At 45.6% G+C, this 144,179-nt stretch overlaps 2 protein-coding genes and 1 pseudogene across 2 annotated transcripts; 1 reads left to right on the top strand and 2 right to left on the bottom strand.

Moving 5' to 3' along the window:
• Positions 1-66,064: 66,064 nt before the first annotated feature.
• NOX5 (NADPH oxidase 5) lies at positions 66,065-91,737 on the bottom strand. The gene is given in 13 exon segments (XM_053928970.1): positions 66,065-66,196; positions 67,261-67,427; positions 74,101-74,139; positions 74,142-74,193; positions 74,863-74,947; positions 75,237-75,361; positions 79,895-80,037; positions 83,968-84,100; positions 84,339-84,376; positions 84,379-84,593; positions 85,465-85,717; positions 89,903-90,053; positions 91,618-91,737. Coding segments are annotated over 13 exon segments (1,653 nt in total).
• On the top strand, positions 88,259-89,136 carry LOC112311923 (nucleophosmin pseudogene; annotated as a pseudogene).
• A 28,964-nt stretch (positions 91,738-120,701) lies between the features above and the next one.
• Positions 120,702-131,829, bottom strand: SPESP1 (sperm equatorial segment protein 1). The gene is made up of 2 exons (XM_024567274.3): positions 131,656-131,829; positions 120,702-121,699 (listed from the first exon to the last, which is right to left on the bottom strand). Exons 1-2 carry the CDS (start codon positions 131,723-131,725, stop codon positions 120,702-120,704), a joined length of 1,068 nt encoding a protein of 355 aa, XP_024423042.1. The 5' UTR covers positions 131,726-131,829.
• Positions 131,830-144,179: the final 12,350 nt, after the last annotated feature.

Here is a 144,179-nt window from a genome sequence, read left to right as displayed (position 1 = left end):
CCATCATTCTAAGTAGAGACTGTTAGTTTTTCTTCCAAATACCATTCTCTCTTTTTCCCTTTTGTACTAGATTTGCTGAATTAGCTGGTCACAACGCACCCGGAATAAAGACTATTTCCCAGCCTCCTTTGCAGTCAGATGTAACCATGTAACTAACTCGGTCTACTGGAATGGGAGTGGATACAATGTTTGCAGCTTCCTTAATGGGAAACAGTATGCCTTATACTGCCTTTTCCCCTTTCTGCCAGTAGAAAAATAAGCCAACTTCAGTCAGTCAAAAAATATTTATTGAGCATCTACCATGTAGGGGCACTCTTCTATGGGATGCAAGACAAAGATACCTGCCCAGGTGTAGTTTATAGTCTAACAGGTAGAGACATAAAATAAACATGTCTTTTGGGGGCTGATGGGGGGACCATTCACCCAGCTACAGGCACTAAGAAGCATGTGATATGTTACTTGAATGTGTATGCTCAGCCACAGTGCTCAGCAAGTCAGACAGATCCTCGCAGTGCTCAGGGTGGGCTTCAATGAAGTGGGCCAACCAGCTCTGGCTGCTGAACAAACACTGTGAGCTGAGCTCCAGCCCTGTGCATGTGCCAGTGTGGACAGATGGCTAGGAAGAGCCCTTCCTGTCCCACGTTACTCTTCACAAATGGCTTCACCTCTTTTAAATTTAATGGATCTGAAATCGCCCCACAAAGGAGTGAGACATACAACTACACGGAGATCTAAGAGTATTTAAAAAGCCACGTATAAACAAGGCACCTCCTCGATGTCTCAGCTCTCGATGGAGGAAGCAAGCATGACCAGGGATACACTTTAGCTGGCCTTGGACTGAGGAAAACAAACTTGAGAGGGCCAATGCTATGAAGTACACGCATTATAAAAATTACCATTTCTCTGAAATCCCAGCATTGCCAACAACCAGGAAGGCTCGGACACTGGCCTGTCGGATCTGACCTGCATCTCTGGAACCAGACCTGCAGGGTCCTGCTGGGTCCGACATGGCCGTCGGCTGCTGATTCCGTGCATGCCTGGGGGTTTCTCAAGGGGGTGGCTAGAGTGTTTGGGGGTGGGGGAAATCCAGGGGCTTAGGGTAGTGGCTTTTCACCAACTGTTACAGGTGCATTTGAACATTCTAACAACCCAGAATACCTCCACTGATGTATACTAAGCTGGAAGACAACCTTGCAAAGTAGGTGTCGACACCCCCATTGTGTAAATGAGTGTGCCAAAGCTCATGGGGTAAGGTTTCCCTGGGGGCCCTGGCTAGTAGGTGAAATACTTTGTTGGGGGGAAAGAAAGGCTGTCAGAGTTGCTGGGAGGATGTGGGAGTGTCTGGGCCACAGCTTTGGAGGGAGTAAAGGATTTCAGCTAGGAAATCTCCCCTGACAGTTTTTATCCTAGGAGCTTAGAGAAAAGCAGCCACTCATCGGATAGCTTACAAGAGGGATCTCAAAGCAGCTTCTTCCTCCCCAGGGAGCCCTGAGTCTCCTGTTAAATACAGTGAAAACTCACCAGCCGTGCCCAGCCACAGAGGCCTCCCTCCCCGCAAGGGACCATGCAGCGTTACAGTTGCCCAGCTTGGCAGTGGTGTGCAAGGAACAGAATGGAATGGAATGTCCAGATACTGCCAGGCAGAGGGCCATGGAACAGAACCCTCCGATGTGGCGGCAGGAGAGGCCTGGCAATCAAACCGAATGGCCAACCATGCGTATTTATGAAATATTTGGCATGTGGAGCATTTTCTGGTGTAAGAGGTCAGCTGGGAGTCCTTTCGCCAGGTTTCAAATCACGCAGGCAGTGAGGAGGAGGGGAGGCTGAGTGTCCCACCCCTGCTTCAGCCACAACACCTCTCTTTCATTTGGTTTGTACAATTAGGGTGCTGATTCCAATTACACAAAATGGTTCTACTGCTAATTTTTTTTTTAAATCAGTAAACCACTGACCTTATTCACTCGTCACATTCCACTGATGAGGAAACAAGACAGAGTTGGAATGCCCGGTGGTCACCCAGTTTGGCCGTGTTCTCCTGACAGCCAGTCCACTTGCACTGCCATGGGAGAGCAGATAGAGGGGAGTTCACAGGCCTGGTGGTGAGAAGCTAAGAGAGCTTCTATGATCTCAGACTAGAAGAAATATGAGGTGAAAGGTGTGGGAAAGGGAATCTACTAAAGAAATATGGTAGAGTTTCATTTGGATAAGGTTTGGAAGACTATATCTCAGATTCTTAGTAGACATCATTAAAATGAAATTTGGGGTGAGTTCTCTTCTTTCTTTTTTTCTAATATATAATCCCTAATTTTCTTCCAATGAGCCTAAATTAAATATCCAATAAAAATAATATTTTCAATTTGAAACAGTATATGTCCTGGTGCTGAGCCTAAAGCACCGGCCAGCTCCTAAGGGTACGTATGCACCATGAAGATGGGAGATGGGGTAAAAGTGAGCTCTTGTAGGTGTGCGTGTGTGTGTGTGTGTGTGTGTGTGTGTGTGTAGGAATGGTTGGAACTGAGGAGAAGCCCCAGGCATGGACAGCTTCCAACAAGAGTCATGATCCTTTGGATAAACACCAGGAGCAAAAGCATCATCATTACCCCACAAGGACACGTGTGTCTGGGGATTTGGAGAGCACGGAGGGGTCAGGACACGGAACCGCTTCCTTCCTTGAAAGATGCAACTCTTGCTCTTGGAGGCTCTGGACAGTCACGCATCTGCCATGGACCTGCTATCTGTAGAACAGTATGCCCTCCCCTCTCTCCTCCCTGTTACTCCACCCTGGCTGTCACCCCAGCTCTCTTGCCCCCAAGGGTCTCATTCTCTGGGTCATCATTCCCAGCAGCATACAAACTTGCTCTAATATCTCCTCTATTTAAAAATCTGTGCCTTAACCACTGTCTTAGTTTCCTATGGCCGCTGTAACAAAGTCCCACAAACTAGGTAGCTTAAAACAACAGAAACACATTGACTTATAATTCTGGAGACTAGAAATGCAAACCAAGGTGTCGGCAGGGCCAGGCACCCTTTGAAACCTGTAGGGGAGAGTGCTTTCTTGCCTCTTCCTAGTTTCTGGTGGTAGCTGTCAGTCTTTTGTCCTCGCATGGCATCCCCCCCATCTCTCCAATCTCTTCTGTTTTATAAGGATACCAATCATTTTGAGTTAAGGGCCCCCCCTACTCCAGTATGACCTCATCTTAATTTACATCTTAATTACATCTACAAAGAGGTGGGGGTGCAAGTCAACCCACAACAACCAACACTTCCCTCCTGCACCTACGCCCTCTGTCTCTCTCCCCTCTGCCCACCCCGTTATTCATCTAAATGGCCTTCATGTCACTGTCTCCCCCTCTGCACCCTCCAGTCTCACCCTTCACCCTCCACAGTGCCACTGGCCCCACTGCACCACGGGGAATACTTGTGTAGTCATCCACGCCACCGTCACTGCACCACTCTTACAAACTCCTAGCCGGTCCCTCTGATTTCACTTTGCCCCTGAATGCATTCTCTGCACTGGTCCAGAGGGGACCTTTTAAAAATACAAATCAGAGCATGTCGTTGCTCTGCTTAAAACCCACCAGTAGCTTTCTATCACACTTAGAATAAAATCTAAACTCCTTATGTGGCCTGCAAGGTTCTACTTCATCTGACCCTGCCTACTTCTCTGACATTATCTCCCCCACCCCCACGCTCTCTTTTGCTCACTGATCACTGTTTATGGTCACTTTTCTGCCTTCTTTAGGGTCTTTCCCTTCCCCCTACCCTAGAATGATCTCCAGGAGATCTCTAGGAGAGCAGACACCTTGGATCTCTTCTCATGGTACACCCTCAGTGTGGTGCCACTAGGGTCTGACACTTAGAAGGTACTCAAAAACCATTTATTGAATAGTGCAAACACTGTGGTAGACAGCCTCCCAGATGATCCCTGATGACCTCCGCTCCTAGAATTCATGCTGTTGTGTAGTCCACTCCCACACCCAATACGGCCGATTTGCATAATCAATGCAATATTGCAGAAGTGACAAAGTGTGACTTCTGAGGTAGATCATGAATGAAAGACATTGGGATCTTTGTTCTGTTCTCTAGGATCACTTGCTCCGGGGGGATCCAGCTGCCAGGTCATGAGGATACTCAAGCCGTCCTATGAGAGGTCCGTGTGGCAAGAAAGAGGCCTCCTGCCAACAGCCATGTGAATGCAGTACCTCCGAAGCGACCTTCCAGCCCCTCAGAGACGTCAGGTAGCATTTTGACTACAACCTTCTGAGATACTGCGAGCCAGATGCCTCTTCTGAATTCCTGACTCACAGCAACTGTGAACTAATAAATGTTTGTTGTTTTAAGACACAAAGTTTTGAGGGTACTTTGTTATGTAGGAATGGGTAATTCATATACTTACACATATACATTTTCTTTAAAAGTAGGATCATAACATACAAACTGTCCAGGAAACAACTTTTTCATTTAAACAGCGTATCATGAACGTCTTCCATGTCAATAAATCCACATCTATAATCATTTGTAATGGATGTTCAGAATTTCACTGAATGAACGTCCCACAATTCAGTTCCACTCCTCTAAGTCTCAAAGTTTTTACCATTATAATAAAATTGCAATGGCCAATTTTATAAGTGATTCTTTATGATAGTCATGATTCTCTTAGGATAAATTCTTGGAAGTGGAATTGCTGAGTCAAAGGATATATTGTGGGTTACATATTTTCACATTGTGTCTCTAGAAAGCTTGTGTATTTCTTCCCAGTAGGATCTGAGAGCACTTGTTTAATAGGCAAACTCTTCAAAAACTTTGACTATTTTGCCCATCTGGTAATTTCTTTAAATGGCTTTTGATTATTTGAACATACATTTCTTTGATTCTTAATTACAGCAGCCTTGAAACTGTGTGGGCGAGAAACCCCGAATGGGGAGGTCTCAGAGGTGGAGAGGGCTCTGCCAGCCCATGCTTTGTCCCAGCGCCCCACCCTGACCCCAGACTGCCTTGGGGGTGCCTGCATTTCCTCTTCTTCTAAGCTATTCCCTTCCTTTTCTCCCCCAGCGATGGCAGAGCAGGAGTCAGGGGTTTCCTTCTGGAGGCCAGGCTGGGCTCTTGGTCTGCCCCTGCAGGTGAGGGCCCCCAGGCTGCTGACCCCCTCCTGTCCTTCCTGCTGGCAGAGTGAGGGCCAGCTTTCTCACCTGTGTACAGCTGATGGCGAGATGCCTGTCCTCAGAGACTGAGGGAAAAGCACAGCCTCCATTTCCCCACTCCCAGTCTATCCTACCAACGAGCTTGCAGAAATGAAAAGAAGTGGTATTGAAATTAGTGACGCCACTGACAAGCCTGGCTTAGCCTCAGAGTCAGACTAAGCCATTAGAGCCGCGCTCGTCACAAAGAAGATGGATGCTGCTGTTCTCAGGGAGGCTTCCTCACCCTACTGCTTGGGGTCCCCACAGTTGGGAGAACTCCAGTGGACACACTTCCCTCCACATTGTGATGTGTAGGGAGAAAGCAGAGGGAAAGGGGAGAAGGTGAGAGACATCGGGGACCAGAGGGAAGGAAAGGAGGGGAGGGGAGAGAAAAGGAAAAGGGAAATAGAGGGGAGAGAGGAGAGAAGGAAAACAGTCAAGAAGGAGGAAAAAGGAAGGCAGTGGGGAGGGTGGCTTATTGGAACACAAGCCTGATGTGTTTGGCAGTCAGCGATGTCACCAAAACAACCAACTCTGCTCCCTGAGCTGGGGTGGGTAATGTTGACTTTCTCGGGATTCCTTGGGGAGAAGGAACCGGTTTCATCACGCCCTGCAACAGCATGCCCCAATCAAACTGTCCCATTTTCCCTCTCCCCTAACTCTCCCATGGCCTATTTTTGAAAAGCCCCTTCCATTTGCAGAGCACTTCAGGTCTTCATCTCAGCCTAAGTACCCGAAGGAACAAGAGGCCCACCTGGCCTGCAGGTGGCCACATGTCTCACACATGGAGTCCCTTTCTTCTTCCAGTCCATCTCTCTGCTCCCCTGGGTCATTCCAGAAGCTAGCATAACACTCTGGTGAGAGCTGTGTGATTCTGTAAAGGCTTCTATTTCCCTGGAGCCCCACCACCCCTCAAGGCCCGGCTAACTCATCCAGCCTCTCCCTAACTTATTTTTTTCTCAGGAATGGGGCAGATGGTGACTGCCCGGTGGATGTTAGAGTGACGTGGAAACATTCACCTGTCCTCTCTGGGTCCTCCGTTTCTGGAGCATGCGGGTCTCCATCTTCCCTCTAGGTTTGAGAACATGACATTTTATATACTTGTTTGAATGGCCACAATCTCCTTAGAGCTGGGACCAAGAAGAAGGGGAGAGGGGGAGCCCTCAACCCTCTTCTGACTTGTAGGACACCGGACCACAAGGAAACCACCACCCTGGGTGAATGATTCGCTCCAGGTAACAGGGTCAGTGGGGTCTGAGGTAGGACCACAGCTCTGCCTTCAAACCCCATTCAAATCTCTTCCATACCCTAAACTCAGGGCTGCGTTATGATTTCCCGGGCCTTAACCACTTTTGCCTTCACAGGCCCTTTCTACCATTAAAAAAAGTTAAAAATTATACTTTATGATTGCGTTGGTATGCAGACAAATAAAACCTCAAATGAATTCGTTGTTCTGTATTCATTATTTTATTCATTTTTTTCTTACAGTTTTAAAGGAAATTAAAATCACAACCTTTTCATGTCCCCTCAGAGTCCCCTGAGCCCCAGGCCCAGTGCCTGCTATCCTAAGGGCCAGCAGGCCCACCCTGGCAACACGCATGAAACACTCCGCGTAGATTTACTGCTGCCGCTTTTCAAAGTGCTTCCACAGATGTGGAGGGAGAGGAAGAAAAAGACTGAACTTATTAATAATGTAAAATACCTGTGTGCCTCTGCGACCTCCAGCTGGGAAACACACCAAAGCCACAATTGACCCCCTGAGTAGCCAAGGGATGGGCGGTTAGGTGCTCCTGGGTACATGGGTCCTTCAGATCCCACCTACCCCTTGTCCTCATCACCCTGACAAAACTGGCTTCAGGATCTGTGCGGCTCACCCCGCATCTGTCTCCTGCCGCTGCAGAGAGCGCTCTTCTCTCTCTCACTCTCCTTGCCAGTCCACACCAAGGGCTTCCACCACGAAGATCAAGGGGAGGTGTGCTGTGACTAGGGACAGCCCCAACCTTCCTCAGATGATACTGGGAAACAGTGCCCCTTCCATTAAGAGGCTAAGTAATTCTTTCAGTGTGAGCTTTTGAAGATCCAGGTAATGACTTCTATAATTCTCCCACAGGTAGTCGCAAGAATCACAGCCTGTCTTTTTGCCTTCAGGGCGGAGGATACTAAAGCAGAGATGGTAACTGTGGGTTGCGCATTTTCCCAGGCCCCCTGCCCAGACTGGAGCAGACATTTCTGCTCAGCCATGCACTGTCTTGCTGATTCAGTCCCCAGCAGTGCAGTGTGCTGGTGGCGCCTGCCAGTCCCCCCATGTGAACGTCATAGTGGAGACCTATCAGCCACCCCTGGTCACAACCGTTCACTTCAGTCCTTACTCCTTCCTCTCTTTATTTTGTAACTTTAAAGAAATATGTTCATTAAAAAAAGAGATATGTTCATAAGGAATCCAAAAGGCACTGCTTACTTTAACCCTTAAAATAATTATAAGTATATACACAGTATATACTTAAATATATAATCACTGTCCCTACTTTATAAAGGCAGAAAGTGAGGCTTGAAGAGGTTAAATATTTAACCAGAACATAGCAACTAACAAATGGTAGAGCTGGGCTTTGAATGCAGCCTGACTAACCCAAACCCAAAATGTGGTTGAGTGTATATGCAAATTCTAGCAGAGATAAACCTTTAAATTAATGACAAAATGTTGATTCTCCAATTCCTGGTGATGGGGAACTGGGGAAATTGGAGTTTCATCACCCCGGAACCACGTCACGTGCCTAGTGAAACAGATTTCATCTATCCTCCCATCCAAGGCTCACAATGCAAGTGTAGGCTATAAAAGCAAGGGAAGTGGGCTGCTCTGGGGCAGAGGTATCTGCTTCTTCAGGGGCATGTCTGCCTCTCAGCTGCCTGCCAACAGGAAACCCCAGTGGCAGAGCTTCGGCAAGAGTCATCTCCAGGGTGGCCTCTGTGTCAACTGCTGGCTCTCTTCTTAACCCTGAAGACCCAGAATTACTTGGAAGCTCACCACTTCTATTCCCACCAGTCGTCTCCCACAGGAAACCTTTAGAACTGTAACTTATGCACCCAAAAGAGGTTAGAATAAAGTAGGGGGAAGCTCAGCAGAGAATCAGCCCCACCCAGAACCTGGGAAGGGTGGTGGTGAGGCTTGGGCCCCCGGAGGTGGAACACTACACCCCAGCACCAGCCCCTGCAAACCAGAGGAAACCAGAAGGAGAGAGTCGGTCACAGGTTTGTGCCTCTGTCTCTGTCTCAGCATGCCATCCCTGCCATGGGCATTCACAAATCCCCACCATGGCCCTCCACCCAGACTTCTCTGTGGGAAATGAGGTGGGGCAGGTCAGGGAGAGGATATTAGCACCCATTAAGCTCTTATTATGTGCAAGTACTTCATATATCTTATTTCATCTTTGGAATTGGTTGTACAATCTGAAGTTTCCCGTGGTACCAACAAAGCTGAGAGATTAAGTAATGTGCCCTGGGCCACACAGCTGGAAGGCCGAGCTAGGAGTCGCACCAGGTCTGAGTGACTGCACCAGCCAGACAAGACCTTCCCTCCCCTCTCCCTGTCCCCGAGTTAAACTCAGATGTTCCCTCCCCCAGATCCCATTCAGAAGGACTGGGGTGGGGCCTGAGAATTTGCATTTCTAAGGAGCACCCAGATGCTGCTGCTACTTGTGGGGGGACCACGCTTTGAAACCCGCTCCAAATTATAAGATTGGGTCTCCAATGGTGGAGTTTTGGCCATATAGCAGGAAAATATTTGGGGCTTGAGGGATTTTTCCAGCCACCCTTGAATCACGCCCAGTAGGCAGCTGCCGGCGCCTCACCCTCAGGCAAGCTTCTTTTGCTCATGCCTTTGATGTTCTCCAAGGTGGAGCCAGAGAATGTGCTCTGTAACTTGATCTTCGGGGAGGGGCACCTCAGTTCCTGGTCTCTAGCCCGGTAGTGCTGAGCATTGGAACTGCTGAAGCACTGGGGAAACAGGAGGAAAAGCCAGGTCAGCTGCTGAGGCTGCACTGAGCTTTCCTTTAGCTGGAGATGTATTTGCCCTCAGGGTGAGTCTGACAGGGGGCTGACAGGCCACAACAGCTGCCACCCAGTCACAGCAGCTGCCCCCACCTGCCTGGTATTCAACACAAAGCAGTAAGGGAGTTAAAAGGCAGAGCAACTGCTCACCTCTGGCACCCCACTAAGGGCTGGGGAAGCTGCCTCACTGATGGGCTCCGGGCTCAGGAAGGAGCTTCCTGCTCACCCAAGCTTTCCAGGAACACTCTCCTTAAGGTGGGAGACCCAGACCTAGGGCAAGTACGAGAGGAGTTAGGTAAGGAGGACAGAGATGACAAAGAGGCTTAAATGCCAGCCTCCTGCCCCTCGAAGTGAGAGCTAATATTTACTGGGCGTTTACTATGTTCCAGGCACCAAGCAATGCATTATATCATTTTACTATCGTCATTTTACAGATAAGGAAAGTGGAGTTCAGAGAGGCTGAATAAAGCAGCACAGCTTAAAGCACGGCTACTTACGTAGCTGAGTTGGGATCTGAGTCCAAACCAATCTTCTCCAGATCCCACACTCTCTGCAGTACTGTCTCTTTCTGAGCTTGGACTTCCACTGTTCGTTTGTTCATTCGTCCTTTCATCCATCCATGTATTTATACACTCATTCCCTTACTTAAACATTTTAGGCACTGGGAATAAGGCCCAGCTTTTGCCCTCAAGAACTTCACATCTGTGAAGAAAAACAAGTGATTTGCAGAGTGATAAATGCCATGAAAGGTAAAGTACAGGAGCAGTGGGTCTTAGACAAGGGCACCCAACTCATTTGGGCAGGGAAAGGACCCTGGAGGCATCATTAGAAGACATACTACTGAGTAAATGAATGAATGAATGAGTCAGTCTCTGGTCTCCTAGTTAAGGGTGGGCTTAGTCTGGATGACAGCTAGGGAAGGACAGGCTAGTCCCACCTAAGAGGCTTGACAGCTTTCTTTTTGGGTGTTTCTCAACTTTGTTGCACATTGGAATAAGCTGGGGAGCTTTTAAAGATCTCTGTGCCCTGGCTGGTGCCCAGCGAATCCATCGGAATGCTGGTGCTGGGACTCCCCAGGTGACTCCAGTGAGTAGCCGACTTTGAGAGCCACAGTCTTAGATGCTCCACTGGGTGCTCTGACAGAGAGAGCACAGCAAGTTACCCACTTACTGCCCGTTTCCCATGGAATGAACCAGCGTTGGAGGAAAAGTAGAGTGGGATTCTGGCGCTTCTGACAGAGGCATTTTAAAGGCCTGTGAACACTGGTTATGATTTCATGACTTCTTTTGGCTGAAGGTCAAAACTTGAGAAGAGAAAAGTGCTTGTGAGAAGGAAACAGCTCGATAGATACACAGAGTGAGACTGTAACTCCAGATCCTTATTTACCCTGAGCTCTCCTTGTGAATACAACTACGAAGCCGGATCTCTGGGGCTGGTATTCTGGGCCACGGTTTATGCAAAAGAAATGATTGGCTCCTAGAAGGGACTCGGTGCATCTCAGAAAGACTTGGAAAAACCTTTTTGGTGAAAGAATTGCAATGACAACAATGGCTATTTCTGAGCTCTTACTAAGTGCTGCATCAGGCCCAACACCATTCCTTTAATTTTCACACCTAACTCAAGAGATAAATATTATTATTCCCATTTTAGAGATGAGTAAATGGAGGCCTAGAGAGACCACCCAGCCAATAAGTGATAGAAGCAGGATCTGAGCCCAAATTTCAAAGCTCTTCCACTGACAGGATAAGAGGAACTGTAACCTAAAATCAAGGGCAATAAGGAGGCAAGATAAAACTGCAAAACCAGCAGTGTTGCCTGAGATGTGGTCGTTACTTGGACTTCATCCTCCCAAGCACAGGTCCCCCTGTTACTGATTTGTTTATTGGGATATTGGGTTATTGGGTTATTGATTTGGGATCTGAAAGAAACCAACACTTGTGGAAAACCCACAATATGTGAGACACAGCGCTAGGTGTTTAACATAACTTATTTCATTTACACCTCAACTAATGAAGTAGGGAATGATGCCTTCGTTTTACAGAGGGGGACACTGAGGCACTGAGAGATAAAGTTCCTTACCAAGGCCCCCAGCTCATGTTAAGCCAGAACTTCCATTCAAGAAGAGGCCTGGAGGAAGATAGCCTTGCTGACTCACCTCAGACAGTATCCCGAAGAGCAAGTGGGCTGGGGAAAAGGTAGCTCCGTGGCCACTGTGAACTGAGACCCACTTGACCCTCGCTGTGAGGCCCGTGGAAGTGGGCGACCTGGCTCCAGCCCAAGCGCTGGCTCAGCTCCCGGGGAACATGGCAAGGTGATCACCAATCATTTCATAACCACACAGGCCAGGAGGAGCACCTGATCCTGTCATTTCAAACAGGCTGTAAAGAAACAAGTGAGGGGTAGTTGGGGCAATTTCCTAATCTCCGCAGCTTGGGGGTGGGGCTTCCCAGAGGAGATCGGGTTTCAGAACTGCTGGGGAGGGGGGGGGAGGGGGGGGGAGCGGGGGGAGCGGGGGGGGGGGGGGAGCGGGGGGGGGAGCGGGGGGGGAGCGGGGGGGGGAGCGGGGGGGGGGCGGGGGGGGCGGGGGGGCGCCAGGTCAGAGGGTGGTTGGAAGGGGGCATTTAGACTCAGCTTGGCTTCTGACCTGGCTTTGCTTACCAGCTGGGTTTGCTAACTGCCCCCAGCTTCAGACTTCCCATCTCTGAAATGGGAACCACCTTTCTTCCGGGGTTGCTGTGGGATGAATGTGTAGATAAGTGTGCAGATAAATGAGATAAATGTGAAGAGCACTTGGCGTAGCTCCTGGCCTACATAAATGGTAGCTTACCGAGTGGTAGATAGCTAACATAGAGATAAATAGTTTGACTTTTAGACGTGAAGGGAGGGGCTATAGCTCTGAGATAAGCGAGGTTGTTTCCTTCTCCCCTCAGACGTGAGAAGAGACAAGTCCAGCATTTACCTGGGCCACCCTCTTCAGGATTCTTGGAGAAAATTCCCCAAAATTCCTGTAGCTTCTCCACAGATTCCTGGAGAATTCTGCTCCCAGCCTCTAAAGGATAGAGGAGTCCTGTCCAAATGCGAGTATTTCCCTGTGGTTCCTCGAGAAGGGAGGATTAGAGGCTGCATCCACCTGCAGACCCTCAGAGCTGCTGCCTGCTCCCCACCTCCCCCTGTAGCGGGGGCAGCTCTGAAGTAATGGAGGGAGGGGGGATCTGTTCAGCCAGGAATGCGGTTCAGAACCAAGACTCTCAGGTGCAGCTGACAGGAGGCAGCTTTCCAGAGAAAGCGGTGCATCCGCATGCTGTGGTGCTGGTCCCTGCCTGCCTCACCAAAATCCTACCAGCCCGCCCACCACACATGGCTGAAAGCCCAGGCTGCCTGCTGTTACCACAGCTGGCTTGTCCACCTCAACACACCCCTGAACACGGGAAACAGAAACTGGAGACGTCCATTTTCAGGGAAGGCTTAGAAACAGCTCTACCCGTTAAGCAAGACCACCTGCAAGAAGCAGGGACTGCAAGGCAAGTCCCTGCTTTCAAAGAACGTGCTACTCAGCTGAGAGCTCAGAGGAAAATCACAAAAGTATGTCATTAAGGAACATCCCAGCCTGTAAGTGCTTGAGCCATTTGAAGGAAACTGATCGTTAGAGACTGAGGTGTGGCCAGGAAGACTTAACAGCAGCTGTGGGATTTGGGCTGGGCAGTGGGTAAGGAAGATCTCACTAAGACAGAGGAATGGAAAGAGTATTTTTTCCAGATGGAGTGGCTGGCGTGAGCAAAGATGTGATGGAGGGCAGGAAAGTGCAGGGCCTGTTTGAAAGCAAGGAGGCAAATCTGAAGGGCAAACTGGGTACAGGCAGGAGGAGAGGTAGATGAGGTGGGTGAGGCTGTGCTTGCCAGGCCATGGTGGACAGCGAAGGGCAGTCTGGGACAGACGGTCAGGGGGCTTTGGGCTTGACTCTGTGGGTAGTGGAAAGGGGTAGCAGGGTCTTGAGTCTGGGTCTGTCAAAGGTTGGCAGAAGTGCGCAGGGTGGATTGTGGGGCAGAGGCAATTACATAGCGATGCGATGGAACGAGAAGGGAGTGCAGATGAGGACCCACACTGCTTGTGGCAGTCGGCACAGACAGCAAGGGAAAGTGGCAGGTGCCATGGGAAGAAGACATGAAGGGGTGACTCACTGCCTGTGGGAGCTGAGGGGGAGGCAGGAATTCGAGGGAACTCCAGCTCTCCAGCCAGAGGGAATGGATCAAAGGTGTCCGAGAATCAAGAAAGGAAATAAGGTGGAGGAAGGGGCCGAGTTTTTAGGGGAATAGGCTGGAAACGTGGACTGTAAACCACTGTGTGTGGTCTAGGGAATGAGGCATCTGGCATGTGAGATGGGTCTTGAGAAGATTTCTGCAATAAGCCAGAGGCAATGCAGCGATATTGGATGCTCACAGGGAAGCCTCAGCTCAAAGGCACTCCCATCAGCCCCTCCTGGACCGCTCTTGTTCCCCTGCCCCTCAGTCAGTAGTAGAAGCTCCAGAAAAAGCCCCAGGACTGCCCTGACTCCCTCAGGCCAAATCGTCCTTTAATTAGTTCATATCCCAACAATAGGAGCCATGTAATAATGATGTGGTTGCACCCAACAGCGATTAAACAGTAAAAAGGTTAATTACATTTATTTTTAAAAATCTGTGCAAATGGAAGATGTTCAAAGAGTTGGGCAAACTAATTGAAAGCTAATGTCACTAAATTGAATTTCAAATGAATTTTACATCCATAGTTCATTTTGTTAATTTCATTCTCTGCATCCTGTAATTTGTTGACAGTGATTGATTATTTAAGTGAATAATATCTGTGTACCAGGATCATTTACTAATAAAAAATGCCACACATGATCATAATGTTAATGAATATTATTTACTTAATTTTTTACCGCCTACTTAGTTTGCAGACAGTGTTGGGTCATCAGAGCTAGCCTCAAGATTCACGGGACCAGAGCAACTGTGGGGACCCAGGGGCACTGGGGTTATCTTCACATGAGGGACTAGATGGGTCCCTGTACCTTTAAGACATCAGGTCACAGCTTCACATCATTTGTGGGTCATCTATCACTGTTTTCTTTTCCAGCTAAAAGAAATCAGAAGCAGACACAGATTTCTGGGTTTGGAATGTAGGAACCATTTTTGCACAGATTACTGGCTACGTGGGTAATGAGAAAAACAAGTTGTGTGTGGGGAGTGAGGCGGGAAGGTGAAGAGAGATTTTTGATAGAGCCAGAGTAGTGCTTTTCGGATAGAGCTACAGTAAACACACACCCACACACCTCACATAAGCTAGAGCCTGAAATTCTGAAATTTCAATGTGCATCAGAATTACCTGGATGCCAGTTTAACATGAATCTAGATCCCCAGGCTCCACTCAGGAAGAAATCTAGGAAAGGGCCCTGGGATATGCATGTTAAACAAGCACCCAAAGGGATGCTAATGTGGGTGGCCCTGAATGACCCTGAGAAACACTGTTCATCCCAAACATTCACCGGGACCTGCCTACAACTCCTTTCCCACCTGTTTCTGATCCGCTCCACTCCCTGCAGCTTCCTCTCCCACCTGCAAAACAACTTTATGTAATTAGCACTATTATTGCCACCATTACTATGGTTGAAGAAACTGAGGCACACAGAGGTTAAGTATGTAGTAATTACCTGTCCAGATTCTGGTAATAGACCTGGAAAAGAATCTTGATTTTCATTCTTACTGTGTAAACTTGGGCAAGTAAATTACTTAACCACTCTGACCCTCAGTTTCTTCAAATATAAATAGGGACGCTAATCCCTCCCCAACAGAGGATTAAGTGAGATTAAGTGAAGAATTTCATGTAATGCCCAGTGCCCAGCAAGCATCCAAAGAACTGCTGCTCTCATTCTGAGCTGGCTGTGATCGTGAGCCCCAGCCAGAATGGGACCACAAGAAGCAGAAAGCATGGGCAACCAGATGGCCAGCCCTGGCTGGAGGCGTGGGGAGGATGTGACCCTCATAAATATTTATTACAATCAGTTCAGTGATTTTAAAAATGTACTATGCTACAGTGATTATTCATAAGTGTGAAAATAACCTGTGTACAATGTTTCAGCATTATTTGGACCATCAACAGATTGAAAACCACCTACATGTCTGTTAATTGAGGGCTGGTTATATCGTTTTAAGGTTTATACATACCATGAAATGCTATCCATGGTAAAAAAGGAGTGAGGAAGTTCTTACGTGCCGACACGGAATACCTTCAAGTTTCAATGTTAATTAAAAATCTGAAGATATAAAACCTAGAAGGACACAAAAGACACATATCAGTTGCCATTGGGGAGAGGAACTGAAGTGGGGCTGGATGGAGAGGGGGTGGGAGGAAGATGTACATTTTGTACCTTTTGAATTTTGAATGATGTGAATGTATTCAGAAAATAACTAGAAACAGAAAAGGTATATTAACAGCTGTTTACTTACTCATTCACAAAGCAAATGTTTGTTGAACCCCTGCTATATGCCAGGCCCTCTTCTAAGTACCGAGGACTCAACAATGAGCGAAAGAGGCAGGAACACCTGTCCTGGTGGGACAGAGCAACAGACACAATAAATGAAGTACAGAGCACACTGGAAGATGACGGATGTGATGGGGAAAGCAAAGCAGAGGAAGCAGAGTGGCAGTGCGGGGGTCCACATTTAATGGAGTGCTCAGTGGAGGCCTCTCTGAGACAGCGAGGATGGAGCAGAGACTTCAGGAGGCACAGGAGTGAGCGCAGACACCTGGGGAGGAGGCGTCTAGGCAGATGGACCTGCTGGCGCAGGGCACTAAGGGGAAGAGCACTTGCACATTCAAGTAGCAGAGAGGAGGCTGTAGTGGCTGAATGGGGTGGGCGAGAGGAAGAGAAGTAGGAGAAGGGGCCTGAGTAGAGGGTGGTTAGATCAGACAGGGTTTTTTAGGCCATGGTAAAGAACTCAGCTTTAATTTTGAGTTAAGTTGGGAACCACCAAAAGTTTGGAGTAGAATAGGGTGCTGACTTATGTTTTAAAGGACTGCTTAGGTTATGGATTGAGAAAGGACCATAGGGAGGTAAGGAATGAAACAGGAAGACCAATTCGGAGGTTATTACAATATGCGAGGTGAGAGATAACAGTGACTGCATTAGCTTCCTAGGGCTGCCTTAACAAACTATTACAAACTAGGTGGCTTGAAATAACAGAAATATATTCTCTCACATTCCTGGAATTTATAAATCCCAAGTCAAGGTGTGATGAGCAGGGCTGTGTCCTCGCCAAAGGCTCCATAAGAGAACCCTCCCTGCTTCTTCCAGGGCTCTAGGAAGCTTTGCTTGAAAGTGCAAAAGTGATTTCATGTCCTTCTTTCTGTGTCCCTGTGTCTCTGACCTCCCTCTGCCCTTCTCTTAACAGGATTAGCTGTCATTGCGTGTCTTAATTACAACCACGAAGACCCTTTTCCCGGATAAGGCCACACTTCAGGGGTTAAGATTTGGACATATCTTTTGCGGGAGGGGCCTAATTCAACCCATGACAGTGTCTTAGAACCAGGATGATAGCAATGAAGGTATTGAAAATATTTTTGATATTTTTGAAGGTAGAGTCTACAGAATTTGAGGAGCAAGAGAATGAGTCAAGAATGACTCCACAGTTTTTGGCTGAGCAACTGGATGGATGGAGCTGCCACCAGTTGAGCTGGGAAGGCTGCAGGTGAATAAGATTGATGGAGAGAGAGTATAGATCAGAAATTCAGTTTTGAACATCTTTAGTTTGAGGTGAGTGTTAGGCAACCAAGTGGAGGTGTCAGGTAGGCAGATGTATATAAATGCTAGAGTTAAAGAGAAGTTCTAGGCTACAGACATAAATTTGTGAGTTGTCATTTTTAAAATCATAAACTGGATGAGAATGGCTCATCCAGTGAGATGTGGGGAGGAGAGAAGAGGATCTGTGTCCAGAACCTCTCCTGGGCTGCGGGCAAGGATGAATTTGATGGTTCCTGCTTCCAAGTAACCCACGAAGATAGATAGGTACAAAAATCAATGCCTAGACGGTCCCACTGCCAGCCACCATGGGGCATGACTACTCTTCCTCCACACATTTCCCAAGGGGCCAGTCGGTCATGATTTCCATTTTTATAGACTTCCTTTAATGAGTGGTTCTTTTGCATGTCCATACATATAAAAGAGTAAGAGCAAGAAGAGGGAACGCCAAGCCCCTTGGACCTGGCCATAGCACCCCCAAGTTCATCTCCACCACAGGAGACAGTTCCCATTTCTGATTTTTCTTTCTAAACTAAAGGCCAGTCAGATGCATCAATTCAGATAAAAATAACTCTGCTTACCTGAGTGTCTTTGCCAAACTCTGTCCACCTCTGCAGCCCTCATTCCTATTTGTTAAAAGATGAGAAGACAAATATATTGGCAGATTGTCATGAAATATTTTCTCCCCAAATCTAATGTACTGTGTGTGATTCAAATCTATTTATACTCTTTAAAAATTAAAATCAATACTTCTGTTTGTAGCACAGCTATTTGTTCTTATCGAGTTTGCCTTCACAATGAAGATATGAAGATAGAAAGTGTGGTGAGAACTTTCTCCATTCAGGAAACTTGTGTGTTTCCGCAGGTGGCTGATGGAGCCAAGGTTTTGCAAGAGGCCATTGCAAAGCCAAGGTCAAGAGTGTCACATTTTGTGGACTCTCAGTTTAGTTATGCTTTATGGCCACAGAATGTAAGGCCTTATGGCCCATGGAATTACATGTTTGGGGAAAAGGGAGGCAGGAATTTGCCTACACTGCCGCAGTTTCTGTTGGTACAACTAATTCATACAGTTTTAAAGATTTGTACATCCTCATATGGGAACAGAGCCTACAGATATCCTCATACACGTGCACAAAGCATATTGCAAGGATATTACCTGCAGCACTTTAGTAACAGCATAAAACGAAACAACCTAAAAGTCCATCAGTAAGCACATTTTTGTACCATCTGTAAGGTGGAGTGCTGTGTCTTATGAAAGGCTGGATGTGTTAGCCATCTAGGGCTGCCACAACAAATACCCCTGGCTGGGAGTGGTAAACAACAGGAATTTTTTTTCTCAAAGTTCTGGAGGCTAGAAGTCCAAGATCAAGGTGTCAGCAGGTTGGTTTCTTCTGAAGCTTTTCTCCTTGGCTTGTGTATGGCCGCCTTTTTGCTCCGTATTGTCGTGGTCCTCTCTCTGTGTGTGCCTGTGTCTGATGTCTCTGTCTGTGTCCTAATCTCTTCTTAAAAGGACACCAGTTACATCGGATTAGGGCCCACCCAAATGACCCATTTTAACTTAACCACCTTTGTAAAGGCCTTACCTTTAAATATATTCTGAGGTACTGGGGACTCAGCATACGAAGTTTGGAGGACACAGTTCGGCCCATAACACTGGACTAACTCCATATATTCTGACTTGGGAAAATGACCGTGAGATTCTGCTTAGGGAAACAAGTTGCAGAAGAGTATGTATAGGATCCTCATGTTGCTTTAAAAATAGTGTCTGTGTGTGTGTGTGTGTGTGTAAAAACATCAGCAAGAACACACACCAAAGAGTTAAGAGTGGCTTTCTCTGGAGAGTAGGATTGAGGTGCAGAGGACTTCAACTTTTTATTTTATAATCGCCTATATTGTTTGTTTGAATTGTTATAACAACCAAGCAGTAAGTTTGTAACTTGATTTTCACAAATCTGGCTGGAAAAAAGGAAGGCTGCTCTTGTTCACTGGGAGGGTCCAACGATGCTGAGTGCTCCAGTATTTCATCATTGTCACCATATCAAATGCCCGCTCTGTGCCAGGTGTTTTACTACAAATCTCGTGCGCGCCCCCACTGTAATGCTGGAAGCTACATGTTAGCAACCCCATTTCACAGATGGAGTGTTTGGACTCAGAAAGGTTAAACAACTAGCCCAAAGTCGCACAACAAGTAACTGGCAGAGCAAGAGTCAGGCCTGGGTCTCCAGAAGCCATCCATTGAGCCATGTGGTTGGCTTGAATCAAATCTTCCCCTTAGTCAGAAAAACAAGCTGGGTTGCCTGCTGCTGAGTAGGGGGTTGTCGATGATAGGGGATTAGTGACATTTACTTAAAGAAGAGATGCCCCTCATTGGCCACTGAGGGCATAGCCAGGAGATTACCAGGAAGAACTTTCTAACTGCTGTGCCTTCAAACCAATGCCCATGAGTGTCCACCATATGCCTGGCTCTGTTATAAACACTTAACATCTATAAGTAGATCCCTCACAACAACCCCATTTTATAGATGAGAATAGTGAGCTATGTCACCGATTGTTTACAAAAAGAAAGGAAATCTGAGTGAGTGTGTACTGTTGGCTTTGTGCAGGTTGCCGAATAGCTCAGGGCCCTGCTCTCAATTATAATAATAATGAGGCAGGAGAGCATGAATAATAAAAATTCCCTGATAATCAAAAAGGGTCAATTAAAAAATTGTCCAGATGGCAGTGGAAGTAAGTGAATTCACCAGTAAGTGAGATAACGGATGCGATAGGGCCACGGGGAGTGCCTGGCAGCGTATGTCCTCCTGGATGTGCAGGAGCCAGTCTCAGACCACAGGCCAAGGGCTAGGTGCCTAGGATGGGCACTACACAGGGGCTAAGTGCAGGAGAGAGTGAGAGCTTATATCCAGAGGCAAAGCTGGGATCCCGGGCCAAATTCAAGGGTGGGCAAAACTAGGCTTACCTAAAAGATAAACCATAAGTAAGGATACAAAATAATAACAATAAGAAGAAGAAGTCAAATAATACAAATAGATATACAATAATTAATAAATAATAATACAAGAATAAACTCTGTGTTTCACATACTCACAACTATAAACCTACTTTTGCTATAGTTCAATCAGGAATCAATCTGGGAATTCAAGGCCAGAGCTAAGAGTTCAGACTTCAGGCTCTGGGGTGAAGCCGGGGGTGTCTTTCTGGTAAGGGGGCAGGTGGCAGAGGGGGTCTGTGCAGTTGTCAGGACGTGAGGATGGGGGAGTTTGCAGGTTTGAGCACAGAGTAGCTCTGAGCTGCTTCTGAACACAGACTGGTCTCCTTTCACTCTGAACCTAGTGAGTGTTATTCGTGCGTTGGTGACACTTGACCTGCTGCGGAGCTCCACATTTCTAGCCAACAATTTTTATTGATCCCTTCAGACTGGTCAGCGTTCATGGGGGGGTTGGGTGCAGCTGGTGGCTTCCAGGAAGGAGCATTATCCAAAGCAGTGCACACAGCCGGCTAGGGAGAAACGGATGAAATTCTGCAGGACAACAAGGGAACCGACAGGGACGAGTGCAAAGGCGTGCAGTGAGGTTCAAACTGTCAGTGCACAGGTGGATTGAGGGGTCAGGCTGGACAACACTTTACATGAAGACTGGAACTCACTCACTTGGCCGCAAGTTCCATGTGACCTTACAGTGTAATATGACACAGCTGCTAGGAAAAGCTATTGCATATTTAGTCTGCATTTCTAGATGCCTAAGCTGTCGTCGGGACTGGCTGGACCTCACTGGGGTATTGGGTCTAACTGGGAAACAACAACCGTGGCTGTTAGCCAGCAGCCCAAGGGCTGGGCTGGATCCGGCCTGCAGGCACATTTTGTTTGGTTTACAGGATGCTGTAAAAAAAGATTTTAAAAAAAACATCTGATCTGATAGAAATCAAAAGTTTTCAAATAGAAACCCAGATTTCCAGCAACTTTTGAAAAGTTCAAAAGATCTAAAAGTATCTTTTTTTTTTTTTTCCTGGCATCATCTTTTAGTGACAACACTTGGCTGGATCTGAGTGGTATCTGCTTCCTTTAGATCAAGCTTGCGCTTGCCTGTTTGTCCCAGGGCTCACCACTCCCTGTGGCCCCCCAACAGTGAACTGGCAGAGAAAAGCTTCTGTGTATCTGCGTGTCTATGAAAAGCAGGAAAATGAAAGCCTGGGGGCCGTGTGATCTCACTGGACCTGCCCTGCTGTATTTATTTTCAGTTCAGTCGTGTGTCTGCAGAAGTTTGCATTTGCAGTTTGAGTGCAGTATACGTAGAGGAAGAAATGTCACCTACAGGGAGGTTTTGTGGGCCAGGGTTAGGATGGCTGTAGGTGTTTATCTCGGAGAAGAAAAGCCCAGAGGTGCCTGATTGTGGAGGGCAGATATCGGAAGATCTGTCACAGAGCAGAGGGACTGACTGGCCTGGGTGTTACGTCAGTGGGCAGACCAGACGACAAGAGTTCCAGAAAAGTAGACTTGAGCTTAACTTATGCATCAGTTTTTGAGCAACCAAGTTTTCCAAATAGGAATGAGTTGTCAACAGAAGTGGAGATCTGGGAGAGGTGAGGCTGAAGTTGTCACGGGATGGGATAGAAAGAACGGAGGAGTTGGCGGTGCATAGGCAGGAATTTTGGTCCTGCCATTCACTGTGCCCTTGAACAATAAGTTACTTACCGTGATGCCCGTGAAGCAGATATTCAAATCAGACTACTTTTTAGAGATGGGGTAAGGGTAAAATTAAAGAGTACAGGTAAAGAGTATTTTGTATATTGTTTGGCAGGTAGTAAACTTTCAACAAATATTAGCTATTATTATTTGCAGCTAGGCACAAAGTTAGATCATTTATTTCTAAGAGCATCACCAAGTCTAACTTCTGTGATTTTAGGTCTCATTCATCTCCATTTCCTCCTTCCAAGAAGTTGCTGAAAAGAAAGAAAATGAGTGAATTTCAATCTCATTTCCTTTTATTGCTTCTCCCACCAAGGCACTTCTAACTCATGAAATGGCCACCGGCTAACCACGTAACCTGCAGGTTTTATTTTTAGCTCTTTCTATGGCCTTTTCTTTTGTGCCAGACATCGGGAAGTCCGCAAAGTTCTGCGGAAGATACGTTCATTTGGAAATGTTCTTCATCTCCATAGCTTCAGATTTAAAGTTGATTGCCCTAAGACCTTTACTCAGTAGTGGTGGTGTCAATGGGCTGAATCAAGTTCAAAATCAATCAGCTTCTTATGAAATGAACCCGGAAGAAGCAGGCAGGCAAATACAAAATGCTGAGCCATTAAACTGAGACCGAGACACCTCTCCCTCTGAGCACGGGAAAACTGTGTGCTGGCTGTTCTGGCTGCTGGGCTTGTGGTTTTATGGCTATATTTGGTAGAGAAGGGGAAAATTTTGAAAAAGACACAGCTGTGTTCTTTTTCTAGCAGAAGCCGGTAGTAGCGGACACTGAGAAATTTATACCCATTCCTCCTTCCTTCTTATGAGTCAAACCCCCATTGTGTGGGACGTAAATGTGCCCAGGTGGTCAATCACCCTTCCCCTACTGTGCAGCTGGTTCTGACCAATGAAACATAGGCAACATGTTTCTCATTACCTGAGCAGACAAATCTAATGTTTAAGTCATTGTGTGTCAGGTGCTCTATTATTTCCAGCCAAACAGAACCTCCACAGTTCTTAAATCCTCAACTGGGTGGACACCATTCAGTTCCACCCAGTTCCACCCAATTGAACCATTCAGTTCAATTCCGATACTATCTACCTGAAGTTGGCATCAGACCCCTCAGGGTAAGGGCTCAGTCCCTCAAGACTGTACCCACCTCAGGTACCTGCCACGTCCTTCCGACCAATCAGCTATAAATCAGGGATTCTCATGAACCTCCCCCACCACAACGTCAAGTCTGATAATTTGCTAGAACAGCTTTACTTATGCTACTGGTTTATGGTCTCTCAGGAACATCTCAGTGGAAGAGATGCATAGGGCGAGGTATGGGTTGTATGTGTGGGGCTTTCAGCCCTTTTCCGGGCTCCACCCTGCCAGCACTTCCATGCATTCACCAACCTGGAAGCACCTCGAACTCTGTTGCTTAGAGGTTTTTATGGAGATCTTATTACACAGGCAATTGAACTCAATTTCCAGTTCCTCTCCCTTCCCTGGAGGTAGGTGGGGTAGGGTCAAAATCCCAACCCCTTTAATTATGCCTTGGTCTTTCTGGGGACCACCCCCATCCTGAAGCTATCCAGGGGTCCTAGCCCCAGTCATCTCATTAGCATACAAAAGACAGTATCATTCAGGAGATGCCAAGGGTTTTAGCAGTTCTGTGCGAGGAACCAGACACAATGACCAAATATTTATTTTTTACTTTTTATTATACCACAGAATCCTAATCTGATTCATCAGGCCAACTATTCATTAGGTGTTCCCATTGATTTTCACTGAGTAACCAAGTACTCCAAACTTAGTGGCTGAAACAGCCTCCGATTCATTATTTCTCATGACTCTGTGGGTTGTTGGCTGAGGCCAGTTGGCGAATTCTGCTGCTCATCTCTTTTAGGGTCCCATGTGTTTGCAGTCAGGCAGTCCATGATGCCTGGCCCCTTGGCAGGAATTGCTGAAAGACTGGGTCCTCTCTTTCTCTCTACATGGTCTTTCCACCTGGATCCCAAAAGGAAGCATTCCAAGAGGGCGCATTCCAATGTACAGGGATCGATGAAGACTTTGCTAACAACCCGTTGGCTGAGCCCAGAGTCACTGTGCAAGGGGACTCCACCAGGACCCCCAGTTAAAAGTCCACCACACCGGATGCTGTAGAAGTGATACATTCTTTATGTCGACAATAGAACTATGTAACCCCCAGGTCTCTTCTAAATAGAAGATTCCTTTTTATAATGTTTTTCACTATTTCATCCTTTTGCCTTTCTTACTCTTTTTGTTTTTCTCTCTTAATAACTAGCCCTCACCCCCCAAAAGCAAAAAATGTGCCGAAATCCTACAGAAGCATACCTGTGAACTAGAATCGAGGAAACAGGACCTGAACCCTTTAACGAGTGTTATAAACTGATACCTATAGACATGTTTTGATTGGAGCTCAGTTTTCAAATGCAGGGAAATTTCATATTAGACTTCAGAGTCCCAGTTTCTCTTGGAAATTTGAAGCAGCATGCTGTTCCTGGACCCACATTCTTCCATGACAGTGACAGGCAAGAGCTGAGTTGAGGCTCCCGCTTTAGAAGAAACAGGGGTCTCCAGTTTACCATAGTCCCCACCACTCCATGTTGTCGTGCTCGAATTGGAACCACTGGTTCAATTTGACTTGTCTGCTTCATTCACTTCTATTATCTGTCTGGCCTCTGAGGTTTTTGAGTTGCAACCCCTGTTTTAAACTTAAACTGAATTTTCTCTCTCACCATCCTCCTCCCCAATTTATCTCCTCTCAGTAAAATGTACTCATTGTTGTTTCCCACTCACTCACCGTAATTCCATTACTGTGCCTTATCTAAAGCCTTTCCCAGCTTGAGGTCAGCTCATCAAATAATGCTTGTCTTTCATTTGAGCAGTGCTCCAAATCCTACCTCCTTTAAAAGCCTAGCGTGACTTAATAATTGTAAAGCAGTAGTGGATCATCTGGATTCAACTCTGTTTAAATCCAGGACCTTAGGATCTTATTCCTCCTTCATAATGTCTCAGGCCACATCTTGATTACAGACGCCACTGTTTCTGGGTTAGAGAAAGATGCCCAAGACCCAAGGACAGAGTCTGCATGTAAAGCCACACTCTGTGATGTGAGGGCCAAGAAACACAGCTGAGTCCCTTTCAAAGAGACACATTTGGCCCAAAACTGTGGACCTCAGAGTGGCAGCACCAGCATCACCTGCAAGCTTGTTAAAAAATGCAAAGCCTTGGGTGCTACCCCTGACCTAGTGGGTCAGACACTCCACGGAATGGAGCCCAGCAACGTGTATTTTAACAAGACTTCCAGGCCGTTCTGATGCACGGACCTAGAGCCCTCCACACCATTAGGCCTCATGGTTCCAACTGGAGCTAAGCAGACTAAGAGGATGGCTCCCCATGGGGCCTTTGGTTCTGCTGCCATTTTTTATGTTTTCTGAAGTCTCTCCGGGCTGCAAGTTAGTGATTTCCAAAGTGGCTCATCATCGGCACCACCAGAGGAACAATGTCCAACTGAACCCACCCCACCCCCGACCACCCCAAATCAGTAGGTCTGGGGCTGGAGCCTGGAAGTATGCAGCTCTGACAAGCTGCTGAGTGACACCAGTGATCACTTAGGCTTGGAAACCATTTGAGGAAAGTACCTGTTAATGGGTTCATGTCTTCTCACCTCTCACTAAGCACAGGTTGGCGCAGTTTGACACTGGAGTTCCTAGAAAACCTCTTTCAAAGCCTGTTAATCCTACTGCTAGTTTTGGAGGGCCACTGAGTGGTGGCCCTGGGGCATCCACAGGGAGACACACCTGCATGCACACCACAACACTTCTGCATGGGAACTGCAGCTCTCCAGCCCACATGCCCACTTGGCCAAGCAATTTGGTCGGCCTGCCCTTTGGGGCTTTCTTGTAATAGCATCTGACCCATAATATGCTTTCTGTCTGGCCACAGGGGATTGTTTGCAGACCTTCTGGAGGGTTAATAAATAAATGATGGGCTTCTTTCTGGCCACAGGAAACCATCTCAAGGTCAATGATATTGCAGAGCAGGGCTTTTACAGAGCTTGCTAAGATTTAAAAAATCATCAGCTTCCACTAACCACATTACCTCTTTTCTGAAACTTTGAAGCTTTGCTGCTGCAAAAAGGAGTGCAATTAAGCCTCGATAAAATTTTAATAGCGGGAATTATGCACTCTGCAACCAGCCTACAATTAGCTGTTGCTATGCTACGGGCAGAACCTAATCATGATAATGAGGCAAACAAAGGGAGGGAATTAATCAGGGCTGTAAGGTTAGTGCACAGCCGGTTCCATCTCAGAGCACTGATTTCTGAAACACAGCAGTTGGGCCCCTGGGAAATCTCAGTCCTACACAAGGTTAGATTAGCTGGTGTGGGTGGGAGTGTGTGCAATCTTCGAGTAAGAAAAGCTGCTTGTGATATCATTCCTACCACCACTATGCGGATGCATTCACTTAAAAAAGTGATGATGCCCCTACTCTGTATAGGAAACTGCTAGATTCTGTGAAATACTGCCATACAAAACGCAAACCTGACCTCTAGGTCCTTGCTATTCCAACGGTTGTAATTGAACGAGCAGTATCAGTAGTACCCAGGAGCGTATTAGAAATGCAGAATCTCAGACCTTCTGAATCACAGCTGGATTCTAACAGCTGCTCTGTAGGCCCACTGAAGTTGAGACGCCCTGCTCTAGGAGATTTCAACCTAGCAATAATGACAGTTGCTATTATAATTGTAACAACTATTGCTTCTACCAGGTTCTGAGTGAGAAATTCTACATGAGTGATTGTTTCATTTAATCTTCACCATAACCATATGAGGTTCTCCCCTTTGTGCATGTGAAGAAATTGAGGCTCAGAGAAGTTAAGAAACTTGCCCAAGGTCACTGAACTAGTAGGAAGAGGAAACAATCATCATCCCAGGGTTTCCTGATTGTAAAGTCTGGGTTCTTAGCCCCTGGTCCAGAATGCCTCCAATCACACATAGATGGAGAGTGAATAAAGATAATCACAATTCAGATTAGCATAAGGTAAAGGGGTCATAATTGAATTCAAACAGGAGAATGGTTCTAAGAGATTGTAAAGGGGATATAGTCCCCCTTTTGGTTGGTGTGATCAGGAATGGAGGAAGCAGCATTTGAGCTGGGATTTGAATAAGTAGGATTTGCATAGACATAATGGTGGGAAGGGCGTTCCAGGCAGCAGGATCAGTATAAACAAAGCACAAGCTTCATTCTCGAAGGCATGAAGAATGCCCTGGGGACTAACGAGTAGAACACTCGTGCAATGTGTGTGAGAGGTGGGGCTGGTTATGGAAGGTCCTGAATGTCAAGATAAAGGTTTGCATGATATTAGGAGGTGATGGGGGTCCATGGAGAGTATCTGGGGTGAGGGTGTGTCATGGTCTGGTGAAGCTTTAGAGAGTGCTTCTTAGATATCATGAACTGGGTCGAGAAGACCAGAGGGAAGCCTGAGAGCGTCAAGTCACCATGAGGACTGTGGGGTCTGAACTGGTGTCGGTGAGATGGGAAAGTAAGAGTTGCCACGAGATCCTCCACTGGGGATAGGGGAACAGGTCCCTGGGGTGAGTCAGAGCCTCCAACTCCAGGCTCCAGCCTCGGGGACTGGGGGAGCACTGAGTCAGAGGGGAAGATGGTTTGGGGAGAAAAACGACAGCATGGTTTGGGATGTATGACATTTGACATGATTCACAGCCTCTCGGCAGTAACATCAATGTTCATTCCACAGACATGTATTGAGAGGGTCAGCAGAATGAATAAGGCACAGAGCAAACGAGAGACAGCTGATAGTTCCTGAGGACCATATGCAGTGCTGAGCTCGGCACTATATAGGAGTTGCCCTTCTAACCCCACTATGGCCTCCTGAAGTGACTTGTCACCCAGTCCCTCAAAACCCAAGAGGCACATTATAGTCACCTGGGGAGCTTAAAAAAAAAAAAAAAAACAGAACCTGTCTCTCCACCTCCCGCCCCCGCCCCCCAAAAGATGTGTGCACTGTTACTGAGTTGAGTGAGGGTCCTGGTCCAAGGCAGTGAAGGTCTGAGATGGATCTTGGTGGAACCTCCAGTTCTTGATGCCCTTCAATGACAGACCACCTGGAACCCACTGCAGTTAAACGAGTGGAGTTCATTCCTCAACACAGGGAGGCGAACACACCATGTGGGGAATTACAGGTGCATTTTCCCCACAGGAAGGTGTTAGAAAGAACCTGTTATAGCACATGGGCTTTGATGGGGTGACTTGGGGAGGGTCTAAGGAAGTGGGGGGTTACTCTAGACTGAAAAGCTTCAGAAATCAGGACAATTCTGACTAAATAGTTCAATAAATCTCATCGTAGGGAGGGGAGATGAGAATGAAGACAAAGTTGAAATGGACAGAGGTAGCAGCCACTCATCTGGCCAAGAGAAGTGGGTGTTTGGTATGTGGTGGGTGGTCGAGCGACCTTGTTTTGTCTGTGCTTAGACAAAGTCGTGCAGTGGCCTCACTTCATCTCGCATTATTTTGGTCTCAGAGTAAACTTGTCTGAGGTTGGCAGTCTGCTGAACTATTTATACCTAATAGGAGCAGAGCTTGGCCTAGCGGAGTGTCTTGGGCCGGCTTCGGAATGTCAGGGGCTGCCATTTTTCTTTCTCACCCCTAACCCCCTCCTCATGGCTCTCTGTCCCCCATCCTCTCCCTCCACCAGCAAAGGAGAGAGAAAACAGAGTAGAAGAGAAAAGGAAAGAGTGAAGAAAGATTCAAAATTAAGAAAGCAAAAAGAAGAGGAAAGAAGAGGAAATGGTGAGAGTGGGGGTGGGAGGAATAAACCTCATGGGTTTTGCTTCCCAGCTCCACACGGAACCACATCTCAGCAGAATGTGGGCGGCAGGGCAGGAGGGCCCTGCAGCCCAGCCCTCACTTGTTAGCAGTGACCTTGCTGCCCATCACCCCTCAGAGGGAGTGTTCCTTCCGCCATCTGTTTGGCATTGGGCAATTGGTGAGGCTCAGCGCCCTGTGAAGGGAGACCTGTCCGTGAAAGGAGAGCTAGCCTGCAGCTGCATGTGTGTGCCTGTGGGTGTGTTCACTCTGGCTTAGAGAAATCCTGGCCAGACTGTTCCCTAGGGGGGTTGACACCCAACATGTGTGTGCCAGGCCTGTCCCTGAATCTGGAGTCTGGTTCCAGAGCAGGGGTCTGCAGCCTCCCTCCTACACTCAAACTTATTAAGAGGAGGAGGAGCATGTGCCTGAGCCCCTTAACACCCCCACCTGGCTCAGGGGCTGCCGTCTGGGAGGCTGGTGCCATTCCTCCACTTTGGAGCTGGCTCTGTGGAACTCAAGCTTCCAGGACCTTGGAGGCAGCAGGGTCCAGGTGGCATCAAACATGTCATGTCTGCTGTACCTCTCTGATCTTGGCTCAGGCTTTCCCTCTTCCTGGAAATCCTGTGCCTGCCCCGCCCTATTCAGCCTTCAAGACTGAATGCAAATGTCCACCGCCCTGGCACAGTCAGCGATCCCCTCCTCCATGCTCCCAGAGGGAGGCTGCTCCTGATTCGCACGTTGTGGTTCCTAGTACGTACTCCTTACTTGAGTGTCTCTCTTACTAGACATGGAGCTGGCTTATTTATTGTTTGGTCCCCAGCCTTTTGAACTTGGTCAGATCATAGTAGACATTTGGTAAATAAATGTTTGGGAAAGGAAAGGACTCGATTGCCATTCTGAACACCCAGCAATGTCTGAGGGGTTGTGGGGGCTGTAGAAGCTCTCCCTCAGGCAGCTAAGTGCGGCCTGGTTGCTGTTGAATAGAGAGGCAGGGGTTCCTCAATTGGGCTGAGCTGAAGCTGGTCCCCTGCCCCTTTCTCTTCCCATCCTACCAGAGCTTTAATGGGGTCCAGAGGGTAAGAGGCGGACATGGGTTAGCCCTAAACTCAGGAAGAATCTAGGCCACAGAGAGCAGCAGGTATCTGGGTTTTAGTTCACAAATGCCTCAAAGGAAGGGGTGACTGGCAGGTGGCTCCCTGTTACCACGATTTGACCTGCAATTTCTGTTCCTCTCTAGAACCAGCTTCTCACTGGAGCTGCAGAGAAAAACAAAACTAAACCGAAACCTAAAGCGAAGTTCTCAGGGCAATAAGATGGGAGACTTGGGGACTAGGAAACATATAACTCACCCCTGAGCTCCTCTGGCAGAAGCAGAGCTACTTCATCACTCATCTGGGGCCTTCCGGTTCCTGAGCAGATGGAGGCTGTGTCTCTTGGCCCTAGTCTGGCCCTGCAGGGGGACATGTGTGTCGTGATATTCAAGTAGAGCCAGGTCTCCTCTTTGCAAACCCAAATTGTGCAGCACTTCATGACGCATGCCAGCGCCTGGCGCTCCAGGGGACATGCTAAATGAGAATGGTGATCAGCACACGCATTATGATCCACAGCATTTGTAACTGGTGAGACACATGAAGAGGGTAGGGAGAGGCAGTTAACGCAGGAGGGGGTTCTCTTCCCATCGTTTGTCCACCTAAGATGAGCACAGGGGTCAGTACCTCGGTACTCGTCAGCTTGTCACGTCCCACCTCTGGCTATACTGGGAACCACAGGGGCCTCGTTTCAGATATTCAGACCTCCAGCCCAGGTGAGGGCGAAGCGGCAAGAAAGTTGGAAATAACATTTGAAATGTCCCCCTGAGTGCACCCCCATGGGGCATCAAAAGGCACAGGGCGAAGATCTTGGCCCTAATGATTTCAAAGAGCCCTCTCAGCATAGTGGAGTGAAGTCTTAGAGGTCAGGTAGGCCAGGGTTCAAATCCCACCTCCTAATTCTGGGACCTTAGACAAAGCACTTGAACTCCCAAGATTCTGTTCCATCTTCTGTTACAAAGATATCACGGCCCTCCTCCAAGGCTGCTGGGATTTGGATTAAATTAAAGAAGATGCCCTATAGGAAATGAGGAATAGAGGCCTACCACATGGGAGATGCCCAAGAGTGAAGTCCTCTTCCTTTCACCACTACCTCCTTCCCCTTTCCAGGACAGGGGCTTGCCCTCCCAGGACCCTCCCTGCCCATACACAAGCCAACACACCAGAAAGCCTGGTTTCTCGGAAAATTAAATAGCTAGGAATTCACCTGTAACTAAACAGTCTGTGGGTATATCCATGATGAAGAGGAATCGGCTGGCTGGAGGCTGTCATCAGCGGGTTCCAAATATCGACCCTCCTTTATGTAAAGCAGAACTTCTAATTTGTCCTAAAGGATTGCCATCCAACTGTGGGTGGGGCAGGGGGGAGTGGTGGTGGGGAGAGCTCAGGCTGGACCAGGCTGGGATTGGATAAGAGTTTTTCCTTCCTCATCATGATTTTAATCGACCCTAATGGCCTCTCTGTCCAGACTTCCAGCCTCCAAGTTTTCAGCTTCAAGTGATTCATCTTAAAGGCCACCCCCAAGAGCCCCTCATCTGCTATTTAACTGGAGAAGGGGGTGCTGGAGGTCCCAGTGCCTTAATTGCATTTGTTAATGGGTAGGTGCAATTATCCCTGCCACACTCCTGCACACTGCCAGGCAGACAGAAGATGATTAAGGGGATCTTTAAAACTCCAGCTCCCTACAGCCCTCTCCACTAATTGAGCAGTGAAGGAAATGATATTGAACTCCCCCACTCCTTTCTTTAAATTAACTCCTGGCTCCAATGTCCTCCTTGGATTAGTGTGTTGGCCACATGGCTTACAGTCTTCCATTCCAACCCCATCTGTCACCTATCACTTAGGCACAGGGCCCAGCCAGATCGTCAGTGGGTCCATCCATTACCCACAGACTGGGAGAGGACTGGGGGCAGGGAGGGGCCTTCAGGGCCTGGGAGGGTGATATCATCCAGCCTGACTGTAGCATCTGACTTAACTGAGAGGAGGCCCAAAGGTGTTACACTGTCCTCTGACCTTAGCCACCTGTGCTTAGTCGCAGTCTGGACTGCAATAATCACTTACAGACTGGGCCCCTGCTCCCTGATTTAGTGTGTTCTCCTCCTGGCAGCCAGAGTGATCAGCTTGAATCATAAAAGGGGGGGGGCGTCAAACACCAATGTTAAAAACCCTTTGGGAGATTAGATTTTGGGTGGTGAGCACACAACAAAATATACAGGTGATGTATTATAGAATAGCACACTTGAATCTTATATAATGTTACTAACCAATGTCACCAACAAACTTAAAAAAACAACAAAAATCCTTCAACAGCTTCCCAATTTACCTAGAATGCAATCTAAACTCCATGCCATGGCCTACAAGGCCCCAGGTAGCCCGGTGCCTGGCACACTCTTCAGCCTGATCTTGTATCCTTCTGGCCCTTGCTTACTAAGCTCTAGTTACACTTGTGTTCTCATTCCAGTTCCCAACATAGCAAGTTCTTTCCAGCCCTAGGACCTTTGCACATGCTCTTTCCTCTGCTTGGAAGAATTTGCCTTCACATTTTTCATGGCCAGCACCTTCTCATCCTTTAGGTCTACATTTAAATGTTGCTTGAGAGAGGCTTCCTGTCCTTCTGTGACTGGCATATCTTAAGTAATTTTCTATCTTTGTAGTTATTTTTAAAAAACATTTGTTTGTTTCTTTCAAAACATATGTCACAATTTTTTATTCTTTTAGTTTTTTAGTTTTATTTTGTTCCTTTGCTGTATATTCTTGGGTTGTTTCTGTCTCTCTAGACTATAAGCTCAGCAAGGTCAGGACTATTCTTTCAGCTTACTGTTTTATCCTAAGTGCCTATGGAGTGGTTGGTACATACTTACTCATTCAGCAAATATTTATTAAGCACCTACTATGTGCCAGGTACTTTTTGGGGTCACTGGAGATATACCAGTGAACACAAAGGAGAAGACTCTCTGCCCTCCTGGATCTTACATTCTAAATGGGACAGAAAAGGCACACAAAAAACAATGGACATAATAAATAAATCCTGTAATACTTATAAGGTGACTAGGGTTCTTTCTATTAACCAAGGCTAGTGGTGAATAGTCCTCTGTGATCATGAGAATTAAATATTGCATTAAAAAGCTGAAGAGGAAAAGTATGTATATGTATGTGTATGTACCGAGGTGTGGAAGGTCAGTTAAGAAGAGGTGGAGAACATCGAGACATGGGTGCCTTTTGTTCCCATGAAAGAAGACTCAACTTACAGCTTCTTTCTTCTGGGAGTCCATCTCCTAACTGCCACTTGAGTTGACTCTGCCTTCTCTAGATAGCACCCCCATTCATGCTTCTAGCATTTTCCTTCCTCATTCCCTATAGAAACTTTCCCACCCTGTGTCCCATCGCAGCGCGGTACAGTCAGGTGAGCTTGGCTTTTGCCTGCCTGGCATTCATTCCTCTTTCTTCTGGAAACAGCATTCCAAGTTTTGCTTGGGGGCCACTCTCTATCCCTTTGGATATAGGGTTGATAAAGCGGTCAATCACAGCATCTGCCCTCTCCCACCCAACAGGTGGCACTGCACCCAGGCGGGCCCTCCTGAATCTGAGTCCTAAATGGTGAGACAAAAAGATTTAAAAACCGAAGTGCATTCATTCTGATGAAATGATTGTCCCTTCATTCCTGCCACCCAGTCCCTTGAAGCTGCTCTGCTTTCTGTCCTTTCCAATCATGTGTCTCACTTTTCCTTTCCTTCTAGAGCTGCACAACAGTCCTTTGGTACGTTCTTCTTGGTTAGGAAGATGGGGGCTGATTTTTGTTGCTTGCAGTTGGCTGACTCGGGCTGACTGCATCAGTACTAACTGATAAGGTTGCACACAAGTTCTCTTGTTTTTTAGTGCGTGAACTTGGGCTAGAAACCCATGTTTTTGGACCTCAACTTTCTTGTAATAAAATGAGGACAATAATAGGATCTTCCTCTTGGGGTTACTGTGAGGATTAATAGACTTGAAGTGTTTGCATGTGAATGTTTCTGGCAGTCCTGCCCACACCCCTCTCATACTAGTCCTAACCTCTCACATAAGTCCAGGAGGAGCTGTGCTGGAGGAGGGACAGCAGGTCCCACGGAGTCTGCTGTGGGAGTCCCAGTCACATGTGCAGCATCCTGAGGGGTGCCTGTATCTACTGGGGGACTATGTTGCAATAACTACCTTTTGGAGCAGAAAGGCCCAGCTGTTCCCGTCTCCTCAGGTCCCAACTCAGCTTGGTTCACAGAACTCCAAACAGAGCAGCTGTTCAGCCTGGGGAGACGGGAGGAAGAATGTACTTTGTGCAGCTCTCAGCTTCCGGTCTCAGGGGAGGCTGAGGGGAAGAACATTACTCAGCTTAGAATTCTCAGAATGGAAACAAGCCTCCAGGAGCCATGGAGTCAACCAATCTAACAACAAACCTTTAGTGCTTCAGTTCTGGGAGCCCAGCCTTGAACCGGGTAGGTCATGAGGGGGACAGAGAATAGAAAACCTTAGTGGAGGACCTCAGTGGAAATAGAAATAAGTATTAAAATAGCAATGACAATCATCATGACACTGTGACTGACAGTCCTGTAGCCAAGAAATAGGGAGTGGCCCCCAAGGAAAACTTGGGGTGCTGCTCTCAGGCAGGCCAAAATAGCACCCACCACATGTTAGTCAATCAGCTAAGTTCTTCACATACACCCCTATAGTCCATACTATAAACTCTGCCAGGAGGTAGCAGTGCACCCTCTTGCCCACAGGAAGGCTGAGTGCAGAGCAGTTACGGTGCATGCCCGGGTATTACCTGGCCGGGAAAGATCGCCTCGTGCGATCCAATCATGTCACAGACTGATTCGCTTGTTCACTCACCTGTTTTGAACCTTGCTAGACTCACTCAGAGTTCAGTGGGACAAGCTCATGTACACACAGGTGATGATGACACTGGTGAGGGCCAAAGAAAGGACTGTGAGGGCTACAGGACAGGACAAGGGCAATGCCTTGAATGTCAGGGTGAAGTGGGGTGATGTTGGCTGAGTTGGGCCTTGAAGGATAAAATGGGTGCTCCTTTGGCACAGGAAATGATGGAAGTGGAGAGAAGGGAATTTCAGAAGGTAAGCCCAGGGTAAGCAAATGCGTGAGGTGTGGGCAGGGCAGCTTCCTTCAGAAGGCCCTCAGCTGGGGCACTGGGTGCCCAGGGCTCCATGCCAGGGGCTGAGGCCAAACCACGAGCTGAAGCCAGATTGCAAAGGGCCTTATATTAGGTGCTGGATGACTTGAACTTCATCCTGTAGAAAAGGGGAGGCCTCTGAAGGGCTTTAAGCAGGGGAGTGATGCAGTCAGATTTACCTGATCCCCTGACAACCTCTGCTCTTGTGTGTTGGATGGACAGAAGGGAGGGCCCCAACAGGGGCAGCGATCCAACCAGGAGACTGTTGCTACTGTCCAATGGTCCAGGTGGGGATTAAAGGGACTAGGGCTGTGGCAGGGGTGGAGAAGAGGGACAATTAGGAGGGATTTCAGAGATAGAATCAGTAGACTCTCATTGGCAGGAAGCTAAGGACAAAAATATATTCTTTGCCAGGAACGTTTGGGTGTGTTTCTGTATATTTGTATGTGCAGGTATGTGACTACATACATGTCATGTGCATGTGTGCCTACACATATGTGTTGAGGCGCTGCCAGGATGCACATTGGAACCATGCATGCACCTGGGCATGTGAGAGTGGCCATGCTCTCAGGCACATTTGTATGACTGCATTTGTGTGTCTGTGCCTGTGGCCCCTGTGTCTGTCTGCTGCTCTCAGTCCAGCTGAGAGGTCCCCACTGCCTCGTTCTGCTCCAGGCTCAGTGCAGGATTTTGTGTGCCAGGCACCCCCAGGGACTTAAGCTGCTTTAGAGGCTCCCACTGCTAACGGGAGATGCATCTTCCACCCCTGTTTGATGCTGTAGCATGAACCCTGAGGCTGTTCTTCAAAGGGAGCAACTGAGAGTAGAAAGAAAGAGAGTAAACATCAGGATTCAAACTGTGAACTATCTCTGTCCCCTGGCCCAAGGACCTGACCCCCACAGACAGGCTTTGATTTGTCAACTGCATTTTCTGGCCAGGCCAAAGGGAGGTGGCGGGGCAGGTTGTGTGACTGAAAGGGGTTCTTGGAACAGAGATTGGCAAGGCTGTGGGAGCAGGCTGTGGAGCTGTCCCTTCCCACAGGGCAGGTTCCCATCTCTTGGGGAGTCCCTTTGATGTTTGAAATAGGCTGACAATGGGCCTGTCCTCAGGGGCAGGGACAGAGGAGCCCTCCCTCCTTCCCTTCCTGTTCTTCCTTCCCTCTTTATCTCCCCCCCCCTTCTTCCTTCTTCCTTCTTCCTTCCACTTCTCCTTCCCTAACCACCATTTCCAGAGGACTTTAAGGGTTCAAACTGACCCCTGTTTGAGTACTGTGATATTTTGTGATCAAGTGATTGTGGGTAAATGTACCTCTGTTTTAAGGTAGCTACGCACCCCACAGGGTTGTTTGTTAGGACTAAGTACGTCAGGCATGTGCGTGCACCGCACAGTGCCAGCCCCAGCGGAGGAACTCCACACATGGTAGCCCATCAGAACTACTGTGGTGGTTGCCCAGGGGTCAACGAGGCATCTCCCCATCTCAGATCGCTTCCACCAGTGGGAAACCAGGCAGACAAATAGTACAATAAGAGTTTTATAAAAGATGGGGCACTAAAGTGCTTGGAAGGGCTCAAAAGAGCAAGGACCCATTCTTCTTAGGAAAGGGGCAGGATCATGGAGAGCTTCCTGGAAGAAGTGAGTCCCGAAGGGCAGCTGTTTCACCAAATGAGTCTGGGGTGAGGACATCCATGCCAAGGAGGGGATTTTGCTGAGATGTGAGAGGGGAACTGCACAGACACCATGGTGTGTCCAGGCCTCAGGTTTTAATGGGGAATCCTGCAAGAATTTAAGTACCCCTGAAAAAATTTAACCAGGCTAGGAGTGCTAGGGCTGAGGGGCCTCAGAAAATCTCTCTAGGCCAAAAGATCTTTTCCACTCAGGTGGTTGGCTGGATGGTTGTGGCAGGCACAACAGTCAGCCCTTTCAGGACTGCCTAAGCTGCAGAAGGTGGCCACATCCAAGGTCACAGCTTGTCTCCTGGTGGCCCACATCCAGGGACTGACCAATGCCAGGGTATAAAGGCCTGGCCATTGCAGCCCAAGTCAAAACAACACTGAGGGGATAATGTAACTGCAGGCCTTCTTTTTGACCTTTAAATTAATGGAACTGTGAGGTGTGTACCCTTACATGTCTGGCTTTCCTCACTCTTCGTTATTTTGGCGACACGCATGCATTTTGTTGCAGGTAGCAGCAGTTTATTTGTTCTTACTGCCACACACCCTCCTACAGTCTATATTACCGCATTTCGTTTATCCAGTCATTGTAGATGGACATTTGGGCAGTTTCCAATTTGTGTCTGTTACAAATACTATGAACGTTCTCATACATGACTTTGGTACATTGATAAAAAAATATTTCTGATATATACCTGGGCTTGGAATTTCTGGGGTAGGTATGAATATATTCAGCTTTGGTGACACTTCTGAACTGTTTTCCAAAAGGACTGAACCAATTTACCTATTCACCGGAAGTATATGATAGTTCCAGTTGCTCTACACCCTCATCAACACTTGATATTGTCTGTCTTTTAAATTTTAGCCAATCTGATGTAGTTCAAATTTGAATTTCCCTGATGGCTAAGAAGTGTTGGCCTCTTTTAATGCTTATTGACCATGTGGATATACTCCTTTGTGAAATAGCTGCTCTAAGTTTTTTGCCTTGCTGATTTGTAGGATCTTTTCATATATTCTGTACATAAGTCCTTTGTTAGATCCCCATGCTCCTTTTTCAGAATTCAGATAGGAGGGCGAGGCCCAGCATTGCCACCCAGCATTGCTCTCCCCCTCTCTGGGGCCGGGAAGCCCCGTTAGGAAGGAGACTTCCGCACTGAGGCTGCATTTCCCTTCCTCTTACCAGCCTTCCTTCAGTTGGGAGAAACTAAAATACAAAAGAAGACACTTCTGGAATTGCTTAATAGAATTGCTAGTTTCTCTCCTCAAATCAGTAGGCTAGACTTGTGGTTTCTGAAATAGTAGTCACTAGCCAGCCACACAGGACTAATGAGCATTTGCAACGTGGCTAGTCTGAAATGAATGTGCTGTCAGTATAAAGTACCAACTGGATTTTGAAAAAACGTATAAAATATCTCATGAATAATTTTAATATTGTTTACATGTGGAAATAATAATACTTTGGTATATTGGTATATTGGGTGTATTTGGTATATTGGGTTAAATAAGGTATATTATTAAAACTTAAAAAAACACACACAAAAGAAGAGACAGAAAGAAGACCCAGGAGCAGAGTTCTGGAAGTTTTACAGCAGGAAAATTGAGTAAGAGTTTTGTTTTATCTTGTTGCTTTTACATTTAAAACACTTTTTTCGATTACAGTTGACATTTAATATGATTTTGTGTTAGCTTCAGGCAAACAGCGTAGTAGTTGAGGGGAAGAGTCTGACCTCCCCCTCCCCCTGGGCACGAAGAAGCGGTGAGCAGCCACTGTCCGCCTCCGAGTGAGGGCAGCTGGAAGGGGCAGCAGGCGCCCCCAGGCTTGGACACCTGGCAGGGCGCCGGAGGCCAGTGAAGCACCCTTCACCTGCCAGTGAGACAGTGCACAGAGCCCAGGTGAGGAGGAAAAGCCGGGGCACCAGAAGGTCTCGCTGGGAGATGTGACCCCCTCAGGGGACAGGCCTCTCTCTTCTTCATCCCCAGATCCCTGGCCCTTAGCAAAGTTAAGTGTCCCATGTTTGCCCAGCAAAAAGGGCACATGTGGAACTTTCTGAAGGTAAGCTCTGTGAGAGGAGAGTGTAGGTGCTCATTTGTATGAGTTGAATGAATGAAGTTCAACATGCTATGTAAATAGTAATAGCTTTATTTTTTTTCAGGTGCATTTACATGCTAGCAGGTCATTTACTGCAATAAACACTTCCATTTTGCAGATGAGAACAGGTAACTTGCCCAAGGTCACTAAGCAGGAATTCATACCCAGCTTTGCCTGACTCCAAAGCCATTGTGCCTTCCCCTTGAGCCACACAGCCCTGCACCAGGGGGGGCCACAGAGGGCAGCTCACCAGGGCATTCCATGGGCAGGAGGCACCCCCTCCTCCCTTCCAGGTGAGGGAATACACGGTAGCTCTGAGAAACGGATGGAAAGAAAGCTGAAATCATAGGCAGTCCTCTTTTTCTGCCCATAACCTCCCTTAGGCACTATGTTATTGCCTTCCCTCCCTCCCTCCTTCCTTCCTTCCTTCCTTCTTCCCTTCCACAAACACTTCTAGAACATGTATGTGATCATATGCGCCATGTTAAGGGGTTTGTGATTTCTTCCAGCAGGCCCTGCACTAGGGCCAAAGTGAACAAAACAGGTACAAAAATCCTGCCTTCACACAGCATATGCTCAAGGGGTGAACCTAGGAGACAGTCATTTACCAAATAAATATGTAATTACCAATGGAAGGAGGGTGGTGGAATCATCCACTTGTGTTTGTTCTTCCTGCCACAGACACTCCCCCAGCATGGGAGGCAGCCCAGCATTTGTAAATTCTGTTCCCAGAGGCCTTTGTGTTGCCTAGTAAGCTGGGAGCCACAGACTGCAGTTCGTTGCCAAGCATCCAGAAGACACACCCCTCCACACACATCCTGGCTTTTGTTTTGTGCAAACACATTTTCAGGGGAATTACGCTGCATTGTCTGAGAGAGGGAAGGCTTGCAGCAAGCAATGGAAGCAGCTAGAGATGATATTTGAAGTGTTTCTCCCAACCAGAAAAATGGCAGGCTTGGGAAGTGGGGACCACACCCTGATGGGACCTTGGAGGGTGTGGCCATTGAGAATCCTACTAGTCACACAGACTGCTAGCCTTAGCAAAGATACAAATAATCCCCTCCCCAACACACACACAGGTGTATGCTTGGCAAGGACATACTGGAGGCTTCAGTCTTTGGGGTCTAGAAAATATGGGCACAGCTGTTACATGTGGCTTTGAGGGTAAACTGTAGACCAGAGGACCTAGCCTGAATGATGTGGGTTCTGTAAGGCCCCTGATACCCTTGCTTGAGTGGGGAGGAGCCCCAATGTCAACTGCAATGGCATTCCCCACCCTCACGAGCACCCCCAGTTCCTCATCTGGTTCTCCCCACTTTATATTCAAAACTCTTTCCTGGCCTCAGAACACTGTGAGGGGCTGGGTGATGATAATACTACTACTCACCAGGAAGCTGTGAGGATTAACCGGGATAATCCCATGCGGCATTAGTACAATGCCTGGCATATGGACAGTGCCCAACAAACATTAGCTAGTGCTATTAATTACCTCTCCAAGTACAGGGAAAGCAGGACCGCAGGCCCAGAGGCATGGAAGTGCAGGGTGCATTCAAACAGTTGGATTGCAGACAGTCCAGTGCTGGCTCACCTGAAGGTAATCAGGGTAGGAAAGTGACCTGGGGTTGAGAATACGTGTGTCATCACATGTGCCTGCTACAGGGTTGGCGAGTTGTCCTGGCAACCTTGGGAAGTGCTGGTGTTTCCTAAGCAGGGGCGTATATTTTTAGAGACCACTCAGTCACATTGTGGAAGATGGACATGAGTGGAGCGAAACTCAAGGACGTGCTATTACGTGCCATTGACTCTGATTTATGAGGAGGGACTTCAGTGTCTGAGCAAGCCACACGAGAAGGGGAATCTAACCTAGTTTCCAACAAAAATCTCATTTTTAGTGAGTGAGCAACTTTAGAATCAGGTTAATTATACTGTCAAGGAGTCATATAGCAGGAGGTGGGAAAAACCCCCAAAAGAGATTGCAAAATAGGAAATCTGCCAATTGTGTAGGTTCTGTAGGTAACAGCGATTCAGTGTCAAAGTTTCTGTAATCCTGCCACCTCCCCTCCCACCCCATGTTCTACTCACTGATCCGAGGAGATCTGTTTCTCAGATTGTGCATTAATTAGCGCTCTGTATTGCAAGCATCAAAACAAACAAAGAAAATCTCTGCTCAAGTTGACTTAAACAGTAAAGGGAAATTATCAACTTGCATAACTGAAAAGCCCAGAGGTAGATATATAGCTTCAGATGAGGCTTGATCTAGTGGCTCCAACAATGTTATCTGAAACCTGGTTTCTCTCTGTCCCGCCATCTGCAATTTGGGCTTCGCCCTCAGGCCTCACTTAGAGCACCTCCAGCAGCTCCAGGCTTTCCCCTCACACTTGCCAATGGCTGCACTGGTGCCTGACCTCACATCCTTAACCTCCTCTTTCCCAGCCAAGGGGGCATCTCCCTTCCAGTGGAAGAATTCCTCTTTCCCAGAATAGCCTCGCTTTCCTCAGACCACATGAAAAACAAAGGAGAAAGGGTGGCTTCCCAAAGAAAACTGCCCTCTAAAAGCGGGGTAAACACACGGGGCTACCATGACCTCGCCTTCTCCGTGTGTCCTCCTTACTTTTTATGACCACTCCTCTTAGATTTGGGGGCTCCTCTTCTTCTCCTTTAAGAATGCTGTCCTCAGTGTCCTGTGTTAGGTCTTCCCTCTCTCGAGCTGTCTCACCCTCTTCTGCATTCCCCTATGACCCATTTGTTGGTGACTCCAGAACCCACACCGCAGTCCAGCTGTCACTTCTGTGCCATGAAACCATAGATGCAATGGGCCTCAAACGCCACGTGTCTAAAACCCAAGTCAGTCTCACTTCCCCCACCAGACGGCTCCAAACCTGCTTTCCTGTGTTTGTTCTCGCCACCACCACTGAGCTGGAAACCTGCTCATCCTTGAGCCCTGCCCCTCTCTCCTCCCCAAGGTGTCATCGAGCTCCAGGCCATAAATCTCTCTGGAATCCAGCTACTTCTTCCTAGACGTACCACCCAGTTTGTGTTAGGTGCTCAGGAGGTGCTAGGTGGCCAATGGTGCCTATTTTATCAAGGCCACTTCTGCTGGGCTGTAGGACCTCCTCACTGCTGTCTCGGCCAGCTGAGCGGCCTTGTCCTGAAGGCAGGGTCTATATCATTGTCACCAATGCACTGACCTGAGCCTAGGACAGTGCCTGGTGTTTACTAATTTCCACAAAAATGTGTGGAATGAACAAATAAATGAATGGGAGAGAAAAGAGTAAGAAGATACTTCTTGGGAAGGAGAGCCAATATTTCTGAAGGCCTGGGAGAGCAGCAGGTGCCTCAGAACACCTGTGCTGGTGGTGGACATTTGACCCCACCTCATGCCATGCTCATCAGGCTGAGGGTTGCCCGCCACCAGGCCAGGGGGCTTCAGAGAGGCTGCTGGTGTAAAGGCAACAGTTAGAGCAGAGGGTTCCTAAAGGCCCTTCAAATCTCTGGATCCTGGGATTCCAAGAGTTTGGCTTTTCGTTTAAGCTCAGTACTGTTAGCCCCAGTTACCACCTGAAGCAGCTAAAAGTAGAATTGCTCCATTTCTTGTTTGAATTCACCTGGAAACTAGCACACCTCAGCAGGGGCCCTGGGGACAAAGTGGGCTTGTTCTTCCCCTCCCCTGGTCACGGGTGGTGGGCATGTGGGCTAACGACAGCTAGGATTTCAGCTACTGCAGCGACAGGAAAATGTGTATCAGGGAGGAGGCACCGTGGGCCTGTTTGGCTGTAAAAGGCTCACAGACTTTATTAACCTTCTGTGACTTGGCAGAGACGGCCAACTGGTGGCAGACACACAAATGTGAAAATAGATGCATGTCTGCATGACTTTGGTTTTCTCTATGAGGCCTCTGTGCTCTCCCAGACAAAGACTTGCTCTTACCTCTCTCCACTTGAACAAGGGCCTCCTTTAGCCCTTGACGGGATTGGGAAGAAAGGTAAGGAAGGAGAAGAAAACTTGGTTTTGTTGTGCTCCTGCCTGAGCCAGTCTCTACGCCGCCCATGCAGCTCACCAGGATTATCTTAAACTTCACAGTAACCCTGAAAATGAACATCCGCACCATCACTGTTTCTACAGATGAAGAGACAAAGGCCCAGAGAAAACCCCTGACTCGCCAGAGGTTGAATGGCTAGTGAGCAGCAAAACTGGGACCTGACTGCAAACCTGTCCCCCCCATAGCCCCAGAGGCACCAGGGTGACGACACAATCATGTTTAGATCTTAGGGCCTTGGTAACCCAGGTCCCAGATGCCAGGAGCCCGGGGGACTGGGAATTTATTACACTCCGGTTGGCTCTAGCCCCCAAGGAGGAGCCTGAGTAATAAACCTTACAGAACAGCCCAGTGCTTCCTGTTGGCAAGAAAATAATACATATATGTCACAATAGATTATCTGCCAGATTTGCCCCTGTGTGGTCCACCTTTTATCATGCTGGTTAAACATTATTTTTTTAATTAAAAACATCTTTTTTATTTATTTACCTTTAGAGGGGAAGAGAGAGAGAGAGAGGAAGAGAAACATCTACATGTGGTTGTCTCTTGCGTGCCCCTCCCTGGGGACCTGGCCTGCAGCCCAGGCACTCGCCCTGACCCGGAATCAAACCAGTGACCCCTTACTTCTCAGGCCGGCACTCAATCAATCCACTGAGCCACACCAGCCAGGGGTTGTGGACAGTTCAGGGGTTTGGAAGTCTGAATGTGAGTTGGAAGGGTTGCATCCCTCCTGGAGGCTCTGGGGAAGAATCCACTTCCCCGCCTTTTCCAGCTTTGAGAGATCACTTTGGCTCGGGGTCCTGTTGCCTGTCTTCAACACCAGCAGGGTGGCACCTTCTCTCCCCTCTGACTTCTGTTTCCACCCTCACCTCTCCTCTTTCTACCTGAGCCTCCTGATTCCCCCTATAAGGGACCATGTGATTACATTGGAGCCATCCAGATAATCCAGGATAATATCTCCCTCTCAAAACCTTCAATGTCATCCATCATAGCAGCAAAAACCCCCTTGTCATGTAAATTGACATATTCACAGATTCCACAGATTAAGACAGGGACATCTTTGAAGGGTCATTATTTAGGGAAGAAAGAGAAGATGGGGTGGGAGGAAGGGGTGGTACTCTTGCTCCAAAGCATGGCCATCTCCCCATCTCTGGAACTCTCTACACGTGGTGTGACCTCAGCCTCGTGGCAGACCTCGTTTTCCGACCCCACCTTAAAGGCAACACAAACCCTTGCACTGCAAGGGCTATGACATCGTCATGATTGTTCCTTATATGGCATCTCCTCCCCCTCGGGCTCAGGGGCAATTTATGGAAATCAAGCACATGTGCTGGGAAGTTAACTCTCCCAGCTGGGCTCGCCTCCTCATTAGGTTGCAAGCTCCTAGAAGCAGGTGCCAAGTCTTAAACTTTTGATGTTGGTGTTGTGTTCTATACAATATTCCTGGCACTGCACCTCATACCATTAGAGAGACAAGGAAGGAAAGAAGGAAGAGAGGGAGGCAGCTGCTTCTCTGCAGACCCACCAGCATTCCTTGCATGGTCCTGGATCAACGGGCTCCCCAGTCTCTTCCCTACGGGTCTCCCCACACCTGGGGCTCAGCTTGACTTCTTTCCCTTTGGGTAACTGGCTCTTCTAAGAGAACACTGCCCACAGGGTGGTCCTAAAGCTGCCTGAGAGCAAAGACTTTGCAGGATCCTGCCCTATTTTCTATTTAGCAGAACACTGGACCCACGAGAGTGGCAGGATACTTAGCATTAATTTGAACCTCTCTTGGGATTCTGCTGGGTGTGGAGGTAAGGGGCAGTGTTTGACTTGGGGAAGGGAGTTCAGACACTGTGTTCCCTGCAGGCATTTTGTCTCAGAGGCAGGGGAGATCGGGTGAATGGCCTCTCATGGTCCCTTCCAGTCTGACCTGTTCCTAACCACCACGTCCCCATCCTCATAATCTGCCTCCGTTGTCTTACTAAGCAACCTCCAGCCTTAAGGCCTCCCTGGGCAGATGGATATGGGATTTTCCCCCTCCTGACTATAAAAATAGCACATATCTGTTATTTTTAAAAATTGAGAAGTTCAGAAAAGCATAACGAAACAGGAAATTACACCCATAATCCAGATATGCAGAGAGAACCATGATTAACATTTAGCCCATTTTCTTCTAGACTTTTCCCCATGCATATATATTTGTAACTCCGGTGAGAGGCTTCTTTCCGGGGTCTTCTGGGGAGGGCGGGACAGGAGGTCAATTTACTACCTCCGGGTGTCCCCGGTGGTGAACACTGTTCCTGCCCAGTGGCTCTCAGTGAAGGTGCTGCTCGGCTCACCCCACCAGGGAGGAGGTCGGAGAACTTTTCTCTGCAGTGACCCTGGACCGTCAGGAAGATTCCAGTTTCCTACGAATGCGAAGACTACCTCTAAGTCTTACAGCCGTGTTGGGTGGGGATGGGAAGGTGGAGTAGGTATCGCATAGTGCTCCGCGGGCCTCCACAAGGTCTCCCGCTCAGATCTCTCTCCCTCTCTCCTCTCCTCCTGTTGCCTCTCTGACTCTTCACCTCTTTCTGCTCAAAAATCCAGCCCAACCCCTTCAGGGAATGAACTCGCTTCCGAAAACAAACGAGGCACTCTTGAATCCGCTCCTGTGCCTCCCACATCCCCAGCCTCTGGCTGTAAAGGACCATGTCTCTTCCCCACTGCTGCCAGCTGCTGCTGCTCCTGCTCCAGAGAGGAGAGTGTTTCCCGGGGGTAGGGTGTGGGGGACAGGAGGGAGCACTATTCTCTGGGGGGCAGGGGTGGGAGGCAGGATATGAGGGGTCTCCACTTAAACTGTAGCTGCTTCCCCCAGCAGTGTTATCTAAAATAAAGCATCTCATTACCCCAAGACTAATTTCATTCAAGAAAAAAAACCCACAACCATACCCATAACATTTGACCCACATAAGAAATTAATATTGTTCTTATTACTATACTTGTAACTCTATTTCCTGTGAGCAAACACCCTGACCTTATTAGCCCAATAGAACATTTACCTCCACTCTGTCAAGGTTAGATGACAAGATATCCTTCATTAACTTGACAAAAAAGCATATTGCTTTAATTGCTTGGAAGGGAATTAGGGGTGGGTGTGGGGTGGTGGGAGGGACAGGATGAGAAGTCTCTTTTTACTCCACCACGCCTATTTTTTAACATACTTAAAATTACACAGTTTTGTATCCAGCTTTTCCCACAATATGATTAGCATTCTCCCAAGTTTTTAAAAACTCCCTAAATACCCTGCCTTATATTGTACCATTTAAAATGATTGTGTAACATTCCACTGTAGAGCAGAGCCTGGGGTTTTTAGGGGCAGGAAGTAAACATCAGGATTACCCTTGCTAAAGGAAATCTTTAAGAGCCCTAGTAACTAGTTTAGGAATTGCTGGAGACTTTCCAAAGAAATTGCTGGCAGGGGACCGCCTGTGTGAGACTGGAAATGCCACTCCAGTTACTGCAGCTGTGTGCAGAAGGCATCCAGGCCAGCCCTGCGCTGACCACGTGACCTGGTCAAGAAGCACATTCTAGGAGAAGCCAAGGTAAAAGTATTAAAAAAAAAACACAACTAGATGCAAAAGACATATTACATGTGTGATTGTGTCAGCAGCCATCAATCTTTCCCCAGCGAGTAGAATGGAAGATGTTTCATCTCAGGCGCAGGCAGACTGTTGTGTTACTGGATAGGAATAGACAGGCCTGGGCCAGCAAATTCCTCAACTTTGAACCTTGACCAGCTCTGAGGCTTTGGTTTTCAACCCTGACAGCACATTAAAGGAAAAAAAAAAAAAAAGAAAAGCCCAGGCCTTATCACATACTGATTAAAGAAAAAAAAAAATCAGATTTTTTTTACTCTGGAGAAAGACAAAGCTCTCTTTAATCTTGCAGTTTAGATATCCTAGAAAACCTTTCTGGAGGCAGGGAGTGACCTGTGTGACTTCTAACAGGTGACTCCTCCACCGGGCCCCCGCACCCCCAGGTTAGGAATCTGTGTCTTTTAGTCCGGACTCGGCAGGAAACATCGGGATAGCAACAATTTTCACAGAACATTTTGTACCCAGTTTTTTTTAGGTATTTAATAATTTTATTTTTTTAAGGAATCAAAAGTATTTTTTTTTAAATAGAGTTTGTATTTAATGTTATTTTGTATTAGTTTCAGGGGGACAGCACAGTGGTTAGACAACCACACACCTACAAAGGGCTCCCCTGATGTTTCTGGTGCCCACCCGGCACTGTACGCAGTTATAACAACATTGCCGACTATGTTCCCTATGCCGTACTTTACTTTCCTGCGGCTCTTTTGTAACTGCACCTCTGTACCTCTCGATCCCTTCACCTTTTTCACCCGGACCCCCAGTGCCCCACCTCTGGCAACTGTCAGTCTGTTCTCTGTATCTATGAGTCTGTTTCTGTTTTGTGTGTTCACTGACATTGTTCTTTAAATTCCTCATGTCAGTGAAACCATAGGGCATTTGTCTTTCTCTGACCCGGCCTGATCTCCGTGCCACAGCCGGCACGATCTTCCCAATTTTAAAACTTTTGATTTGGAGGTGGTGGCCTGTAAGCAACCCCCACTTTTTTACTGGAAATAATCCAAAACTGGAAAGGAGTTGAGAAGTAAGTACATAAACCCCATTTTTAGTAAAAGCGGGAGTCACCTAAAACACAAAATAGGTGGAAGAGTTGCCTCGAACAACGGATCCTTAGCAGAGGCACTGGTAGGAGTGAGTGCAGTGAGGATGCCACGCTGCAGAGTCTCGGGGACAGCTCAGAAACACTCATCCAGAAGGGGAGGGGCGCACCTGCAGGGGCAGCACCTAGCGGTGCAATACAGAAAGCCCCGCTTTGCAACAGCAGGTAGCAGGGGCAGGTGCTGGTATGCGAGTCCTGGTGCAGACCCGGACTAAACGAGGCCTTACCTAGACTATCCATATTTGTCTCTGTGGCACCAGGGGAGGGGAAACTTTTCATTGGGAAAAGTCTCACCATTGGCTGGAGAGAATACAAGGCTGAGAACTCTTACATGAACCTTGGCTCATAAGGAACATTTAGCTTACTCAGAAGACAACCTCTGCTGCTTTTATACAGGAGGTCCATGGGGAAGGAAAAAAAAAATCACTTGCTTCAGTCTATACAAAGTCATCTATCTATACAGAGATCTGACAAGAAAAAAGGAGGAAAGAAAAGCCCAGCAGGCAAAGAAGACACATCAAAAAATGTTTCCATGGAGTAGGTGAAAATTCTAGCCAGAAAATTTCAAAAACACAGTGAAGGAATTGCCTCTGTGAAGGAAGCACACACATCAGAGATCAGGGAAGAGGTCGTGCAGCCGCAGGAGGCCGTGAATCGGGGCTGGCAGAGCATAGAGAAGGAGTGGAGGAAAAACAGACAACCGTCCAAACTTCATTCTTAATACGAAGTCTCAAATCGGAAGGAGGAAAAGGGAGGATAAACACTGCTGAAAACTTAGCAAGAGAGAGAGGAATGAGGAAAGTCAGCAAATGAAATAGAAATAAAAAAAGGATTAGAGAGAAACCCATAGATATGAAAGACAAAGAAGATCTGTTTGTACAGGCATTAAATATCTCTGAAAGGGCACACAAGAAATCGATCATGCACTTTGCTTCTAGGAAGGGAAACTGGGCGGGTGGGTGCGTGCTGGAGGGCATGGGCGGAGGAAAGAATTTTCCCTTGTATGTCTTTTAAAAGTTTGACTTGTGTGAATGTATCAGCTCATCAAAAAAATTCTCATTAAGAAATCCCACAACTCCCCCTCACCCCCCAGCACTCAGACGCACTCACAGATCTGACTGTTGACTTAGTCTCCTCCTTTCAAACCCTTGAATTGTTCTCATTGCTGTTAGGATAAAAAGCACATGTCTCGAAATGGTTTAGTAGTAGGACAACTACAGAAATTGTCCTCCGACAGGGCACTTTTGTGATTGACCGGAGGAGGTGCTAACGATTAAATTAGGACAAAAGTTCAGCTGTTTCTAAGGCCAGTCCTGATTTGGCCCTTGCTGCCCTCTCCAGCCTCACCTCTCACCTTCCAGCCCAGGGACCCTCACCCCGGCCATGCTCCAGCCTCTCAGCACACGCTGCTCCCTCTACGCATATTCTACCCCCTCCACCACGCCCCACTGAGCCCCCAGGCCACTCCCAGGCCACCCCCACCCTTTGCCTTATTCTGCCAAATGTCCTTTGGATCTGAAGTTACTTCTCAGCACTTAGATATTGATATTTTATCAATTTTAAAATGCACGTCCCCCCCTGTATTTTCACATCCGAAATTAGAGTAGGTCTTACAGTCCCTGGCCTGCCACAACTTCACTGGCAGCATTTGTGTGAGTGGCGCAAACGTGAATGGTACCTTGTAGCAGAAGGCATCTGAGATTCGGGGACCTGTGTTATCACACTGTGCTGTGACTGTCTAGTTCCAAGGCCAGCTTCCCACTAACTGGGGTATCTTTGAGGGCAGGACCACGTGTTATTTTTTACTGATTGCCCAGTGGCGCTTACTGGAAAACAGTGGTTACACAATAAACAAATTCTGCAATAAAGCAGAAATTTTCAGGAAAAAAAATTGGCAAGGAATAGATTTTTCTCTTGAAAGTTTTTAAAAATAAACCTAACCGATTTAGCTAAGTTTATTTATTTATTTATTAAAGTTTTTTTTTATTTATTTGTAGAGAGAGGGGGAGGGAGGGAGGGAGGAAAAGAAACATCGATGTGAAAGGGAAACATCTATCAGTTGCCTCTCATATGTGCCCCAAACAGGACCAAACCCACAACCCAGGCATGTGCCCTGACTAGGGATCAAACCGGTGACCTTTCACTTTGCTAGATGACACCCAACCAACTGTGTCACCCCGGTCAAGGCTGAAAGTGTTTTTTTCTCAAGAATATTTCTGGTTTCTCTGGGTCTTTGGATCTCCAAATACCCAAACTTAATGATTGAATGAAGGAAATCAAGTTCCATATAAAATATATCTTTATGTTTCTAACGACAGGACTTTACCTCTATAAAGGAAAGTGGAATAAAATAGTTTATATTTTTATTTTCTTTCAAAGTTTCCATTTCCAGCTTGACTTGGTTCATAAGGTAAAAGTGACAAAATACAAAAAACATTTATTCATTCAACAAACACCCATAGAGTCCCCACGATTTTCCTGCACTCCTCTTCACGTTGAGAATACCACAGTAAACAACATTCAGTTCCTCCCCCCTTGGTTCTTACAATCTAATGATGGATGTAAAACAATAACATGCACACAAATGAAAATATAACAGGTCAGAAGTGGTGATTATAGTGATGATAATATGAGAATATAGCATTTTATTACAGTTGTGGGTCCCCAAGCTTATTTGATCATAACAACCACCAAGGAGATCTTTAAAATACAGAGTCACTGGCCCATGTCAGATCCACTGAATCAAGAGCTACAGGGGAGCAGCCTGGGCAAAATTACTTGGAGTTCTCCAGCTGATTCTTGGGATCACTGGCTATGGAGGCTGTATCAGAGATTTTAAACTTTGGCTGCATAATAGAATCACTTTGCCCAGGTCCCTTGTCCCATAGATTCCAATTTAACCCATCTGGGGGTGAGTCCTGAGCTTTTGTATTTATTTAAAAGCTCACCAGATAACATTAGTGAGCAGCCAGGGCTGAGAACCACAGACTATACTGTCTCAGGGATGGTTAGAGATCAAAATGAGGAACTTTCTGCCTCCAGCCTATCCATCCCTACCAGGAATTAGGCTCTGGGAAACACGCCTGCCTGTGTCCAAGATTAACTGTCTCAGATCTACACCCAGAGACAGACTTGTGGCTACTTCACGTGCTGTCTTTTGTACCTGGTTTTACAGTTTTCTTTTGGCTCCTCCTCGGCCACGCTTCCTGTGCAGAGCTATGTGTGAAAGGTGACCCTACCCTGACATTTTAGCCATGCCCGGTCCAACCCCTTCTGCACACAGCTGTGACAACCTGGAGCAGCACTTGCTGCCATCCAGTGCAAGCTGCTTGCTCTCTCCTATCAATTTCTTCAGAAAGTCTCCAGTGAGTAATTTCCATTAGTAACTTCATTTTGAAATCTCATCAAGTCTACCAGGAGCTATGCCAGGAACCCAATAAGCAAACAAGCTAACAGCTCCTTCTTAAAAAAAAAAAAAAGTGTTTTCCTCCTTCAGCTCAAAATTTCCAAAATCATTACATCCCTACACCTGGTCTCTGAGGGAAATTGAAGAGGGAGAAGAAAAGATGGGAGCTCCAGCCAATCCCCACCCTGTGTGAGGAGCACAAGTGTGTTTTCCTGTGTCTAACCTCGGAAGTCCCTCCCACTCGGACATGAGGATGAAGGAGAAGCCCCCCAAATGGCCTCAGTTGTAGCTGGGTGATATGTGTGAGCTTCAGCTTCTCCGACAATTAGTGTTGTTCTAAGAACTGACAGTGAACGTAACTGAAGCAGCAAGTACTACACCTTGCACGTAGTAGGTAGTTGTGATCGTTATGGCCTCTTTCCTGTCTTCCAGTGTTTTTCTTTCACAGAACTGACTGCGTTGGGACATTTTTATGTCATTGCTCAATGAGCTAGAAACAGCAGCCCTGCTGATTAAAATTCTGGTTTGCAGGGAACTGAGTGATAGTGTTGACATTTGCAGAAAGCTTTCTCGCTAAACTTTAAACACTTTGCAGATCTAATCCTGCTGGCATTTCCTGTTAGTGATATTTCTATGGCTATGATGGGCACACCAAGTTCAACAGACACCCGGGGAAAGGGCAGGATAATTGGTTTCAGTGAAGTAAGGTAGACACCAATTCTATTTTAGCATGAAGGAAACTAACATATACTGAGTGTTACTGAGAAGGGCCAGTAAGCTGGGACAAGTGGAATAGGGAAGCTGAGACAAATAGTAATTGGCCAAGCAGTTAACAGCGATCTAGCGCAAAATCCTCTCTTCCCTAATTTAGGAGTAAATGGTTTGTAATTCTCCTCTCCAACCAGAGGGTAAATGTCTTAAATCACCCTAGACTTTTGCACCTGATTTTATCCTTTTGTTTTGAGATAGATAGCAGAAATCCAATTAGTGCCATTTGTGCCAGCCACACTCAAGGACTGTTGACGTCAGGGGAATAAATCTCATTTTGGCACATCCACCATAAAACTGATAAATATTCTAGTGAGGCCCTAACCTACACTCACAGCCTTTAAAACCCTCAAGCCAAAGGACCCACAGTGCGATCTCCCCACACCTTCCTTTCCCCACAGGCACACACCTCCCAAACTCTAAGGGTCTCCATAAGACAGGCAACCAGAAGAGCAAAGGGCAGCTGCCGCTCCTCCTGGGTTGAGCCCCTGAAGCTCTCTCCAAGGCCCCTTTTCTTTGACTTTGCAGTGAGCCAAAACAGCCTCGCCTGGGCTCATTTCTTTCCCATAGCATTTCTAGAGAGCCCAAGCTGCCCCACCTAGGCCCTTTCCTTGTGTTCCTTCTGTCCTGAGCCCTTCCCTGTTTCACTGTCCCCAGCTTTGATAAACATACTCTCAAAACCACCTGGTCTCGTGTTGTGAAATCTTTCCTGCGTGCAGTTAAGAATCCACACACTGCAGGCCAGCCCGAGGCAGACCCCTTCTGGGCCTGGTTGCTATCTGGTAACATTACATGTCTGGCACATAGGAGGAGCTCAAAAAATATTAACAAGCTGAATAATGTGAAGGAATACGTGAATTAATTGCATGGGCCAAAATGAACTATGTATTTTTATTCTGTATGATTTGCTATGTAAAATGGCTAATTTCAAATATTGATGCATTTATTTGTACACAATGGTATGTCAGACCTCATGCTAGGTTCCAGGATATAACTGGATCCTAAACAAAACAAACAAAATCTCTCTGCTTCTGAGACCTCTCAGTGTAGAGAGGGAGACAAAAAAGAAATGGGAATATTGTCTGTATTAGTCTGCTCAGGCTGCCATAACAAAAGACCATAGACTAGGTGCCTTAAACAACCACAATTTATTTTCTCACGGCTATGGAAGCTGGAAGTCTAAGATCAAGGTCAAGCTGACTCAGTTTCTTGTGAGAGCTCTCTTCCTGGCTTCCTTCTTGCCAAGTCCTCATATGGCCTTTCCTCAGTGTGTGCGTGTGTGTGTGTGTGAGAGAGAGAAGGAGGGGGGAGAAAGAGAAAGAGGGAGAGAGAGAGAGGGCTCCCTAGTGTCTCTTCTTACAAGAATGCTAATCCTGCCCTGACTGGCGTGGCTCAGGGGGTTGGGTGTCGTTCAGTAAAATGAAAGTTTGCCGGTTCAATTCACAGTCACCGCACATGTCTAGGTTGCAAGTTCGGTCCCCTCTTGGGGCAGGTAGACAAGGCAACCAATCAAGGTTTCTCTCTCACATCAATGTTTCTCTCCCTCTGTTTCTCCCTCCCTTCCCTTCTCTCAATTAAAAAAAAAAAAAAAAGAATGCTAATCCTATCAGATCAGGGCCCCATTTTATGACCTCATTCAATCTGAATTCCTCCCATTCCAAATATGATGACAGGCGGACTTCAGCATATGAATTTGAAGGGTGGGGAGAGGCAGTCATTCAGTCCATGACATTACCCTACAGTGATGAGTCCCACGATGCTAACCCAGCCTGGATGGGAAGCTGGGAAGGAGGGAAGCTGGGAAGGGGGAAATCAGGTGAGGCCTCTGGAGGAATGGAAACGTAAGTTGGCTGGGAAGGGTGAGTGAAAGTTAGCTAGGTGGAGAGTACAGAGGAGACTGCCAGGCAGTGGGAACTTAGAAAAGGTCTGGAAGGAGGAAAAAGCTGAGCTTCTAAGGAATTGGCAACTGGTAAGTAGGGCTGGTGCAGGGAGCAGAGAGGATGCAAGATGGAGAGAGGTGGGGGGACTCCAGAGATGGGGCAAGCCTCCCTGAGGTGGTCTGATGGGCAGGCCAGTGAGCCGCAAGGCAGGGCAAAATGGTGGTAGTTGCTGTTGTGGAAATAATTTGATCAGGGAGAAATCAGCTCTTAGGTAGAGTTGCATTTGTGTACTGCTCTTTTTTAAATTATATTGATGGTGGTTCCCATACGCTTTGTAAAGTTTGGGGTCTCAGAAGGTCTGCACTAGGCTCTGATTATGAGCTCCTTAAGACCACAGAAGCAAGGGAATAGTAACAAGCCCATCTTACTCTTCGTTCCATCTCAGGTGCAAGGGAAGTTGGTTCAGAAGCACAAACAGGTCTGGCTGCCTTGATGTGGAATCAGCCTGCCCAGAAGAAGGCAGAGAAGAGTTGGGTACTATACTTGGTTTCTCCCCGGACACAGCCTGTCCAGGTCAACCCAAGCAGTGTGGGGACAAGCAGGCAACCGGCTGCCGGATCTCAGAGAAAGAGGCCCGCTTCTCCCGCGGTGCCGCCACGACCTCATCGGAGTGCAAACCGACTCGATCCTCTCCATGCCCCAAACCCCGATTCAATCCAAGTGATGCAGTGATCCCAGTGGTACTTCACTGATGCTGTTGGAATCATACTTTTTAGGGAGCTGGTCCCAATTTCCCCTTCTCCCACACCCCCCTGTCTTGTCTCCTCTCCCCTCTCCTCTGTTTTCTTTCTGTCTCTGCTTGTCTAAATGGCCATCTGAGTCCCTGATGATTCAATGTGATTACATTTCCATAGGCAGGTGTGTGTCTTGTTTAGTCACATTAAAAATAAATCACTTGGCCACACACAGTCAATGCATCAATCTGTTACTTTCCTCTGCTTTCCAGGAACAGATTGCTCAAAAAGCAAACGACTGTTGGGTGAAATTTGAGTAGGAAAAGGAGTGAGATGGAGTAAACCGAGCCCTTCCAAGCTTGTCCTTCAGACTTCCCACCAATCAGAGAAGGCGTCAGTCATGCCCGCAATTATGCCAATCACACAGCATCATGCTGCATTCTTGGGACCAATGACAGGGAGCTGTGCAAGGAGACAAGTGTTGGGAGGAGCCACGGAGCTTCTGTTTACCGAACACCTACTATGTGCCAGGCCCTGTGCTGTTTGCTTTTGCATCTGTTCCTTTCTAAAGGGGATCAGGGCCCTAGCTGGGGGACTCTGGGCAATCTTGCCTTTAGGGTCTCATTTCTTTAGACTGGACACATTTATGTCATTCTCGAATGATTCTTTTTGGTATGATGAGAAAGTCGTGGTGTTAGACAGACCTGGCTCCACCATGGTGGGCAGATTACTTAATGTCTCTGAGCCTCAGTTTCTTCATTTCTAAATGGGGATGGAGGTTACGATCAAATGGACAATGTATCTAAGACATCTTATAAATAGGCAGCTAAAAAATAATGGTGTTTAATCTCTCCTTCATAACATACACATAACTTCACCCTCTCCAAGACTTCATAATTTTTATAGGGTGGCAGTGTCCCGGGACGGCTGTTGTGTGTGTTTCCTATTCTTGATGAAAACATCCTGAGGGAGAGAACACCTGAGCCCTTCAGAAAACCAGACCCTGGCCTCCACAAAATGCTGCTGGGACTCAGTCAGAGACGAGTGAGTGTCGAAGACGTCGCCCGGCAAACCTGCCCTCTCTGTAGTCCCAGCCTGTGTGCTCCCCTTCCCCATTGGATCTGGGCCAGCCCGGGACTTGCTTTAACAAGTAAAACGTGGCAGAAGTGACCGGGAAACAGTTTTGGAACCTTAAGAAGTCCTAGAAGCTTACACTTTTGTACTTTTGTGGGCCTTGAGCCAACATGTGCAAAATTTGGTTTCTCTGTGTTGGAAAGACCCTGGAGACAGAACGTGTGGAGAAAGAGAACATATGGACAGAGTCCTACCCGTCCTGGTTCCCAGCTGAGCCCAGCCTTCCAGCTACCTCTCCAAGGCACCAGGCAGATGAGGAGTGACCCTTCCCAGATGCTCCGGCTCAAACCAGCCCCAGCTGACATCACGTGCAACCTGAGAACTGCCCAACTGATCCAAATCAACGCGCAGACTCATGAATCCTAGAACAGTTCCACTAAGCCATGAACTTGTAGAGTAGTGCATTACACAGCAACGGGGAGTTGAAAGAGTCAGCAATACTTTCGAGCTCTCACTGTGGACCAAACCGTGTGCTCTCATTATGAGGGATACAGACGGACCACCCTTGGAAACTTAGTTTGGGCAAGGAGACTCTTCTTACGCAAGCAGAGTGTCCTCAGAAGCACAATGCAAGCAGGCTGTTTAGTGATGGGGTTGGGAGGGGGAGGCAGGGAACACTTTCTAGAGAAAAAGAGTGTTTTGACCTGGATTTTGAAGGCAAGGGCAGATGACATTAGACGACATTTCTGAGAATGGGGTGTGGGGCATTGATAGCAACATGGCAAGAAAATGAGAAGCACAGAGAGAGACAGAGTGGAGAAACTTCAAGTTTAATGTTAGCTGAATATCAAAAAATGGAGCTAAAAAGAGATCTTGCCCGGTCAGTTTCTAGGCCTGCAGCAGGGACCTCAGAAAGTCGGCGATTTCCTGATCTTCCCTGTCTCCTTCCCATTCGGCAAAAATATAACTTGCGAATGGCAGCATCTCTTCCTTGCCGAATTACACACGCCGCGCTTGTGACTGTGGAGGCTCCTGAGGAAAAGTTCCTTTTCCGCACCCACTGAGGGAGCTCAGGAGGATGTGCAGAACCTGTCCACAGAGAGCCCTTTGGGTCTCCCCCAAGGATAGCTTGTGGGGGGTGGGAAGTGAGGTTGGTAGGGCCCCTCCACGGAGCTGGAGGCTTAAAAGACTGTGAAAGCAGCAGCCTCAACCAGAGCTAATTGGTTGGTAATTAGCAGGTTAATGGCTCACATCAGGGATAATGCCAGGCTGGAGCCATGTAGCAGAAATGACTTTAAGTGCCCCCTCTTTGCTTCTCTCCCCTCCTGGTGTTGTGACACTCTCCTCCCTGGGAAGGGCTGGGTCCTGCTTGCCTCCTCAGCTCTGGGAGTGGGGGCCAGGCCAGAGGGCTAGCACCAAGAAGCACTAACTCCCGAGGAAATGAGCCACACTGCCCTTCCCCTGTGGAACGGGGAGGGTGCAAGTGCAAGTTGGTGCGGGGAGAGGGGCAGGTGGTGCTCACTGCAGAGAAAAGCTGAGGGTTAGGAGGCCACATGGCTCGTCACAGCAGCTTGTTTCAAATTGTAGGATGGTACCAGAGTTTGTGGATCCACCAGTTTACTCCATTTATAATCAGCATACACTGTTTTTCAGTTTTACAGGTACTGAATGAATCGGTTAGGAGTATGTTTAGTTGTAAGTAATACATCCCCCAACTGACAGTGGCCTGAGCAATGAAGAATTCCCTCAATCCACCAAGTGTTGAGAGGTGGCCGTGTGCCAAGCACTGAAGCCCAGGTGGGGGCAGGGGCTTGTCCCTTCCCTAAATGTCTGAATGATCTCTGTCTTTTTCCTCCGTTGACTCTTACTGGCTTCCGCCTCCTGGCCATTGGATTGTTCAAGAAGTCCAGGAATCTCCGTCAAGACAGGAAGCAGGAGATACAGCTGGCACCAGCCTTACCTGTTCCTTTATCAGGAGAACAAATCTTTCTAAGAACCACCCCCCCCCCGATTCTCCCTTATTATCACAGGGGAGAACAGGCACTTGGCTACATCGGAGTTTTCATGACTGAATCTGGTCATTATTTATCACCTGGCGTTGCCCAGAGCAAAGTCAGCAGCGAGCACAGAAGAAGAGGGAGGGATATTGGGGCCGGGTGGCCTTGCTCCCTCCCTGTTCACGGGCCGAGGCAGACCTTGGCGGAGGCCAACATTCCACGGGCAAATACACTATTGCAAACCTTTGTAAATTTAACAATGACATAGATACAATCCAAGATCTGGCAAAATGTCTTTATTGAGTGCCTGCTGTTTACTGTCTTTCAAATGCTCTGTAGGAAATGTACAGGGGGAAGAGAGGACCCAGCTTCAGGGAACTTCCAGACTGGCTGGAGGTCACACCCACACATAGGAAACAGCCGGTGGGTGACCGCGAGAGAGTAGAAAGGACTTGGAGGGACCTGAAGGCATGGGAATGGAGCGGAGCCCCAAGTAAAGGCAGTTTAAGAGGCACTTTCTCAGCCTGTCCTGCTCACACCCCTTCTGGAAAATATGTGACAGCTTCTAAAGGGGAAGTCCTATGATGTCCAGTGTCCCCACCCCCAGCCCCAGCCATGGCTGATGTCCCTGAGCCAAAGGCTGGCAGCCACGAGGGGAGCCCGGCCACTCAGATGCTCTCTCTTGAGAATCCGAAGTAAGAGGTGCAGGGTTGCTGCCCAGTAACCCTGTGTGAAAGGTCTTGGTATCCTGTGGGGCCATGTCGAGAGGCCGCACAGGTCCTCACTCCTGACCTGGGTCCGTCCTATCCTGGGGCTGGGGTTGCCTGTTGCATCCTGACCATCAGCTCTTTTTATTGGGGCTGGTTTGAAGAGATCCTGTGTCTCGCTTGAATAGTCTTGGTGTGGGAAGCCTTCGTCCCTCCCCCTACCCCCCCTCTCCTTCGCCTACCTCTTACCCCTTCCCTAGGCCAGCCCCACCTCGGCCTCAGCCCAGGTCCTCTCCCTGCATTTACTCTCCCCGCTCCGTTTCATTTGCCACATCTTTCTAAGATGACCTGTCACATCCTGGCTTTAAACCTTTGAATGGCTCCTCAGAGCTCAGGCTCCAGGCCCATCCCTACCCCTATACTCCTCCCCACACTGGTCTCCCACCCCCCCTTCCAGCTACCCCAAGATACACAGTCATACCTCTGTTCCTGTGCACGTGGTGTCTGGACTTATATCCACAAATATCTGCCCCCCAGCCCGCTGCCCAACCATGCATCCCTGTTCCCCACTCCTTCACAACCAGGGTCGGGGGTCATCTCACCCAAACCTGACCATAACTTGTCCATGCTTCAGCCATCATCACATGTCATGAGGCCCTGCACTGGCACCTACCTGACTGAACTGGCACAATCCTTGATGTCCTTGTCACCTGGCACAGTGCCTGGCGTAAGGCAGGCATTCAACCAATGCTGTGTGGTGAATGAATGAATGAATGAGTGATTCTCTAATGGTGAACTAGTGGGCTCAGCTCACTTGACAGGGTTTACTGGGCACAGTGGGGGCATGAGGAAGGGGCTTTCCTTTCTGGGAGATCAGCCTCAGTCCAGCCTGGGAGAGGGGTGGAGGGTCAGGTGCTTTTTGAGGCCCTCCAGCCTCCTTCCCCTAAAGCCCCCCATCTCCCTTGTCCCCTGGAGATGGGCTCATGAAATTGGCCTTGCCTCCCCATCACCAACACCAAACATTTCTTCACCAGGATCATTTCCCTGTTTTCTTCCTCTGGAGAAGTAGAGCTCTGAGCCAAAGCCAGAGGGTGGGGAAGCATGGCTCAGATTTGATAAACAGGCAGGAGATTTCAGAGGCAATCAGGGAAGAAAAGAACATACATTATCCCCGGAATTCACAATGCAGCACTAATGAGCTGGGGGAGCTGTGATTTGATCTCCTGCCTCCTGCAGCCCAGGACTAGTGGGTTTGAGAGAGGAGCCTGTAGGGGTGCTGTCTGCTTCAGCATGCCTACACTGCACGGCCAGGGCTTCCTCCGGTGTGAAGAAGGGGGCGGGGGTGTTTGCTGACCCCTGGGAGTCTTGTGGTCCCCCTAGGTGAGGGGAGGGTCTGTATTGGTCCCCAAATGTGGCTGGTCATAAAGAACCAGAAGACAAGCGGCTGCAGATGCCTCCTGGTAGCAGTGGGGCCATCGGTAAGAGGGTCCTCACCAGAACCCCACCGTGCTAGCGTCCTGATCTCGGACCCCAGCCACCAGAACCGTGAGAAATAAATCCTGCTGTTTATAAGCCATCCGGTCTGTGGTGTTTTGTTACATTAGTCCAAGTGGACTAAGACAGAACTCACCAACATCTACTGAAACTCAATGGCACGCCAAGCTCTGTTTAAAGCAGCTCTCTCCCAGTAACTCAGTATATCCTTCTTGTTATTCTAATAGGTGCCATTTTTATTATTGTCCCCATTTTACAGATGAGGAAACTGCGAGCAAGAATCGTGACTCTTCCACCCACGGTTGAACTCCAGCACCCAGGACGGTAGGAATCTAACAAACTCACCTAATTAACGCCACGATGTGTTTAACGTGGAGCCCAGGGGCCAACGATCTGCCAGGAAGTGGCACAGTGTGACCTGGAGGTGGACTGAAGCTCTCCCCGTCCCTCCCGCACTCTTCTCTCCCACACTTACTTTGTTTCTCCGAGATGCAGAACTTGTGAGCATCAGGTTTAGCTCATGGCCCAAGTGGATTATAATTACAATTTATTAAACAAGGACAAGCTATGAATTAAAATTATGGTAAAATAATAAAACACAGAGAAAGAAGCCAACAATATGCTGTAATAGTTTTGTTGTCCATCCGTCCATCCCCTCAGTCACTCATTCGAGGAGCATCCGTGCCTAAGCCCAGGGATACAGGGCTGAATGTGACGTAGGCGCCCCTTCTGGTGGGATGAGGCAGTGGCTGCCTCCACCAGCACAGCAGAGGCTTGGGGAGAGAGTGGCCCAGAGAGCAGGCTTCAGGCCTGAGGCCCAACCCCAATCCCTTTCCTCTCTGCTCTGAGGACTGCTTTCCCCAAAGTCGGCCCAGCCCAGCGTGGGGCCTTCAGGCACTCTGGCCTGTCAAGAAGGCAGGTCAGAGAGACTTGTCCTTGGCCTTTGAGCTGACTGTCCCCTTTCAGTGTCTTTGGCCTTTTCCCCTGTCTCCTCGGTGGAGGACCCCAGACTCCTGGCCTGGACTTTCACACACAGAGCAGTCTGCAGACAGCATGTGGCCGCTCTCACCGCCTGCCCCCAGAGCTCTGTGGGGTGATTGATGGGGCTGCTCTTGCTCTGGGTCCCGGAATGCTCTTTTGAATAATAACTTGGCAAAATTAGTCTCTCTCTCTGTCTTTTTTTTTTTTTGCTTTCCCTATTTCTGATTCATTTGTTCTTTCTAACTCATTCATCTCTTTTGAGTTCAAGGAAAAAGAATGAGGAAGAGGAGAAAGAGGTATCACAGTTACAGGAGCTGTTAGCCCCACCTCCTCATTTTACAGCAGGAGCTGGAGACAGACTGCCCCTCGGCCATTGGGAGATCTGCGTTAAATCTGACCTCAGCTTGAAGAGGACAAGCAAGTGTGGGAGGTGGGAGGCAGGACTCCTTCTATGGCCCCTGAAGTTGCACTCCGAAGGCTCACTCTGTCCGCGTGGGAAGCTGGTCCTGTCTGCCTGCAGGACTGGCGTCTTCTCCTTGAACGGGAGAAGCAGAGAAGGTAGAAGAAGGCAGGAGAGATGGGGTCTAAATGAGTCCTGTCAGCTCGCCAACACTGTCTTTGATCACCTCCTACGTGCCAGGCACGGGGGAGACGGAGGCGAACACACTGTCCCTGCCCTCGGGTTGTTCCCAGACAAGTAAATGGGTAAGTGCAGTAGGCGCTCTAGCTGCAGCGTGGGTCACATGCCGTCACACAGGGCAGACTGTTCATTTTGTGATGACAGGGCCCTGCAAGGAAGTCTTCACAGATGGGCTGACGATAAAATGTTCCGAAATCTCGATGTGAAGGTGGAAAAGTGCGCTGCAGATGTCAGGCACTGAAGAGGCAAAGGCTTGAAGCTGTGACGCCAGATGGAGTTGTGGGGAGTTCTGAGTTATTGGTATATCCAATTTTCAGAGCCTGCAGAGTGAGGTGGACATTGGCCAGACACGAGTGGAAGACGGGCAGGTTTTAATAATAACAGCAGATCTTAATGGAGTGCTCAGGTGGGGCAGGCCTGGGCGCGAGTCTCAGAAGTTTGACGACAGCAATAGGACAGTTATCCAACAGGAGGTTGTGGGGTCAGATCTCCGACAGTGTGGAGGATGGACTGGAGCTGAAAGAGGCCGGAGGAAGGAAGACCAGTCAGGAGGTGGATGCAGTGCAATAGTCCAGGCAAAAGGCAACTTATGGACTGAAATCGGGCCATAGGAAAGGGAATGGATGGGAGAAACGTGGAGTCTCACACTGAGAGGGCTTGGTGATTGACTGAGCGGGGGAGAATGGGGAAATAGTGGAGTCCAGGGTACCTCCTGGTGCCACCAGCTGAAACAGGGTTCATGGGCGCAGAAACATTTACGAAACACCGTCGAGCACCTACTAGGTGGTAGTGCTATTCCAGTCACGGAGACACAGAGACAAAGAGTTCATTTCCCTTGAAATTTCTTCAGGGTTATGCAAAGACAAGCTTCATCTGTTTATATAAACTCACATCCAGACAAATTCAGGTGAATCTCAGAACTTTTTTTCTTTTATCCAAAAAATGCACCATTTTCTCACCCGGGCCGGGTGGCTCAGTTGCGTGTTGCATGTCCTCTACACCAAAAGCTTGCGGGTTCAATTCCTGACTAGGGCACATACCTAGGCTTCCGGGTCGATCCCTGGTCGGGGCAACCAATCCATGTTTCTCCCTCACATAAATGTCTCCCTCCCCCCCATCTGTCTCTCTCCCTTCCTCTTTCTAAAAATCAATAAACATATCCTCAGGTGATGATTTTTTAAAAAATGCACCCTTTTTTCCCGTCACATTGGGATGGTTCAAGATGGCCCCATTTGTCCGTGGGTGGGATTAGGGCAGCCCATTTGGGGCAGCTGGAGGCTTCCCTGACAATCAAGTCTCCTTCCAGCCATCTCTGCCACTCGGCTTGGGTATTTTCCCCCCTGGGATAGATTTCCCCATAAAATAAATGTCTTGTCTGAATTAATCTTATTTTTAAAAGGAGAAAGTCACCATATTGTAAAGACAGATCATAAAAAGATGCATCAATCTGTCAGGAAGGCTGGTTAATATGAGGATTTGTTTAGTGGAGACAGTGCGCCCTGAGGCGTCTGGGCAGGTGCTGGGCCTGGCTCTGTGAGCAAAACTTCACCTGAATGCCGGTGGCCTCTGCAGTCGCTCTGCACCAGCCCCAGCCTGGAAGGGGCCTTTTGTTTTAATATTCAGACCTTTAAAGGGCAGCTTTGTGTATTGAGTAGGGGTGCTGGAACAGCCTTACTTTTCAGGAGGGGCCCACAGCTGGAGGGGTCGGTCCCATTGCCTCAGATGTGTCTGAAACACTTCTATTTGCGAACTAATCGATATGAGGGAATTTTAGATGCTAGCTCAGACAGTCTCTCCATTTTATTTTAAAATTTTTTCTTTTAAAAATGTACACAGGCCGTAATATAAGTATATGAATAAAGAAGTAAAAAAGTAAAACATGAGTAACACATGAAATACAGTGTAAAAATTCTACACTGTGAGACATTACGTGAGAAAAACACAAGTATCTGAAACAGAAAAGGGAAAAGCGCTGAAGCCCCCCCCTCCCCGCCTCCCCCACAGCCGACCACCAGGAACCGCGTGGTGTTCCTCCTCCTCCTCGCCCTCTCCCATTGCATTTCTACCTGTTTGCCCCGTGCGCAGTACACACGCGGTTTGTGTTCTGTTGCATGAATGGCATCATATCGAAATTTGATACTTTCTTTACTTAACATCCTATTTGGGGTTTATTTAAAAAATAAAGTTATAAAACTAATACATGTTTATTACAAAAACGTCAAACTTTAAGAGGGGAAGAAAATAAAGATGAAAAAAAGAAACCCAAAACTATTTCCTTCCTGTCCCTCCATTCTCACTCTTCAGAGCAAGCAGATAAATACATGTTTCTGTGCATCCTTGAACACATGATTGTGCATATACTGGCCTTTAAACACATATATCCATCATTTTTTCATTTTATAGATGAGAGCTCAGCGAGGTCATGGGCAGATCCAAGGTCACACAGCTGACTGGGGCAGAGGAAAATGCGAAGCCCAGTGCCCTGACTTCGGAGGGCAAAGGCCTTTTCACTGGATGTCTGCAAGGCATTTGCACACAGCTGGTCTGGCTGGTGTCTCTAATCCCTGCCTAACCTTGACCTGGTCTGCAGGGCGGTGACACTTCTCACTACTGCCTATGTCACCCGCCCTTCCCAGGAATGCTGTAGGTTCTCAGTGTGTTAATGGACTTGTGCTGCACGTCTGGGGACCTGCCTGACCGTTTGTTTCATTACTGCCTCCCGTCTCTGTCAGAGCTGTCGTCACAAACGACCTGCGTCACAGAACCTGGTGAAGCGATTCACTCAGTGAGCTGGCGTTTGCACCTTTGTTTCCAGATTACGAATGACAATTATATGCAGAGGGCCCTTCCCAAGGATAATTCCATTTCAAGCAACTTCGTGCGTGGCGTGGTCGTAACTGATGTCAGCATTAGGCCTGTCGCCCCTCCCTTTGTGCTAGATTCGGGGGTCCAGGCCTGACCCTGGGGAGCTCACAGCACCCACCCCTGTCTGTCTGCAGTTGACCTGTGCTCCTCTTCTCGGTGTGTGTGTCAGCCTTAGTTATCTTGGGCCCAGATGTTTCTACAGTATCGCCAACATCTGGGCAAAAGGAGAAGAGCCCGCCAGCCATACAGATGCATCTGACTCCTGTTGACAGCAGGATGGCCCCATCTGGACATCTGGGAACCATCTGGGTGGACAGACCGAGTGATCTGCGCACCCACATATTGATCCCGCCACCTGTGATTACATGAGATGGCAGAGCCTGGGCCTACAAACTCTCCCCAGGTAGGCCCGTCCTGACCTTGCAGATGGGCAAAAGGAAAGCCCAGAACCTGCTCACTAGGTGTGGGCGAGGGAGGTGTGTGTGTGTGCTTGTGTGCGTTTGTGTGTTGGGACAGGAGGCTGGCAGCTAGAGAAACTCTGATCTTGAAGATGAGCTCTCTGACATCATAGTTCTGCCTGAGACTGGGCCTGGACGTGTTGCCTTGAGCCAGGAGGTTTGGAGTGAGGTGTGGTCTTCTCTAGCCTGTCTTTGATTCAGGGCCACTCAGGAAGCAGTCTCCTTCCCAGCAAACGAAAATTGTTCCTGAGATCCCTGATTCGGCATCGCCCTCTAGTGGGCAACTGGAATATGTCTGGAGAGAAAGCCTTTGGACACACTTGATCACAAACCAAACACGTGGATTTTAGAATCTTGATTCTTTTCCTGTTCTCCCCCAGGGACCCAACCTGTGGTAAAGAAAGGCCCAGTCTACAGTCCCGTTGGGAAGTGCCTGATCCCAACCCGGTGAAGGCAGCTTGGGATGAGTGTTCTAGACTGTCACAGAAAAGACAGAACCTGGCAAGACTGGATGCAAGGTGGAGGGTGCCCAGGAACCACAGGGTTTACAGGGGCTTGAGTTATGGGGCAGCTCATATCTGCGGGGTGAGGCCAGCCTTCCTACCCCTGCCTGCAGCCCAGGGCCTCTGCTCCCCAAAGTGTCTCCAAGGAGAGCTTTCACATCTGCCGCCTCTGCCGTCCACTCCTGCCCAGAGGGTGACGGATGCAAACAGAGGCTGGATGCAGAGAAAGAGGGAGCCCTGACATAGCCAGAAGGTGCAGGGACAATGATAAAGAACCACACGGGGATGGGAGATGACTGTCCTGAGCACTTACGGTGATGTCTCATTGCACTTTCAGTCGTGACTGGAGAGGCCACCGGTCCCATTATTCAGATGACGAAGCAGACTCAGAGAGCTTGCCAGGCCCGTGCAGCTGGGGTGTGGCTGCACTGAGCTTCAGGTCGCAACCTGCTTGATTTCTGGCACATGGCCCGTCTGTGACCCCACAGACACACGGGCACTTTCTACATCCTGTTTCTCAGTGAGTGAGAAGACTGGAGACACTGACAGGCAGAGCAGAGGAGGGACACTGAGGGACACTCCCAGGAGGGAGAGACAGAGGCAGAGAGGGAGGGAGAGAGAGGGAAAGGGGCACAGAGAGCAATGATGGGAAGACAATGGCACAGAGAGAGGCCAAAAAATACGGTGTTTACCTCCCCCTACAGGAATAGATTTTGGAGAAAATATGCATTCCGAGTCTCATCCCAGATCTTCAAAATCAGAATTCTGGCAGTGCGACCCAAGGATCAGCACTTAAAGAAACCTACTCTGAGTGGCAAAGTGTGCCTTGAGATGTGTCACAAAGTAAGGTACACTGCTGGGTGGGTAGAGGGAGGGAGGGATGGATAACATGTCATAAAGCAAATATGGCAAAATATTAATTGAGGACTCTAGAAACTAGATAACACCATTCACTGTACAATTCTCTTAATTTTCTGTATGTTTGAAAATTTTCACAAAACACCCAAGGAGAAATTTCCCAAATGATCGTGGTGATTCGGTAGGTCTGGGACCCCTGTTGTAGGGGGAGGCCCCCTCAGGGGGCTTCTGGAGGAGCAGTTGCCCTGGAAGCCTCCCGCCCCAGTCCCTGGGGAAGGGAGTCCATCTGCCCCTTGGGGCCTCCTGCTTTGCCTGTGGAGCAGGATTCGGTGGCTGTCTGAGGCTGGCCCCTGTGGGGCACTGGTAGCAATGCCATCCATCTGGCCGGTGGTGTGGACTGGGGCAGAGCCTGGAGAGGAGGGGCTAGAAGTTCTCTTGGAAGCATCTGAAGCCGAACTGCTCACGGTGGACCCTGAGCACCTTGGCCAGGGCTGGGGAGCCGCAGAAGAAGACCTGCACCCTGCCCTTATTCTCCACGGCCACTTTCTGGAACACCTGGAGTCCATGGGGTTGGGGAAGAGCTGAGTGAGGAGAGGTGGGACCGTGGGCCCACCCAGTGGCACACCCATCTGAAGCTGACAGTGTAATGGGTTGGCAGCGGCAGCGATGGCCATCTGTCCCCATGAGGAATGCCAAGAGTCAGTTGCTTCTCTTCAGAGCAGAAAGTCCAACATGCAGCCATTCCTCTAGGAGGCACTTGCTCCCCCCATACCCTGACCCAGACCCCAGGGAGGGGTGGGCCAGGAAAAGCGTAAGACCCAGGCCCTCACCCGAGGAGCTGTGTCTGTGGGGAGGTTTGCACCACACTAACGGCCGGGCTGGTGGGCCGGGCCGTGACAGAGCCCTGCACGGCGTGCCGATCCCGACTGCCTGGACCTCAGGCCGGCCCCCAGCTGGCCACGTGCCCCCAGTGAAATGTCTCTTCCCTGAAGTTAGACCCCCCACCACCGTGGGGTCCCTTTTCCACCCCAAACTCTGCTTAAGAATCGCCTTTGCAGAAAGTCCTCTTTGGTGCCCAAGCTCCACTGGCATCCTGTTCCCTTCTCAGCTCTCACCACCCAGGCCTGGGTTATCTACAGCATTTGAAAGCAGTACTTCTGGGTCATTTTGTGGCACTCTAGACTCCAGTTGGTAAGCACAGGAGAGAACAATAATGAAACCAATCTGAGAAATAAAGTAGGAAAGCTGCAAACTCTTTGATGGCCCTGGGACTCAGTTCCTGCATTTGTACCAGGAAGGGATAAGACCGGGATGCTGTCCGTTTGGGCCAGCTGACTCTGGTTTGTAGGAATCAGGGCTGGGAGAGGACTTGGAGGCCATATAGGCTAACTTCCTCTCTAAACAGATGGGGAAACTGAAGCCAATGATGGACAAAGCGAGCCAGCAATGGACCCAAAGTAGGCCCCCTTCCACTGGTCTAGCCCTGAGATACTGGCTGGACTCCAGATGCCGGCCTAATGCGTTGCCACTGGCTGTTTGGCCCTAGTCTAGCCGGCCCCCACTTCAGGCTCTCAGCCCCACTCGTCCCTGCAGGCTACATGGCTCCAGCTGGCCTTCACCTTGTTCCAGTCTGGCCACCCAGGCTGGGTGCATGTCTGCAGGCCCGTGATAGAGTCCTTCTTCTCTTTCTTGGCCACAAGGTCGAGAGCCATGTGCAGGCCAATGGCCTTAATGTCATTCTTGCCCAGCGCAGAGGTCAAGTACATGTGCAGCTCCAGGAAGCGGCCTATGTGGTGGGAGGAGAGGGTGACACTGAAGGGCCAGCAGCAGTGATGGGGACAGGGTAGAATGTCAGCCACCTCGCCCTGGGGATTAGAGAGACACCAAGAGGGCTTGGAACTCACACCTGCAGCCACCGTGTTCACCCAGGACCCCCATGTGACCGGTGCGGTAGAGAGGAGTGATGCTCTCTGCTTGAGCTGGACCCACCCTGTGCACGGGCAAGCACAGGTTGTTTTTTATCCGTTATCCAACATGAGCCTTACAATCACCCAGGAGTTCCAGTTCCAGAGGGGAATGAATCCCAGGGCAGCATGGCAGTCCTTGGGCTCTGAAGTGTGCACCCTTCCATTCCACATGGTGCCCGCTCGGTCGGGCTGGGGACACAAGGCACGCACGCATGAGAAGGTAACTGGGACCAAAGGGCCAGGGGTTGAGTGAGTGGATCAGAAGTCACGTGAGTGGATCAGAGGGCATGTCCAGGGAAGGGCTGGAGCAGACAGAGCTGCCTCCTGGGAGGGCGGGGACTGGGTTAGGTCTTGCAAGACAGGCAAGGTTCAAAGAAGAGATGAAAGGAAGGCAGCCCAAGAAGGGGAAGTGGTGTGAGCCAAGGACGAGAGGCTGGAATAAATGCGGTGATTGTGGGGCATGAGGGGACTGCCTGGCTGGAGCAGAGGGCCCTTGAACAGGAGCAGCAGATGGGGTTGGACACTGAGGCTAGCGTGCTGAAGGTCTTGAAAGCCCAGCTAGGGAATGGGGGGAGGCAGAGGGTATCTGAGCCGGGTGTGACAGGATGGAAACAGCGTTTCAGAAACGGTAGTCAGAGAGCCAAAGAGACAGGGCGCAGGCTGGCAACACAGAGACCAATAGGTCTGAGCACCCTCAGTTATATGCCTGCAATGGGACAGGTTAGCTGGGTGCTCACCCTTCAGCCCTCAGAGCAATGAGAGGCCCAGGTGGGCAGCTCTGTGTTCGGGCTCCTTCCTCCGTTTTCCTGGACATGGCATACAAGCGTTACCATTTTCCACGTGTGCCGCTCTGGCAGGTGCTGCCTCAGACCCTGCATCCGTGCAAAGTCAGAAGTGGCAGGGCGCGATCTGGGTGGCTGGATTCATGGGCCAGTGAGCCCTGCATCTTCCTCCTTCATGCAGTTCTCAACTAGCTCTTGACTGTTTCATGTGGCTCCAGTAGCCCAGTTTCTCTTTGGCTTAAGGTCTTGGCTGCTGTTTAAATGCAAATGGCCTTAGAAGGGATACCACATTTTATTTCCCATAGCAGTGAACTTGAGCAGTGCTGGGAGGTGTGGGGGGGAGGGCAAGGTGCTATAAGGGATGCCTGCCTGAGGAAGCCCTGTCCTTCTTCTCCCTCCTGCAGTCAGTCACCTCACCCTGGAGAGAGGTAAGACAAGAGATGAGTAGACACTGTGGAGAGGGAGGAGAAAGATCTGACCTGACAGTGTTTCACCCTCTCCAAACCAGATGAGACTGAGACACTCATCCCATTTCTGCAACGCTCTTCTAAGGAAATCATCCACGGAAGGAGAAAAAACTACGTGCATGTACATACTAATAACAGCTTTACCTATGATAGTGGAGAATCAGAAATAAACAAAATGGTTAGTAGTAGGAGCTTGGTTAAATAATTTGTGGCAAACCACTAACTGTATCACTCATTAATAGCTATTAAATACTACTACCACTGCTATTGCTAAATTTATTGAGTAGTTACTACTTCTACCACCATTAAGTTTATTGACCAGTTACTATTGCCATTACTACTATTACTACTAAATTTATTGAGCAGTTATTAAGCTCCAGCCACTGTTGTAAGTGCTGCACAGGTGATATCTCACTTAATCCTCACAGCAGTTCTATGAGATGGGTACAAGTCATAGCCGTATTCTTCAGGCGAAGAAACTGAGGCAAAGCAGGTAAAAATGTGCCCAAGCTTCTCAGCTAGCGAGGGATAAAGATTTCCAACCAAACAGAAGGACTGAAGCTTAAGCTACAAAAATTAAAAATAAGTCACACATTCTTTAACTCAAACTTTCATGTAAAATCAAAATTCAAATTCAAATCAGAGGCCACAAGTTTCAGCTGCAGTTAATGAGAAACCTGGGTGGAAATTTGCCTCAAGCGACCTTGAGAACAGAAAGCACTGGGTTAATGCTTACCCTTCGTTTACACAGATCGGGAAGAAGCAAACAGCAAATACTTACACACCAGTAACTAGAAATTTAAATTAAATCTATACTTTTTCCATCTCTTGTCATCATGAAATCCACTCTATAATGAATTAATATACATAAGACCATTTAGAACAAAGTGGATACTATATAAATATTTGCTATAATGTTATTTACAAGAAAGGGCAAGGAGATTTCCTGTAACATTCTAAGGCTTAATAGTTATCTTCCAAAGACTGTTGACTTGGGCTTTAAGGCTTTGAATGTTTGTTATAGTAAATTACTTCTGTTTGAATGTTTCTTGTAGAAAACTATGTTTGATTACTTAAACTTATAAACTATGTTTATTATAGGAATTTCAATTTACTCACAGCAACCTTGTGATAATTAAACAGCCAAGTAAGATCTAATTCCAATGAATTCAACCAGCATAAAAAAAAACACCAATTCTCTTGAAGTTAGAAACATATCTAAAGATATTTGTCCCTGAATAAGATATTCCACAAGGAAGGCAAAATGAAACAAAAAATGAAGCTAACAGGTTAACTTTAGAATGCAGGACAAAACCTCAGTATGCCCCAAAGATTCCCATGAAGGTAATGATGTAACTCAGAGAAGCATGTTGTCATACATGCTAAGCACTGGTTTAGTAAAAAATGCAGTATGTACATTGGGTGGGGTGGGGGCAGACTGCAGGGAACGGAGGAGGGCATTTGGAACATTCATTTTCGATGAAAGTATAAAAGGAGGGACCACACAGTAAAAGAACTCATATAGGCTAAGATGTTTATCTTAGATAGCTCTTTAAGTGTTTTTATTGCCACTGCATCAGGAAAATATTGAACCTTCAATCCCAATAAATATATATGTTTATTCATGTGTTCATTTCTACCAACTGGTTCTGTACATTGAACGTGTACGTCGGAGTAAGAAGAACCGTATGTACTTTCTCACCTTAAACGATGGACAAAATACACAAAACCACGGTGAACAGGTACTGCAGGACTGCAGCTGGCAACAGAGCAAATGAAGTGAGCCCTGCAGTCGCCCCAGCCTGGAGCTGGTCTCACCGAGTGAGGAGACAGAAACGGGGGTTCAACGAGGCCCAGACAACTGGAACACACAGGCACAAAACCGGAAAAGGGGAACGGCAGAGAGATAGGGGGAAGGAAGAAGAGAAAGAGAAAGGGAGGAACAGAGGGAGTCAGGGAGGGACCTGGCTCTGGAAATGTGCATAAAGTTTCCCCTCAGCCTTTGGCTAAGCGTCAATCTGTACATGTGTGAAAGAAAATTTCCAGAAAACACTAGGCTGGACAGTACCTGGAGCTCAAACAGAGTTGGGGGTAATTTGGGCTTCCACCAGCCTGAGTGGGGAGACCTCGTAATACCCAGGGCAGTAGGCAGAGTCCTCAGAGGTGTGGGGTCTTAGTACCGGGGCTAAATTAGTCCCACAGTCAGGTCTGCTCGGGCTCACTATACCAACTGAAGTTGAATGAAAGTCTTGAGAGGATCCAAATTATCCTAAATAATGTACCTGTGCGCCAGAACAAACTAAATACTATTTAAAGAAATACCACAAAATCCAGGATACAGCAGCATGCAATCCCCAATGCCCAGCATCCAATAGAAAATGACCGGGCATGCAAGGAGCAGAACGCCGTTCATAACAAGGAGAAACTCAGTAATTAGAAACAGACCAAGGAACAACAGGTGTGATGGGCGTAGACAAATATGTTTCACAAATATGAGAATGTAAAATCAAAACAAAGCAGCTATGATGAGGAGAGAGATGGAAGACATAAGAGACCCAAATGGAACTTCTAGAGAAGAAAAAATACAAGCTCACTGAATAGGATTAACAGATATTTAAGGTCCCTTGGTTTTCCAAATAAATTTTAGTATCAGCTACTCAATACACATTTTTTTTAAAAAACTGCTCAAAGTTTGATTCGAATGGGAATGATAGGAAAGGTGCTGCAGAAGAAAAGAGCAGTGACCTTGAAAACATAGAAAGGGAAACTACCCAAAATGAAGGCCAGATTGAAAGGGGAAAATAAAAAAGAACAGTGTCAGAGACCTGTGGAACATCAACTGCCTAAGATCTGGGTGATGCAAGTGGCAGGAAGGAAAATGAAGAGAGAAAAATGTGAAGAAAGAACGGCTGGAATGTATCCATATGAAAACTATAAGCCCATATGTGCAAGAAGTTTAATGAATCCAAATATAAGAAATGCGAAGAAAACCACTTCTCAGAAGTGTTTTGTAGTTTTTGGTGTTCAGATCTTGCCCATATTTTGCTACACTTATCCTTAAGTGTTTCATATTTTTTGAAATTTTTATTTAAAAATTTTCAATTACAAATCATATGTTGTTAGTAAATAGTGATACAACTGATTTTTGCATATTGACCTTATACCCTGACCTTGCCGAACTCACTGTGACGCTCGTGTAAATGAAGAGCTAAAATGATGACATTTTTAGGAGGAAACAAAGGAGAAAATACTCGTGACTTGGGTAAAGCAAAGATTTTTAGATAGGACCAAAAGAGGCATGCAGAACTTAAGAATTGATCACTTGAACACTTTGTGCTTCAAAAGACAGTGTAAGAAAATGAAAAGACGAACAGCAGACTGGGGAGAAGAGTCTGTGAGACACACGCCTGAGCGTGAGCCTGTCTCCAGGCTACGGAGACGACGCTTGCAACTTAATAAAAAGAAGACAAACATCCGGATTTAAAGAGCGGACTAAATATTTGAAACTTTACAAAGATATCCAGACAACAAGTAAGAACATGAAAATGCGTTCCATATCATTAGTTATTAGAGAAATGCAAATTATGAGCACACCAAGATTCCACTACACACCCACGAGAACAGCTAAAATTAAAAAGACCACCCACATCAAATCTTGGTGAGGTGTGGAGCAACCGGAACTCCCATCCATTGCCGATGGAAATGCAAAATGGCACGGTCACTTTGGAAAACAGTTGGGCAGTTTCTCCATAAACACATACCCAGCAATCCCACATCTAAATATTATCCCAGAGAGATGGAAACATACGCCCACACAAGAACTTATATGCACACATCTATAGCAGTTTTATGTAAAATAGCCAAAAAGTGAAAACAACTCTAATATCCATCAACTCATGGATGGAAAAACAGATTGTGATATATCGTAAAATAAAACACTACTCAGCAATGAAAGGGATTAACCACTTATTGGTACGAGCAACGATGTGGATAAATCTCAAAGATATGTTCAGTGAAAGAAGTAACACACAAAAAAGACTACATATGACATGATTCCATTTATATGAAATTCTAGAAACTACAGTGAGACAAAGCAGATCAGTGGTTGCTGAGGACCAGTCGGGGGCGAGGGAGTTGATGCAAAGTGGGATGAGAGAACTTCTGGGGGGTAGTAGAGATGCTTCCTGTTTCGATTGTGCCGACGGTCACACAACTACACACACTCATCGAAATGTCATTATATTCATTGTACAATTGTACTGATGAATTTTATTGTATGTAAATTATCCCTAGGAAAACTTTTTTTTAAAAGGGATGAATAAGAGCCATCTGAGAGCTCTGTTAAGGTATATGTTCTGGGACCCTCGCCCAGAGGAACTGCTTTGGAAGATCGCTGGTGAGGCCTGGAAATCTAAATTGTTTAAAAAGATTATTTATTTATTTATCTAGCGTAGAGAAAGTGGAAAGAAGGGAGAAAGAGAGGGAGAGAAATATCAATGTACCAGTGCAACACGACAGGTTGCCTCTCACATGCCCCCGATGGGGGGGACCAGGCCTGCAACCCAGGCTTAGGCCCTGACCAGGAATTGACCCAGTGACCTTTCCCTTTTGGGGACAATGCCAAACGCACTGAACCACACCAGTTAGGGCTGGAAATCTAAATTTTTAACAAGTGCTCACTTTGTATTAAAAGAAACGTAGTGAGCCCTGGCTGGGTGGCTCAGTTGGTTAGAGTCGTTCTGTACACCCAAGGTTGTGGGTTTGACCCTGATCCGGGCACATTCCCAGGCTGTTCATTCAGTCCCTGGTCGGGGCTCATGTGGGAGGCAACTGATAGATGTTTCTTTCTCTTTCTTTCTCCCACTTCCTCTCTCTCTAAAAATCAATAAAACATATCTTCAGGTAAGGATTTAAAAAAAAGAAAAGGAAAGAAATGTAATGAAAAAGAGAAATTAGAAAAAAAGAAGGGCATACATTTTTATAAGCTGTGAATAAGAAGAAAATACCAATAGGAAATCCTTTAAGAGCTGGAATAGTCTGGATAGCTGGATATGATTCTAAATGACTTTTTCCTCCTTTAGTTTTTGTTTCACAAAATGTTACATTTAAGTAGGAAATAAAAGGAACCCTCTCTCCCCTGTATTTTTGATAGAAATGAAATAACCTAAACACCTTCTCACAAAGACCCTGACCCTGGACCCCCTGCCTCGCGCCCACCCCCTGGGGCCCCATCCCTCTCCTACCCTCTTGAGTCTCCTGGGCCTGGTCCATCTCCAGTTTGGGCTGACAAACCAGTGGAAAGGCCGCTGGTGTCGGTTGGTCCAGATGAAGTCCACCTAGGGAGAGGGGCCCTTCGGTTCTGGGTCAGGGCCTACCTGACCCCATGCTCACATCTGTGGTCTCCGAGGCCACCCTGGTGTGAGCAGGGACACATGCTCCTCCCCTTTGAACAGAGGGGGAGCCGAGGCTCACAGAGGGAGGAGCCTTGACCAGTCCCGAGCGGCAAAGGACCAGAACCCAGGTTCCTAACTGCTGGGTCAGGTTTTTCTATAATACTCTCTTATTACAGCAAGCAGTGTTCTGAGATCTTAAACAGGGGACAGCCAGGAAAACATGACTTATTTTTAAAGGGATTGTTGGAAGTGGCCCAGTCAAAATAATAAATGTTCAAGAGGCAAACATTTTCATTTTTAAGACCACGACCAGGTGATGTTAGTAAGCATCATGGCTGCAGCTGAATCCAGGCTGCCTGACTTTCAAGCTCCTCGGTGTCTAATGAGATGCTGTCTCAGGACATCTCTCAGAGGCAACAAGGGGTGATGGTAGGGGGCAGCCTGGACACTTAGGAGAATGTGGAGCACTGGGGGCAGTGTGGGGACCAGCAGACCCCAGCAGGGGAGAAGTCATCTGTCCCTCCCCTACCTTGGCACAGGAGGGCCTGGCTGCTGTTCCAGGTGGCGTCCCTGGGACAGGGCCCAGGCCTGCCTATGTGAGGACATGCTCACCTTGTGGAGCTTTATGTCGTCGTCCTGGATGCACTCCATCCAGGAGTGCTGACAGTTGGGGCAAATGCGCTTTCTCTTCTGGTACCTTAGGGGAGGTGAGGCAGGGAGTTTTGAATGTGGGGTGAGTAGGAGACTTTTCAAGACCCAGAGAACAGTGCAGGGAACAGGGAGGGAGGGGGAGTGACAGAACCCGTCCTATGAGGAAGGAGGGAGATGAGTCCCAAAAAAGAGGCTGGAGGAGTAGGGGAGGAGAGAGAGAGAAGGGGAGAGGGAGACAGGTGAGAGAAGGGAGGGAGGAGGGGGAGAGAAAAGGGGAGGGCTCTTTCGGGACTCTGCCCCAGGAAGCAGGCTGGGACCACGACCTGTTCACCCACCTGTACGTGATGCTCTGCAGGATGGAAGCAAAGGGGGTGATGCCAATGCCCGCCCCGATCAGCATAGCGTGCTCAGAGGCAAAGATCCTGCGGGCAGGGGTTCCATAAGGGCCATTGATGTAGCACTGCGCACCGGAGAGGTTGGAGGAAAGAGGGGGTGAGTGGGTGTGAGGAGAGCTGGACCCCGAGACTTCAGGATGCCCTTTACACGCAGGCTGTCCTCTTCTGGCCTGGGACCCAGGTCTAAGAGGCTCCTACTCCTGTACTCTGAGCTCTCGTCTGGGAGAGCCCTAGGACGCCGGAATGCAGAGCTGATGGGAGCAGGGTCACACAGCACCACTGCGTGCAGCTCAGACAGGGGGCTTGGTTCCATCATCTGGACACCTGGAAGTCAGCCCACGGCGACTTGCGGGACTTGGGCACTGAGGGCCACAGCAAGCCTTCCCTGCTGGCAGGTGGGGGCAGGGTCTTCTGGAACCACTTTCCTTGATGTTTCCTTGATGGTTCCCAGGGGACAGCTCAGACACCTGCGAGGAGTCCAGTAGTGACTGTGGGTCTCTGGGAGTGGGCACATCAGGCACCTCTCAGAGGCTTCCTAGCCCTTGCCGGTCTGAGCAACTTTACAAAAAGGGGATTGTCTTTTCTGCCCCAACCATTCCAGGGAGCACAGAGCCCTTCAAAGGGAGAACATTGGTGGTGTTCTGGAAAATTCACTTTTCAACATCACCACCAAAACTTCTGATTGTGGTGTCTGTTGATTCCTGGTGTAACTACTGCCATCTGGGCTCCCACCGAGGTCTGCGTTTGGTGACACTCACCCCCAGTTTCATGTCTATAGACAAGTCCCCGGCCTTGAACATTTTTAAAAGATTTATTTTATTTTTAGACAGAGGGGAAGGGATGGAGAAAGAGAGGGAGAGAAACATCAACACAAAAGAGAAACATTGACCGGTTGCCTCTCAAATGCTCCCCAACCAGGGTGGGGGAACTGTACCCTCAACCCAGGCCTGTGCCCTGACTGGAAATCGAACTAGCAACCTTTCTCTTTGCGGGACAATGCCCAACGAACAGCCACACCCGTCAGGGATTGGACATTCTTTTCCCTCAGCCTAGAACAGTGTTTCCTCTGCCCCCGCTGACAAACTGCTCTGCATCCTTCAGTGTCCAGTTCCCTGGAAGTGGTTGCCCCTCCTCTTCAAACCACTGCCCAGCTGAACCAGACAGAAAAGCCAGGGGCCAGCCTGACCGAGCACCACCTGGGGACAGGGAGCAAGCCAGCTTGACTCCTCCAGGCCTGAGCAAGGGCACACAGTCAGACTAGATTTGTTGAGTTCAGATTCCGGAAGATAAAGGAAGCAGACCCACAAACAGGCTACAGGGCCCTGTGATAATTTCCTCTCTGGGGCCAAAAGGCAGAGTTAGGAGTGACCATCCCATTCATCCAGGCCAATCCCTCATTTCACAGCCGAGTCTGAGAGTGTACCAATGAGTCCCCCGATTCTTCCCAAGCTCGGGGCAGAGCCTGGGTCTCCCGCCTGTCCAGTGTTCTTGACATTCCCCCACGCCACTCCTTTAGCTGGGGAGACTGTTGCGATCCCCACGGTGTTAGACGTGAACTAGTTACCGTGGCTTCAGCAGTGGAAGTGTGCTGCGAGAGACCTACGCCTTTCAACTTTCTAAAATCCTTCTGATTGCAGAGAGAAAGCCTTACATTATACTTTCTATGTCTTTAACACGTACTAATCCCTTGTCTTTTTTTTTTTTTTCTTTTAACAAAGTGAGAGAGAGAGAGAGAAAGAGAGAGAGAGAACGAACAAACACGGGCAGAACAGTGGAGTGCAGCTTCGGGCTCCAAGCCTTGGCAGGCAGAAACATCTGGCAAGGCTCTAATAACACTGGTTTTCATTGTTTTTACTTTTAGAGCTACCTTCTGTTTATGGCACAGGACACTAGTTTCCCGCTAACAAGAGCCATCAAGAGAGTCCTTTTTAAATGCAATTAAGTTTAAAGTAATATTGGGATATAAAGAGAAATGTTAGGTAGGAAATGCTACCGGTGGGAAGTGAATATGGCAACAGCTACAAAGGTGGGAGGCAGACGACCAGCTGCAGAAACACCGTGAAATGTGCGGTGCTCCCTGAATGTGACTAGCCTTAAGGACCTCCCTTCCAAGTTCCACTGACCCGCCATTCTTGGGGAGACAAACCGCTGGCTCTCCAGCCTCTAGCCCAGCTTCCTTAGCCTTACCAGACCCCGTTTGCTGGTGGAGGCTCCCCACTGTACCTGATTCTGTCCTTTGTCCCATCCTGCCCCAGGCCCTCGTCCTCCTGCCACGGAGTACCCTCATGCCCCTAGGATGTCAGTTCCACTGTGACATCCTTGTTGGAAGCCCCTGGTCCCTGTGCCGAGGCCTTGGCGTAGTCGGGCTGGGGTTGCAATCCCTGTTCGGTTTCAAAATGGGCATTGCTTCATTATTTAAATCACAAAATTAATACATTAGTTTTAAAGATTGATATTACAGGACGTTAATGAATAAAGTAAAAAAGTACCTGAATCAGACGATATAACTTCGCTAAACATTTTCTCCGTGTCCTTCCAGACTCTCGCTCACTCTCTCTCTCACACACACTTTTACGTAAGTGGAACGTACTGCTTTGTGACCCGGCTTTTCCACGTTTTACATCTTGACTGGCTTTCCACGCTTCCCAGTGCTTATCTTTGTTTAGGTGACCTACTGTTCCATTATAAGGGTGATTAGCAACTTACTTAGCTACTTCCCTATTGTGAAATTCTGATTATTCTCATTTCTTCATTATTGTTAACAACTACCATACATAAAATTGCACATTTTCCATTCTGTACTTTACCCCAGTGATTTTCAACCGGTGTGCTGCAAGAATTATTAAAACATGCAACACCTGACTATTCAGACTGTCACATAAAACAATGACAACAGCCAACACAACAATAGCCGTCAGTATGAACGCCCTGTCTTGAACCATAAATGTACAGGTCGTATGAAAGAGCTGCATCTTATTGGTCATGTCCCATAATAAGGTTGCATCTGATTGGTTAATTCTTGGTGCCAGATATCCTCATATACAAGTATAGGTACCTAATATTTGTTAAAGTCACTTTGGAACAAAAAAGGTAGGTAATTACTAAAATTATTATTCTTTGTAAATCAATCAAAATTATAGCTATTTTTGTCAGAATGGCAAAAAGTATATTTTTTGATGTGCCGCAGAATTTAGTAATTAGCTTATGCATGCCATGAGATGAAAAAGGTTGAAAATCACTTCTTTACCCTGATTTATTTTCCTCATAATATTTATTATCATCTGATACAGTATCTATTTTGTTGGGTAATTGTCTGTCTCTTCAGAATGTAAGCAATGACTGTGTCTGTCTTGCTTACTGATGTATCTTTGGCATCTAGAACAGTACTTGGAAAACAGTAGGTGCTGTGTCCAATACATGTTTGCTAAAAGAATGAATGAGCAAGGTGATGAACATACTTCTTGTGCACCTGTCCAATGAGCTTTTTTAGGGTAAATCCCTAAAGATGGAACTGGGGGGCCAGTGGGCATACTGCACATACGGCCAGACTTCCCACCAGAAAGATGTGCCAACTTCCTTGCCAGAAATGCTTAAGGCCCCAAGGAAACACAGGTTGTCACGATTCCCTGTGCGCCATGGCTCTCCTGGTTTCGGAAGTCAGCTTCCTCCTTCAGGAAGTATCCCTGATTAACAGCAGAGAACGCTCTCTCGTTTCTACCTAGCCCTCCATTTCCTAAAGCTTTGCTCTTGGCAGCATTCTAGAGGGGTCCTGTGGTCTGGCCAGGCAGGATTCCACCTGGCTTTCCCACTGGACTTGAAATTCTTCTAGCGCAAGGCAGGGCTGAGTCAGCCCTGGGGCTTCTCTTCTTCTGATCAGCAGGGTTCCACATAGGAGCCGGTCTCCCAGCCTGGTGGTACAGCCCACTAAGTTGCAGGCATCCTCAGCCTCCTTCATCTATTCTGACCTCCTCAGGTGCTGCTCTGACCTCTATGTATTCTTCCACTCCAGGCACTGAGGAATACAGGCACTGTATTCACCCCAGGCACTTGTCAGCTTTGTGGGTTTCACTGGGGCTCAAAAGACATCAATGCTGATGCTAATGCTGATGGTGTTGATGGTGATAATGAATGGTCGCCTGGGCCATGCAGCCCAGTTCACTCGATACTTTACAGTCATTCATTCCATTGGTCCTTAAAAGAACCGTGTGAGAAAGGGAAGGGAAAGATGGGAATTACCCCCAATTCATAAATGAACAGCCTGAGGCTCAGCAAGATTAAAGGGTGGGCGCATGGCCACACAGTTAGAAAGTGCTGGAGCAGACATTGAGGTGAGTTTTCCTGAGCTCAATTTCCCCTCTCTTTTCATTATCTCCTACTTTCTAACAGAGAACATGGTCTGGGGAGGACCTGGGGGTCAAGCTTCAAGGAGGTTCTTGCATCACACAGTGCTCAGCTGCCTTGTCCCCCACGCTGCCCTGCCGCTCAGCCAATGTACACACTGTTGCTCAGTGATCGGCACCCACCAACAGGGAAGAAGGCATCTTGGTCCCCATGGGTTGGCCTCCGTGGTGGATGCTTCCTTCCCCACAGCCACCTACCTGGGGCCTCCCCTGGCTCCTTCTCATTCTCAAACTCCTTGACAGCCTCTTAGAGTCACAGTGCACTGGGTCTGAAGCCTTGAAGGACGTGTAGAGCCTGTTTGTCCACTGGCCTTCTGACCGGATGTGCAGCCAGATGGTGTCTGAACAAGAGATGGATGGGGGCGGGGATGTCAGTGCTGGACTCCAGTGGGAATCTCATCCGAGAGATTGGGCCCGGGTGTCTGCTTCTCAGGTCCTGGGCTGAATGTCCTTCCTCAGATCCAAACCAGCAGCCACAGCCACAGGACATGAAGATCTGATCTCTCCCTTGCAAATTTTCTCAATGGAGTCAATCCAAGCCTACACAATAAGGGTTCAGTCTCCTCTGCCAAGGCAGGGGTCACAGCTGCCCTGAACACACTAGGAGCTCCCTAGGGGTGGAGTCCCTGCCTTCTCCATCAGGCCAGGGTCTCACCAAGGAGGGGATCGTTTCCCTCCTACATTCAGCCAGGTGCCTGTTAATGGATTTGCACTCAGTGTTTAATAGATGGGATGAATGACTTCTATTTCACGCAGTGCCTGGAATGTAGCAGGTGCTTACTAAGGTTCTCTGTTAAGTGGATGACTGGTGGGAAGGTGGGGGGGGGGGGCGGCCATCCTTCTGCTGAGGGGACCAGAGAGAATCCACAGCATTAGAGTGTGGAGGCCCCTAAGAGATCTCCTTTTTTTTTTCTTTTCTTTTAAGCCATGGACTGTTTTGGCAGTTTTGTGAAGGCACTGAATAGACTTCTCAAACTAAGTTTTTCAATAGATAAAGTAACATACACAGGCATTATAAATGAAACCAATTGTAATGAGAAAGTTATCAAAATATTTAAAAAAACCAAATGTGTGCCCTGGCTTGTGTGGCTCAACGGATTGAGTGCTGGCCTGCGAACCAAAGGGTTGCCAGTTGGATTCATAATCAGGGCACATGCCTGGGTTGCGGGCCGGGTCTCCAGTAGGGGGCACACAAGAGGTCACCACACATTGATGTATCTCTCCCTTTTTCCCTCCCTTCCCCTCTGTCTAAAATAAATAAATAAAATCTTTGAAAGAAGGAAAAAAAGAAGAAGAGTGTTTGGACTGGAGATGTACATTCCTGACCATTAAAAATGAACCACTGCTGCTCTGAATAGTGTGGTTCAGTTGGCTGAGTGTCATTCAGCAAAGTGGAACATCACCAGTTCAATTCCCAGTCAGGGCTCATGCCTGGGTTGCTGGCCTGGTCCCCTGTTGGGATGTGTGCGAGAGGCAACCAATCGATGTTTCTCTCACCCGTTGATGTTTCTTTCTCTCTCCTTCTCCTCCCTTCCCCTCTAAATAAATAAATTAATTAATTTAAAAAAACTCTCTTTGGCTTTCTACTTTAAAAAAAAAATGAAGCTTGGGGTTGGGCCAAGGCCCGGGCGGAGGCAGGGCGCAGCAGGAGCGAGCAAGTCTGCACTGACTGGGCTGGTGGTAGAATGGCCCTGCTCCTGGCGGCAGAGTACATGCTGGCCAGATTGGGCCTCAGCAACTTCTTTCAGGGAAGAGAGCCAGTGCAGCTGCTCTTGCAACCAGAGATCTTGATCCACATGCATAGATTGGAATTTTGGTGGGCCAGCCATCCTCAGACACCAAACTTAGGACAGATGTCTGTGTAGGTAAACATAGCTTGCCTTCCCACACAACCAATGGGCTGGTCCCACACCCATGTGTGGCAGGTAAAAACCAGGAGGAATGTCTCAGGAGTGACAGGTCCCAGCCCCACACTGGGCCCCCCAGCCCAGGGTTCCAGTGTGAGGAAGGTAAGTCTCCATAACTTTTGCCTGTAAAAACTAGTGGGCTTTGAGGCTGTGGAAGACAGAAACTTCTAGAGTCCCAGGCAGTTTATCTTAAAGGGCTCACACACAGACTTACTTGGACTCACTACCTCTGAGCTCCAGTGCAGGGGCAGATTGAAAGGTATCAGAGACATATGGGGAGGAAATGAGTTGTCTGGCATCAGGGTGAGAGCTGGGAGGCAGCTTTTGCCTAGACAGAAATGCTGGCAGAGGCCATTGTTCATTTTCTGAGTCTTCAACCCACAGAGCTATAGAGCAGGTGGGCGCCATAACTGAGACTCCACCAACCTGTCTCACACTGTTTGCCCCACCTTGATGATTCCCTGAGCTTCTGGCCCACCCAACTTTTGGGCCCACCCAAGCTGTTTCCGGTGGCTTTTCCATACCAATGGCTTATCTTAGCCCAGGCTTCAGATTTTCCTAAACTCTCTCAAACAAGCAGAATATGGCTTCAAGTGCTAAGTCACCCCAGACCCAGCACTAGCACCATCTGGCCTTGGTTCACAGCTTGGCCTCACCTGGGCACCTCCAAGCCCATCTACAGATTATTTTGTAGCTTATGCTATATGACCCCAGACAGAATACAGGATGTGGCTGATCTTGTATGTGCCAACAGCAATCAAGGCTCAACTATAACAGGAGGGTATACATAGCCCACAAGGGTGTGCACCTTGAGTAGCCAGCTTGGGTAAAAGGGGAGGATGTGCCACTGGACCCTACAGGACATCTAATACCTTAGGCCACTCTACCTGGGTGGCATATCAGCTCTACCTAATACATAGAAACACAAGTAGGCTGGCAAAATGAGGAAATGAAGAAACATGGCCCAAATGAAAAAACAGATCAAAATTACAGAAAACAAACTAAAAAAAAAATGGAGACAAGCAATCTAATAAATGCAGAGTTCAAAACACTGGTTATAAGGAAGCTCAATGAACTTAGTGAAAACCTCAATAGCATAAAAAGGATCCAGCCAGAAACGAATGATGAACTAATTGAAATACAGAACAATTAACAGGGAATGAACAGTGGAGAGGATGAAGCTGAGAATCAAATTAGTGATATGGAATGTAAGGAAGCAAAAAACAACCAATCAGAACAGCAAAAAGAAAAAAGAATTTTAAAAAATGAGGACAGTATACGCATCTTCTGGGACGACTTCAAGCACACCAACATTTTCATATCGGGGTGGGGGGGGACAGAAGGAGAAGAGAGCAAGAAATTGGAAACCTATTTGAAAAATAATGAGAGAAAACTTCCCTAACTTGGTGAAGGAAATAGACAGACAAGTCCAGGAAACACAGAGTCCCAAACAAGATGAACTCAAAGAGGCCCACACCAAGACACATTGTAATGAAAATGCCAGTGTTAAAGACAAAGAGAGAATCTTAAAAGCAGCAAGAGAAAATCAGTTACCTACAAGGGAGTGCCCATAAGACTGTCATCTGATTTCTCAAAAGAAGCTTTGCACTCTAGAAGGGATTGGCAAGAAACATTCAAAGTGATGAAAAGCAAGAACCTACAACCAAGATTGCTCTACCAGAAATTCTATCATTTAGAATCAAAGGACAGATAAAGAGCTTCCCAGACAAGAGAAAGCTAAAGGAGTTCATCACCACCAAATGGGTATTATATGAAATGTTAAAGGGTCTTCTTTTAGAAGAAGATCAAAAATGTGAATGATAAAATGGCAATAAATACAAATCTATCAACAATTGAATCTAACAAACAAAATAAACAAGCAGAACAGAAACAGAATCATAGATGCAGAGAATGTTTTGATGGTTGCCAGATGGGAGGGAGGATTGGGGGGGATGGATGAGAGGGTGAAGGGATTAAGAAGTACAAATTGGTAGTTACAGAATAGTCATGGGGATGTAAAGTACAGTATAGGGAATAGTGTAGTCAAGGAACATATATGCATGACCCATGGACAATGGTGTGGGAATTGTTGGTGTGGGCGGGCTGTGTGGAGGGGAGGCAAAGGTGGGGAAATTGGGACAACTGTAATAGCATAAACAATGAAATATAATTTTTAAAAAAATGAACCCTGCCTTATTGTTATATTGTACCATAATTGTATTGGCTAATGATAACAGGGCATATATATAATTATAAGTAAGTGAGCATATACTGCGTTATTGGAAGGGTCTTTGTTTTGTTTTCACTGTAGCAGTGTACAAAAACACTTGGTGACCTCACTCCCTGGCCAAGAGGATCAATCACATTGACTCCTTAGTCTGGCATTCAAGGCTCTTGAAAGATCTCTCTGGTTGAAGCCCTGCCCTGGATCCAGTTCCACCCCCTCCAGATCCACCATAGTTTGCTTGTGAAGATCAAATGGAAAGTGCTTAGCACCCTGATTGGTACACAGTAAAGGACACAAAAATGCCAACACTGTTATTCATGTGTTGTGTGACTATGGACAAGTCACTGCCCCTGTCTGGGCCTCAGTCTCCACCATGGAGTATTCACCCTGATTTCTAAGATGCCATCCTGCCCTGGCACTCCAGGTGTCCACTGTGGGTTGTTTAGTCTATGAGGAGCCTACATCAATCCCCCTGCCTGCTCCCCCGCATTGTGCCTCGGATCCCTACCGCAATGAAGCTGCAGGCGAAGTGGAGGCATTGGCCACCATGACACTGATGCTGAGGGCCCGGTGAGCACTAGCTGCCAGTGCGAAGAGCAGTACGTGGAGGCCCACGTAGGTTGCCAGGCAGAGTAACAGGCTGCGGTGATTGTGCCAGCAGGCAGAAGTCAGTGGGCAAAGAAGGTGAAGGCGCCGCTGGGTGGTGGGGGGCGTCAACCAGTGGGCAGCACTGCGAAAGAGGGATGTGGTGGGAGGAACCCGGCTGGGGAGGGGAGGAACCCATGTGGGTTGTGACGGAGACCCCACTGCAGCCCACCAACTCTCTGGAGCCTTGTGGCAAGCAGGCCAGCCTCCTTTCACAGTAGGAAACAGAGGACAAGAGACTCGATTACAATCACACAGTCAGGTGAAGCTGGATTGGAATGCTGGTCTGTCTGATGCCACATCTGTGACTATTGTTATTACCTCTCCTTCCTTCCCAATTGAAAGAAAACAAAAACAAAAACCGGGAATTGAAAAGGATGAAAGAGTCTGAAATGTGTTGTGTTAAATAACCCACAAGAAAGCTAATAATACACCAAAAGAATAAACTACACAACTGGCACTATTCAGAGCTTGGGAGAAAATGGTCTGTTACATCCTATTTGCATTATTTCTCCACAGCCCCCTTTACATTTGTACTTCTCTGCTTCATGTATCTGTTTATTGGTATGAATTCCGTGTCTCTCCCTCTGGAATGCAGCCCCACAGGGCGATGCCCTCATTCAGAACAGCGCCTGGTACACAGCAGCTGCTCATCCAAGTTGAGTAAATGACTGCCTTTGCTAATTACTTGTGTGATCCTAGTAGGTATGTTACTTCAGGTGAAATAACTTTAATTTCCTTTTGTAAGAAGTATACCAGTGCTATAGAATGCACAGTTATAATTGTAAAATGCCAGCACATAGTGGATGCTTCATACTGTGAGTTGATTCTGAAGAGACAGTATAGAAAATGGAGGCATGACTACAGCTGTCCTCTGCGAAAAAGTGGGCAAGACTGGGCTGGGTTGGATTGGGGCGGGGCGGGGCGGGGCGGGGTTGATTTGAGGCGGGGCTGAGGGATTGCTGGGGAGTTCAGGCCACTCTTCACACCTGGAGTCTGAAGTTGACACCTGCAGTGCCAGAGATAGGGAAATACCTGATAGGTTCTCCATGACCCCGGGGAAGCGCTGCAGCTCAGGTCAGAGCTCCTCGAAGGTGATATTGCCGCCGCAGTCCTTGTCCGCAAACTCGAAGAGCGCCAGCGTCAGCTGTTGTAGCTTCTCATCTGGCAGGGAGACGGAGCTCTCCTGCAGGCACGACTGGAGAACCGTGCTCCGCTCATCCGCGTGGATAGAGCCATTGCCTGTCTCAACAGAGGATGAAGCCAAGTGGGGTCCTGCTCCCGGACCCTACTCTGATCTGCAGACACCCCTGCCCTGCTCAGTCATTGCATAGAGCAGTGACCTTTTCCTGTTCACCGACTCGGTGTTCCTGCCAACCAATCCGCTTTCAAGGTATAGACCAGACAGACAAAGGACATGTGTCACCCTCAGCTCACAAACCCTCCATGACTTCCTATTGTCAAGCTCAGCAGAGATAAACCCCAGCCCAAGCATGGAGAGTCTTTGGCCTTGATGCATGCCTGGCTGCAGGGTCTGCAGCCTCCTCTTTAAGAACCACTCAACATCCAAGACCAACTGCACAAAAGATACACTTGCTTGCTTAATCTATGAGGCGCCATGTGCCCACAGTCTCAACTATCCAGAGGCAAATTGTATGAGGTGGTGGTGAGGGGTGAGGTCCCTGTTGTTCCCCAACTTGTGGCAGGCTCTGCTCATCCATGTGTCCCGAGAGGCCATGGCTGGGGTACTCATCCTGCGTGTGGCCGTATGTGAACGCGAGTGAAGTGATGTGAAAAGGAAGCCAAAACTATCAACTAAGATGAGATTTGGGGCATTTTTCCCACATATACTTTTATTCTTCAAAAACAGCAGGACCCTTGATTAGCGATTTGTTGGCCACTTTGGATATGGACACACATGCTTCTGCCCCTTTCTACCTGTGTGAGGGCGAGCTGTAAGTCCTTCAGAGTAGTGAGCATTATTTCGTTCATCTCAAAAGGGGGGGTAATAAATCCTCCCTTTCAGAATTAATTATGTTCAAGGATGAGTGATTTAATTACAAAGTACTTAACACAGTATCTAAAAGGAGGTAACTGCATATAAATGAAAAGTCTTATAGGCTTTGTGATCATCATTTGGGCCAAAGCAAAAGCCTGTAATCATATTACAGAGTAGAGTCTAACATCCCTCTCCATCACACCTCCTCTCCTCAGCTTTCCTAGTCAGGAGCCTCCATGCAACAGGTTTCAGACCACAGCCAGAGCTCCAGTCCCTCCCCGAACCCCCTTCACACCCTCTCATCCATCCAGCTCTATTCTCTCCTTGGCCATTTGCAAATCCAGAGTCCTCCACAGTTATTACCATGTACACATTCTTCTTCCTTACTCATCTGTTCTTCTATTTCACTGACCCTAAAAACATCCCATCCCTGGGTGAATACAACCATCTGTTTTCTCCTTTCCTGCACCAGGGCAGCTAAGTGAACATTGCTCAAGAAAATTGCCCAAGAGGGCAGGAGTTGTTTGGTCCCCGGCACAGCAAGATCTGCAACTTGCCCAGCAGTCCTCTGCTGCTCCTCTGGTAATGTCACTCCTGGTATTGGCAAGGACCACTTCTCACCTTCACGCCCAACCAGTCAACCCCTCCCAGGCGCTCATTGAAAACGGGAGCCATTGGAAGGGAATGCCCTCTAGAGCTTACTGTAAAACAACAAACCTCATTACACCTGCCCTGCCTTGCTCTGTCTCCTTCCCCACCTCATCTGCAAGAGGAGGAGTGTGTTGTTTCCTCCTGTTACAGTCCAATCTCTCCCTCTGAGGTTGTCAAAAAATCCATGTGAGCAGAGCTTGGTGGTCAGAAAGCAGTTCATGAAGAGGGTCCCATGATACTGCAGCGGGGTCTGAGGAGGATACTAGGGAACAGCATGGTCAACTGCCCATGGAGTGGGCAGGCAGGCCAACTTGGGGAGCAGGTTCCAGGAATGAGGTGTGGTTAGAATGAGTCAGGTGGGAATGGGAGTGAAAGAAACCCCACAGGCCAGAAGGCCTTGCCCACTTGCAAGTCTGCAGGTAGGTTGAGCTTCTTAGGATGGAAATTCAGCCCTGTGAGTCCTCTGCTCAAGTCTTTGATGGCTCCCCATTGCTTATTGTACTGAAACTTCAAACAATGGCCTCCGGGGCCAGCATAGTCTGGCCTCACTCACCATTTCAGTCTCATTAGGTGCCTCTTTCCCATTTCAGCCCCCTTTGTCCTGACGACTCCAGGCCTTCAGAAACCCTTTAAGCTACAAAGTCACTGAAGATGGAAAAACCAGGATGTACTGCGGTGTCATTTGTAATGTAGAATGGAATTCTCTGTTTTGGTAATAGGGTTTGAGTAAATAATAATAAACAACAGCTGAAACCTATAGAGAGAGTAATCAGTCCTAGACACTAATTTAAATTAGTTAACTAATTTAAACCTCAGATCAACTTCATGAGTATGTAACTGGTGGACCTGGGATTTGAACCTAAGCAACCTGGCCTCAGGGTCAGAGATCTTTACAACTACACTATGCCATATGGAACATAGGATCACATATGTACAGTGGAATATGACACAGCCACTAAACTGATGCTGTAACTACATTGAGTTACCACTTCATACATACTAGGGTGGCTATTATCGAAAACAACAACAAAACAACCAGAAAATAGGGTGTGACTCCGCCCTGCATGTCTGTTTTGCAGAAGTCATTTATCTCTGTCCACCTTCTTTCCCACCTAAGTGCACGCTGCCACCCCATGGAAGATGTGATGGACATGGACAGGAGCCCTCTGAGGCCCCAGAGCTGTCCTCCCAGTTGTGAACTCAAAGCTGACAAAGATTATCATTGAAGGTGGATAATGATGAAAATGAGCACCAATTATCTCCACGAACAGTCGGTTTAGGGGCTGGTGCGAAGAATGAGCTGCACATTGTTGAAGCAGAGGCCAGGAATTGTGAAGGCAGGCCAATTAAAGTGACACTGGCAATGTTGAAAATGTCTGCACGACAACGGTGTCCCTCGGTGACTTTGAAATAGCACCCCCTGTGGTCTTGGTTGAAGTGTGGTTTGGGGCCTGTGCATGTTAGTGGACAGCACTTAGTAGCCATGGAGGAAGATGCAGAGTCAGAAGATGAAGAGGAGGAGGTCGTGAAACTCCTGGATATGTCTGGGAGGCCTTTTGCCCCTGGAAGCGGTAGCAAGCTTCCACAGAAAAAAGTAAAACTTGCTGCTGAAGAAGATGATGAAGATGACAATGATGAAGAAGATAATGATGATTTTGAGGATGAGGAAGCTGATGAAAAAGCTCCAGTAAAGGAATCTAATCCATATGAGATGCCCCAGCCAAAAAATGCACAAAAATCAAACTAGAATGGAAAAGACTCAAAACCATCCACACCAAGATCAAAAGGTCTAGAATCCTTCAAAAATCAGGAAAAAAACTCCAAAAACACTAACAGGACCTAGTTCTGTAGAAGACATTAAAGCAAAAATGCAAGCAAGCGTAGAACAAGGTGGTCCACTTCCCGAAGTGGAAGGCAAGTTCATCAGCTACGTGAAGAATTGCTTCCGGATGCGTGACCAGGAGGCCATGCAAGATCGCTGGCCGTGGAGGCGGTCTCTGTAAGAAAATAGTTTACACAGTCTGTTAACATTTTCCATCTTATTTCATTTCCTGGCTGTCCTCCTCAAAATGCAGAGTGAGAACCCTCCCTACCGTGACTGACACATGTAATCCAGAGTTTCAGTTTGGAAAAACGAAAAGTTCTGGGGATGGACGGTGGTGACGGCTGGGCAGCGATATGGATGTACTTATGCTGTTGAACCGTACACTTACAATGGTTAAGGTGGTAAATTTAATGTTGTGTATATCTGCTACGATAAAAAATAATGTTATAAAGCTTTATAGTCTCTCATGAATAAATGTTCATATTTTTAGTGATGAAGGCAGCATGTATAGTATAATCTCATTTTGTTTAAAAAATGTGTGTGTGTGGTACGTATGCGTGTGATCAGTGAGAAGACAGTATAGAAAAACATTATGGGTAATTTTTGCTTTCTCCTTTAAGCCATTTTGTATTGTTTATAATGTTTACAGCGGGCTTGTATAATTATTATTATAAGGAAAGAGCAAAGGATTTTTTTCAAACACAGAAAAAGACAAAGGGAAGTTCTAGTTTCTAGGGCACTGAATCGAGAGCATTTGTCTCCTGGACCAGAGTCTCCCCTTCTCCCTCACACCCCGTATGTGGGAGTCAGGGACCAGATAGAAAGATGGGGGGAGGCAGACACATCAGCCTCACCTGAGGAAAACTGCCCTGTGTTGATCACAGCATTGGGACCGGCTGATTCCCTTTGTCCCCTTCCACTGAGTCCCCCTTTCCCTACAAAGAGCCCTTACCTTCGACGTCATACACCTGGAAGAGGAACTTGAGTTTGTCCATGGGGATGCGGTGGATGAGCAGGGTCAGTCCTTCCTGTAGCTCCTGGAGGGTGATGGCGCCACTTCTGTCCGAGTCAATCAGGGTGAAGAATCCCTCAGCAAAGAAGGACTGTGGCCAAGAAGCGTGGAGACAAGCACAAGTATGGACACAGGGCCTGCGCTTTGAATTCATTCACTCTATGTGTGTGTGTGCGCGCACATGTGTGTATTGTGGGGTGATGGGACTCGGGCGGGCTCTAGTTGTCATCCGCCCACAAGGCCACACCAGGGTGCAGTGTCCATGCCCTTCCAGCCTCCTGAGAGCAAGTTTGCGCTGCAGGGGGAGAACTATTCAGAGCCCTGCAGCGAGGATGGACTTGTGTCTGGCCCCTGGGCCTGGCCATTTGTGTAGGCTCTCTGTCCCTACATGCCATCACCCCCATCAGCCCTGCTGCAGTCCAGACATCTGGTGGCCCCTCACTCAACATGGGAAAAGGGTCAGACATAGGGTCCTCCTGCAGGCTCTCCCGGGTTTTTCCACCCCCTTTAGGGTGTGCCCACCAGTGAACCCAGGAAGGGCTTACAGAGTAGATGTCATTTGTTTTCTCCTTTATGTGTTTAGGCTACCTACAGCCTACAATTAAGGCTTGTTCTTAAGTGCCAATTCATTCATTCATTCACTCAACAATCATGTCCTGCATAGCCCCTGCTTACCAGGCCTGGTATTAGGCACTGGACAGATATTAAGAAGATGGGCTGGATCAGTGTCCCAGCTATGCTGTGCCCTGCGTGTTTCCCTCAAGGCAGAGAGAGAAGCCTGCTGGGCTTTTGTGCCTGACCTAACGAAACCATGAGTTCGCGTGAAGCACGCAGTTAGTTGTGCATGGTCAAGCCTACCTCGGCTCTACTCCGTTCCCTCCGGATCCACTGAGTAATGCCTTTATCACTCTCTACCATCCTGAAATGTGCTTCACCATAAAACATTTTACAGCCTCCTATTATGATGGTAATATGTGGTTAGGCGGGTCTTCTTTTCCCTCTCCATAACTGCAACCCAAGGAGGTAGAGCATTTGGAGTTCTTTGAAGTATCCCAGGTACCAGTAAGTGAGGTGCCCTCTGATCAAAAAAGGGGCATCAAATGCTCATGGGCTGGCCCTTATCAAGGACAGAGGCCACCACCAGATGGCAGCCAGAGGACAACTGGAGAGAAGTTGTCATTTGCAGGCTCCCTCCCACTGTTTGGCTCTGATGTCACCACTACTTGTCAGGCGTGCAGGGTGTTGTGGCGATGGCAGAGGACCCACAAAACCGACAGAGGACTGAGACTGGTGTGGCAGTGAGGAAAGCTCATTTCCTGGAGGGAGGCTTACAGCACGACATCAACTCCACGCATGAGGCTAGTGGACACCGTGAGATCAAATCAACAATATTTCTTAGTATTTGACAAGATCCCAGCTTCATGTGTTGTTTTGAAGATCGTATGATGCATGGCTACCAAGAGGGGTGGAAGGACCCTGCCTGGTAACAGAAACAGAATAACCCTCCAGTTCTGCTTAGAAGTGGGGCCTCAGTCCCAGAGGAAACCCAGAGAACGCAAAGAAAACTTTCACCCCTCGTGAGGCACAGTGTCCTGGGAACCAGATCACTCGTCCTCCATAAATGCAGAGCCCCCACTTCCGGAGTGGACACTTGCCTCTTTCACATTCAGGGCTGTTTTGAATTCCTGCAGGCTGATCACCCGGTGTTCTCCCACAATGGTCTCAAACTGGCGTGTCACCCACTGAAGCCATTTGGCATCCTCCTCGGCACTCATGGCACTGAGAGACAAAGGAGACGGGTTTATGGGTGGGACGGTCTAGCCCTTTAGTGGTCTCAGGACCTCTGCCTTCCTCTAACTAGGACCACAGGCCTCCCATGGGGCTGAGTCAGCTTTGGCCATGGAAGAGGAGCCTCCCGCAGGTGCTGCTATATGGCTTTAAGAACCTGTCTCTTCCTTCCATCTAGCACATCTAGCATCAACTGGCCCAGGCTCTGTGCCTCTTTAGGTTCTGGAACGACAGGGCCTGAGTGAGATGAGCCCCAGATGGTGGCCATAAGGTCGCAGAATGACACAGCCCCAGAGTGCTCTTAACGTGATGACAATGACCTTTTCATTCAGATTTACACAACTGTGTTCTGTTTCCAAATACTTCCTACCCATGACTTACTTTGGTCTCTGTGACAATCTGGTGGACTATGACATTTTACAGGAAAGAAATAGGCTCAGAGTAGTTGAATAATTCAGAGAAATTTATTCAGCAGGTTAGAGACAGAGCTCAAATCCAAGGCCAGTGTTTTTTCCATCATACCCCAGAGCCTCCACCCTCTGCTTGAACACTTGTAGTACAAGTCAAGCCAGGACTTGGGCCTCAGGCCTTGCCTCTCCAGGCCCAGGGCATCTTCTGCAATACCCGAAGGGTATCAGCTGTCTAAAATGCTCCCAGGGGAGCTAGCGATCCAGAGGTCTGAACAGAGGTTAGTGGTGCAATGAAGACATCAGGACCCAGCAAACCAAAACGAGGCAGTAAGTGAGGATTTACAGCACCCTGTTGCTATGAATTTTCTTCTGAGAGAACGGCTTTGTGTACATCCCATGAGTTTAGTTTAACATTAAGTGATTTAGTTACAATTGATCCTCACTAGTTGCAGATTCCATATTTGCGGATTCACTTACTTGGTAAAATTTATTTGTAACCCCCAAATCAATACTTGCAGCACTTTTGTGGTCATCGTGGACATGGGCAGAGAAGAGATTAATTTGAGGCCCTGGATGCACGCCTTCCCAGCTGAGGTCAAACAAGGCAACATTCTGCCACTTTGTTTCTGCTCTCAGACAGTGCACCGGTGTCCTTTTCGTGATCCATTCAGTACCGCTTGTGTCACGTTTTTGTGCTTTCTGCTGGTGATTTTGCTCTTTAAAATAGCCCCTAGAGTTGTGCTAAAGTGCTGCCTGGTGTTTGTTCCTAAGTGCAAAAAGGCTGGGATGTGCTTTGTGGAGAAAACACGTGTTACGTCAGCTTCGTTCAGACATGAGTTCTAGTGCTGCTGACCGTGAGTTTTATGTTAACAAGTTAACAATTTATATTTTCAAAGGAGTCTTTAAACAGAAACACACATGAAACAAGGTTACATATTGATCATTGGATGAAAATGTGTGCCCAGACGTTGGCAAGAACCAAAGCCTGTATTTTCCCCAGCAGTAATGGTTCAGAATTCTGGACTGTTTACGGTGACTTTATAGAACATGACTGACGTGAAAAACAAGAATCGACTGGACTTGTCAGAGCACACCATCTGGATTGGGTACCGGACTGTGAGGTGCACTACGTCTGGTCCAGTTCACTTGAGTTTTGTGAGGTCCAACCTTGCAGGCTCTAGGAAGGCAAAGCAGAGTCTTAAACCCAGGTCCTTCAGCCATAAATGTTCTCAGCTATGAAAATGAGAAGTTTTACATGTGATGAAACAGAGAGCACGAGAGGTTTGTTCTCTGTCCAAAAGAACATAGCTTATAAATGGCAGACCCAGATGCAGATGAATTCCAGGGACCCAAAGCTTGGGAGTTCCCTCTGTCAGAACTGGTGCAATTATACATGAAGAAGTGCAAACTCAGCAAAGGAGCCACATTGGGCCAAACAATTAGAAAGAGTTTTTGTTCCCCTCTAACTGACAGGATCCCAGGCTGGGTGAGCAAAGAAAAGGCTCCTGGCGTTGTCACCACAACTAGGGTATTATGATTTTTTAACTATCCCATGCTTTCTTCTAGCACTTTTTTCCCTAAAATAAAAATGGCTTTGTTTGTTGGAGTTTACTTAAACAATACAGAAGAATTAATTCAAAAAAGGATTGACTGAATTTATAAGTAAAGATTAAAAGTAAATGAGCTAATTTCCACTTACGGAACTAGAAAAAGAATAAAATATACAAATAAAGGAATAGACTATTAAAAAACTAGAAAACTTTAAAAATGGTCCAAGTGATCAATTTATTTTGATTATGATGATGGTTTTACAGATATATCTACATTGGTTCTTTGAAAAGACTAAATAAAAAATCATGATTAAAGAAAAAGAAGTGAAGAAAAATACAGATTATCACTGATAAAGACAATGAACTCTCAAAATGGAGGGTTTCAGAGACATAAGAGTATCAAGCGCAAATGTTTGGTGAAATTACAGAAATGAATTAATTTCAAGAAGCAACAACCTGAACGGACCAATAATCATTTAAGAAATTAGAAATGCAGTTAAATGTCAGCGACTTAAAATAATGTCCGGCCCACCTTGTTTTTATAGCTGAGGTCTATCTAATCTTCAAAGAATAAGCCCAATATCAAACCATCTCTGACTGCAGAAACTAATGGTAAGATTTCCAATTTATTTTACAAAGATAGAATCACCCAACCCCAATGAAGATTGCATACAAAAAAATAATAAAAGAGAAAATTCTAGACAAATTTAACTTACAGAGATGCAAAACTCAAACTAAAATATAACCAACCTGAATCCTGAAGTCTACTTTAAAAAATACTAATCCACCTGTATCAGGAAAGGCTTACTCCAGTAATATAAGGATAGTCACTATTAAGACGTCTATCAATGACCCTCTGAAGCCCAATGGTACTGTCCACTAAAGAGTAGTGGTCCCCTGCACCCCCCACAAAGAAATAAAAGCATAAAAAATAGAAAAGACTATTGGTTTCCAAACCAACGCTGATAGTTGCCTGTCAGAAACAGGGAGAGCTTGCTAAGATTCTTGGGCCTTTGGGGTGGGGCCCAAGAATCTGCACAATTAACCAACACCCTGGGGGTTTATGACCCATGCCGGGTGGTCCAGGTTCACATCTGGAGAAATGCTGCCCTGAGAGTTAATCAACCCCCACTTTCTTCACCTCTTGGGACCCCATAGGCAAACATTCCACACAGCAGAGAGAGCTCTAGAAAATTAACTGCGTGCAAGTGCTAGCCCAGGGAGGGTAGAGACCAGGGATCTGGTGTTCACCTCCTTCTTCTCAGAAATGTTAGTGTGTCGGCCTGTGGAATGAGAAAGGTAACTCTGGGAAGGGAATGGGGAAGAGGAACAGCTGGACTTAGGTAGGGAGTGAGGGTATGAGGGGAAAGAAGGCAGCATCGAGGGAGACGAAGTCCTGACAAGGAACTGGGGATCTTCAGAGCGCAGAGCTCCAGGGAACGATGTGTTCACACAGGCCAGAGGTGACCCCAGGAGACCAAGATTTTAGGTCCAGCATTGCTTTGCACCAATTGAATAACTCACTCCATTGCACTGTAGTTTCCTCAGCTACAAAATGTGACCAGCAGTCCTCCAACCATGGGCTGCCCTGAGGACCAAATGAGATGCTATTTGGAAAAGGACATCTGGTAAACACTATACAAATGCTAGCTCTTTTTATTCATCTGATTTGGCCAATTTCTTATTTTACAGATGAGAAAACAGGCCCAGAGAGGACTAGTGACTTACCCAAGATTGCACAGCTTGCTAGTAACCAGGCAAGAACAGAGCTCAGGTTTCCTGACTTCTGTCCCCAGGCAGACACAGTCACCCTTTATTGATCCCCCAAAAGGCAAAGAACCTTTGCCCTTCCCTTGTCTCTGGCAGGGAAATCTTGACAAATGAGCCACTTACCACGTGCAGCCTTCAGAGTCTGCCTGGCCTAGCTTTCCTGGCATGCTTATCCTTTCTCCTGTCTTCTAGACAACAGGTGCCAAAGAAGCTGCTGCCCATACAGCAGCCTGAGTGGAGGAGCCCACAGCTCACCTCTCCCCAATTCTTCCTTTTCCAACTTTCCTAAATAGCTGCTCACACCCATAGTCCCTCTGTCATCCCGTGATGAGAAATCCCAACAAGGAAGCCTGGTGCAGGGGTGGGGCAAGACTTTCACTGGGAAGAATGTTGGCTGTCTTTCTTCTGGCCCATTATCTTCCACTCTCCCTCTCTTGAGGAAAGAGTGCAGGCAAGAGACCTGAAAATGTACAATGAAAAAAATTACCGACAGTTTGAAGCAGGTACTACTTGGTACCAATGAGCTACCTGAGACTTCACTGTTAACATTAATATCAATTACCAGTAAAAATGTTAGGCATTAGACACTTACTCTGAGTTGAACACTATGCTAAGGACTTTACACATATCGCTCAATTTACTACACAACACAGCCCAACTGATGGACATTAACATCATCATTCTATAGATGAGGAGAGGGGTGAAGTAACATGTCCAGGTGGCTTAGCAGGAATTCGACTCATGTTGGGATGACTCTGGGGACTGTGTTTAACTATGTAGGGAGCTACAACTCAGCCCAACATACTGTGTGAAATTATATTGGAATGGTCATGTATAGAGGTTTCTGGTCTGAGATATCTGGGGAAGAAAGAAGGTAGCAAGCTCTATTTGTTAAAAATATAAGAGAAATTATACAATTACTTAGATAAGTAATTAAAATTCAAAGTGCCTTTATTTTTTTGTCCCACCTGGTAACAGATCAGCTCAGGCCGATAACCCTAGATACCTGTTGAGGATTAGAAACCCCACTGGTGATTTTAGATGGCTTTGATTAATTTCAAAAATGAGGAAAATAATTTTTGTTTTCTTTTGTTTTAAAGCAGGTTGGTAGAAGAAATTTCTCCAATTCTGTGGTACATTTGGGGTACTTTAAAGGGCTCCTTGGTTGGTAGGCATGTTGGGACTCTTGAATCAAGAGGGGCTCACCAGAAGCCCTTTTGCTGTTGCCCCATATTCCTCTGACCACAGTCTAGGGGGTTTTCATTTGGGCCAATCCCAAGACAAGATGAGGTCTGCAGAACTGGGGTGATTTGAAGATCTCCAGGAATACTCTCTTTTTTGCCCAGAAGATCTCTGGCCTTGTAGTCAGTCAGCCAGAGAGGAGATCCCACAAATGAATGGGCCAAGAATAATCAAGACCCAAATACAAGAGCAGAGCCCATAGAACCCACATAAGGGACATTCCTAGCGCATCCAGCTCATGAGATCAAGGAGGCTGCACCACTGGGTCCCACAGGACTCCTACCACATAAGGTCACACCACAAGACAGAGAGCAAATCAGATCTATCTAGTATGTAGAAACAAACAAAAAGAGTAAGCTAAAATAGGGACACAAAGAAACAATTCCCAAACTAAAGAAAAGGAAGAATCCTCCCAAAAAGAGCTAAATGTAATTGAGGCAAGCAATTTATCAAACATAGAGTTCAAAGTAATGGTTATAAGGATGCTCAAGGAACTTTGTGAGAACTACACGGAACTTAGTAGGTACTATATCAGCATGAAAAAGGACACAGAAACTATGAATAAGAACCAGTTAGAAATGAAGAATGCTATATCTGGAAAGAAAAATGCACTAGAAGGAATTAACAGAGGATCGAATTAGCAATTTGGAAGACAAGGTAGAAAAAAACACCCAAGCAGAGCAACAAAAAGAAAAAAAAATATTTTAAAAGAATGAGGATGGTTTAAGGAAACTTTGGGACAAGATGAAATGTAACAATATCCACATCATAGGGGTACCAGAAAGAGAAGAAAGTCAGCAAGGCATAGAAAACCTGTTTGAAGAAATAATGACAGAAAACTTCCCTAACCTGGTGAAGGAAAAAGTCACACAAGTTTAGGAAACACAGAGTCCCAAACAAGATGGACCCAAAGATGCCCACACCAAGACACCTCATAATTAAAATGGCAAAGTATAAAGACAAAGAGAGAATCTTAAAGGTAGCAAGAGAAAAACAGTCAGTTACCTGCAATGGAGTTCCAGTAAGACTGCTGATTTCTCAACAAACACTTCAGCCAGAAGGGACTGGTATGAAGTATTCAAAGCAAGGATCTGCAACCAAGACTAAAATTTAAGGTGAAATAAAGAGTTTCCCAGGCGGAAAAAAAAAAAGGCAAAAGGAACTCATTAACACCAAACCAGCATTGCAAGTGATGTTAAAGGGACTGCTTTAAGAAGAAGAAGAAATATAGAGAGAGGAACATAGGTATAAAGAATAAAATGGCAATGAATAAGTAACTATCAATAATAATCCTAAATGTAAATGGATTAAACACTCCAATGAAAAGACATAGGGCAGCTGAACGGATAAGAAAGCATGACCCATAAATATGCTGTCACAAGAGACTCACCTCAAAACAAAAGATTTACACAGGCTGAAGGTGAGAGGGCAGAAAAAATATTCCATGCAAATGGAGATTAAAAAAAGCTGCAGTAACAATACTTATATCTGACAAATAGACTTCAAAACAAAAGCCATAACAAGAGACAAAGAAGGTCACTACATAATATTGAAGGGATCAATCCAACAAGAGGATATAACCTGTGTAAACATATATGTGCCCAATATAGGAGAACCTAAATATATAAAGAAAATCTTGGTGGACTTCAAGGAAGAGATCGACAGCAATACAGTCATTGTAGGGGATTTTAACACCCCACTGTCAACAATGGATAGATCTTCCTGACACAAAATCAACAAGAAAACAACGACCTTAGAAGACACACTAGATCAAATGGATTTAATTGATATTTACAGAATATTTCATCCCAAAGCAGTAGAATACACATTCTTTCCAATTGCACATGGACCATTCTCAAAGATAGGCTACATGGTAGGTTACAAAATAAGTCTTAACAATTTCAATAAAATTGAAATCATATCAAGTATTTTCTCAGATCACAATGGCATGAAACTAGAATGCTTCAATTAAAAAAATCAAAAACATCAAATACATGGAGGCTAAATAACATGTTATATAATGAATGGGTCATCAATGAGATCAAGGAAGAAATCAAAAAGTACCTGGAAACAAATGAAAATGAACAATGGGACACAGCTAAAGCAGTCCTGAGAGGGAAGTTCACAGCATTACAGGCCTACCTCAAGAAAATAGAAAAATATCAAATAAATAATCTAACCCTACACCTAAAATAACTAGAAAACAACAACAAACAAAGCCCAGGCAGAGTGAGTATAAGGAAGGAAAGAATCAAGATTTGAGCAAAAATAAATGACATAGAGACTAAAAACAATTCAAAAGATCAATGAATTCCGGAGCTGGTTCTTTGAAAAGATAAACAAAATTGATGAATCTTTAATGAAACTCATCAAGAAAAAAAGAGAGAGGATCCAAATTAATAAAATCAGAAATGAAAGAGGAGAAGTAACTACTGATACCACAGAAATACAAAGTATTGTAAAAACTACTATGAGCAACTTACTGTATTTTTTGGACCATAAGACACACCAAGATTTAGAGGAAGAAAATAGGAAAAAAAATTTGAAGCAAAAAATGTGGTAAAATATTTAATAACATAAATAACATAATATTTCACCAATGTAAATGTAAGCTACATTTGGACTATAAGACCCCCATTTTCCTCCCAAATTTGGGGGGGGGAAGTGCATCTTACAGTCCGAAAAATACAGTATATGCCAAGAAATTGGGCAACCTGGGTGAAATGAATACATTTCTAGAAACATACAATCTTCCAAAACTGAATCAGGAAGAAGCAGAAAACACAAATAGACTGATAACAACTAATGAAATTGAAGCAGTAAAAAAAAAAAAAACCCTACCAGCAAACTAAAGTCCTGGACCAGATAGCTTCACAGGCAAATTTTACCAATCATTCAAAGAAGAACTAACACCTATCCTTCTCAAATTATTCCAAAAAATTCAAAGAGGCAAGAATTTCAAGCTCTTTTTATGAGGTCATTACTATTCTAATTCCAAAATCAAGTAAAGACACAACAAAGAAAGAAAACTACAGCCAGTATTCCTGATGAACATACATGCTAAAATCCTCAATAAAATATTAGCAAACCAGATCCAGCAACACATCAAAACGATCATACACCATGATCAAGTGGGATTTATTCTGGGGATGCAAGGTTGGTACAATATTCCTAAATCAATAAATGTCATACACCACATAAACAGAGTGAAAGCTAAAAATCACATGATCACATCAGTAGATGCAGAAAAAGCATTTGATAAAATCTAGCACCAATTTATGATAAAAACTCTTAGCAAAGTGGGAATAGAGAGATCATACCTCAATATAATAAATGCCACATATGAAAAACCTATAGACAACATCAATGGGCAAAAACTAAAACTGTTTCCCTTAAGATCAGGAGCAAGACCAGATGTCTGCTTTCATCACTCTTATTCAATGTGGTAGTGGAAGTCCTAACCACAAGGATGAAACAAGAAGAAATAAAAAGCATCCACATTGGAAAGGAGAAAGTAAAATTGTCATTATTTGCAGACGCCATGATATTGTACATTGAAAACCCTATAGGTTCCACCAAAAAACTTCTAGACCTAATACATGAATTCAGCAAAGAAGTGGGATACAAAAATTAATACTCAGAAACCAATGGCATGTGTATACACCAATAATGAACTATCAAAAAGAGAAACTAAGAAAACAAACTCATTTACTATTGCAACAACAAAAAAATAAGAATGCCTAGGAATAAATTTAACCAAGGAGGTAAGAGACCTGTACTTAGAAAACTATATGACACTGAAGAAAGAAATGAGGAAGATACACATAAGTGGAAGCATAGACCATGTTCATGGATTGGAAGAATTAATATCATTAAAATGTCCATACTTGCCAGAGCAATCTATAGAGTCAATGCAATTTCTATTAAAATACCAATGGCACATTTCACAAATTTAGAACAAATATTCCAAAAATTTATATGGAACCAAGAAAGGCCCCAAATGGCCTCAGCTATCTTGTGAAAGAAGAACAAAGTTGGAGGGACCACAATACCCAATATCAAACTATACCACAAGGCCACTGTAATCAAAGCAGTCTGGCACTTGCATAAGAACAAACACAGATCAATGGAACAGAATCGAGAACCCAGAAATAAGTTCATGCCTTGGTGTGGGGGTGGGGGAGCTCTGCGAGCAGGCAGAACCCCTCCCCCCTCCCGGCTGCTGTGGATGAGAATAAGTCTACCAAGACATGATCTGCTTGGGGAGGAAAGGTGGCCGATCTCTCAAAGGAGAAGGGCCAGGAGCCTATTCCTCAATAGGCTTTTATTCGGTTCAATTTGCACAGGAATACAGGTAAAGTTCATCAATCATTGTCAGGCAGTAATGATCAAACAATAGATAACATACAAAGAACTATAAGGGCTTATTCTGAGTTAGGGTCAGTTAGCCAAAGGGCCATAAATCTTTGGGGAACAAACTCATTTCATGCTTGGACCCTTATCAGAAAATTGAGGACATTCTCAGCAAAGCAGCTTCATAGGAGTTTACCCATTCTTTCTTAGGCCTGATCACCCCAGGGGAACCACCTGTTCCTGCCCAGGGCTGCACCGCCCTCCGGCATTGTTTCAGGCTTAAGTCAGACAGGGGAAGTAAGGCAGCCAAGAGATTAGGAGACTTCTTGCAGACAGAACGAGGACTTAGGCTACGTCAAAGCCAAGGGGCAAGGGTCCATCACCCCCTTTCTCTATAGCCCCCCAAGTCCTTCCCTGAGGGCCCCTTTGTGACCGTGCCTATCTTAGGTCATCCCTCCCTTGAGGAATATCACCCCTTATTGGCTAACTAGTCATCTGCCCAGGGCCAAACAGGGTGAAGTAAAAGGGAGCAGAGGCGGTGCCCCTGCCAGGGAGATAAGCTTTGTCTCCTTAGTGGCTTATGTTTCCAAGGTCTCTTTACTCAGCCTTAGCCGTGGGGGGTTACAGCTTCTGAAACCAGCCAGGGCAGTTCCCAACATTTTTGGTCAATTAATATTTGACAAAGGCGGCAAGAGCATACAGTGGAATAAAGACAGTCGCTTCAATAAATGGTGTTGGGAGAATTAGACTGGTACTTGCAAAAAAATGAAACTAGACCACCAACTTACACTAAGCAGCAGAACAAACTCAAAAATGATTAGTGACTTAAATATAAGTCATGGTACCATAGAAATCCTAGAGAAAAACATAAGCAATAAAATTTCAGATATCTCACATAACTATTCTTTCCAATATATCTCCTAGAGATATATTTCCAATATATCTAAAGGGAAACAAAGGAAAAAATAAACAAATGGAACTACCTCAAATTAAAAAGCTTCTGAACAGCTAAAGAAACCATCATCAAAATGAAAAAGGAACCCATGGTATGGGAGAAAGTATTTGCCGATAACATATTGGACAAGAGTGGATTCTCCAAAATAAATAAAGAACTCATTAGACTCAACACCAGAAACACAAGCAATCCAATTAAAAAATGGGCAAAGGACCTGAATAGACACTTCCCCAAGGAGGACATACAGATGGCCCATAGAAATATGAAAAAATGCTCAACATCACTAACCATCAGAGAAATGCATATTAAAATTCACATTTGCTGGAATGGCCATCACTAATACATCAACAAAAACAAGTGCTGGTGAGGATGCAGAGAAAAGGGAACCCTAGTGCACTGTTGGTGGGAATGCAGACTGGTGATGCCACTGTGGAAAACAGTATGGAGTTTCCTCAAAAAATTAAAAATGGAACTGCCTTATGACCCAGCAATTCCACTTCTGGGAATACATTCTAAGAATCCTGAAACACCAATTCAAAAGAATATATATACCCCTACGTTCATAGCAGCATTATTTACAATAGCCAAGATTTGGAAACAGCCTATGTGCTCACAGTAGATGAGTGGATAAAAAAGCTATGGTACATTATTTGGTGGAATACTATGCAGCAGTAAAAAAGAAGGAATCCTTACCTTTTGTGAAAACATGGATGGAACTAGAGGCTATTACACAAAGTGAAATAAGCAAGTCAATGGAAGACAAATAACAGATGATCTCGCTTATAAGTGGAATCTAAGGAACAAAATAAACTAACGACCAAACCAGAATCAGAGGCATAGAAACTTGGAACAGACTGACAGCCTTATAAGAGGGGAGGGGGAATGTGGGGATTGTTGAAGGAAGATGAAGGAATTAGTCAAGAACATACATGCATGACCCATGGACATGGACAACAGTGTGGGGATTGACTGTGGGAATGGGGGTGAGCTGGGTGGAGGGAGGCAAAGGAGGAAAACTGGGACAACTGTAATGGCATAAACAAGAATTTTTTTTTAAAGAAAAAGACTTGTTTACCCACTTAGCTGTTGGGAGCCATTCTGGCACACGGGAGCATACACATGGAAAAGAGAAGACTTTGGTAGGGAGTGGAGAAGTTCACAACTTCAAGTATTTTACCATAGTTTGGAAAACACTGGTTCTGAGCATTACCTCAGCACCCAGCACTGGGCCAGAGGCAGGAGGGAGAGGGTGACTTACTTACTCATGGTCTTGTGTTCAAGGAACTCACATGAGATAATTAGCTGTTCGACAACTGTGACCAGCAGGCCCCATGATGGGAGTGAGACCAGTGAGTGAGAAGAGCTGGCCTTGCATGGATCTCTGCCCTCCATTGCAGCCCACTGACCCTCACTAAGCCCGAGCACTTTGTAGGATGGGCGTCATGTCTGCCCGGCCTACCAGATCACACAATTGTGAGGATGAAGCGAAATACCTGGCCCAGAACAGACACAATTCACTTTCATTCATTCCAAAGCTTGCTCTGATTATTTTCAACCTCCTCCTTTGTGTCGCAGGTTCCAGAAATAACTGAGTGCACATGACCCGAACTGCCTACCCAGGGGTCATGGTCTGGATGCCCTAGCTCACCGACCACACACAGAATTGACACTTGGTCTACCACTTGATGCCTGAGGCCACCCTGCTTCCCTTCCCTGTTTGTCATTTTTCTTACCTGTATAAAGGGGTCACTTAGACCTATATCCATGAAGTCGCTGGGCTCTTTCGAGACACCACAGGTACACCCCTAGCCGGTGGTTCTGGATCCATGCTGGCTCCGTTCCCCTTTCCTTCTTCTTCCTGGAGGAATTGGTTCAGGTAGTATGGGCCGGAGTTCTGAGGCTGGGCAAGGGCCTCTCATCCTTGGCCGCCCACTCTCGTCCCAGCCCTCTGCATCCTTAGCACAGAAACCCCACTTCCTCTGCAGAACCATCGGATGGAAACACATGCAACAAGGGCCAGCAGCTGCCGCCACCACCACTAAGCTCAGGAGACAGGTGATGTGTGTGAGACATGCTCCTCTTTTGTAGTAAAGGACAATGAATGGGAGAGGGCTGCTGTGGGGACCCGGCTGCAGAAAGAAGTCCAATGCCATCCTCCCATTCTTTCTCCCCTTTTGCTCTTTAAGTCTACACATTAGGTCTGGATACAGTCTTGGAAATTCTTTATTCCAGTGGCTTCCAAACACTTAAAATTATTTTTAGTATGTGGTTAGAATTTTTACTCACCCCTCCCCCAAAATATACATGCTTTTTTTTTTTTTTCTGTGAAAGATTTAGCGCAATCTTTCCTTTCTAGAAGGGAAAAATCAGGCCCACAGAGTGGTTGTAGTTTCCTGGAGGTAACTCAGGCATTGGTCAAGCTGGGACTAGTACCCTGATCCCCCAGTGCAGGGCTCTTTTCACCAGCCTTCACACTGAGGAGGTGAGTATAAAACATGAGACCCAGCTCTGCATCTGAGAGGTAAGGAAGAAAAAGGCAGGGTGGAGTATTTGCAATGTAAGTGGGAAAAGAATCTTAGGCTGATCCAAGAACTCTATCATTTTATGTCTTATTCTAGTTTCCTAAGAATTGTTTTGGGAATAAGGCTAGGACTTTTTCTTGGAAGAAGTAAAAATATTATTCTTGCCTTGTTTTTAAGATGTGCCAACAATCATTCATCAGGCTTTGGGAGTTCCAGAGGAAAGAAATATGAGCCCTGTGGACGAATAAAGGAGAGTAACCTCACAGGGTGATCCCATCATAAATTTCTAACTGGGCAGGTCCTGGCCTAAGATCTTCACCCAAGCAAACGCCTTTCCCTGCCTTTCTCTACCTTGCTGTCTCTTTTCCATCCTCCTTCCCTTTTCTGCTTTTAATCCCACAGGAATCACAACATGAATGACAAGACCTTACTTTGAGGCAGTGGCCCCAGCCTGTTTCCAGAACACTGGTCCCAGCAGAGAAGAAGCGGGACATCTGGTGATTCAGTGCATGTTATCTTCAGGTTCCTTCTTGACCAAACACGTTCTAGCCAGCTGATGAGTGGACATTGCTTCCTTCCAGGCTCTGAACTCACCTGAACCTGTTTGGTAAATCCTGGAGATGTGGAGGGCTTGGGCCACCGCAGCATGGTGTAGTTTGGGAAATCTCCAAACAGCCAGGCTCTGGGTCTCAGCACCAAGCATATCATAGGCCTCCTCCTCACTTCTTCACCTGGTGCTCCTACACAACCTTCAAGGGCTACCACAAATGTTCCCTTCTCCAGCACGCCCCTCCTCGAGAGACCTAATTTAGCTCTCTCCTCTAGTTCTCACTCCACTTTACTCTTATTCTAGCAGCACATACTTAAACTGAAAGAGAACTTATTAGGAACTTGACGTAGCACAACAATTTATTGAGAAATTAATTTATATCCTTTATTGTATTTATTGACTCAGCAGGGACACAACAAAGCTTTTTGGAGCCCACACCCTTGGAGGGTAGCCTGATTTTCTTCTTAAAGGCAATATTGGTGCTCCAACCCTTAAGGAGCAATAAACCATCTTCTTGCTTCTGGGCCAGGAGGGAGCCTGGTGTGAGAATGAGCTGCCCTCAAGACAACCTCTGAACAGTGTGTTCAGAAAACAAGGGAGGCAGTAAAGCTAGGTCATCCCAGAGGGGAGGAGAATGGGTGCTTGGTGCTTCAAGGTAGAGAGTAAAGATGTTTTCAGATAAAGAAAGTTTGTCTTTAGAGAGTGTATACTATGCAGCACAGAAGACTTAACATTGTGTCTTCCTGAAATAACACTGCTGACTTACACACTAGAAAATATATGGTAAAAATATGGTAGAGACATATTTTTAATATTTGGGACCCAGGTTGCTGTGGGAATGCTGTTGTCCAGTCTGAGGGGTGGTGGGAGGCAAGGCAATGTTGTACAAGCCCCCTACACAGAAGGCTGGGAAGGCCATGCCTGTATCTTGTATCACCAGGAGCAACAGCTGCCACGGCAATTAGAGGCCACTGGACGCCTTTTTCAGATTCACCCCAAGCATATAACTTCTTTCATAAAATGTTGCCTTAAGCAAGTCCCTTCCATTGTTTCTGTGCTTCTAGATTAAAACACCTCTGAAATGTTCCTGTTTCAGATCCCTTAAGACAGCTGTCCCCAACCTTTTTGGCACCAGGGACTGGTTTTGTGGAAGACAGATGCAGGGAGCAGCATGAACAAGGAGGTCGAGCTCAGGTGAGCTTTGCTCACCTGCTGTGGACGATTGGGGGGTCGGAGCCAGTGCAAGTTGTTCTGCTCACTCCATAGCTGTGGAATCGGGGCAGGGTGGAGACAGGAGGCAGAGCTCAGGTGAGCTTCGCTTTTTAAGAGAGCACTTTTTTTTTTTGCCTTCAGGAGCATGTTTATTGTGTTTGAGGAGATACATCAGGTGCTCTAGGAGCTACAAAGGGTAAAAGGAAATCCTCTTAATACAAACTGACAAAGATAACAGGTAAAATGTTTTTCATAACAGCAATAACCACATACTCAGAAATAGGTCTGGATGTAATACACATGACATAATTCCTAGTCATCTATGGCTACTTTTATAACTTCATACAGGTAATGAATTAGCCTAAAATGCACTATAATATTTGGTAGACTTCAGGACCAGTATCCTTAGTACACCACAGAATATTTTGATATCCCAAAGAAGTAAGACTTGCAAGTAGGCATTTTTAACATAACTAATCTACAGCTACAAAGTTCTACTCTTGATAGCATTTACCTTTCTGGGGAGTCTCCCAGTGTCCAAGGCATAAAAGCAGAGAGTAGAATCAGTGTAACACATACACGGAAGGCCGTACTGTAAAGGCTAGAAAGGTTGGCAGCACAGTGAGATGCCTCTGCTCCTTCACCCTGCATACAAATTATGTGGATTATGTCGTATCCCTTCGTATCCCTCCGTCCGCTGTCTGGCTACCCTGTCGTGCCCTGCTCTGAGTGGCTCTGCTTCCAACCAGAGGATCTACAGGGTTGCAGTCTGTCAAAAGAGCAGCAAAACCTTTGAAACAGTCAAAGCGGGACTCCAGTTGTCTTTTGGGATGACTCCCTGACTGTTGGTGTTGTGGTGATAGATTCTGGTGCGGAAAATAGCCTTTGGTGGCTTAAATGGACAATCAGATGCAAATGTGATATCCAGATAAAACACACCACCTTCATATACAGAACCTGGTGGATAAATATAAGTCGATCTCCATTCATAAGTGTTATCTCCTTTAGGCCCAGCACTGCAGTTACAGGAAGATCAAGGGTTATTTCAGCTAGCTCCTTCGGAATTCTTTTAGTGCTTCTGCCAGAAAGTTTGGTGTTTTTCATCTGCTGGGTGGCAGAAGGTTTTCTTTCTTCTTGTTCTTCAGGCTCCGGAGTGGCTGGGTCTGCGGCTCTCATCATTGGACCTTTGCCTGTCACTGGATATTTGAAGAAGTCACTGCTTAGAAACGTCTGCTGCCAGCCCGGCGGGCTCCCGCGCTGCTAGGGTGTGGGGGAGCAAAACAGGAAAAACTCCTTTCTTAAGGAAATGGGGGGGCGGGAGGGGGGCGTGTGGAACAGTGAAAGTCGGTGTGGGATGTGCAGTGGCGACCTCTGGCTGGAAGGTGGCACCCCCAGCTCATTTGGAAAAAAAAAAAATGGGCGGGGAAGGGGGGCTTGGCAGGGCAAGGCAGAGGGGACCCAGGAGACACCCCCCCCACCCCCCACGCTGTGGCCTCTCGCCACCACCTCGGCCTCCGCCCAGCTCGGCTCCGCCTCGCGGAGGAGAGCACCCAGTGTTAACTACCCTGTAACCCATCCCTCCAGGGCTTCCTCTCATCTTCATACAACCCTTTTACCTTCCTAAAAAGAAACTGCAAACCGTCATTCTTGGAAGCATTTATCTCACTCTGGTGAGATCTTGCTTTCAGGTCTACCCTCTTTCTGACTCCAATGTTTATAAAAATTCTTTATAGGTTTGGACGTTCTTATGTTGACATAGCAGTGTTTCTTGTTCGTTAAAAATACAGCTTCTTAAACTCTACTGTTGGAGAGTTAGATTTAATCTGTTGAATGTGGGGAGGTTATTATGACAATGGGAAGGTGTAACTAGTATTTGATGGCAAGGGCTTTAGCTTGAGAACCAACTCTGCTCCTTACCAGCCTTGTGGACGTGCTTAATATCCCCAAGACTCAGTTTTTTGATCTGTAAAGTGGGGCGATCATGCCATCCATTATGCTACTATACACCAAAGAAAGTTTAATAAAATGGTTGAGAGCATGCACTCCACAGCCGCACTGCCCCAGTTTAAATCTGCTCCACTGCTTCCCAGCTTCAGGACCTTGTTTCCTCATCTGTAAAATGAGAGTGATACTAGTATCTCCCTCAAAGGGCTGTTAGACTTAAGTGTTCCCACTTATATAGTTTAGAATAAAGTCTGAGGAAGAGGAAGGACTCAACCAATGGTAGCTGCTGCTATTATTAACACTGTTATCATCATCATCACCTTGGCAAGAGAAAGAGGCTTTAACTAGGGCAGTGGCAGAAGGACTAGGTAAAAAGGAACACAGGCACACAATTAAAAAAAAGAGCTCTGAGGGGCAGCGGGAGTGAGAAAATGAGGGTGTGCTGACCTTCATCCGAACACACAGTGGTGAGGGCAGTGGGAGAACTTGGGGCTGCTCCTGACTCTGCCGTGGCTTCCTGAGGGTCTCAGATCAGTCTGCCTCGCAGGTCTCCAGGTTTAGTATACTGAGGTTCTAAGAGATTTCATATTGATATTCAAAAAGATTCCCTTGTTTGCTGGTGAGCTGGGGCATCTCCCCATATTCCCGCGTTATCATATTTTCGGCTCTCCGAAAAACATATTGATCCTCAACACCACACTGGCACAGATCCATGGAGCCTGGGCAGGGTAGGGCCTTCTGTGTGTGCGGATGAAGCCCAAGGGCTGCTGGTTGGTTCATCCTCCCGATGCTATCTTGGTGACCAGACCAGAAATCTCATCTAACTCCACCCCCCACCCCCCAACTCCAAGAAATGTCACCGTGACCTCTGAGAAGTTGTGAAAAAAAACAAATGCAAAAAGTTTGGCCCTTTCCTCATCTCCTGCCACCTATGTAGGTACCATATTTAGGATTGAGGGATCCCAGTCAACGGAAATTGCCATCCAGGGTTAGTTGCCTCCTCAGTGAGCTTCTGCAGAACTGGATAAAGGTAGAAGGAACCCCAACCCACTGTAACAGAGACAAATCCAGAATCCTGCCTCCAGGTTCCTAGCCATTCCTTCTAAGCAAGAACACGGAGATGTCCATAGCAGCCAGATTATGAGGCAATAAACACTGATTTTGCACCTGAGTAATTTAGTATTAGATTTCCAGCTAGTGTTGAGGTAGTGAAAACTCTCAGCCCGGTTACAGTTGATGATACAGCTCCAAAACCAGGCCTTCCTCATGATTCTTAGAACTGGTCCACAGCGAAGGAAAATTCCCTTTCCATAGTGGAAAAGATATATTGCCTTTAAAAAATTGTATATTAAAAATAAAGCAAAACAAAATCTATAGAGTCAAAGCTATTGCTAGTTGTTTATACTGCTCAATGTAGACCCCGAGGAGACTGGCAAATGCTTATCGGAGTCTCTTTATGCATGAGCTGAGAAGATGAACTCAGAACTTCATCAGAATTGAGGTGCGGGCTGGAAGGTGCTGGAATTTGGGTTGAAGTCAGGCGGCTAGAAATGAGAGAGCTGTGGAGAGGATGTGCAGGGTCCAAGAAGATGGTGCCAAGCTGGGACCAAAGAGGAGACCATCAAGCAAGCAACTCCTCTTGGTGAGGAATGGCAAGTGAATTTTAGAAGTGTGTTGTCTTAGAGTTTGCTAAGAACTTTTAAGAATTATCTATTGTTGAACTTCCAGTCAAGATGGCAGAGTAGGCTACACCACAATAGTGAGAAAAGGAAGAAGGGTATAGAAATTTCTATGTTTCTTTTCCCCAAATATCTGTTGTGTTCATTTGATACCTTTGAATTAACATTTGATAGTATTTGATATTGTTGAATTTTAACTATCTTCCAGGGTTTTCACTGAAAGTAACAAAATAAAGTACAATATGATACTTACAAAAAAAGAATTACTTACTGTTAAGAGCCTGCCATTACTATCACTTATTGTTAAGAACTTATTCTCAAAACAAACCTGTGCAGCTGAGTGCACTTTTATCAGTCCACTGTGTGACAGGGAGTTCTCCAAATTAAATTCTATGTAGCATGGACGGTTTATTAAAAGATAAGTAATAAAAAGTGGTCATTTGGAAACATAATTTTAAAACTCAACAGAACCACAGCAATGGCTTAGAACTTGGACTTACAGAAGATTTTTGGGAGGAAAGGAGTATTTCATGTAAAGCAAATACAAGACAAGACCAATGTCTAAGTAAGCAATTCCACTGGTAAAAATACAGAGAGCCACCTGTAAGTTCACAGGCCTTCCACAGATAGTGAAAGAACAGGTAGCCAAAGATGCCAGCTGCCCCACGATCTTTGTCCTGTATATCAAAAAGGACAGCACTAAAACAAAAGGGGCCGGACGATTGCAACATGAGCTGTAGGACAGACGGTTGCTGGGGAGCCAATTCTAGACTGCAGCGGAGAAGTTTTATATCCCGCACCTCTGTTCCAGGGCAGGAAGCCCCACACCTCATCAGAATCCAGCAAGTGACGAGAAACTGTCCATGACAGGAGGAGATTGGGAGACAACTCAAGGCAGCTTCTCACGCTTCTCATTCTCCAGTGTCCCAGGAGGGTCCCAAAGCTTTCTTTCGAGACTCACCTCAGCCGCTCAAGCCTTTGCCTGCATGCCTGTGCGGGTACATGCAAAGTCACCAGGTTGTCGTGATGGAGCCCAGCACATCATACATTTTATCATTGCCTTAGTTTAAAGTTCATGTGTGGTGACAGTGAAAAGCAGGTCACATTTTATGCCATTTTGTTACTTAGGTCACAGTCCCTATTAGCACACAGCAGTCTCTCTCCAGGTTCTGGTAAATCTCCTTCCCTTCTCCTTCCTAGTTTAAGGGAAATAATGGTGTCCCTGCTATTGCTTGCCCTGGAACTCTGCACTCTCTGTGGTATCCCTGCCCATACCTTTGTAAAAAGTCTCTTTATTAACTCTCCTCAAATTACCTAACTTGAGAATGCCATCTGTTTTCCTAAAGTGGTATGAAATATGGCCCCAAGAAACAGATCCTCAAAATAGGATTCCAGGATTGGATTGCTCACGTATATGAGGAGCACAATGTTCCTGGCCTGGGAAAAATGGTGAAGCAAGTGATCTATGGCCTATGGTGGCAGTGTAATTGCCACAGCTGTGGCCCGGTGTAGATCAAGAGGTGCCCTAACACCACATCCTCTCAGCCCTTCTCTGACTTCAGCCTCCCATACCTGCCTTGTTCTCACCACTCTTCTGCTGCAGGGCTTCCTCCTGAGCCGGGAGAACATAGTCAGCCCACGGAAATGCACAGCCTGGAATTGCAAGGGAGCGACCATCCATAAATGGGGGACCAGAATGGTGGTTAAAAGACTCTGCCACTCTTGCTCTGGAGGGACATTTCTGAGGTACATACCTCATCATTTGTCAGAGGGTCATTTGTCAAAGGGTTATTAAACCCCTCATTGCCCACAGAGATTCCAACTCAAAAATACTCTTGTATTTCCTGTCTTTCTCTCCAAATTCCCTTATCCCTGCTCTTTTTAGCCATCTTCCAAATAAACTTCCTGTATTCATGTCTTTGTCAAAAACTCTCCTATATGAGAGACACCAAGTGAACATAGTTGGTGCCAGGAATGGCACTAGGAAGAAGTCCCCTTGGGATGAGATTCTGGAACCGGATCATTCAATCCGTGGCAACATGCATTTCACTGCTGGTAGTAAGTGGTGTGGTCGCACTCCCTGGGGTGTTTAAGCTTCATAATTCCTAAGAATCTCCTGTGTGGTGGGTAGGGAGGAGGTGTAACAGGAGGAGGAAGTACTGGGATATGCAAGTGCTCTGCACCAGAATGGTGTGAGGCTGTCGCAGCAGGGCAGGACTAAGGTGAGGTAAGAGGCCTGGGCCCAACCTCAGGGGAGGCACGCACTCTCGGAGTCGTGTTAAGCGCGTGGGTATTTCCTTGAAGGCTGCACCCTAGGGACCTCACTTGCTTCTCCCTGGTCCTGGACCTGCATCGTGGCTCCTGGTCAGAGAGGGGGTTCAAGAAGGCCAGGTGATAAACTGAGCTCTTGCTCAAGTCTGTTTCACAGTGGTTCCAAAGGGTCCATATATCACGTTCTGCTCATTTCGCCATCCCGACTGTGTAATTGAGACCGATTTTTTTTAGCAGCTCCTAGTCTTCATATTGTTTTCCTGACCTTCAGCATTAAAGTCATTATATAGAAAAGTCAGGCGAAAGCTCCTAAATTAGTGCCCTCCTGCACCAAGCAAGACAGCAAGTCAGTAGAAATAATGAATCCTTGATGAGTGAGTGACTCTCAAAAATCTGAAGGATTCTGGGATGGAAATCCCCATTATTTTTCCCATTCCCTTGTATGCCTTCAGCAAAATCAGACAGATTGCGGTGGCAATAGTGTGCTAACTGGAAACTCAGCCAAGTGGTGGTTCTAGTTACAGCAGCTGTGCCAGGTGTTACAGGTTTACTATAACAGATGTAATACTTAGTATGTAACTAATGTTTTGGCAAATGCAGTATTTTCAATCTCCACTAATAGAGTAAATGACAATATTTACATGGAAAGGACAGAAGTACCCTTCATTGTCTTGCCTCAGGACTATGTTAATGCTCCTATTTCCTGTCACAATACAGTCCAGAGGGACTTCGATCATTTTAACATTCCACAGTATATCTTACTGGTTGGCTATATTGATAAAATGCCATGTTAATTAGATTCAGTAAACAAGAAGCGAGACGTTCTGAGGAAGCGTGCCAGAGGTAGAGGATAAACCCTATCAAGATTTGGGAGCCTGTGGAGCAGTGGATAGTCTGGCCGTGCCAATTCGTCCTTTCACAAGATCAATTTTTGTATTTCTCACCCCTTAATACTAAGAAAGAGACACAGCACTTAATGGATTTCTGGATTTTGGAGACAACGCGTACTTCTTTGGGGAATATTGCTCCAACCCGTTTATTGGGTAACTTAGAAGACTAACAGTTTTGACTGAGGCTCTGAGTGAGAGAGGGCTCTATTGCAGATCCGAGCTTTGATCAGTCCCAGCATTCAGATTAAATGATCCAGCCTACCCAAGGTGCTAGGGATATCCATGGTAGATAAGTACACTATGAGGAGTCTCTGGCAAGTCCCAACAAGAAACCTATAATTCAGACCTCTGATGTTCAGGAGCAAAGCCATGCCTTCTGCAGCAGAAAAGGAGGTCCTGTTTGAAAAGTGCATCCTGGAGTGAGTCCTAGTAGAGACTGAGCACCTAGCCATGGAACACTGAGTAACTGTGAAACTGGAGTTGCTCATTATGAGGTACATATTGTCAGATCCACCATGCCAAGAGAGGGACTGATGCAGCATAATCCTTTGTATGGAAATGATATATTCAGGATTGGGCCCAAGTAGACGCAGAAGACACAAATAAACTACATAAACAAGTGAGCAAAACCTTCAAGAATTCTACATCTTTTGCAGCAAGACATTACCTCAAAACTTGTGGGGGTTCAAACAACCAGAAAAAGGAAGAAGGAAAAACTTGGGTCTAATTCATGGATAGGTCATGTTGGTCTACTGGTGTGAGCCAACTACTGCTGCAGCACAACCCCACTCAGGGGTGTGCCTAAAGTACAGTGTTGGGTGGTGGTGGGGAATCCTCTCTGTGCATAGAGCTTTGAGAAGAACAGTCATCAGTTATTTATGGAGGGAGTGATGACCTAAATTAAAGGTATACAAGGGTGCGTGTGTAGTAACAAATGATCTGAAAGGAGAAAGAGTCGAGACTAGGAGTTCTGGGAAAGAAACATGTACATGACCCATCAGAGTGGGCATAAGTGTGTAGAAATTTGTCTCTCAGTAAATGCCTACTTGAGAGTATCACTTCAGTGGGGCTGTGAGAAACCTAGTGAATAGGATCATTCATCCAGTGCTATCCTCTGTCTTTAGCCACCTCAGTGCTTGCAAAATGAACCCAGGGATGGAATAGCCATAGTGGCAAGGGTGAGCCCAACAGCATAAAATCCTGCTTTACCAAGGCTGATCTGTTTAGTGCCACTGCTAGCTGCCTGATTGTAGATCAGCATAGAGAGAAGCTGAGCAGACTTCTGGTCAAGATGGAGGCATAGATGAACATGGCTGGCCTCCTCTCACAACCACAGGAAAAATTACAGCTAGGCTACAAAACAAATACCACCCAGAATCATCAGAAAATTGAGCTGTATGGAAGTCAAACAACCAAGGAATTAAAGAAGCCACATTCATCCAGATGGGTAAGACAGGCTGTGATGTGGAGATGCAAAGACGGAGGACAGGCAGTCCCACACCATGTGTGGTGGATAAAAATTGGGAGGGATACCTTGGGAGTAAGGGATCCCAGCCCCACACCAGACCACCCAGCCCAGGGTTCCAGAGACAGGAAGGTAAGTCACTATAACTTCTGGCTGTAAAAACCTTGGAGGGGGGCATGCAGTGGGCAGCAGAAGAAATAGTGGGATTCTTAGCAGTCTGTTCTTAAAGGGCCCACAACAGACTTAGGACTTACACAGACTCACTACCTCTGGGCTTCAGCACCAGAGCAACAGTTGGAAGGGCACCAGTGGCATACAGGGAGAAAATGAAGTGTCTGGCACCAGGGCAAGTGCTGGGAGACAGCTTCCTCCCAGACAAAACTCCAGAGGCCAGCAGCATTGTCCCCTCTCTGAGCCCTCCCACACAAAGAGCCACAGAGCAGTGACACAGGTTGCCCACCCTGGTGATTACATAAGGCTCTGCCCCATCCAACTTACTAGTGAGCTTTTCGACAACACACCACGCTACTAAGAGAGGGAGTTAAAGCAGCTCTACCTAATACATAGAAACAAACACAGGGATGCTGCCAAAATGAGGAGACAAAGAAATATGGCCCAAATGAAAGAACAGAACAAAACATCAGAAAAAGAACTAAACAAAATGGAGATAAGAAATCTATCAGATGCAGTGTTCAAAACACTGATTATTAGGATGCTCAAGGAACTCATAGGGTACTTCAACAACATAAAAAAGACCCAAGCAGAAATAAAGATTATGCTAAGTTAAATAAAGAAAAATTTACAGGGAATCAACAGTGGAGTGGATGAAGCTGAGAATCAAATCAATGATTTGGAACATAAGGAAGAAAAAGGCATTCAATGAGAACGGCAAGAAGAAAAAAGAATTTAAAAAAATGAAGATAGGCCTCTAGGACATCTTCAAATGTTCCAACATTTGAATTATAGGGGTGTCAGAGGGAGAAGAGAAAGAGCAAGTAATTAAAAACTTATTTGAAAAAATAATGACAAAAAACTTCCCTAATTTGGTGAAGGAAATAGACACACAAGTCCAGGAGGTACAGAGAGTCCCAACCAAGATGAACCCAAAGAGGCCTACACAAAGACACATCATAACTAAAATGCCAAAGGTTAAAGACAAAGAGAGAATCTTAAAAGCAGCAAGAGAAAAGCCAACTAGTTACCTACAAGGGAGCTCCCATAAGACTGTCAGCTGATTTCTCAACAGAAACTTTGAAAACCAGAAGGGATTGGCATAAAATATTCAAAGTGATGAAAAGTATGGATCTACAACCTAGATTACTCTATCCAGCAAAGCTATCATTTGTAATTGAAGGACAGATAAGGAGCTTCCCAGACAAGGTAAAGCTAAAGGAGTTCATCATCACCAAGCCATTATTATATGAAATGTTAAAGGGATTTATTTAAGAAAAAGAACAAGATCAAAACAATGAATATTAAAATGGCAATAAATTTATAACTATCAACAATTGAATCTAAAAAACAAACTAAGCAAACAACCAGAACAGAAACAGAATCATAGATTTGGAGATCATTTGGAAGGTTATCAGCTGGGAGGTGGGAGGGGTAGAATGGAGGAAAAGGTTCAGGGATTAAGAAGTACAAATTGTAGGTACAGAATAGAGAGGGTGATGTTAGGAACAGTGTAGGAAATTGAGAATCCAAAGAAGTTATATGCATGACCCATGGTCATGAACTAGGGGGGAAAGTAGAAGGGAATGGGCAGTAGTGGATGGAGAAGGGCTAAGGGAGGAAAATTGGGACAACTGTAATAGCACAATCAATAAAATATTTTTTTTAAATGGAAGAAAGAACCTGAGCAACCCATAGGGTACCATCTCTTGAACAGAATGGCCAGCCATTTACATCAACCCCTTTCATCATGGAAGGGACAGTTGCTCCTCCCTCCTGGGGGTGGCATGATTGCATTATATAAAGTGTTCAGAATAAGCAAATCCATAAGAGAAAAAGCACAGATTAGTGGTTTCCAGGGGCTGGGGGAGAGAAGGATGAGGAGTGACCACTAACAGGTATGGGCTTTCATTTTGTGGTGATGAAATTCTGGAATTAGATTTGATGGTTAAAACTTTATGAATATACTAAAACCATTGAATTGTATTTTTAAAAAATAAATAAATATTAAATGATAGTGATAACACCAAATGCTGGTTAGGTTTCACAGAAACTCATATATTGCTGGTGGCTGTAGGAAATGGTACAGCCATTTCCGCCCTAGAAAACAGTGGGCAGTTTCTTATAAAAGTGAATGTGCAACTACCATACAACACAATCATTTGATACCTGGGCATCTATCCCAGAGACATAAAAACTTATGTTCACTCAAAAGCCCGTAAACGAATGTTTATAGAAGCTTCGTTTGCAACAGCCAAAAACTGGAAACAACCCCAGAGGTTCTTAAACAGGTGAATGGTTAAACATACTGCTCAGCGATGAAAAAGAATGAATGCATGTATCAATCTCATGCATTGCTGAATCTCCAGAGAATTGAATTGAATGAAGAAAGCCAATCCCAAAAAATTATGGACTGTAAGATTCTATTTGTGTAACATTCTTAAAGTGACAACATTATGGAAATGGAGAACAGAACGGTGGTTACCAGTGACTAGGAAGATGAAGGCAGGAGGGAGGTGGGTGTGGCTATAAAAGTGCAACATGAGGGTTCCTTATGGTGATGGAAATGTTCTGTATCTTGTTTCAATATCTGTACCTTGGTTGTGATGTTGTACTATAGTTTTAAAAGTTATTACCATTGGGTAAAATGGGTGAAGAGTACACTAAACAGATCCCTTTGTATTATTTTTTACAACTGCATGTTTATCTATGATTATTAAAATAAAAGTTTAATTAAAAAACTAGTAGGTCACAACAGAAGACCACCAGACACCAATTAGAATGTTAACAATTCAGAACACTGACAACAGCAAATGCTGATGAAGATGTGGAAGAACAGGAACTCTCATTCATTGCTGGTGGGAATGCAAAATGGTACAGCTATTTCAGAAGACAGTGTGATGGTTTCTACAAAACTAAACATACTCTTACTATATGATCAAGCTACTGTGCTCCTTGGTCCTGTCATCTGATGGTAATTGGCACCAATTCAACACCAAGAGAAGTTCCCAGTTTGGGGTGGGGTGCAGAAGGAAACTTTATCCAGTGAAAAACAGCTCGATTGTGATACAACACAGCTGTGAAAACAGCATGTCTGTAGAACAGCTCGGGGGCTAGGCCCCTCTCCACGTAGACAGCTCTGTTCTGCATCTTTTTTTTTTTCTTGCAGTTTAGCACTTTATTTTGTTTATTTATTATTGTTTATTCTACTGCAGTTGTCTCCACTTTTGCATCTAGATGGTCTGTTCTGCTCCGCTCTGCTCTGGCAAGACATCGTCCCTGTTTCAGTTCAGCCAGGAGCCTTAGTCTTCAGTTTTCAGTGGAAAGGGAAAGTGTGCTCTCTGAGCTGACTTATAGGAACAGGAGTCCCTGCCCTTGTCCATGATTGATCTGTTCTCATACAAATGAGGAATCCAAATTCTTGCAGTTTGATTGATCTAAAAGGTACTGTCCTGATTGGTCAGAATAGAGCAGCTCTGATTGGCCTGAGCAGCACAGCTCTGATTGGATGGGGAAAGCCTCAGTCCTACTGGTTCAAACAGGATTCCAGGAACTCCTTTCTGAGGGCAGTCTCAGATGGCAGGCACACAGTGCAGCAGGCAGTTCTGTGCTGGCTTTTCCATGAAGTGCAGTTTGTGTGAGAGCCCTGTGCAGAAATGGCTGCTAGGCTTTGTTTTTAAAATTGAGCCCAGTTAGCCAATAGGAGCCCTTCCTAGTAGATGCCTTTTCCCCGCCTTTCCTCACCCCCCACACAGTTCAGAGTATTTACCCAAAGAAATTGGAAGCTTATGTTCACACAAACACCTGCACATGGATGTTTTTAGAAGCTTTATAAATAATTGCCCAAACTTAGAACAAACCAAAGAATCATTGAATGAGTAAATGGCTAAACAAACTATGGTACCTTCCCACGATGGAATATTATTCAGAGCTACCGCTGAATGAGTCATCCAGCCATAAAAAGACATGAAAGACATTCACATGCCTATTTCTAAGTGACAAAAGCCGATGTGAAGAGGCTATACACTATATGATCCCAACTTTCTGACATTCTGGAAAACGGGAAAGCAAGGAGAGACTAAAAAGATTAGCGGCTGCCAGGTGTTCGCGGGGATGGAGGGACATCTAAGCAGAGCAGGGAGGAATTTCAGGTCAGGGATACTATAAAGGTCACACACGTAATTATACGCTTGTCCAAACCCACAGGATGTACACCACCGAAGTGAACCCTAATGTGTACTGTGGACTTTGGATTACAATGGTGTGTCAGTGTGGGTTCATGAGTGGTAACACATGCCCCTCTCTGGTGCGGATACTGACAACGCGGAAGGCTTTGCGGTGACGGGTACGGTGCACATAGGGAACCTCTGTACCTTCTGCTCAATTTGCCTGCAACTGCTTTTAAAAAGCGTGGTTTTTTTTTTAAAGAAAAAAAGATAAAACAATTGAAACACTAGAATGAAACAGGAATATTGTAAAACCTCAGAGTGGAAAAGGCAGAACACAAAACGTAAAGGCCCCCAAAGAAAAAAAGTATAAATTTGATTCAAAAATATTTTAAGTTTCTACCTGGAAAAGTTGAAAGATGAATAATAAACTGGACCTAATATTTGTAAAAATATGATACAAAATTCCAAATCTTCATTATATAAAAAGGTTTTTATCACTAATAAAAAGCAAACCAATAGAGAACTAAACATGAACAGACCATTTCCAGAAATAAAAATGTAAGTGTGAAAAGAAGTCCAACTTCACTCATAATTAAAGAATTATATATTAAAACAATAACTAAATAGTATTTTTCATCTATCATATCAGCCAAAATGTAAAAGTTTGCTAAAATATTGTATGTTCCAAAGTTTGAAAGAACTGGCACAATTGAAAACTTGTGTCTACACAAAAACCCATACACAGGTGTTGACAGCAGCCTTATTCATAATCACCAAATCTTGGAAGCAACCAAGATGTCCTTCAATAAACTGGAAAAATTGTGGTGTATCTATACAATGTAATACTATTTAGCAGTAAAAGAAATGAGCTATCCAGCCGCGAAAGACATGGAGGGACCTTAAATACCTATTGCTAAGTGAAATAAGCCAATTTGAAGTCTGTACACTACACGCTTCTGCCTATGCTATATGACATTCTGGAAAAGGCAGAAGTGTAGAGACTAAAAATATCAGGGTTGCCAGGGGTTGGAGGCGTGGGGTAAAAAGAGGGAGAGGTGAATAGGTGGAGCACAGGGGATTTTTAGGGGAAACTACTGTGTATGACCCTGCCATGGTGGGTACATGTCATTATGCATTTGTCAAAAACCATAGAGTACACGACACACAGTAAACCTTAATGGAAATGTAGGACTTACACGCACTTAAAAAGCAAAACAGAAGTAAGTGAGGATGACTTTACTACCAGTCCAGGTCACGGTCCCTCACGGATACTCCAAAAATACTTAACAACAAAGGGAAAGAGATATCTTAATAAATCACCTACCTCTCAAAGGAGGCATACATATATCCAAATGAAAGTAGTTTTGATACAAGCTCTACTTTTCTATGCTATTCAGACAGAAAACTCAGATTCCCTTCAAGAGTAATAACAGCCATATACCCTAAAAATTCATGTTAATAGGCAATCAACAAGCCACATATATAGATTGCAGTGTCTTCATGCTTATAAAAAGGGTGGATTTAACTAATTTACTCAAGCAAAATCAAAGCTTAAACATTTCTAAGACTAGACCTTCATAACTTTTAAAATTAATTAATGAAAGAAAACTACAAACTCCTGAACCAAAATTTTATTTTAAATCATAAAGCATATTAGTGCATATGAAAAATTTTCATAACATGTGACATAAAGATGTTAGCACATTGAACAATGGAAAATATTTTTATACAACTTTTGAATCACTAATATGCTTATTCCGCCTCTGAATATATGCCAAGTTCTCCTAAGTCACCTTTGTCATGGAACATCAAGTAGGTTTAAAATTTTTATATTATTGTTTAATAACTTCCTAATAAGGTTTTGAACTTCTAGTCGACTTACACATAATATTTTTTTCAATGTATTGATTACTGTAATAGCTTTTCCTCTCATCTCCGATGGGACATATCTAGTATCTAAATATTGAGATAACTTTGATCTGGAGTTATACAGCGTGTTAATAACAGTTTCAACGTCATCGATTTCGAAACCGTTTTGCCCTAGTGGTAATAACTGGGACCTATACATCTTGCTCAACCTGTGTTCTGCCGCCGCCGCTACAGCCAGGCTTCGTTTCAGGTGCTCTCTGACGGCCTGAATGTCCTCCCTATATTCTGGCCGGAGGCTCTCAGCAAGAGGTACCTGATGCACTTTCCAACTGATATCTGAAATTTTTTTCAAAATTTCTTCATTACCCAAAATTCGTGGGTGTTTTTCAAATGTTTGTGTTTCATATTCACCCAAGAGCTGAGGAACATCTTCTAGTTCAGTGGAGGTGTCCCAGTCAGTGCTCCTACTTGGAGGGCTTGGAGGAAATTCAGTGACATATGGCCATAGCATCGGTGCCTCAGTGTGTTTTACTTTTGGCTCCTGCTCCGGCTCCGGCTCCGGCTCTTCCTTTACAATATAAGGCTCCTTTGCACGTAAAACAACAGAAATATTGCTTGGTTTAATAGACCAGAATGCTGTACTTTTAGTATTTTTTTTTCTCCTTTGTTCCAGTGAGAAGCTTCTAGTCGGAAAACTTGTAGTTCTATCACTCACAGGGGTGGTTACAAGATTCTCAGTTGAAGCTTTGTCAGGTGTAATTATCGCCTTAAGTTTTGATGCCTTCGATCTCGTAGAGTAAACATTATTTGGAGATGCTGATTTTTTCTCGCTGGCTGGCTCCCTAGTGGGAACACTTAGTAGTAGGTTCTGTAAAACTTGTACATAATGATTCACATTTTTTTCTTCATCAGATGTCACAGTTGTGCCTTAAGGGAAAAACAAGCAAATAATGTGTCATTTATTATGATATATGACATTGACAAAATATACCCAAATTTACTTCATGTGATATCACTTAACGTTAAGGCAAAGCCCTGGCTGGGTGGCTTAGTTGGTTGGAGCTTTGTCCCATACACATAAAGGTTGTGGGTTCAATTCCTGGTCGGGGTACATACCTAGGTTGCAGGCTTAATCCCCAGTCAGGGCCAGTACACTAAAAAGCCTGTTCATGGCTGTGTATCAACACCTGACCTTCTACCTTGCTTTGCCTTATTTCTTCATGTACCAATTATGTTTACATTGTTCTGTTGCTAAATCCATCCTCTCCCCACACACTTCCCATCTCCTACTTTTGTGCCCCTAAAATATCCACACGTTTCATATTGACCTTCTCAGTTCTACTAATCAGAACTGCTCTTGCAAATCATCTTGGTCTTTATACAAATGTTTGCAGGCAAGGTAGTAAATGAGAGTCAAGCCTCAAGTATCCTTACAAATGGCCCTGGCCACTGTATGCTTTATCCCATTTTTTAGGAGAAGCTGGAAAGATGAACCAACTTCAAACTCTTACAAAGACCAGGCTAGTCTGTTAGAAGTTGTGTTATTAAACTTTGACTGTAGCCTCTACTGGTGTACTTTATAACATCTCCCCTATTTTACCAGTTAGTGATCCATCCAAACACGACAATGTCTCAGAACGTGGCTAAACTATGAGTCCCTTCCACTTTGAAAAACCACAAGGCTGCTTTCCAGTGCCTCTAGTTAATAGGATGGCTACCTGCTAAGCAGGCTCGAGGTTAGTGAGAATCACAGACTGGAAGTTATAGCTGAGGTTGAGGCTGTCTGCACTTCTCTTCTTGAAATAGAACGGAGAGAACTAGTCACACGGCAAACAACAGGGAAGTAAACAAAATGGTAGAACAACTGTAGGAACAAAGTGGCATGCGGTCTGAGGGGGCAATTAGAAACCAGTGATTAGAAAGACCACAGCAGCTTCAACTGACGGAGTGATTATTCCGTGCCAGGCACTATACTAAGGCCTTTGAATGTGCTTTTATGAAGAGGGAAAGGAGGGTGCTTAGAAAGGACAAGTAATTTGCCTAAGATCATATCCAGCGTGTCAGCGGTAAATGCCGTCTTGCTTCAAAGCAGGTACATGTAACGACTGCGCAGTGTTGTCATAAAGGGATGACACAAGGGTGCAGGCAGAACAATAGGTGCGTAGTGATAAAGTTGTCTGGGAAGACACAACTCTATTTTAAAATACATGTGAATGTTAAAATATAATCAATCAATCAATAAAATGAGATTTTCAAAATATACAAAAGTTTGCTGTACTGAAACTGGACCAGTTACCTTTGATATATTAAGATGTATTTTGAAATACAAAAAATAACTGATCCAAATTTAATATATTTTCTTACTATAAAATATGGGCAGGAACTGACAGTCGATTACTTACAAATGAATAAATTCCCTTCACACAGAGGTAAAGGGCAAATTAATTAGTTTTGAGTTTATTCTAGGAAAATGATAGAAATCATAATTTAAAATGAACAATGAAATATAAAATTTCAATCAACAAAAAGTACATTCAAAACATGTATTTCCTTCCCATAGAAGGGCCAATAAAAGGAGGAAGAAGAGGGTATAAGGAGCAACATAAAAGCCAATTAGCATGAAAACTTTCTAAAATTCACTGTTCATGACAGAAACACAAGTTAAAGGCAATTTTTATTATGCCAGTCAAGCAGGCAATATTTTTTAAACAATAAACCTAGAATTTTCATGTGCATATTTACTTCCTTAGTAAAGAAAGTAACTTCCTTACTTTCCTTATAATCCTGAGATCCTTCATTAGTCTATCTCTAGTACACTGATTTTTTCCTTTATAGAATTTAGGATAATTTTAACTGTATATATTTGTTTAATGATTGTTAACTGCTACATATTGTAAGCTCTTTGAGACTGTGACAGTGTCTGCTTTGCTCTCTGTATCCCCCAGCCAGTGCCCCCAGCTACAGCAGACAATCAAAAAGCATTTGTTAATTAAATGATTGAATGAATGAACCAAAAGCTGCAAGTATGTAAATTAATTGTGCCTCCAGTAATTTATCTTAAATTAAGAAAAATGTATAAAATAACTGTTGTTGAGGAAAACTCAACTTCATATTATGTTTAAAATAAGTCTGCTGGCCCTGACTGGTGTGGCTCAGTGAGTTGGACATCGTCCCTGCAAAGCAAAAATTCGCAGGTTCAATTCCAGGTCAGGGCACACGCCGGGGTTGTGGGCCAGGTCCCCTGTTGGGAGCGTGTCAAGAAGCAACTGATCAATGTTTCTCTCGAACTTCCATGCTTCTCTCTCTCTCTTTTTCCCTCCCTTCCCCTTTCTCTAAAAATAAATAAATAAAATCTTTAAAAATAAATAAATTAATTAAATCTGCTGGTCTAAAAACTGTTTTTGTTTTTGTTTGGCTTTTGGGAGGTGGGAGAGGGGTTGCGCTAATCATCCAATAATTATTAAGGGAAAACTCTGGGCAATAAAATAATATTCTCTTATTTTAGGCAAAGCAGGCAGTTTTCATAATGGGAGATACAGCTTTAACCATATTTTTCTAGATTCCTAAGTCTGAAGTTTATCTAAAACAACATCACGAACATTGAAGTTCAACAGTTCCAATTTTCAGGAAGCCCCTGCATGTCTTCTAACTGGCCCTTGCTAAATGTCCTAGTATAAGTTTAGGTCACTAAATTTGCTTAAGTTCCATTAATTTTATTTTATTGGATTTTATCATCCCTAAAGTAACACTGCATTAACATAATTTTAAGTACATTATAATCTTAAGCAATGTTAATGTATCTTCATAATTTATCTAATCCATATTTTAAGGGAGACAATTCAATAATTTTTAGTATACTCACAGTTATGCAACTATCACCACCATCTAAGTTGAAAACAGTTTCATCACTCCCAAAATAAATTCATTCCAAATTGCCCCTATCCCTCAGCCTAGGCAACGACTAACCTACTTTCTGTGTCTATGGATTTTCCCACTGTACACATTATACATAAATGAAATCACACAATATGTGGTCTTTTGTGACTGGCTTCTTTCACTTAGCATGTTTTCAAGGTCATCTATAGTGTAGCATGTATCAGTATGTCATTTCTTTCTTTCTGTGGCGTCAATTGTTACTTCTCTTTCATTTTTTATTTTATTTACTTGGGTCCTTTCTCTCTTTTTCTTTTTTCCCCCTTTTTATTGAACTTTATTGGGGTGACACTGGTTAACAACATTACACATGTTTCAGGTGCAAAATTGCACAACACTCATCTGCACACTGTGCTGTGTGTTCACCACCCCAAGTCAGATCTCCTGCTACCACCATTTATGCCCCCACACCCGCCTCCACCTCCCCATCCCCATCCCCCTCTTTCTTTTTCTTGATCAATGTGGTTAAAGGTTTATTAATCTTGTTTATCTTTTTAAAAAAACAGGTATTGGTTTCATTGATCTTTTATATGTATATAAAAGATATATAAAAGATCAATGAAAAATATATTTATATATAAAAATATATATATCATTTGATATATATATAAAATATATATATGTAATATATATATTTAGACTCTATTGTTTATTTCTGCTCTGACCACTTGGGACTTTATTTGTTGTTCTTCTTCCAGTTCGTTTAACTGGAAAGTTAGATTATTTATTTGAGATGTTTCTTGTTTCTTGAGGTAGGCCTGTAATGCTATGAATTTCCCTCTTAGGACTGCTTTTGCTGGGTCCCATAGATTTGGGGTTGTGTTCTCATTTCCATTTGTTTCAACGTATCTTTTTATTTCTTCGTTGATCTCATTGTTAACCCATTCATTGTTTAGTAACATGTTATTTTGCCTTTGTGTGTTTGTGTGTTTTCAGTTTCTTTCTTGTAATTGGTTTCTAGTTTCATACTATTGTGGTTGGAGAAGGTGGTTCATATGATTTCAATCTTCTTAAATTTACTGAGATTTGTTTTGTGTCCTGACATGTGGTCTACCCTAAAAAATGTTCCATGTGCACTTGAAAAGAACGTATGTTTTGTTGCTTTGGGTAAAATACTCTAAAAGTATCAATTAAATCTATCAAGTCTAATGTGTCATTTAAGACTGCTGTTTCCTTTTGGATTTTCTGTCTGGAAGATCTGTCCATTGGTGTCAATGGGCCATGAAAGTCCCCTTCTATGACTGTTTCACTGTCTATCTTTCTCTTTATGCCCATCAATATTTGCTTTATATATTTAGGTGCTCCTATGTTGGGTGCGTAAATGTTTACAAAGGTTATATATCCTCTTGCTGGATTGATCTCTTTATTGTTATGTAACATCTTTTTTGTGTGTCTCTTGATATAGCCTTTGTTTTAAAGTATCTTGTCTGATATAAGTATTGCTACCCCAGGTTTTTGTTCATTTCTGTTTACATAAAGTATCTTTTTCCATCCCTGTACTTTCAGCCCATGTGTATCTAATCTCAAGTGGGCCTCTTATAGGTAGCATATTAATGGGTCTTCTTTTCTTATCCATTCAGCTACCCTGTCTTTTGATTGGAGCATTTAATCCACTTACATTTAAAGTGATTCTCAATAGGTAGCATTCATTGCCATTATATTATTTATATTGATGTTCCTCTTTTATTTCTTTCTTCTGAAAGAAGTCCCTTTAACATTTCTTGTAATACTGATTTATTGGTGATGAACTGCTTTAGCATTTTCTGGTCTGGGAAGCTCTTTATTTCTCCTTCAATTTAAATGATAGCCTTGCTGGGTACAGTAGTCTTGGTTGTAGATCCATACTTTTCATCACTTTGAATATTTTATGCCAATCCCTTCTGGCCTGCAAAGTTTCTGTTGAGAAATCAGCTGACAGTCTTATGGGAGCTGCCTTGTAGGTAACTAATTGGCTTTTCTCTTGCTGCTTTTAAGATTCTCTTTGTCTTTAACCTTTGGCATTTTAATTATGATGTGTCTTTGTGTGGGCCTCTTTGGGTTCATCTTGGTTGGGACTCTGTACCTCCTGGACTTGTGTGTCTTTTTCCTTCACCAGGTTATGAAAGTTTTCAGACAATATTTCTTAAAATAGGTTCTCAATCCATTGCTCTCTCTCTCTCTCTCTTCTCCTTTTGGTATCCTTACAATGTGGATGTTGTTACACTGATATTGTCCCAGAGGTCCCTTAAACTATCCTCATTTTTAAAAATTCTTTTTTTTTTTCTGGTTTGATTGGGTGTTTTCTGCTACCTGTCTTCCAAATTGCTAATTTGATTCCCTGCTTCATCTAATCTGCTGTTGATTCCTAGTAGTGTATTCTTCATTTCAGATATTGTATTCTTCATTTTTGACTGGTTCTTTTTATGGTTTCAATGTCATTTTTATGCTTACTATCTATTTCCATAAGAGGGATTTACCCCCAGGTCAAATGGCTGCAAGGAACAGCAGCAGCTACCACAGAGGAGCTGCTGTACAGGGACCAACCCCACAAAACAGGATTGCTTTGGTGGGGCTCTCCTGCCTGATGAGTCTGCCCGTTGACTGTGTTGAATGTGAAAGTGGTTGGTTGGTGCTCTGATGTGGTCTGAAGCTATCCACCCACTGTGTTGGCTCTGGGGCTTCCTGGGGGCCAACCCTAACCTTAACCCTAACCCTGCTTGGGGTTATCCAACATGAACTACAAAGTATTCCACAAAGAGCTGCTACTTGAGCTGGGTTTGGAGGTGCCTGGGAGAGGCCAACCTTTGAGAGATTTTAGGAAAGTTCACAACATCAGTCGAGACAGGCTATTTGTATGGAAAAACCACTGGAAATGACTTAGATGGTCCAACAAAGGGTAGAGTCTCAGGGATCACCAGGGTGGGATGAACAGTGTTAGCCAGGTTGATGGAGACTCAGATATAGCACCTGCCTGAGCCTGCAGGGGGAGGGAACAATGAAAGAACAATGGCTTCTGCCCCTCCAGCCCTCACCCCAAAGCCAAGCAACTCAGTTCCTCCCTATGTGTCTCTGGCACCTTTCAAGCTGGTATCCCAGTGCTGGAGCTCAGAGCAAGTAAGTCTTAGTAAATGTGTGCATGGCCACTAAGAAGAACACCTGGGACTCCAGAAGTCCACCATCTCACTCAGCCACAATCCCTGCTGGTTTCTCACAACCAGAGGTTATGAGAACTTCTCTTCCCAGCACTGGAAACCTGGGTTGGGGAGTCTAGTGTGGGGCTGGAACCTCTTGCTCCCTCAGGGGCACCTCTGCAGCTGAGATAAACCTCCTGATTTTTAACCATCACACGTGGGTGTGAAACCAATCTGTTCTGCATCTCAGCCCCTCCTACCAGTCTCAATGTGGCTTCTTCTGTATATGCTTAGTTATACAACATATGTTCAGCTAGATTTCAGGCAGTTCTGACTGATGGTTGTTCTGTAGTTTCTTTATAATTTTTCTGTGGTCATGGGAAGAGATGAGTACCACATTTACCTACTCCACCATCCTGACTGGAAGCCTCACATTCTTGTGTTTGTAGGTCTAGGCCCATGAATACTTAGTGACTTCAAAGTGTATAAGACAAATTATGTAATTTATTTTAATATCAGTTAATAGTACTTGAATATATACCAATTATGTTAACATTATTTTGAAAGTTATACATTTTTCAAAAAGAAGAAAAATTCTCACTTAAAAAAAGGCAAGTCGTGTTACAGAAACCCTCCTGCCTGGGGTTTTTGTTGTTGTTCTATGGTTCTTCTTTGCCCACTGCTGGTAGGAATTATGGCTCTCAAAGGCAGAATTTGGTAAAAAGGAAAGGAACTATCTATTCAGAAGTTATACAGGTTCAGATTAATGGTGGAATGTAGCCGTTAAATCCCAAAGTCCCTTTAAAACACCCACAAACACACACACACAGTCCTGCCTCCCCTTGCCAAACCAGAACAGTCAGGGGTACCGCATCTCAGGCAAAGAACATAGAAGTCCATAGCTCAGCTAGGCTCCCATTCTTAATCCATAACTGCATCCTCATAGTGGGTCGGGGAATCCTGCATCCTTCCAAACCACCTGATCAAGAGAGAGAGCTCCACACAGCTGCTACATCCTGCTTTCCTGTTTTCTAAGCTGCGTGCTCAAGAGAGGCCCCCTCCACTCCCAAAACTGCATGGTTAAGCCCCAGCATGGCTGCCACGCCTGGGTTTAAATCCTGGCGTAGATCTTCCCCCATAACCCCATTTCCAGCTCCTCCCACACTGGGTTACACCTACCAGTAGTCTGGTTTCTTCTGCCTTTCTCAGCTGCCATTGTTAGTCCTGGCAAATGGGGTCCCGTGACACAGAAGCCACCTCCAAGCTGCTCTCACAGGAGCAGGAGGTCCTTCCGGCTACATCGTATCACAGGTTAGAGTCATGCCCATCTCCCTGGCTCTGAGCACAGGCACAGCTTTTTAATGTTATTAAAACACTGGCCAAGTTCTTCAGCTGTGCTCTCAATGGCCCTGCTCCACTTCCCTCATCTCCCAAGTGATAGCTATGGTGGTTTTCTCATTTTGGGGGACCTCCAGCTGAATACCCATTACAGCCATACAGTGTAAATATTAAAGAGGAATAATTTTTTAAATTGGAAAATATTTAAAACTAAAACTATGAAAAAATCAGATGTAAAGATATTAATCGACTATATATATATATATATATATATATATATATATATATACACAAAAAAAATTAAATATATAGTTAGGTGTTTATCCAGCACCATCAGGATGTATGTGTATGTAGAAAATGTATGTAGACTGCTCTACACCCAAGTTCCATTCATGTCATGCTGAATTTAAACTAAACAAATACGAGCTAAACTTGGGTGGTCTATCAGAAAGGTAGCAGCAGTCACCAGAAGTACTGAGGTTTTCAACAAATGTAATTACTTAATATAATGCCAAGGATTTTTGTATAAAATAACTTCAAAACTGTATTAGTACTCCAGGAAAAAATTGTCAAAGTTGCACTTTCATTATAAAAACCCATGTGCCTTTTCTTTGGCATGGGAAGACTTTTTTTCTCTATGATTCTCTCACACACAAAAAAAATGGTTGGAATAGTGGCCATGTAAAATAAAGGATATGTAACTGATTTAAATCAAACACAGTGATAAACCTGGTTTCTTTTGGTATACTTATTCCAAAAATAAACAAAATTAAAATTACTTAGAGAAAAAGAATGAGAGAGGCAGAGATGGATAAAGTAGCAGTGTTAACATTGCCTACATACCCTTTCATCCACTTCTATACAAAAGGAGTAAATTACATTTTCTAAGGTATCTTCTATGATCTTTGACCTGTATATATTATCCTCGTGTCTTATTGTATTCATCTATATCTTCAACACAAAATCATTCCTTTTTTTGAGAAGTATCTTTTCATTTCCTATAAGCTTTAAGAAAGTTTAGGGAAGAGGGTTCAAAGGAAAAGAACGGGCCATGAAATTACGAAGTTAGTATGTAGGAGACTGCTGTGAGTTAAGTGACCATCCAGGGGCTGCTATTCGCCAGTCCCAGAGTGCACTATGTGACTGTATCATGTCACCTAAACTAAACTTTCCATGTGTGTTAGTCAGTTGTGACCTACTGATGTACAACCACCAAAATGCAATAACTGATATTAGTAATAATGACGTATAAGACATCGAGATAATATATTTTCTGTATGTTCTGTCCCTTTACAGTAAAGAACATTTTTACAAAGATTTTTGTTCAAAACAGCAATCATAAGTGTTACTATTTAATGGGCTAAAGTTATCGAAGACGCTTTATCCAGAACATTTGCCACTGCTATTCATGATTTAGGTTGCATTGTATTTTCCTTTTTTAAATATAATTTCTAACTACAACCTTTTTACAATTCTGAAATGTAGCCATGCATAACTAGCATGCCCTTCAGTCCTTTACACCTACCTAATAAATTTTATTTGGTTAAACCAGACCCCAACATTACAAAATGCTATAGTGAACTACAGTTAGCCTAGATGGACAAGCACAAGTCATATCTGGAATATCAGACGCTGAACTTAACTAAATAACTCAAGGCGTCCACTCTTAACGCCTCCAAATTTGACCTTACTAGTTTTCAACTATTAGGGAGGGACAAGTCGTAAGTTATAATTCTGCTTAACAAAGGTTTTTAACTCTGTGCTCCCAAGGATGCTCTGTAGGAGTGCACAGGGCGTCCATGAGTGTCCCAGACCGCTACGCATAGTCCACATGTTCTCCGCGTTTCACCACAGAGGTTAAACTTTCTCTGTAAAGGGCCAGATGGTAAATATTTTGGGCAACTATCTAACTCTGCTGTTAAAACAAGGGAAAGCAGCCATGGACAATACATAAAGGAATGCCTGTGTCTGTGTTCCAATACAACTTTATGAACAATGAAATTGGAATTTCATACTTTTTTCACTTGTCATTAAAGATCACATTTCATATTCACACTTAAAAATGTAAAAGCCATTTTTGCCTCCAGCCATACAAAAACAGGCCACCTTGGCCCGCTGTCTGTAGTTTGCCCCCCTGCTTTATTGCAGAGACTCTCACGTAGAAGGGGACAGCGTTAACACCCAGGGCCCTCCTCGCAGGGGTGAGGAGGTCATACCCGCGAGCCCCATTTGCCCAGTCCGCGCATCCCGGGTCAAGTCTGGGACCCGCTGCCTGGACCGCTGCGTTTGCATTGCCAGGTCAGTCCCGCAGCGTGCAGGTCGGAGACGAGAAGGAGAAGAGGGACACACCTTGGCATCAAAGGCCAGGCCCCTGGGCAGTGGCGTTTAGGAGGAGTGTAGGGCCGGGGCAAAGAAGAGCCGGAACTCTGGTGGGCCCCGGAACCCGGAGGATCCCCCAGGTGTGTCCCCCGGGTCGTCGCTCCGTCAGGCTGGGTCACTCACTCGGATACGCTGGCAGGAACGAAGGCCAGAGCAACAGCACAACTAGAAGGACTAAGGACCTCACGGGCATCGTCCGCAGAACTCTGACAGGCGACTGGAACGTCCTGGGCCAACAGGCCAGGTATTTCAGGGCCAAAAAAGGAGGTCTCAGAGCCGTAGGAGCCCGGCAACGGCTGCCCCCAGCACGCAAGCGCAGCCAGGGCTGGGGGGTGGGGAGTAAGAGCTACGGAGCCCCGCCCCCTCCCAGGGCCAAGCACCAAGGGCAGGGTGACCACGCCCCGCCCCGCCCCGCCCCGCCCCGGTGCGCGTGCTCTCTCGGCCTGCAGAACTTGGCTCCCCGCGAGGGCCTCGGAAAGTCTTGACGCCCAAACCAGTGCAGGAGCCCTGCGGAGTTGGGGGTGGTGGAGCTCGGCGTTTCCAGGGAAGCTGGGCGTATAACAGTGTCTAAAGCACGATCCCCGCGAGGAAGGAACTGTAGGAAGAGACAACCTGGCCATTGCAACAGCTTGAAAGTGTTACAGTGGAGGAAGTGCTGGACACTGTGGAGCGCACCTCCGTGTGACTCCTCTCTAAAAGAGTTGAGAATAGGTTGCCTAGTTGAAAGAAAGCGTGGAGCTCCACAGGAACTGAAAATAGTTCAGTCTGATTGCAAGGGGTGGGGGGCAGTTGTTGGAGGTGAGGGAGGACAGGTAGGCAGAGGCATTAAAGACACTTTAAGGGGCTTGGGATTTGTTTTACTTTTTCAAAAGATTACATCCTCTCCTCCCCTCTTTTTTTCCGGAAAGACAAACCTGTAGCGATGGAGAATAGATAGGTGGTTGTCAGGTGTTAAGGATTGGGTGGGGGGGTGACTATAAAGGAAGAGCATGAAGAAGTTTTTTGGAGGGGGGGTGATGGATAGTTGTGGTGGCCACAGAATCTAACTAAACATGTCTACACGAAGTATTTTACTGTACAATAATTTTTTAAATTCATACACCAGTAATCGCTGCTTCAGGAAGCAATGGGCTTGGATTTTATTCTGAGGTGTTGGGGACATACTGCTGAGAATTGTGTGATTAGATTTGCATTTCAGAAAGCTCACTCCTTATAGCATAAAGAACGGGTTGGAGGGAAGCCAGGCTGGAGGCAGGGAGCCAAATTAGGAGGCTGTTCCAGTAATATAGGCATAGATTAATAGAGGGCTGGGCTCAGGGTGGCAGAGGGCATGAGACATGTGGACAGATTTGACAGACATTTAGAGCTAGAATCAACAAGACTGGGAAATTGAATGTGAGGAATGAGGGAGGTGAAGAGGGAGGTACCTAGCTCATATTTCTGGGTACCTCTTCATGTGGTGTGAGATGGGTAACACAGGGATGGAGGGTGAGTAGGAGGAGAAGTTTAGTTTCAACTTTGTTCTACTGAGATGGGCTGTGACCTACTGGAGTGGCTAGTATAGGAACAGATGGATGTAGGGCCCCGGAGAACTGAGATGGAGATGGAGGGTTAGGAGGCGTCGCTGTCTAGGAGTGGGGATGTATGAGATTACTTGAGGAGAGTTTTTAGAGTGAGAAGGTCATTGGACCTTAGGCAGATCCCTGGGTAGGCTAGAAAGAGAAGAATGGACCAGCAAAGGAGACTGAGAGTGGGAAGTTGAAAACCAGGAGAACACAGAAGCTTCATGGAAGAGGAGGAGTACAAAACTGTCAAATGCCTCTGAGAAGTCAAATGAGAGAAGGACTGAGATTGAGCAACATGATCCTCAGCTAAACAGTTTTAGTGGAGTGGTTTCATGTTGGGGCTAGAAATCAAAGTACTTGTGTAAGAGTGCTATTTAGGCAAAAAGTTTCAATTGTTTTGTTTGTGTTTTAGGTGGATATGCTTGGCTTTGAATATCAAAAGCCAAGAAACCTGGAGGACAGGAGAGCATAAACCATTGGTTAGGGACAGATTCAGGATGATGTAAGGTCAGTTTCCTTGATCCACGGTAAAGTTTCTGGGAGCAGAAAAGGAGGGTTGCAGTTTGCATACAGACCCCCCTCATAGGTTCGGTGGCAGGGGGGAGTGGTTGCAGAAACTGCTTGCGTCTTCCTTTCCAGGGTAGTATTCACAGGAAATTTCAAGTTTCTCAGATATGCTGCATGTCCAGTATGAGGCCAGATCAATTGTGCAGCCGTGGCTGACTCAGCTAAGTGGGCAAGTCAGATGGGTAGCTCAGATCCGGTGAACATTCTAGTGTTCCTGCGCCTTGGGGGGAACTCAGGAATGCTGAGAGAGCTTCTGAACTCAGACAAGTCAATGGCTTAGAACAGGAGGAGGCAGAGTGTGTGGACCTGGCACACAACAAGTACTCAGTAAATATTAACTTCATTGTGGGCTGGGCCTAGTAACTTGATTCTAATGAACAGAATACAACAAAAGTGATTGGATGTCACTTCAGAGATCAGAACACAAAGCCCTGTGGCTTCCATATTGGGCACCTTCTCTAACTCTCTTGCTCTCTCATGGTGAGGGAAGCCAGCTTCTATGTGAGGTATCCAGGTAAGCCATGCTCAGATTCCTGGCCAAAACCTGTAATATAAAATGCTTGTTGTTTTAAGCCACTTAGTTTGAGAGTAATGTGTTACATGGCAACAGATAACTAATGAATGGTGTTGCACAGAGCCCATGATCATTGCACAGAAGAGCCAGCTGGAGCACCTGTTGCTGACAGTGCTGCCATTGGTACTGCCACCGCCATGACATTGCAGGATCCCCGAGACCTGAAATCCTGCTGCTTTTGTTGCCCCCACCACAGCCAGAGTCCAGGATCACTTATTGCGTGACTTCCAGAGTGCCTGCTTCCATTGCCATCTCGAAACACACAGGCACCCAGGGGCCCACTCTTGTCCACAGCTACTGCTGTCTGGAAGTAAGCTAGAAATAGGTGGGGGGGGGGGACCTCATGCAAACAAAATAAGCCTTCTCCCACCTTCTATCTTTCATTGTCAAAGCCTAACTGGAACCTACGCGGCAAGAGAGTCTGAGAAATGTTTGATAGACTTTTGGCCTCTATGATAACCAAGAAGAGTATAGAGAGATGGATCACACACACGCACACACATACACTCTTCCACTTAATAATGGAGTGCTACTGGACAGCTCATCTACCTGATGGGCCACTATGATATCCTGTGGGCTAGTGAGATGATCTTGATCTCTGCTTACCAAAGAGTGACACAGACTCTTATTATAGTTACATCAACACTAAGGCAAGATGGTGTTCAACAGTTGCTTCCAGGTGAAAGCAAATTGCTCCTGGTATGTTTTATCTATTACACAGATGGGGTGGGGGGCATTTGCTCAGGCAGTGGCTTCCTGCCAGCACCTCTGCTGGTATGTTCCTCAAAAGAGACCACACCTGGAAAAGCATTGGCAGTTGAATGTATTACCTTATTGAGTTTATAATCCTCAGTCATTCTTCAAGATCCATCCATTTTCATCCCCAACCAAGCCGGCAGGTCAAATGCAGATTTCAAACCTTCGATGGTGACCCTTCCCATAGTCATTAGCCAAGGAATTTGTACAGCTTCTCTTTCAATTTGGGGAAGGAAGGATAAAGCTCTGTGGGTTTCCACTTAGTCTTTTCTATCATAATCAGTCTTGTTTTATTTTTGTTGTTATCATTCCACTTACTTATACATTCATCGGTTGCTTCTTGTATGCGCCCTGACCGGGGATGGAACCTGCAACTGTGGTGTATTGGGACAGTCCTATAACCAGCTGAGCTACCCAGCCAGGGCTAGTCACTTTTGTTCTAAAGGTCAGGAAACCAATGTGAAAGTTTTGCCAGTACCTGAGTATATCTTTCCACTGTACACTCAAGATTTGGAGTACTAACCACAGGAAGTGTTTAGGGTCCCACTAAACTTACTGTAAGATGGAATCACGTTATGGTTTCTTTGACCACCTCACCTCACTGTAGAATCCCACTCTAACCGGTGAACCACAGTGGCATCTGGATCTCCAGGTGTTAGTAGTCATTTGTAGCCAGGGTTCAGTAATCTCAGTGAACTGGAGTTTTCTTTTTGTCCATGTGGACTTTCTGTAGATGACCACTGGTCCCTTTGGGTAAAGCTAGGAGTAAGAGTCACAATACATACCTGTGGTATTATTGCTTATTACTCCTCAAAGCTTTCCAGCTTTCCCTTCATTTAGGAGACTCTGGGTTTGTAAATGGACTCAGGTCTGAGAATTGAGTAAGGGGCTGTCAGTGAGAGGTTCAGATAAGATGTCTGTTTGTTAAGCCCCAAGTTGGGGTTGTTACTGCTTATTTACTTGTTTATATAAATCAGGTAAGACCTTATTAGCTCTCATCTTCTGGACCTTCAAAATGGACATGTTGAAATAGCCAAGGAATAGCCTTACTGTGGAATTCTAGTTCAGAAGAATGAGTCTTAGCTATATGTATTCTATGATCTATGTGCTAACATAGAAAAATCTCCAAAATATGGTATTAAAAAAATGCAAAACCCCCACATACTCATTTATGTCAAATCACAGCACAGCTATACGTTTACATGAGTTGTTCTGGAAGGCAGCCCAGAAAGCAGAGAGCGGTGCTTGCTGCTGGGGTGAGAGGTGAGATTGTGGGGAGAACAGGAAATTGTGAAGGGAGACTTTTAATTTTTACTGTAAATATTTTCCTTTTCCCTTGAACTTTTCCAAACCATATTATATTGTATATTATGCATTGTTCACTTAATTAAAAATAAAACAATTAACTTTTTACCAAATCTAGAAACATGGGAAGGGGGGAAGTAATGGAAATAATATGTATCTTATGTCTCATGTTTTCTACTACTGAAATATTTTTCAAGTGGCTAATTCACCACCCCCCCAAAAAAAAATGTTTAGACTGCATCTCTGCTTTACTTCTGAACTCTATAGATTGTGTGATACCTAATCACACAGCATCACTTAATATAACTTTTTTTCAGGGAGGTATTTTGTCTCCTTTTGCAGTGGTTCTTATGCTTCTCTATTTCACACAGTACTTTGTTGGTGCTCAGTAAAGCCTCGCTAAACAATTAACATCTCATAATCTTGCAACTAAAGGAAAAGAGTTCTTCCCTGACTCCTGACCTCCAGGGCCTATCAAAATCCTGTGTGTTTCAAGGCCCAAATACCACATCTGCTAGGAATCCACCCCTCCCTAATCCTTCCACTTAGATTGTATCTTTCTTCTCCCATATTTTCATAATGCTATGTTATAGCCATTATTTCATTGAATTACTGAATCTTATGTTTTTACAAGTCAATCTTTTCTAGACCAAGGTCTTTGAGGTCCAGGAACCAGATCTAAGTTATGTCTGCTTTGTACCCTCCCCAACCCAGCCAAAGTCTGGCATTCATCAGGTGCTCGATAAATGCATGTTTAAGTTTGATTGAAATGAAAAGGTTGGGAATCTTACATAGGCTTACAGGATCCTAAAAGAACCTAAGAATAGTAAGACAGCTATAGAGGCAACTTCCAGCAGTCTTCAGTCTTAAGCAGGAACTCCTCTGCTCTACGTATCTGTGACTACAATTTAAGCCCAGGTGAAGTGAATGGCATGTGGTGGTCACTTCATCTTTTTTCCTCCATACCCCTCTGCAAGTAATCATGGACGGGAAATTCCTAGTTCTGGAACTGCTGTGTGAAATGAATTGCACCAATTTCCATACCCATCAGTAGTATCGTGACTTACTAATGTTGGGTGTCATCATCTTTGAGGATGAGCCATGTTAAATATGGTATCTTGTGGGGTTTTTTTGTCTGTTTCATTTTTTTCAGTGAGGCAAAGGGTTCTTCCTACTCTCTCTGTCCCCGCTTCAAACTTTCCCTATATTCTCTTTAGTATATATTGAAAACTCACATTTACTTGCTTCATATTTTTTCTCCCAATGGGTTTGAATTAAGAGGGTATGAGATGTATTTGTCCCCCTGGAAGAGTAAGCATGTTTGAGAATTCCTGTCTTTATCTTCTTAGGCCACTTGCCGCTGCTCCCACTATTTTCTTGGGACTAATGCACAGGGTAGCTCTGACCATAGCAGTTTTCAGATGTCACATCTCAAAAGTCACTTCCTAACAGCACTTGTGATGGTGCCTGGAAAAAATAATTTAAATTCTATATTAACTGAATAAAAAAGTAAATGAATCCACCTATTTCCCTATCCATCTGTCCACTCCATCATTCTAAAATCACCATAACACTTAACAGCACCAGAGCACCTACAGCTTTGTCAGAGAAAGGCTTCAGCCACGTGGGGGCAGGAGAGCCTCACCAATGAGGAAGATGGTACCTGCCAATTACTGGAGAGCTTCACTCCAGCTGTGTGAGTCTAAGAACCGGATTCTGATTTTGTTGTGCCGGAGCACATTTTGCTATAGGGTGTTTTGTTTTACTCTCATGTCTTGCATTCTAAATGCACCAATAGCATGTAATAATATTTACAATGATTCAGTAGCAACAGCCGTTGTTCTCCAATGAGATTTTCTTCATTGCTGGCTGTCGAGAGGAATGTTGCACATCTAGTCTTTCTCTGACTGTTAAAATTACTCCATGTGCATGCAGCCCACTGCAGACAGACCTAGGCTGAAATCAGTTTGTAAAATGAGACCTGGGGAACACACAGAAAAGGCAGGCCAACCCTTGGAAGTGCCCTCTTTCAGCAGATTCTGCCCCACGTCAGGCAGACAAATGCATTTTTTACTCATGATACAGGCTCCATGGCTTGTTTTCTTTCCCCAGTTGGGTGTTTTGTTTTGTTTTGTTGTTCGGGGCTTATATTTTATTTATAAAGTGTGCATTTTGGAACGGTGGGAATATAATTTGCTTAAATGACAGAAAACAATTTTATAATTTGTCTGGGTGCCACAACAGGAAAGAGTGGAGTGGAGAAGCACAAACACCCACAATTCCTTCTGTCCAATGTTCAGATTGAAAGGGACTGATTTCTGTCACTGGGGTCCCATCTTGGGTCATGTTGAGACCTGCTTGTAGGACTTAGGGACAGCACAGAGGCACCAAGACTGGTAAGGGCCCTGACGGCCTGAGAGTCACCTCCCTGAGAGGCCTGAAGCCCAAGGACATGGGAATAGTTGTAAGATGCTGCTCATTTTGCTCCCTTAATTCTGTGCCATAATAGCAGTTACCCCTGGCTGCTCCGAGGGCTTTGGGCCTGGCTTTCTTCTCTGATGGCTGTTTGTTGGCTCTGTGAGCGGAGTTCTGGATGTCCCATGGGGTGTTTTCGGTTTGTTTTAGTAAATGGATGGCAAAGAAATCCTGGAATGGGGATGGGAATAGCTGGAGAGTGGTTGCAAGTGTATGAACCTCAGAGTGTTTTTAGTTCTGTCCAGGAAAACCCTCCCTCTTTCCTTTTGGCTCTCCCAAAGTCAGTGTGCAGCCTCACAAAAGTCTGAGAATGCAGCTGGTGACTTACAGAGATGTCAGAACAATGATTTATTGCTCCATGCATCCATCCACCTAGGAAGGTCCTGGAATTCTAAAGGCTTTCTCAATATAAATTTAATTTGAATTCACTTAACCTTTGAAAAAATGGAATATGTCCCTACTACGAAGGAAGATTCTTAAGGCCAGGGACCACGTCTTTTTGCGTTTGTGTCCCAGGGACTTGTCATAGTGCCTGAAAGAATGTGGGCTCTGTAAGTCTTGTCAAATAACATGTGACGCTTTCTGGCGATGCCACCAAATCAAATAGAAGGTGACCTCAGGTAAGAAGGACCTTAATGTCTCAGGATTTCATTTTCCTCATCCCTTAAATAATAACCCTCTATACTTGAATGCTGGCTCTAGTCTAGCTCCAAACCTCACAGACTCTACATTTCCTTTTATCCTGGAAGGGCAGGCTAAACCGATATTAGCATGCACCTTCCATAGGTGAGAAAACTCAGGCGCAGGCTAAATGGTTTGGCCAGGGCGTCCAGCCACATCCTCATGCAGCAAGGCTGCAAAACCCAGCTCTTCTGACTCTAAGTACAACACGTTTTTCACCCAACCTCTCCGGGTTATAAGAGATCATTGGACTTGTCAGTCTCTTCAAACCATTTTTCTGGCTCCAGAAGTGGGTCTCAGTACTTACAGCACATTAGAATTAGTGCAGAGCTTTCAAAATAAATTACCACTAACCAAAACTGTGTAGTATTGCCTGAGGGATAGACACATAGCCCAATGGAATGGAATAGAAAATCCAGAAATAGATCCAGACGTATGTGCCCAGCTGATTTTCTTTACAAAATGCAAAAGTAACTCAATGGAAAAGGGATAACCTTTTAAACAAATGGTGCTAGAGCAGTTGGACATCCATAGGTTAAAAAAAGAAACTCAACCCAAACCTCACACTTCATTAAAAAAAAATTAACTCCAAATGGATCACAGACATAAGTCTGTAAAACTTTAAGAAGAAATGAGGAGAAAATCTTCAGGACCTGGGACTGAGCAAAAAGTTCTTAGACTTGATGCCAAAAGCATGATCTATATATGAAAGCAATGTATTAATTGAACTTCATCAAAATTAATAATATTTGCTCTAAGAAAGACCCTGTTAAGAGAATGAAAAGACAAGTTACAGTCTTACAGAAAATATCTGCAAACCACAAATCTGACAAAGGACTAGTATCTACAATATATAAAGAGTCCTCAAAACTCAATAGTGAAAGACAAAAATCAATGAAAAAATGGTCAAAAGACACAGACACTTCACCCAAGAAGATAGACAGATGGCAAATAATGCACATGAAAAGATGTTCAAAATCATTAGCCATTAGGGAATTGCAACTTAAAATCACCATGAGATACCACTACACACATATCTGAATTACTAAAACAAAGATAGTGACCCCAAATGCTGTGGAGGATGCAGAGAAATGGAATCACTCATAAATTGCTGGTGGGATGTAAAACGATGTAGTCATTCTGGAAGACAGTTTGTCATTTCGTTATGAAACAAACAATTATATAACTTGAGAATTGCAATCTTGGGCACTTATTCAAGAGAATTGAAAACATATTTATACAAAATATGAACATAAATGTTCTCAACAACTTTATACATAATAACATAAAAATTGGAAACAATGCAGTTGTCATCCAATGGCTAAAGGGTTAAACAGGCTGCAGTACATTCACACCATGGAATACTACGTAGCAATAAAAAGGAATAATCTGTGGACACACACAACAACTTGGATGAATCTCCAAGGAATTATGCTCAGTGAAAAAACCCAATCCCACTTGGTCATGGTGTAAGTTCTTTTTAACACACTTTTAAATACGGCTTGTTTGTATTTTATTGAGAATTTTTATGTTTTAATCCTCACCCAAGGATTTCTTTAATTGATTAGAGAGAAAGAGAAACATCAGTCATCCACCTTCCTTGCACGTCCCAACAGGGATCAAACCCGCGACCCAGATATATGCCGTCACCAGAAATTGAACCCGCAACCTTTTATGTATGGGACATTGTGCCAACCATCTGAGCCACCTGGCAGGGGCTCTATCTCTATGTTACATTTTATTTCTGCATATCTGTTTTCCAGTTTTTCTTTAGCTATTTGTAGTTTCCTTCAGCTCTTTGAGAATATCGAAGACAACTGAGTTAAAGTATTTTTCTAGTAAGTTCAATGGCTTCTTCAGAGACAATTTCTGTTTGATTTTTTTATCGTCTGTAAATGATCTTCTTGTTTCTTTTCCTACTTCATTTTTTTTAAAAACCGAGTATTTTGTATATTATAATGTGGCAAATCAGATTGTACCTCTTTTAGTGATTGTTTTTGTTGCTGGCTATTGGTATAGGCTTCAGCTGTTTGCTGAAGTCCCTATTCCTTCAGCTTGTGTTCAGTTAGTGTTTTGACAGAGTTCCTTGAATGCCAGGAACTGAATGGGGTGGTGGGTTGAGAGAGAGAGAGGCCTCTCCCAGCCTCCTGGCTCAGTCCCTCACTCCTTCACTCCTTCACTACCCCTTCAACTTCTAATTGCTCTGGCTAGAACTTTCAGTATGATGTTAAATAGCAGTGACAAAGCAGGACATTCTTGTCTTGATTCACATCTTAAGAGGAAAGCTTTCATTATTTCACCATTGAATATGATGCAGTGATGGGTTTTTCATGAATACTCCTCTTGGGTTTTCTCTTGTTGTTTTGTTTTATTTATTTATTTTTTCTTGTCAAGCCTGTACAGAACACTGATTACAGAGGATCACTGAATGTTGGAAGTGGAAAGTACCTAAAGTTTATAGCCAACATCTCCCATTGTACAGATAGAAAAGCTGAGGCCTGGAGGTGCCACATGTCTTACCCAAGTTTACTAGGGTTGTTAAAGGCAGAGCTTGGACCAATAATAATAGTAACTATGATTTAGTGCCTGCCAACTGAATGTCAGTTGCTATGCTAACTAACATTATCTCATTTATTCTTCATATTAACCCTATAAGGTAGGTACCATCATTTTCATCTTATAAATGAGGAAGCTGAAGTTTGGAGAGTTTGAAACTTGTTCAAGTTCATACAGCTATTAAATTGATTATCTGGGGAGCCTGGCTGATCTTGTTATGTCAGAAAGAAAGGAAACTTTCAAATGCTTATAAAAGCTTGTCAAATGGAATAAACCAGCTTGGAGGGGTTATACTGGCCAAATGTATAACAATGTAAGCATCAAAAATATTTAATGGAATTGGTTGAAAGAGTTAGAATTAATAATGATATATTATAAATCCATAATTCTATTCAAATAATAATAAAACAACAAACTCATTTGTTACCAGAGGTAGTGGGTATAACATTAACTGTGAAAATTGGTCATTTCTTGTACTTTGAAAATAGGTTATTAAAGAAATAAGTAAGCATTTATCCCACATTTCATTAGGAACTATTATCAGGGCAACCAAATAAAACTTGTTGATGAGAAAAAGTCTTATTTATAGAGGGATGCCAGATAATAAATGTAGAGGAATAATAAAGTTAGAAAATCAATTTGTAACCCTTTAATGAAATAGTTGATTCAGGCAAAGATCAATAAAAAATGATAAAACCATTTGGTGAAAGATTAATGGAAAATCGGTGTTTTACACGTTTACTAAATTTCAGCTCACCGGTTACTTGGGAAGCATGAGAGGGAAACGTAACCTCACTATTTTAGGATCGGGCTGTCAGCATCTTAACCGAAGGAGCCACCTTAGCTTTGCAAATATTGGGAGAACTAGATTCGTGTGCCTTCTCATATGATGAGACATGAAGTATTCAGCACCACCTATGAAGTATTTTTTGCCAAAAAATATTTAACTTCTAGTTAAAAGGAAGTAGAAGGGATGGAGAAATAACTTCACTGTTCTGTGAGGAAGCAAGCAGACAAACCCAGAAGGTGGGCTTTGGGAGTGGGATGGCAAAATAGTGAAAGATTGAACAGACACACAATAGAACACAAATGAACAAACCAACTATAAAGATATTTTGGGGACAGTTGGAAAATCTTGAGTAACTTGTGGGTGTTAGATTATATAATTGTAAACTTATTGTTAGTATCATTACAGATGATAATGTTATTGTCATCATATAAGGAAATGTCCTTAATTTTTAATGATGCCTGCTGAAATACTTAGGGTGAAATATCACGATGTCTATATTTACAACATCTTGACAATAAGCTCAGCATGACAAATATGGCAAATATTAACAGTTGTTAAGTCTAGTTGATTGGTATGTGGATATGAACTATTCGACTTGATCTATTTTTCTTGTTGAAAAATTGTATCATGAAAATTGGAAGGAAGCTTTCTAGGTAAAGAAGGTGTTCCTGTTTGCTCTGAGACACACCAGTATAAAGAACAAATGTCAAAGCAAGTCCCAGGGGGGAGGTCAAGACACAAGGAACAGTCATCAGTACCTCTCCAAAGTGATTAGCAGGGAAGGGGGCTGGGCTAAGAGTCCTACACCTGAGATAAAAGGCCACCACAAATGCTTTGCTCTGGGTCACCCTACAAATTCTTAGTGGAGGATCTGGAGAAAAGTGGCATGAGATGAGGGAGGGTGGCCTGTGCAGGGAGGAGGACACCAACACCTGCAGAGATTGGGATGATGAAGTGGGAGTGGCGGCCAGAAAACAGGAGGCTCCCGGTGGCAACTCCACTCACCCCATCCAGCCAAGGAGCGTGTCCACAACTTTCCTGGAGGATGTGGTGAACAGGACATGCCCTTGCAGGGACCCTCAAAAGCCCCAGAGAGATTGGTGAACTTGGGCACTCTCTTCCTGATTCTCCTGCATTTCTCAGGGAAATTGTTGAATCATAAAGTTTCCCTTTGTAAGAGATAGGCTATGTTCATGGATTGCAGAACTCAATATTGTGATAATATCAATCCTTCCCAAGAAAGGCCGGAAACAGACCCACACATATACTGTTACCCGGCATTAAAAAAAACAAAAACAAAAACAAGGTGTTTCTGGAGTACTGATGTAGTATTTCTTAACTTGGATACTGATTACATGGGAATGTTGGGTTTATGAAA

The sequence above is a fragment of the Desmodus rotundus genome, chromosome 7, assembly GCF_022682495.2.
Source record: "Desmodus rotundus isolate HL8 chromosome 7, HLdesRot8A.1, whole genome shotgun sequence".
Taxonomy (NCBI): Eukaryota; Metazoa; Chordata; class Mammalia; order Chiroptera; family Phyllostomidae; genus Desmodus; species Desmodus rotundus.
This window is presented reverse-complemented; position numbering and strand designations above follow the sequence as displayed.

Excerpts from the sequence above, each read along its gene's own strand:
- SPESP1 (XM_024567274.3), bottom strand. The coding sequence starts at position 131,725 with ATGCCCGTGAGGTCCTTAGTCCTTCTAGTTGTGCTGTTGCTCTGGCCT. Across the intron at positions 121,700-131,655 it reads GTTCCTGCCAGCGTATCCGA|GCACAACTGTGACATCTGAT; the intron begins GTGAGTGACCCA and ends TTTTCCCTTAAG.